Raw genomic sequence first — 144179 nt, 5'->3', positions numbered from 1 at the left:
GAGGAGCTGCGACAGTTAATGGAACTCAGGAAACAAGATGCAATCAACGAAATCAACGCAAAGTACGGGGACACTTTAGGACTATGCTCGAAATTAAAAACATCGCCCACACATGGTGAGTTTGGGAAAATGCTAGGTGTGCTTTCGGGCAGTTAAATATGGGATTGGAAAAGTTGTCTTCTGAGAGAGCATTCCTTCGTTGTGAAGGGGTGACATGTAGTTCGCTAATAGATATTAAAATGGCAATCAGACTCTATTAGTTATGCATCAGTTCAAATTCATTTTCACAAGAAAGAACATTTTGTGTGTGTAAATAGCAGACTATTTTCTGTACTGTAATTCATAATTTGATGTTGACATAGTGATAACACATTAAAAAATTAAAAATATTGAAGATTTCATGATTCATTTCCATTTCCCATAGCCGTGTTGGTAATTGATTTTATTGGGATTTGCAAGCCTGAAAACACTAATATCCAATTCTTGTTTGTAACTGCAAGGTGAATTTCAGTCAGAATATTTGGGGAAAAAGTTGCATTGGTTTTTTTAAAGGAAAAAATAAAAATTATCTTGTATACAACATATTGAATTGATTCAGCTATGGTAGACTCTAAATTTTAACAAGATAAATTTTGATTGTCATTTTTGTCTATAAAAGACAAAAAAGTAAATAATAAATAAACAATCAATAGACAAAGTAGTGTAAGTACAAATATTTATGCTTAAAACAATTCATAAAAAAATGGAGGGAATGTAATTCATCACAAGGGTGTGCCTAAACATCCCATTCTTTAAAAGGTGTTAAAAGGTTTTACAACTGCACCTTTAGGCTCTGGACTTTGCCTATATGTTCATTTTGAAACAAATAAATTTCATGGAATCATATTTTTAGGTATGCTTTAAAAAACAAATTTGAACCTTCTTTTTTACTTCCTGCAAAGGAGTCTCAGTGTAAAATAAAGTTACTATAAAATGCTTTGAGTAAGACAGGTGTGTCTCAGTTTCTGGTAAGATGTTTCATGTTCGATAATTATCGTACATGAGAGAAGGCGACTTGGGCATATTGACTAGGTTTTAATTATATCCCAGCTACTGTGGTGGGTAATGTTTGGGCTTTAGGGTCCCTGAGTTTCTTCGCCAATATTTGAACAACATGGTAGTGTTGACGCATGTCCATTCCGTTGATTGATACAAATTGTGTTAACTTTTTGCATGGGTTGGTTGTTGTGGAGAGGCTGATTGCGGATTGATCACTTCATGCTTGGATTCAATTAAATAGTGCTATACAATCGTTTATTTTCATCATGAACAAAGTCATTAATACTCCTACCCCCCCCCCACTCTCTCTCTCTCTCTCTTCAGAATGTTTGATTTAAACATTTTTATGTAATCTAAGTTTGTCAGTTGATTATTTCATTGATGAAATGATTAGTTGTGGATATTGATTTTGAAACTTACTGATTTACTTGAATTTTTGTGTGATGTGAAAGTATAATGTGCAATGCAGTAAAGGTTTGTAAAAGTCAATGTTTAGTTGGTGTATTTAAAGAGTTGATAATCAAATAATAAACTAATATAAATTTGTTTGCTAGAAATAAAAGCAATTCAGAATAAAGAAGGTTCTGTGATTCTTAAAAGATATGTACTTCCTAAATTTAGAAATCTGATGTTTACATAGGTAATTTTGATTTTGTGGTACTATTTCCAGTCACTAAGTTGGAATTTAATCATTTCACGGTTTTAAACAAAATTATTATGGTTTACATGGTAATTGCTGGCTTTTGCTGCACATGAAAACAAATCATGAATATGTCTCAGGAGTATGTTGACTAGAAGTAAGGTATAGCTTAATAAAACGAGCATTTCAAACCTATCGTTTTGAAATTGCTTTGCAGGGTATGTGATTTTTACAGTGGCTTTTCCATTTTCAATATTTCTGTATATGTAGAGAACGGAGGACTCCAAGGGTAGAGACTCTGAATTTGGTTCCTACTGAAAAAAAGTTTTGATTCCCATCTAAATAAACATGCTGTCTCATTTGGCTCAAACATTTAATTGGGGGGAAAAAATCTGTGTCCATTAGTAGTTTGCATAATACCCTACTCTTTTACTTGAATTTATTTCATCTTTCATCTTTAGAAGTATTCATATTTCGAGTAGGATCATGAGCCTTTATTTTTTGTAGAGGGGTATTAGCTATACAAAATGAATAGGAGTATGTGTCGTAATAGCTCCTACCGGATGGTATTGAATACATTTAGGAGTATTACATTATAGCACTATTCATTGATATTCATTAACATACCATTCATATCACTCACCACTTGAAATTCTCTTGTGTAGTGTTTCATGCCCATAGTTTATATTACAATTTTTTTCAGGATCATACATTTCATTTGAGTAGGCAAACATTTTTACGATTGGTATTGATATCATGTGTTTTTAAATTTGATGTGAGTTTCACTGAAACCTTATTGTTGCAACAAATCATCAAGTTTATGGTTGCCAATTTATCATCAGTATAGGGGCAGGGTACTGAATTAATTCAACTTGAATCAAGTATTCAGATTTGATTTGCTATGATTCTGACATCTCAAAAAATTATATTGCTTAGGAGAATGCATATATCTTGAGAATACGCCCCTTCATTCTACACGTATGCTATTAATCCTGGATTAAGGTGCTGATTTATGAAAAAGGTGTTAGGCAAGTCTTCTTGATATATGCACATCAAAGAAGATTACTTGGTTTAAATAGTTTTATGAATATTCATGACAGTATGTGGCTACTTTGTCAGAACATACATGTAGCACATTTTTTAATAAGGTTCGTTTATAAACAAAAGCTTACCATCTTGTCCCAGACTTTTCAATTCCAACATTTGGGTTTGGTAGCAATTTACTACTTTAATAAATGCTCTCTAGATGTTAATTCCTTTTAATTTTTTTTTATACCCCAGGTATCAACGGCCTTCAGTTTGATATCCAGAGGAGAACAGAATTGTATGGCAAGAATCAAATTCCCCCTAAACCCCCTAAAACATTCCTGCAGCTTATGTGGGAGGCTGTCCAAGATGCTACGCTAATCATGCTAATGATCGCTGCTGTCATCTCACTTGGACTCTCATTTTTACCAAAGTCTGAATGTAAGTAAATAAAATATTGATAATGATAATTTGTATCACTTTCCACATGGCTGGCTACCCATCCTTGTCTGACAAACCTCAGATTAGCACCCTAAATATTGTAATCTATATTATATAATTTGCAATCCTCAATGGTGTAACACCTAAATACCGTAGTGAGAACATGAAATTCTAATAATTCTGATACCTTAAATGGGATGAACTGGAAATTCTTTAATTTGATACCGTAGGTAGTATGAACCATCAAAATCTACAAGTTTTGTACCGTACCATGTCCACATTAATTAGAGATACACAACCCAATAGAGACTTGCAAAAACACTTGATAATTTGTAATAAATGTTTTTAATGAACAAACATTGAGTTGCACCCCAAATTGGCATAATCTGCTCAACCAAATTTGCAACCCTTAATGGTGTGATGAGTAGGAAAAGACTACCCTAAGTGGCGATTGCCTGCTAATGGTGCAAAACAATGCCTTATTCATGCCTGGATCCTGGAAATGGGGGCCCTTTTTTATGCTTTTTCTGGATGGGGGTGTGTAGCAATTTATGTGGAGAGTCACCCCTTCTGGGTTGAGCATTAGTTGGAGAGTAACAATGTTTTAATTGATGCCTTGCTAAAGGACACGAGTGCCACAGTGAGATTGTAACACAACACTTCGATTTGTATTATCACACAACATCCATATGACAACACATTATACAATGTATTTGGGAAAACATTTCTTTAAAATATATGATTGAATGAATTTTTGAATAAATTTGATAAGTATCGTGTAAATAGCAAGCTTGAATATTTTCTTTCAGTTACAATGAAAAATAATATGTAATTAATGAAATGATTGAATAGATTAGAAAATAATCAGTAAAGGATGAAAAGTATGCCTAGATTGAGTGATTGGTGTCATAAAAAGTACTTTGAAGATGATAACCCACACTTCATTTGTAAGTTGCTTGTATCACTTTATATGAAGAAAGATGGGTCTATGGAAATGTTCAGCTCACCCAAAGATTGATGAACTAGTTTATTGAGGTTCTGCCGAAAGGGATAGATAGGTTTCCTCAAATTTCTTGTCGTATTGATCACCAGATTGCAATCAATCTCAACCAGATCTCCTCTGGCCCAAGACGCATAGTCAGCATAGGTCATGCAAACGAAAGCATATGTACACCTGCCAATGAGTAAAAATACCTGATATTTTTTTAAGTGTGATCTACCTGGATATTTGATTTTTTTTTAGAGCAATGTACTAATGATATCATTGAAAGAAAACTTACCAATTCAGATTAGTATTTATTTCTATTCTTTAGACAGATGTGAAAAAGGTATTTTGAGGTCTGAACAAGTTTTATAATTTTCTGATTGATTGGGTGTGAATACACCTCAAGACTGCTGCGACTCCAGTCCCATGTACAGTTTTATGTGTAGGTCAGATGCAAGTCAGTGATAAGGTGATATCCCATAGGCTTGCTGGTATGCAGGGAGGGTGTTGGATGCTGGGAGATTTGTCAATCATGAGCAGCTTACACATGGTGGCATTTTGAAAGCAACACATGCTTATACTGTTTGCTTACCACTGAGAATAGAATTAATAGATAGAGCTGTACGTACATGTATATCCCACAGAGGATTATCAATTTTATTTGCAAATCTCTTTTTACTCCATTTTTATTAACATTTCAATTTCAATTGCACTAATAGCAGCGGAAATCCATTCATGCGTGCTTGTAATGAATTTTATCAAATGGATGTACCCAATAAATGACATGCAATGATAAATCCTAAGATAAAGGGTAAATTTTTTCTTTCTGCACATTTGTGATTTTGAAAATTTGGAAAGATGACAGTGTACCGTAATAATATGAATGGATGATTTGTTGTAAAGCGCACATCAGTGGTCATTTATTTAGCCTGACCATGTTGAATTGCCTTCACTGAAATAACTTGAAGTAACTAGTCAAAATACATGTAGTATGAATGTTGGGGATAACTGTAGTGTTGAACTTGATATTGAGTGAGCGAATTCTTATTGTCTTTTTCCTCTCTTATTTTGTGCTCTCTTGTGCTCTCGTTTTACAGCTGAAGGAGGAGAAGCAACAGCCAGCTGGATTGAAGGAGTAGCCATTTTGATTGCAGTACTGATTGTTGTCTTGGTAACAGCATTCAACGACTGGTCAAAGGAGCGCCAGTTCAGGGGCCTGCAGAACAAGCTGGAGTCAGAGCATACAATTGCTGTGATTCGAGCAGGCGATGTCGCACAAACAGTAGTCCAAGATATAGTAGTAGGGGATGTATGTCTAGTTAAATATGGTAAGACTTTCATTTTTTATGTGTGGAATATACACAGTACACGTCAATAAAAACTACGCTATTTTTTATAAATCTGTTATAATTACAATTCAGGTTCATTTTTTTATGTAGATAAAAAGCTTCAGAGTCTCACTTGTCAAACACATTAACAAAACAAATGTTAGTCATCCCTTGCAAACAATCACTTATTTTGGTAAGAGTGGGAAAACAACACAGTTAACAAACTCTTCAATTTGATGGGTTTTTTTTTTAAGTCTTAACCAAAACAGCATTATTTGCCCAATACATAAACAAAACAAACTAGAATTGTTTTGTATGTAGCCAATTATATCATGACTATTTGGCTCTATCAGCATTAAAACCTATGTATGTTTAGGATGTAGTTAAATATTTAAAAAAAAAGAATAATGTACTTAATTATATGTTTAGTATATAAATGTACTAGGTTAAAGTAAGACATGTTGGTTTAATAAGGGAGTGAGTAACCCCCCCCCCCCCAAAAAAAAAAAGTTTTTATTTCTAACTTGAAGTACAAGGGATTTTTCATTAACAATGGCATAATAATATGTCACTTTTTATTCATTTTGAATTACTATGACAGCTTGAAACCATAAAGTGTTGTCTTGGCTCTTTAAGATGATTTCTAGAATATATTAATCTCATGGCAAATAAATACAAATATAGATTTGACCCCTACAGAAATGTAAATATGAATGAGGAGTTAAATGATTATTCCATAATGATGGAAGATATTCAAGATAGTCAAATGCTTTCATATTACACCTGTCTTTATAAAAGAAAGCACACTTATTATAGGAGAAAAAAAAATAGGGGAGGTGTAGACATACTATAAGTATTAGTATTATTTTCATCCCAAAAGTGATGAATTAGACACATTTGACAGGTTGTTAGATCTATTTCAACCATTGATGCTCTATCGTGGATATCTAGTGTAGGCGTATTGATTTTTTTTCAATCCAACCAATATAATGAATAATGTTCAATGACATTTAAATGACATCCGTGTGGGATGAATCAATATGGCATTCACAAGAAGGATTTCCAGCAGAAAATAGCGTTACAGCAGCTGGATTAATTATTTCAACTTGGTGATTTTCAGTTTTGAAATTTACCATTCCTTATAATCACTACAGGCTCATCCATAGGCCTTAACAGAATATCCTCAGCTCGCAAATGAGATTTCTTTCATGCGCAAAATAGAACAGATTTGTTTATTTGTTTGTGCAACTTGAATCAAAATAATGTGATAACATTGATGGCTTTGAGTTTGTAGTGGGATTTGAATCCCATGAAGCACAATGAACTTCTATGCCTTTGATCAATGAATACCATTATCTAAGTGACATTCGCAGTTGTGGTTAAATTGATTTTAGAAAAATATATTTAATTGTGAATGAAAAGGATGATTTGATCGATGGGTACTTGTTTTAGTAACAATATTACTGTATAGTTAAATCACTATCATTTACATAGAGCTGCAGAATAGAAAAATGTTCCTTTTTTAAAAGGCTTATTTTTTAAATCACGAAAATTAGATTAAAAACGTATGCGTTTTCCAGTGTAGGGAAACATACTCTTGAAATTGAGATATATCCCATTGTCTGGCTTTCTGTTTTTCTAAGTATTATGTGCCATGCTTACGTCATCATCATTTTATCACATAACATAAATGTATGCATGTGTGAAGAAGAGGATGACAATTTGACCACTGCATCCAATTTAAAGCATGGTATATGGTCATGGGGGATGGATGATATTGTGATGGCATAATTTCATGGTCTATTGGTCTTTGTTTTCTCCTTGTTCTTCTTCTTACTCCCAGGTGACCTTTTACCTGCCGATGGGGTCATCATCCAGAGTAATGACCTCAAGTTGGATGAGAGTTCACTGACCGGTGAATCGGACTCTATCAAGAAGGGCGTCGAACGGGATCCTATGCTCCTCTCTGGTAAGATTGCTGTCTTTTAGATATTAATCTCTTGAGTGTGTGTGTATAAGTTTGTATGTTGGTGAATATTCATTTATTCATATTTAAAAAGAATGCTACACAAAATATTAATTATGTATTAATTACATGGGACAGTACAGAATGTAGTGGAAAGCCTTTCTCTTATGACCAAAACTGCTAATCAAAATACGCAATCATAATTATTCCCTGATACAGCAACTATATCATTTATGGTTTAATTGAGTCTGTCGTCCTATCTTTCAGTTCATACATGAATTGTACATATGAAATACTCGGCTGTGAATACATACATACCTGATGAAAAATATTGGTCAGTTTGTTTGTAGTGTTAGATATTCCTTGACTCTAATCAGTCTCTCTTCATTTTGCTTATGCAGTAATCTTTGATTTAATTTTACTTTAACTCTATAATCTTGCTTGTTTGTGATATAAATGTACCCGATCATAAACCTTATCAGACTTAGTCTGTCTGTCTATATCTCTCTCTTTCCCTTTCTCTTTCTCTGTCTATGTGTGTGTGTACGTTGGGTGACTTTCTATCTGTCTTTTTCTCTGTTTTTCATTCTCTGTCTTTCATTCACTCTAACCCTCTATCTGTCTTCCCTCTTTCATTTTCTCAACTTTCCTTATCTCTCTGTCTCTCTTAATCTACCTTTTTTCTCCTATTTGTTTTTCTCACACTCTCTCTATATACTTTCTTTCTCTTTCATTTTCTTCTGCCATATGTTGAGTGGCTACTTCAGTAGCGATATTGACAACGAGGCTTACTTCTCATTTTCCTTCTTTGTGTGCATGTGAAACTTAATACTCTGGGTATGTGAGGAGTGTCAGTTCTAAGTAGTTACGTGCCCTCGATAGTTCATTCCATTTGTTGTTGAACATGAATGTGTTTCACAGTCTCTTATTCATTATCTAATACCCCTTTCATATTGCGCCTTTCACCGGCGAACTTCACCGGCGAAGTTCGCCAGCGAAGGGGAAAGTGTCCAGTATGAAAGGTACACAGGAGAACTTCGCCGGTGAACTTCTCCACCTCTAGAGGTGGAGAACTTCGCCGGCGAAACTGTTTCACCGGTGAAGTTCGCCGGTGAAAAGGCCAGTATGAAAGCAAACCGGAGAACTTCTCTTTAATGACGTCAGAGGTCAATTTTTTTCTCTCCCAAAGTCCCCTGCACCGAGATTCCGCGCGCGGTAGTTGCAAGCTCAGCTGAATGCTATGGCCAAGTAGATACCCTCGAACATTTTTTTTTTTTTTTACTAACAATATTTATTAAAAAGCACTTTTTACATGTATTAAAATGCGTTATGATATAAAAACAAGGTGTTTGTTTTTATCGTAATACTTCCAAAATATGTTGTAATTAATTTTTTTGATACCTTTTTGTAATAGGTAAGAAGTAATGTTTACAATTTTCTTTCGTTTGTTCTGCAATCGCCCGTTGACTTTCGCCGGGGAAGAAATGTCAGTGCGAAAGGGTACATTTTTTTCTTCGCCGGGGAAGTGAGGAATGCGAGGCGGAGAAGTTCGCCGGTGAAAAATGAAGAGGGCACTATGAAAGGGGTATAACTAGAATCTGTTTGTTACGTAAACTTGCAGAGAGAGGAAATTGTCACAGAAAATGAGAGCATCTTTATACTGATTTTGATCTTTAATCTTGCTCCCTGATAACTTCAAATCTAGGAAAGATAAACAAGCATTCCTTATTCTTTCCAAAAGAAGTCTATCAAAATGGAATGTTTTTATCATTTAATTTATTTATTGATTACTTTGTAATGTTAGTGTGACTCGTTTCATATGTTGTTTTTCATGATGACACCTGTGTGCATGATTTTATCATAATTTGGAAGACTTATTTCTAAAACAATATTTTGGCTTAGTGATATATTTTTTTTAATTGTTCTGATTTAACATATTCAAAAGATTTTATTTTTAGGATTCTGTTAGTGGAGCAATCGCAATATACCAAAGCTGAAATTTGGGAGATATTGGATTTGCAAAATTAGCAAATACAAAACAACTACAAAAAACTTTCAACTTATACAGTATGATGTGTATTAGTCAGTATGAGAACTTGAACTCATGTATAAGATCTGTCATTGATGAGCAGTATTGTATCACATCCACCTCAATGGAGAACTTCCAAAGTATGTTCCAGCTCCAGATTGATGTCACGTGTAATGTATTCAACTGGAGGGTTAGAAAACGGGCGTGGTTCGAAGAAAGGAAGTAAAGAGAGAATCTTGAAATGAGTGAGTGGTAATTCAACATCTCTGCATCACCCCCTTCTTATGTGGGTTGCCCGCAGGACAGGGATTAGATTGCTTTTATGAATGTGGCTCATCCCATGGGTAGGCTAATGTTGCAGACATTTACGGTTAGGGAAATCAACAGACATTTATCAAAGGACTCTGATGAACGTAACTCTATGGCGAATGACTTACTTGTCAGTTTGGTGAATGGCAATGTATTCATGTATTCAGTTGATGTGAGTCATGTTGGAGAAGATTTTAAGAGATAACATTAATGGGGAAAACATTCTCATGGGACAGTATTTCCGCGATGACGACTTTGATGTCTTCTTAAATTTTTGAACACAGAAACCTCAGACTTTTTTTTAGAGATTTGGTAATGTAAAGTGATATGTAGATTAACATTCTTTGAACCAAATTGATTGTTTTGTACCTATGAAACCAGAGACCTATCCGTATAGCACAACTAATCCTGTATTCAGGCAAAAAAGTTCTTTAATCAATATACAACGTATGAAAATCATATAGGAAGTTATTGACATCCAGATGCTGGTATTTGTTGGTTTGTTATATATATATCGATGGACCCTAGTATTTGAATGCTTCTTTAAAGTTATCATGTGATGGGCTGTTTCGTCTGAATGGTCATATATTCACTTAACGTACATCCGTACGCCCTATGAATATGTGTTTAGTTGATGCATCTGAAAGTGAAGTTGGAAATTTTAAAATGATTAATCATTTTTAAATCTTTCGAGATAATCTTTCAATGATGATCATGTTCTTATAATACCTGTGGCACAATCATTTAAAAGCAGTCATTTTCAAATAACACCCTTTTCCATTTAAAGAGGGGGAAATGGAGGAAAAGGGAAAAAGATCAAAATCAGCTGTCTTGTATTAGACATTGATAACAATTTTGAGGGTGGTTTGTACTTGTGCAAAGCATAAATGAATATTGTATGAAAAATTAATGTAAAATGAAAATATTGACTCATGATATTAATAATTGAGCCCTGATTAAGATTTGATAGATTCAAGTCTACCCAATGAACTTACAGCAGGTGTAAATACACTTGCATTACAAATGGTGTAGAAATTCCAGTGGCATCATGGAAAGTTTTATTACAAAAATTATTGATGTGCCACCCCATTTAGATTAATCTGGGCTTTAGAAATTTGGCTGATAATCTAATGGGGATATGATTGGCTCCAGGGTGATGAGGGTTTGGGTGTGAAGCTCAGATTTCTTACCAGATTTCTTCCGGTGTGTGTATGGTTTGAGAGCTTGAGTTTGCAGCTAGCATCACCATGATTCATCAGACAGAGTGAGTCATCTTCAAACTTCATTCATGTTCCTTGTTGAGAGAGATTGTCGATCTCTTTGTGGTTAAATTGAATGATTGGTCTCCCCTTTGATTCAAACTATCAACCTTTCTTGCTCTTTCCAGGGTTAAAGGTACCTCTTGTCATATTCCTACACTGACATTTTGAAAGTTGATGGCAAGATCATTACTACAGTCAAATCAACATATTTCTTTACACTTGTTACTAGTTTCATTATGTAAAACATATGACTAGTTCCTCCCCATCGGGATCCAAGTATCAAAACAGACATTATATTAAACATTTTTAGTTCAAAATGCAATTTCCAGGAACAAATTAAATTTTCCATAGGAATGGCCATGAAGCTCTTGTGACCTACATTCATAGTTTAGTCCCATGAGATACTACCAGAGAATTTAATTCCTTTTTTATGTATCTTTTTATTCGTTTCCTGGTTTTCATTCTTGGTGTGAAAGAAGCGTCTTTGTTAGGCGGCATGTTTCCTTCCATTCAATCAGATGTGGAAATTCTAGAATGAAAAATTGTAATCAAAGGGTATTTCCCACTATACATGCATTGTATGCTTGTATGCATTCAGAATGCAGCCACCAACGTCATTGCCATGTAAATCCTACATGAGTAAAGTGCCAATGCAAAGGGAAGGAAAGAAGTCCTTGTGCTGCATTCTACGTGCTTTATTCCTCCATCTCATAGAATCATGCTTGGCTTCTTTCAAACTCAGCGCAGCAGGATAAACACAGTCAATTTCCTTGAGTAGCTATAGAATCTCTCCCCAGTAAAGGGATGTTTACAAAGCGATTGGCTATCGAATTTAAGTGTATTCATACAAAGCACATGTGTATAAAATGAATAATACTGCCTGAGATATTGTGAGAAATATCTTGAGCAGAGAGACGGTAGTAGTGAAAGTGTTCATGTAGTTTTTCATTCATATAGTATGTTTAAGGAACATTGCATTAAAAGGAGCTTACTTGAAACATGGGAATAGAAAGAATAAACTACTTTCAACCAATTTTCTTGAATGCATGAAATTATTTTACCCTTCATTGAATTTGGCTTAAATATCGTAGATCCTGCCTCGGCAATGGATTTTCATATTCTATAAAAATAAAGGAATCAAAAAGTTAGCATTTTACATTTCTACTATTTTGTTATTGTTTATTATTTATATTGTTATTCAATTCCTTTTACTTTTTTTTACCTTTTTATCCTTGTGCATGCAAACAATTCTTGTCTTAAATTCCAGAAAGATTATGTTGCCAAGTAATAAGTAAAAATATTAGATTTCAGCCCATTCTTGCCACCTCCATGGTATCACAGTGTCAACTACTTTTGATAACCGAAGTCAATGAGTTGTGCAAATATGCCCAAAATACTTTGGGTTGTTTAGTGTAGCCCTATCATGGAATTCACTGTGCATAGAGTTATACTACCTAGTACCCTCCCAAAATTGAAATGATGGAAGAGTATTAATTTTAAGAGAAAATTGTCTTATCACAGAAAAGTACAACCGTCATGTATATAATTCTTTAAGGAAGAGGAACCTATAGGATAGATATCAGAATATAGTTGCATGGTCTTGCTTTTGTATTGTTTAGCCTTGTATTGCAGCACGTACTAGGCATGCACACTATCTGTGTAAAGGTTGAAGTACTCTAAAAGAAGAGGATCCATATTGGAGTCACATTGATCTATAGGCATAGAATATTCTAGCAAAGAGACTGGTGATTTGTTGGCCTGAAGTTAATTTCTTAGCATCGTCTGTACTTGTCACAGATGCACATTTTAAGGTATTGGTTAGGATTAGGTATATTGTTTTGTTCCAGTTAAAATGTATCTGATGACATATCAAATGAAGTGGAGTTTTTATTATGCTTGAATTTTAGGATTGAAGGTAAAGCTGTAGAGTAATCGCTATTTTGCCAACATCACTTTCTTTGCAATCAGTGACATATAAACATATTGAAGCATTGAATTACATTTCTCATCCCATATTTAATCTGTTTGACCATGTCCTCATGATTGCATAAAGCATTCCAAATAGATATGAGAAAGTATATTTGGAATAATGATTGGTACGTTCTACATAAAATGAAACCTTTATAAGACCATCCAAGGGAAAAAAGTGGCCTTTATGAGCAGGTTGTCTTAAAGGAAGTGTTCCTATACAATTTATGTTACAATGGGAAACTGTATTTAAGGGGAAACCATACTTGGTCTTTATACTTGAACAGGTGGCCCTTCCATACATGTGATCCCTAAATCATAATTGATTCATTTGGAGGAGAATATATCATACTTTGTACTCTTTCCTGCGTATTGCTGCTACATTCAAATAGCTGCTCTTGTTGTTCATTATTTCTTTCTTCTCAACATCCTTGTTTCTTCATTTAAAAAAGGGGGGTTTTGAAAATTGCCTTTCCAAACAGGGTGTTTTCTAAATGGGTCTCACCTGTCACATTAAACTAGATGAGACCGAGTTATCTTGTTAGAGACTTGAGATGCTTTAGTAACTTAGATATTTGCTTAGGTGCTTACACCTAGACCATTCCCTTAGTATTCTTTGTGCATGTTTTTTTTTTTGTTTTTTTACAAGAAAGAACAATAAATACATGGACAAAAAAAAACACATGCTTTGGAATTTGTGCTAATCAGCACCAAGTGTTTCATTTACTTGGCTGTTTGAGTTAAATGTGAAATTCCATTGATGCTTTCTATTGTATTTTTACTATCCATTATCCTTGGAGCCTTAAACTCACAGCTTAATTTCAATTCATTGATTGAGAAATAAAACATAAACACCAGGGGACATGTTATAAAGATGATATATTTCGGTGTTTCCTAAACCGTAGCATATTTTCCTTCATAGCAGAAATGATGGATGATGTTTTTAAATTAAGTGCGCCAAACATATCTCAATACAGGGATTATCAGTGATAGTACATCTTAAAGATAATAAATCTATATCACCCAACTAATCTATGCTATATGCTTATCATCCATCTTAGTGGGGAACGTCGAGGTAACAATTTACATTCGATTCTAAACAATTATTATTACCTTGATGAAATAAGGAGGAATGCTGTATACACACAACCAAAGCTGCGTGTGTTTAGATAACCTTTCTGTTCGGACAGTGGAAAAAATTGGCGATTGGATTACGGAATGGGCCGGAGCTTTTCCCTTCTTATTCTCTCTTTTGAAATGCCTGTATGTACTGTCTGTCTGGATGGCTGCTCAGCTAACACGTGGTCCACCCACTCTCTGTTCGCAACGTCTGCTGCCCTCGGGGGGCTCGCATGTCATAGGGTGTTACTGACAGCTGTCCCCAGAGTGGTTATTAGGTCATTGTAATATGTATGAAGGGTCCTTCCTTTTATAAGTATGCTATAAACATAATTAGATATTTGAGAATATATAGAAGACAGTATATTTGCATATATTTTTCTTATGCAAGCAGTTGTACCCCAATCTAAGAGGAACCCAAATAAAACCTGGGCCCTTTAACACAAAGCTCCAATGAATGAATATTAGATTGATTTAGCAATGACATACACATAACCTTCAATACACTCAGTCATGAGGATCAGTTGTATGATCAATCATAAAGTTATGTGATACCTATCCTGATTTGCATGTATTATCACCCTCTTTTTTAAATTTCATACAGAATTCAGATTTAGAGAAGTTCTTAGCATTGATTTTTTTCTCTCCTTCCCCTAATGCTTAGTGGGAGAATAAACAATCAATGTTTACTCATATTTTCATCAAGATGTCACTGCTTTCGATCTATCTCCTATAGGTCTGACATTCATTCATCCATTGTAACACCCGTGTGCCCCCCCCCCCCCTTCCCCCTCAACCCACAAAAAGAAGTTATGAGTGATTTGGAAGAAAACCAAATTAATTCAATCACATGGCCTAGAATGTTATTACATTAAATGGTATCTCAAGTAGATGTGTAGTCATTTAAAATTCCGACCAATTCTTTTGAACATCCATTTATGTGTGTAAATGTAATATATTTCATCCACTCCGAATAACTCTATTCTAGTCCCAAACTACTCAAATCATGATGGATTCCTTATCCAGAATTCATCATTTTATAGTCTTAAAATATTTTCACACCAGAATGATAGAAATGTATAGATCTGCTTTTCTTGTACAACATTCTTATGACAATAAGTTAGGCTTCTGACATTTTATGATAGATCAAGGGGCAATTGTAATCATTGCGACAAACTGAACATGATGTTTTATATTGTCTTATCAAAAGGAGTAAATACAAAGACAAATACTCCAGGTGGGTGTTTGTAAGTTAAGAGTGATAATGAGAACGACTGGTTATCCTTTCTTGTGGTAAATGGTATATTCCTTGGCGATGGTTTAGCGCGTAAAAAAGGATCACCAGTCGTTTTTAAAGTTGATTTTAACTTACGAACAGCTTTTATGAAACGGCCCCGAGCATAGGCATTTCTGGACCCCATGAAAGGACAACCCCCACGTTGCCTACAGGAATTGAGTGATCTCTGTACAAAGTCGATGGGCATCAGACAATTTTGTATTAAATGGGTTGGCTTGGACGGGTTGGTAAATTCAAGTCAATATTTGGTCATATCTGCGCTACCCCATCCTCCGTTTTCAACTTATTCACTTTAAAAACTTCTAAAGGTGACAATAGGAAATGGAATACAGATGTGATGATCCACACCCTCTTTTTACCTGTTAACAGGTTGTCTTCTAACATATTTTTAGCATATTCCAAAAGGGAAGTCATAGAGATTTACTGTTCATTTTGTGAGTAATCAAATAACAAGCTAAAAGTCAATTAAAGGTGATGAAGTGGACTACTGATTTGATGAGGTAATACATGAGATAATCATGCGTAAAGGAGGCCGCATCTTTCAAGTCTAGGCAAGTGAAAAGGGAACTAATGAATACCCTCCTAAATCATGTCAGAGGTAAATAACAGAGGTCAAAGCTGATTGAATTTACTTGAGATGGGTTATGAAATTTCTGTTTATGCTTCCTGCGAAAGGAGAGTGATTGCTTTTCTGATATGACCTTAAAAAGCATGCTTAATTTGCAGTGGGAATCCCAGGACGGGTAATTTTCAACCACTCTTCCTGTGATTACTCCTGTAAACCCTTTCCTTTCCTCTTCGCTGATCATAATCCATTTACGGCCCAACATTTAGCACATTAAACATCACTCCCTCCCTGCCCTTTATCTTTACTCACTGCTTGCCTGTGTGCCCAGCCAAACTGGGCATGTCCGCCTGTACGTCTCTCACTGCCCTCCATTAATTGATCGTATAAATCTGGCATGGCGGTGTGAAGCCACTTCTGCATTTGATGGGTTAGTGTTCAAGTTAGCAGTCATGGTCCTTAAAAAAAGATACATGCTAATTGGACTCTACACCCCCCCCCCCCTTTCCCCTGCCAGACCTCAACCCCCTCACCGACCTCCTTTTATCCTTGTAGTTGAATACATCCTATTTCACATGTGCAAATTCTCAGCGTGAAAGGCAATTTCCTTGCACAAATAATGGATCTTTTGAGAAAAAAAAGATAGTGATGATGACAACAAGAATAATTTGAGAGAAAGGTAATGTACAAGGATGAGAGTTGTAATGGGTATGAACATTGCTCCAGTGGACTCCAGTGAAGAAGAATTAGTTGGCTACACTGGGGTGTGAAAAGTAATGAGTGTTCAATTTCCTAATGTGCTCTTGATATGAAATCACACATGCTCAATCTTCTCTTTCTTTGCTCCCTTTTCTAATCTGTAAAATATATTTCACTGTTCTATTCAATTATTTTCTTATGAAATAATAGTTTCATACCACAATGTTTTAGAGGATAATTAAAGATGAAGTTCATTCTGATGTCAAGTGGGTTTCAATCAATAAATCAGGAAAGTGAGAGAGAAGCACATATGAATGTTCCATTATTTAGCTCAAATGCAACTCTTAGATCATCTTTTTAAAATTGACAATTTCACCTCTTCCAACTTGACATTTGTACTGTTTTTATTTTCTCCAGTCATTTAGAACAGAGACATAAGCTCAAGAGTCTTGTTTATCAGTTTTTCTCATTTTTTTTCGATATGAATTCCAAACAATGTAATACATTTCTTGTAGGAGAAGTGAGTCAGGAATTAGTAGTTGTTCACAATTCATATCCATGAAATGTATACTTTCTTGCATCCCTGCTGCAAGACATTTACATGTCAGGTTTCCTGAAAACATTGAAGTAGTTTATTTCCCAAACACTTGCCACTGCTTGTAATGACATTTCACTCTGTAGACACCTTCCATATTGCGCCCTTTAGTCAAAGCGGCTCATCGTAGAAGATTAGAATTTCAAATTTGTCACTGATCCCCCTATTGTAGCTTTACCAATGAAGTTTAAGGATGTGTAGAAATGCTTGCTGAATATTTAAGTGCATCTTGTTTTTCATGCCTTCCAATGAGGCAATTGATGTAGCTTTATGAAATTGTGGGGCACATGATGGGAACTCTTCCCTTTCATTAGCATAATTTGATATTATATTTAGTATCACTCTCAATTATTTCTTGTTGATGTTAATCAAATATGTAAAGAGAAATATCTCTTGAAAAGAATGCTAATATATCAGTAGTATACTTTTAATCTTTATAGAATATCAAGGCAAAGAAATGTCATTAAAAAATTCAACCTATTCTGAATGTATTTTGAAGTCCCAACAAATTTCTTTGCATGATGTAGATCATTGCTTATATTTAGCTCAATGTATTTTTTTAACCACAGTGAAACGTGCTCACGTCATAACTTTGCATTCATTGATTCCAAGACTCCTTTGATTGATAAGATCAATATAGGCAGCACCTTAAGATTGGCAAGGGGAATTAATCCACTCCAATCCTAGATTTAGCAGTAAAGTTCATGCCATATGTATCTCTCAATCAAGGTTTAAGTGCAAAAGAAATTCAAAATACCAATATCTTTGTGCCCCAGACTAATCCTCCAGTCGCTTGTGAAAGGTCTTAAATCTCACTCCCGTTTTAGCTGATTTATGTTCATTCACCTTTTCTCGATTTGCACCAATTTGTCACAAACGGCTTTGTATATTGGACGTTTCCTTGGATGCGGTCTGAGCAGTTCACGGTATGAATTTAGGATATGTGGTGAGGTTGCGTCGGTGATTTGATTTATTTCTGAAGAACCCCCAAAATGTCAGACGGCTTGCTTCTTTCTTTGCTGTTTTTCGCGAGCCTGGTTGATGGTTATGAACATGGTTGTTTACGATCTCCTCTGATGTATAACCCTTGCTTTCCCCATCATTATCAAGGATTGGAATTGTCAGAAAAGCTCTTCCATTTCATGAGCTCCAAGACTATTGAGACACTGATCAAAATTGAACTCAAACAGATTAGATAGAGGAAGATCTTGGCATTTTTCTTGTTTGCCAATAGGGTTCTCACCTAGTAATGTTGAAGAAATGTCATAAATAAAGTGCTCAGTAATGATTTATTAAATCTTACTCTGGATATCCCTGGCATAATTCCTGGAAGGTTTCCTTTCTGTTAAGAGAGTGTTTCATGACACAATAATATATTGCAAGTTTGTTTGTCTGACGTTTATACACGTTGGAGCATGTTTGTATGCTAAAAGAGCCAAAACATTTGACATAAATAATATAGAAATAAACGTACATAGGAGTCAATATCATGTACAGTATGTCCCATGCACATTAAACTGCTTTGAAAATAATATTGCAAATAAACGTAATTCAAAGTATATCAATACACAGAGTAACTACTTTTTTTATGAGGGTGGGGACTGGATATACTAGATTCACCCCCCCCCCTTTGCTATGTGTTTTAGACCAACTGAATATATACATTGATGATCTAAATCTGTTGACTAATCAATGGTTTTATTTTGAGGGTGTATCAAGCCGATTTGAGATGCCACGTGTGAACAAGGCCCAAGAGTGTGGGAGCATATCACCATGCCATTGTGTATCTCAGACTAACTAGATTCATACAAAGATGATCTAGATCTCCTGCTATCAAGCAGATCTGTGCTCTTCTTGAGAGGCCAGGTGCGGCAGGTGTAGGTGTCTACTCCTCTCATCCCCTGTGAGTTCTACTCTAGACCTACCATCATTCATGCTCTCCTAAACCTTCAGTTTTCACACTCCCAAACCTATCAACACCAAGCTACCTGCAACCATTCATGCTTTTGCACCCTATCTCCCAAACCCATCAAAATATGGGTTATTCAAGGGAAGTTATGGTCTGTTTATGGATTAAGATAACATCAATCGTTGAGTGAAATCATATATTGGACACGCTCCTATTTCACCAATCACAATTTACATAATTCTTAAATGAGGTGTTATCTCTTTCACACGACCAAATATCCAAATCTGGGTCAATGCAGGTTTGTTAGTTGTTCAAGTTTGAGACAAATTTCTATTTATTTAGTTGATTCTAGATATCTTTAGCTTTTCTTTCTCATTTTCCTTTTCTCTCAACTAGTGTCACAAATTATATTGGGTTATTTGAGAAGGAGCAATTTTGAGATGATGTATCATGCATTAGCTCTTGATTTCATGTATTATGATATCTTTATTTGTTTATTGTCTGCTATCCCAGGGCAGTGCTTCAAGTATAGAATTATCAGAAAGAATATTACAGACTTATAGATGGTCTCGAAGACTAAATATGTAGTTGCTGGATTAGATTCAGTTTGCGCCGCTGGTTCAAACCAGGGAGGGGGGGGGGGCAGATTAATACCAAGGAGGGGTGTAAAATCTTTGTGAATTTGGGTCATTGTGTCTGGAATGACCCCCATACCATACTCTTGTCCTGTATGAGAAGTCTTTGTTAGATATGAAACCACTCTGTATGACAACATAAGTATCTGTCTTCTGACTTGGTAATTACTGGGGGGTTTTCCTGGAGCTGTAGTGGGGAATCCTAAATCATCTTAAATGTGTCCTGTATTAACAGGAGGCACAGTATTGCAAACCTGTTTCCTGATCAGTTAATTGCCTCCTTTGTGCAAAGATAGGAATCAGATGAGGTGAGAATGGTAACTTTGTGATTTCAGGGATACGGGACACAGGGAACTATGCTTGATGATATCACTTACATGGAGACTATCTTCAAAGGTTAAATGATTTTGAGCTATTCCCTTGATCCGATGAGGCCAGGTTGCTTCTTAGATGTGTGCTGTCCCTACAAATAGTGCATCCACACAAACATGCTCTGCTTGCAGTAGTCCCTGCTTCACACGTGTCTGCAAAATGCATTGCAACTAGATATGATAATGTATTTATAAGTGTGTGAGGCCACTTTGAAAATTTAACAGAAAGGTTTCTGAGGATAGTGGAGTTGTTGATGGAAACAGTGAGTGGGTAGAACAGGGTATCTATAATAAAGGGAAGCGAATTGTCGGAGGATAGAAAGGGATTGGGTGAGAATGTTTGAAAGCAGAAAGATATTTTCTGGAATGGCACGTTACTGTTTGCAATTATCCTGTAATTGCTTCCATGGTCAATGTGAACTTGGTGTGAAATAGGAGTAGGCCTATAGTAAATTTTGTTTGCCTTGGCTTACTGTATCCCACACAAGATCCTATGCGATTGTGGGATACCACTGTGCAGTTTGATGCTTCGTCTTGTTTGTTAGCTTTAAATACAATTTTTTTTCTTCAAATTTTGGTCGTCTTGGTTTACTATGATGACCTAAAGCAACCATAGATCCTTTACAAATTGTTAAATCCTGCTTTGCATTTTGAATATTATCATACCGAAAGTGATTGCTTTTCTTTTTTTCTTTGTATCAGAGAATACACTAACCACCGGCAAATCATCAGTGATTCTACGACCCAGCACAAACCTTGGCTGGTCTCCAAAACACAATTCCGAGATAATCGAGTTCAAAATTGATGATTTTCAGTTGCTAATTTTAAAATTTGAAAGAAACCACAAATATGATTTATAGCGATTTAAAGCATACATTCTCTCCTTTTATTATATGCAAAATTTTGTCCGCAATTTGTATTTATTCTTTAAATATTTAAATGAAGTTATACATTTCAGAAACTGTTTATTTCAAAGAAAAACACGGGGTTAAGACCACTTTGTAAAATCATGTGCATTGATTAATACTAACCTCTTAGCAGCATAAACAACATTTTGTGCAAGTTCGTTTCTAGGTCGGGTTATTGACCATTGGCCATTCTGGAGACTGCTTTAGTACAGAAAGAATGATTTATGCTGCTTTTTAAAATCAAAGGAGGGGTACGTGCCATTTTGTGAGAAATCTAATACCCCTTTCATAAACCCAATAAAACATATCCTCCAATTAGCCGCCTAAGAGTAATGCGGATAATTCAATAAAAATTGCGTTCACAAACTCCATAAATTATTTTTACGAGCGCCCGTCCTGAAAAAGGCGGATAATCGTCATGACAACTGGACACGCCCCCGATCCAATGCAGTTGTGTTGGAAAAGGGTGACCTTGTGACCGCACCATGGCAATTATCCGCATTATTTGGAAATACGTTCATAAACTAAAAATCTTGTCCCGATGCCGCTATTATGCGGATAATAGCAGCATCAGAATAATGCGGATAACTCTTGTCCTCCTCTGATTTTACGACCAAATTATGCTGCTATTAGCCGCATAATTGTGTTTTATTGGGTTTATGAAAGGGGTATAAATGTGCTCTTATTCTTCAAAAAATCTGAATTTTTATCTGAAATTTGTTAATTCAATAGAGTTAATGAGGGGCTTTCAGAATATGCAACAAACCCAATTTTGAAAATTTGACCAAAAATAAGGTTAGTGCCAATCACTGACAAAATATTTGATTGATAATGCCATTAACTTATGTGATCAAGAATCCGGTTCTAGTCTGAAAACAATTTATTTTGGTGCAACTTTGGTTCATCTGACCTTTATTGACCCATTGGTAGATACAAACTGCTTTATTGACTAAACATCGTGATCCATATTGACACTCATTCCATACAGCGTGTTAGCTTGTAGTACTATCCACGGCAATGGGAACATCCTTGACTCCCGAGTTGATGTAACCAGTGCCAATAAGACTGTTGTTTACATTAGTCCTGTTTGTTGAATCATGTTAGAGTTTAGTAGCCGAGGGAGGGATACATTAATCATGGCCCACAGCTCACACACATTGACACAGAATGTGCAATCAAAGATTTATCTTGTCAGAGGGCAAAGAAAGGAAAGTTCAGCTGGATAGAGGACTCCCCTTGAATGTTCCCCCATGGAGACAGCAACCATAACCTACCATGGTTTTCTGTGAGAAACAAGAACAGAAATGAATTATTCATGCAGGAAAGATATTGCTTAATTATGATGTAATTGAAAAGAGTAAGACATTCTTTTAGCTTTACAAAGCAGAATTATTCCTGATATTTGTTCAAAATGAGAGTGGCATTTATCTGGATCTAACAGAAAAGATGTTGTGTGACAATAAGGCACAACTGTAAATTTGTGCACAAAGAGTTCCAGTCAATCAAAGAAGTCAATTGTATGTCTTTATGTAACCTAATGAATATTCATTCAAGTTTTCAGATATCACAGCAATCATATGATGTATCATCTTGTACAATGGTAAGAAGTTAATAATTCATTTCAGTGTCAGAAAGGTTTTAACCATGCTGAAGGTAGTGCTATAAAGATATGGTAAAGCTTTAAGATGAAACTAGGTGGATCATAGGCTATTATACCAAACTGGCTTGGCATGTAGGGTATACTATAGGTCCACTACACATCCACCACCATTTTTTGCCAAAGTTTTAGTTCACCTTTCTAACAGCATGTAGTAAAGTAGGAAAGTGAACACAGAATCCGTATTCCGTAAGAAGAACGAGAATCAATCACACGAGTAAAGAGAGACCAAAAGATTATTTACAGAATTTATCGACAAATTTCTGTCTTTTCCGTAGGTTTTATTATGTCATACTATATTCAAAGTAAACACGTTGATAGCGTTTGGACTCCATTCCAACAACAGTATTCCCTCACCTTATGTAATCACCATCTGTACCTGTTATGCCCAGTTTGTGTAGAGGAACTATTTAACAGCAAATTGGTAAAGCAGATCTGCATGCATGGAGCCTTGTAGCTGGATGATATTTCTACCACATGATCAGGTCTTTCACCTAGATAGCAATCATCATCCTGTTATGATCATGTCCATGAAATATTGAGGCCCTCCATCCTATCCCACTGGGCATTCTCAAATCCAGGTTCTCTGCATTATGAATTTCATGAGGTTTCATCTATCAATTTGAGCGATGTTGTAAGCGAGTTATGCTTTCACGAGGAGTAAGCTGCATGAAATTATTTATAAATGAATTGATACAGTTTTGACATGTGTTCTAAGAATACTTTTTGTGTTGGTTTCAAATGGTGTTTAATGAAGTTGTTCATACATGTTTCAGTTATGAACTACTTAAGTATAACTTGTGACCTGTTCTTGTGCCAAATTATCTTTTTAAACTGTATCATAAGCAAACCCTTTCCCTTCATTCTTAATGCAGGATAAATGATGGTGAAAATACTTTATACTTTATACCTCTGAGGCCTCATTGTGTTGAGAGTCACATTGCATATGTGTTGATATGTATGTTTATTGCCATGAGTAGATTGTAAGCCAGGAGTACGTGCTGGCATATATACACAATTGATAATCTTTCTTTGGGGGGGGGGGGGGTTCATGCCATTGGACAGCGGACAAAATCTGTGAGAAAAAAAAATGGGAAAAGGGGTGATTTTCAAGGTTAGGAGTGGAACATGAATAGAGTGTCAAAAACAGTGTAAATGAGAAGAAAAAAAATAACCAATGCCTAAAGTGCGAATATACTATTGCAAATCTGGGACATCCTGACAAAAATTCCTCTTTAGAGTGCAAATCTGGGACTTCTCAGGGGCATTCTGTACAGAAACCATTTTAGAGTGTCCTCCCCATGACAGCAGCCTGCCTGGAATCCTCAGTTTGGGGTGATTTTTTTCAGGACGATTCTCGCAGATGCTGTCCACTCTTCAATGACAATGACCCCCCCCAAAAAAAAAAAAAAAAAAAAAAATCTTTCTATGTTCTTTGTGATAGGAGTTATAGAAGAGCAGTGCACAAACTTTCAGGTGTTGACTTGACATTCAAGAAATTTGGGAAATGTGAAAATGCATTTGTTAAATTGAATGATTTGCAAATGACAAATAAAAATACAACATTGATGGCAACAGCAGTTAACAGTTAAGCTGATTCAGAAGTTTCCTTCACTTCCAACCGTACACAGACTAAATTGCTCCTGATTAAAATAGAAGAAATCTTGAGAGAGCAAAATATTGAGATTTTATGTAATGATGATCCATATTGCAACAAATGCTTCTAATAATCATGGTGAAAAGAAATGACTGCTGAAATATCTCACAAGGTACTGGGCAAGTACTGGTTCTTGTATAATGTAGACTATGATGTCTGGGTCATTACTAGCAATCTATCACATGAGAGCTGGATCAGAGTAGCGAGACAGAAGAGATAATTTGCTTACCATATTGATCCATCTTATTCTCTCAGGGATCGGAATGGGTGTAAAGATATCTTCCCTTGTGTATCCTGATCCTATCTCATCCCACTATGAGGCGCTAGTATGGTGAATGAATTCAGCAGGTGTATCACCCACAGTGAAGGCAGTGCTTCCATGCTTACTGTATTCAGGGTTGACATAGACTTTTCCTATTGGTTGTTCCTGTAGTGTATCCAGGTCATAACTGGCCCACTGTGGTACAAGTGCTAGATCAGGGGAGCTTGACAGAAGAGATCATCTGCTTACCATCTTGTTCTCTCATGGATTGGTATGGATATAAAGAATTTTATCCCCATGATCCTATCTCATTTAAGGTTTAAGGTTATGGAATTTAGCAGGTGTGTTATCCACCATAAAAGTACTGCTCGGATGCTTAACTGTATTTGGGGGTTAATGCACACCATCCCTTATGTTGATTCTTGTAGTATTTATGGGTTATAACTGTCCAGATATTGTATGAGGGATGCACCAGAGAAGCTCAACAGGACATCTTGATAACCATATTAATCCAACTTATTCTCCTAGGGATCAGTGTAGGTGTAAAAATCTTTATCATGATTCCATTGTATGTTGAAGGGATTCTGCAGGTATTTTACCAGGAATAAAGGAGGTGCATTGCTTCCTTGAGGCTCTTTCAAATATGGCAAAACATAGTCAGCAACTAAGCTCATCAGGAATGTTCAGCAACATAGCTATGCAACATTTATTTGTTTTTAAATTCCATGGGATTAGAGGCATGAAAAAAAGGTTACAGCAGCAAAGGACATTTATTATGTTGGCAGGTGACCCCAAAATTTTGAAAGTTCTTCAAATCTTCAAAAAGTCAGCCTGAAATAAATCGTCCAGTGTTACATTGACAATTTTGTGACATTCATTTATAGGGACCACTGACATATTAACATTATTATGACATCCTTAGGAAATCATTACAATGTCAAGAGTTTGTCTTATATGTAATTTGAAGCATTAAAATGTTTTATTGTTCAATTTTTCTCACTGCTTCTGAACACTAAATATGTTAGTGAGCTTTGTTACACCTCATCTAAACGACTCTCAACTTGCTTTGATGCTTGCTGTGTTCAGCAGTTGACCTAGACCATTCCTTATTGATTTCAAATGCAACATGTAGGGGCCTGCTGATTGGCATTTAGGAAGATAGAATGCATTGTTGATTAATTGTAGGTTACACGCTTAGAAGGCAGGGCAAGGACTGTGCATTGAGTTCACACCTTACTATTTGAATTATAACACAATATGTTGCTTCATTCTTTTAAGTCACATATGTAATTTAAAGCTGAGTAGCCAATGTTTTCCATCACACAATTATGATTTCCAATGAAATTGCATCCTTTGTGAATTTTTGTTGATCTGTATACTCTGTGGTGCTGATGAGGGTTGCAAAGCAAGAAGACTGAATGTTTTAGCTACCAAAGGAAATTGCTTTTTTTTTTTTTTACTGATGCCCTTTAAGAGATGAGTCTTAACAACCCCTCCCCCCCCCCCCAAAAAAAGGGGAGCAATCCAGCTATAAACGTCTTTCTTGACAAGTATCTTGTTCAATCATCTTGTGAATAAGTTGTAAGTGTAATGACTGAAGCCTGTGATGAATCACATTGATTTATGTTGTACACCTCTGAAGAGCCCTCACTAAGTGCTGTGGACTGTCATCTCCTGTATGGTTTCAACCCCCTTCATGACACTTATCAGCTACCATATTGTGGTTGTATGTTAGAGGTCAAGTGATTTTGACACATTGGGGTCTAGGATAGCTTTCTCATGCTGTGGAAAGGATCTTGTGCTTCCCTGATGCAGTGCTTTGCTGCAATCGCCTGTTCGATCAACAGGGTAGTGTGATTGGATTGTTTCAGGTTCCACAAGTAGCAGAATATAAATGTAGAGGAAGGGGGAATTGAAATTTTTCTTTGATTAAGTTTCTTTTTATCCATCATTTATCATAGAAAATCACATGGGTAGGGGCCATTTTACAACATTCTTATCCCGATCACATTTAGTGCAATTTTTTTTCAAGTATTGCAAAAACTTAGTTTCATAATGGATTACATTGCAAACATGGCTGTTACTTGTTGAATGCAACAGCTATTGCCTGGTTAGTGGAATGTTTGAATGGATACACCTGATGACTTCTGATGAAAAACCACCCATAATTGAATAAGGCCTGATTTTATATGCTTATCATGTGGACCCCTCACCAGCTGATTTCAATGACTTTGACCAATTTTAAATGATTGTATTTACAGTATGGTAGATTAAAAACATCAATTTTTACCTGATTTTAGTTATTGTAACAACAAGTTAATTCCTCTACTGCACTTCCCTTGACCGCATTTTGTGTGGATGTCTACTCCTGAAATGATTTCTCAATAGACATTGAGGAAGCTGGTGTCCATGCTAATTCCCAACACCTCACACCAACTTCCCTCATTAGGCCTATTATTTGTTAAGCTGTTGATCAGTAGTCTTGAAGGCTGATGTGTTCCCCTCATTCCTGAGTAGTTTGTTAACCCATTGCATCTGGTTGCTAATGTTTGCAACATGAGCATTGTGAGTAAACCAGTTGCATGGTTTGGAGGGTAGGGACCCCTGTAATGGCATTCCAGTAGGTCACTTATCATTCTTAGCAAGATGGATTGTGACTCCTTGTGGCAAATGAGTGTCATTTGTAAAGGGGGCATTATAAGATGCTGATAGTCTGCATGGTTCCGGTATATCTATCTTTGTATCTACACAGAAAAATACATTTGTTGACCATATTCTGTAACAGGCATGTATGGAAAAGTAGTGCACTTTATGATGGTTCCTTTCAAATTTTGTGGTAAGACAGGTCCCTTCCTTGACAGCCTGGTATCAATACCTAATTTTGTTATCAAAATTAGATGTAGAATCTTTATAAACCTTGCTCTTCATATTGGTGTATGGTGCCTGGATGAAATGATTAGTGGAAAGGCATAAAGGGTAGTAGGTACAGGGGATAACTTGTATTCAGTTTAAATCATCACAAAATGCCTTTCCTTGGGGTTGAGGTATATAATGATGATGCCTGTATGAATATGTATTTGGGAGGATGATCTTGACAATAACGATAAGAATATTATGCTAGATAGACAAAGAATGGGTCTGCAATCCAATAAGGAAATAAATGTCATTTGAGGCAGATGAGAGTGGAGGAGGGGGCAGCAGTGGCAAGTTGAATGAATGAAAATGTGTGAGATATATTAGTGGTATGAAAAATGACATTGACCAGTGAAAATAATCAGTTGTGGGAGGGTAGTGGGGGTATGGTATATAATGGTGGATAACAAAATGTGTGAGATAAATTAGCAGTATAGAAAACGTCATTGACAAGCATAACATGAAATGTAGTAAGGGGGGTCTGGAACTGTGCTCATCCTCCTATAAAGTATGTGCTGTTAAATATTAAGGCCAAGTATGTTTGTCATGTGCATAGCTTACATGACAAATTGAGGTATTTCATTGTACACAACATGCTATAAGTGTAAAGGTCATCTGGTGTACTTAAACTTAGTAGTAACTTTGAATGTGATTATAACATGTATTCTCAACCTTTTAAAGTCGTGTGAATAATGAATTGTGCTTATGTCTGACAAATTTTGATAATCGCCGATTGCTGATAGGTACAAACATTTTCTTATTTTTGGTAGACAGAAAATCATTTCTAACAGTCACAGACCAAGTCGATGGGGGACAATATCTTACACACAAAAATGGATGGAAAGTTGTTACACAAGAAATTGGTTGAAAGTTTAAACCAGAAAAGGATGTAAAATATATAGTTTGTGTAGTAATACTTGTGATTATGTAGAAATTGGATGTATATGCAGGTTATTTCATTCTCTTGGTAATTATACGATTGGATCAATTCTAGAACCGATCAGTGAGCGTGATCAGTAAGCATACTAGTAAACGGGTCAAACTGCATGTTGTGTGTGATTATGCATGCTAGGTTTGAAGTGGATGGGAAGGATTGGGGAATACTTTAATACATGTGTGTGTGCGTCTGTACAGGCACCGAAGGCTAACGGTCTGTAATCCAACCGCCTTTATACAAATACTCATATACCCACAAAAGGTCACTGTGGAAAAAATAGTAACTTGAGGGTTTGGACAGAAGATGCAGTGAAGGGTAGATGATGGAGGTGAGAGAGAAGGGAGGAGATATGGTGGAGGGTAATGTAATAGATTAATATTGAGAGAGAGAGTGTGAGAGAGAGAGTGAGATTAGGGAGGAGAAAGAAGGATGAGGAGGAGGAAAATGAAGGAAGAGGAGAAAGAGAGATGGGAACATGTAAATTAGATACAGGGTGTGGCAAGGGATATATGCAAATGAACAGAGGATTGACTTTAATAAATTAATGTCAGATCTTGAAGGATAGTGTTTTTAAATCTACCATAGACAACATTCACCATCACTATGTTTCCATATTAGAGTAGGTTCAGATCTACTAAAGACAAATTTTCTATCGTGGTTGTGATGTCAACATTGCAATTTTTCTCCCAATATCTCAAGATAGTACAGTTAGTAAATTTCCAATTGATATTTACCCATATAAATGTGGCATTTATCAGCAATGATAAATTTTCAGGTAATTATGCCGCATTATGGTAGAGCACTGACAAACTTCTGATGAGGTTCAGTGTTAGGCACTACCAATACAACACATTGAACTGATATACCGCCTAAACAGTTCAATCATTTATTCATTGATCAACCGTTCTCAACTCTTAATCTATTCCTTACAGGCTTATGTGCTATTTGGTTATCTTAGATTTTATTCATTATCTCATAATTCAGCATCCTCGATACCAATTTTTACGATTTTACAGTAATGCCAACATAGGGTGCATTTTGATTATTTTGTACAATAATAACTAGGCCGCTAGTTCTACCCCTCTTTAGGTGCAGCTAAAAGTAAAGTGCCATTTACTGTGTTATCGAAATGGATCTGTTCATTAAAGCAAATCAACTATCTGAGTATATTTATCTTGGTGTATATTCTGCGATAAATGCCAGCTGTATCAAGTTTCTCCTTCCCAAGTGATGACATGCCAGTATGCATAGCTTGCTGCACCGAGTTTAAAGAGGCAGAAGCTATGTGGTGAAGTTGACCATTTAAAAAAAATTCCCCTTTTCATTGATGTATGTGTCATTGTGAAGAAATGCCTCCTGAAAAAAAAAAATTCTTATATGAATGAACCAAACAGCTTTACTTTGTGTGCACTATGTAGTCCCAGCTACTCATTTCTACGCCCAGTGTAGCTTATGTACTGTTGAAAACTTGGCCAAGCCCCTTCAATAAGATGATTTTTAGGTATTGATGTGTTTTCAAAATGATTTTTTTTTCTTGGGAGTGGGGGTTTAAATTGTTTCCTTGTTTCTTCCAGTTTTTTTTTCACAACCAGAACTCATCTTTAAATTTTTGGCAGATTTTCCAGTGTGGTGTGATGCATAGGGAATTACCACCATCTAAATCATTCTCTGATATTTATTTTCAGTTGCGGGAGTGTTTGGCAGGGGAAATGGATTGGTGTATCGCTGCATTCAGATAGCACTTCAGGATGGTTGATGATTTGAGATAATAAACCATTGGAAATGAATTCTGACTTATGAAGTTTATGACTGATAGGATGTGTGCCGAGTATTTATGAAGTGGTCAACAGCAAACATGAAGAACTATTTTAGTTTTTTTTTGTCTTTCTTATTTATAGAGAGGATCATATCATTGTATTTCATACATTTTTCAAAATCAGATTGAACCATTTTTTCACAATTAGATTGAACTATTAGTTTTGTTTTCACTAGTGTGTAATCTCAACACCATTTTTTTAAAAGAAATATGCTTAACGAGTGATATAACATGCTGTCTTGCTGCAGAATGGATATGAAATGGAAATCCCATCATAATACCAAAAAAATTCTGGTATAAACCTGGACAATTACCACTGTCTCCTTCTATCTCTATACCTTTCCACTTTCTTTAATACCAATCCCTAATAGATGTCTCCAGGTCAAGATCCATTCAGGTCTATGTCATATTCCAGCCATTAAAAAGAAATCACTTAATGGCACCGATATTGATGCCTATGATGACGAAGGTGCCGTGAATGCCTCGTTTTATTTCCAATTTGTGGTTGGATGATAATGGATAAAAAGCCCTGAACCTGGCTAATGTATTCGGTCATTTCTTGTTTCCATCCTCCTGTTGCTGTCTTGATAATAACAATCCATGATGAACAAATGCAAAGAAGACGCACAAGTATTATGGGATACCAATATTGTAATGAAGGTCGTCTCTTCAGTGGAGTAACCATAAGGCTTTTGGACTCCTTCAACCACCTCATTGGCCTTAAGATTCAACATTGATGTCAATATCTTTCAGTGTATTGTTAATTTAAGCAAAAACAAAATTCCCATTTCCTTCGTTTTGAAATCTCTCTTGCTCTTTATTGCTTAATAATTGTGCTCATCTCCTATGACTTTGTGATGTATCTGAAACCACAGATATCTAATGTGAGTGATGATCTATGGTTCTATTCCCAAGGTCCCATTCATATTGTCACTATTCTCCCTCTTCTCCTCATTTCCCTGTCTCTCTTTAACTGGCCATCATCCCATTCTCCCCATTCTCGTCCATCTCAAATCACCACCTCCTCCCAAGCCCTCATCATCGACCTCCTCCAATTTTCTCCTTGTCAGACTTTGCATGGGTTCCTGACAAAGATTAAGAGTGTTGTATGAACCAGATGTCAGTCACACTTCCCAATCTACCTCTGTTGGATTTGTTTCCTCTCCAAACAAAGTCATGCCATCATGTTTGTCACACAACTTCTCTTTTCCCTGCCCACTGTGTTTACACTCCTAATTTTGAACGTTCTTTAAAGGGAAAGGTAATTTAATTTGAATTTATTTTAGGAGCAAGTAGAAAAATGGCCTGTAAGAGCCAGCTCATGAAAATAGGCCCTCGGTATGAAATTATGAATATTTCTAGAATGGCTGTGGTAAATGACCATCTAAATTATGGATTTAGATTTAAATCTTGGAAATATCCATCAATTGCAAGAGAATAAATTTCACATCTTTAAGATTACGATTGAACTAAGCTTAGATTGAACTCTTAATCCAGACTTTGACTGGTCACCAATAATTTTCTATTTTATTTGCCTGGTAATTTAAAATAAATATGATCTTAAATTCTTTTTTTCTTTTTTGCACTGCTCTCTGTACTCCTTTAATTCTTCCTAATTTTATTTCACTTGAATAGGACCTATATAATAAGCACTTCATTTATTTTTTTTCCATCCCAACTTTGTTGAAAGCGTCATTTATGCTTGTTAATGTAATGTGTGTGTTTCACGTCATTTGGAAGGGAAGAAAAACACATTGATCATATTTTGAGATGGAATTGGAAATGATTTAATTTTGTCAAATTTCACTCGCATTTCTTCTCATTGAAAATGTTTGGCAAAAAGGACATTGCACTTTACATAAACGAGGGAAGACAATTACCATACAATGTAGGGCTATTTTTATGTTGATAGTTTTGCTTCAAGACCTCTGCAATGGCTTTTTTTATAGGTATTACGGAAATAGGTTAAGGTATATTGAGTAATTCAAATTTTCAAGGCATTTAACAAAGAACCTCTCATTTTTATTTCAGGGAAAATATATGTATGATGCATTACTGCTTTTGGGAACATTTTAATGGCCAGGAAGTTCATTCTTACATAAAAAATCACACACTGTACTCTACTCACATTTCATGTACCGGTATATTTTAGTCAATTAGAATTCTGTTTAAATTCTTTAAATGAAGAGTGAAATGATTATGATGATTTCTATAGAAAGGGAAAGGTTGGGCAAGCATAGGTCAGACATTAATACAGCCCTACTGCACTGAGTTAAAAAATACACTGAGATTCATTGCATCTGATTGGCTTAGAGTAATCTTGTGTGTTAAAATCACTAACAAGACACTTTTTGTGAAACATTTTCCAGTTCTTTACCAAGAAGAATATCTGTTATCCCCAGCGGTATGTTGTTTCACTGTACATGAGCTATCCATGGTTTGCACTCACAACAGATAGTGCTTCAAATGCACCCACTTTGCCGAGAGGTGCGTTCACACGTACACAATCATGAAAATTCCTGTGTTTGACGAGCACTTCTTTCAGGCTCAAAATTCTTGATGTATAATTCGTGTATCACACTTACCCGAACCAGATAAAATTCTTATAGTTATGAGCCAGGAACATGACTAACGCACCCATTCTAAGGATTCCTAGAATTTTTTTAGAAAGTTCTTTGAATTTACTTTCACACTGCAAAAATCCCTGTGACCTGTGAAATCCATGCAAAAGTTATCATAATTCAAATATTACAAATTTAGTACTTTCGTCATGGATATAACAAGCTTCTTTGTTTTCACACAAGTTTTACCAAATGTGTGGTATTCTGTTAAGGGGGCGGGTGTGAAAGTACCTTAGATGGATCATCATTTAGAGACCATTGCAATGTTTTGACAATGGGACGACTAATCTGCTTTGTTGTTCTACCTTTTAGGATTCATCCTTCATCAGTGAGATAAATGGAGTGGGATAACTGTCCTTTCCTTATCTTTTAACAGTGAAGTGGCTATTCCAGCCAGTCATATTACATTCATTATTCTCTCTTTTTCTTGATGCTCACCAGAATTTAAACTTTTATTATTTAATTCTTTTTGTCCTTATGATTGTTTTTTTTTGTTCACACAAAAATGAAACAGAATTACAATGAGAGTGCTTTTAGTTTCATGATGTTGTTCCTAATTTTAGATCATGTGCAGGAACTGAAATATTACGAACAAGAACTGATTGTATAGGTGCACCAAGTGAATTAAATAAAAGGAAATATGATAAAAGTACAGAGACATGAAATGAAATCCTCACACCAAAGAGACATTACATGTAGATTGTGGCATTATATCAATCGCCGTTTCAGTAGTTTTTATTGGGAGATGTCAAGTCTCATCTTTTCTTGCTCTGAAATGGTGATGAGAATTGTAATATGCACATAAATAAAATGGATTACCATGTTCAGTGAAATTTTAAACTTGTTTGATATAACAAATTTGTCGTGTCTTTTCTTTTGATGTCGAGATCAATAAAGTGTTATGAGTAGAAATTATTTTGAGACAAAATTTATTTAAATGTCTTGGTTTGAATTTGAAATTATATTGTTTTCTTTAAGTATTTTGTTGGTTTTATTGTCAATGAATTTGGTAGATTCACGATACGTTGCACCATCTATCGGTTGAGCCAGACAGGCTGAAATTCACAATGCCTCATGGGGGAAAAGGTGGACATCAAAATTAATCTCTTTGGCGAGTACTGCATGCATGCGATTATTCTGCGCTGACTGGCGTGCTGTTCTACTGGCTTGCATATGCTGTCGACCAAGGTCCAGGAGGTGGGTAGAAATTAGCCGCATATTGCAAAATTTAGACCGTTTTTGGTGAATTCCTCCTTATGGTTTTCATTTGTAAAGCATCAGAATGCTATTTGCACGTTTCCGTTACTAGCTCTGTGCGCTGCCTGTGCCTGCGATGTTGACCCCTAAGTCAGAAATTGGCCTGTCCACTGCAACCGATAGTTGGCACATGGTATTGTGAATCAACCAAATTTAATTGAAATTGAATTGAAATTGAAAATGAATATAGACATGGTGATGGCATTATAACAGCAGGAGAACAAAACTTATCAATTTACTTTTTACAGGGGGGGCAGTGTGATTAAGAATTTATATTTAGGATGTGTGAGTGGTTCAAGTTATACTTATATTCAAAATATCACCTTTTAGTATACCCTCCTTAAATAGGTCATAATGGTTAGGAGGGATAAAACTGAAAATATGAATGAGAGATTTCCTCAATACCAATCAAACATGTTCAGAGTAGGAAATCCTTGAATAATTCATGCCAACACGATATTCATAGAAAGAAAATATCACTTCTTTAAATGCCGCTTTCCAGGAACGAGTTTCATCTGCATTTCCCAAACTGATACACCGGCACGCCTTGAGCATAGAACTTGAGTAAGATGCACACACATTGAAATAGAGAAAAAGCTGCTCTGAATGTATTTACAAACACTCAACAGCATGAGCTTCTCATGTTGACTCATGTAACTGGATTTCTCTTTGAAGTATTTTCGTTCAGAGTCACAACCTGCTCCAATCAAGCTATTCAGTCATAACCACAGGGTGGTCAATGTTTTTAAACTGAGAAGCATTTGCTTCTTTGCTGTCTTCTCTATTATTATATGTGATTTATCAGGGAAGGATTGAAAGAAACTAGAAGTCAGTTTCTTTGATTTATCCAGATTTTTTTAAAATCAAATTGGAGAACCATAGGCAAGTGTTAAATAACTCTCTTCTCTACTGACTATTTATTGCAAATTCTACAAGACCTAGTATAAAAAGAAATGTCTGACAGTTGCATATAAACTAGACTTTTGTCAAGGGGAGGGGGTAAAGTGGTGAGTGCTGAATGCATTTCAGTTAATCCATGGTACCTTTATGAACTTGTTTAGCCTAGTGTGTATGGCTGCATTAGTAAGATCAAATTCAGACATGTTCTTCAAGTGTCTAGGCAGTGACACTGCTGATCCCTGTATCCTGACATCTTCAATTGTCATAATGCAATGAAACTGTGTCGTGCCTCCTCGGCAGAACAAATGCATGCAAGCAACCTCATGGCCTGGAATTTGCCTAAGAAAAAATAAAGAGAGAGATAGAGAGTCGGAAGAGGGGAATGGGAAAGGTGAGAGCCTCGGCTAAAAGAAAAATTAAGCCCTTTCTAAAGGGTAGAGGTAGTGTTTGTAATACTTTTTAGCAATACCCTCCTTTGCAGCCTGGCCTCATGCATGGCTTTATTTTGAACAAGAGCAGAGGAAAAGAAAGAGGAGATTAAAAGCAAGCAGCGGCAATTTGAAGAGCTCTTGATATTAGGATCGGCACCTTTATATCAGTGGGAGATGTAAACAGATTAACTTCTCTCAAATGGCTGAACTTGTTGATGACCTTGTAAATTGAAATCATTCTTTTATTAGACCTCCCTCCTAGCTATCATGTTTGGGTTTTAGCCAGACAAGGAATTCTGCACTTCCATCCCACCTACAAGTTTAGATCAAGGATCTTCTCTTATTGCTGTTCTACTAGCTCAAGGGATGTTTTTTATTTCGAGTCTTTAATGATCGATCGAGACAGCAATGCTTTAAGTTCATTTTCCCTTAATAGTTTGTGTTGCCTCTTTGTGCTTTACTTCTCACTTTCAGCTTGTCTTTCTCGCACTTTTACTTCAGAAACTTAGTCGATCTAAAGTAGATATTAAAAGAGTTGGCGTAACAAAGACATATGCCTTTAAAAGCACTGAATCAATTACCCCCCCCCCCCCCCCCCGGTCTTTATTCTTTATGAGGAAAAAAATTGTAAAGTACCTAAAATATTTATCTGCATGTTGCTTTCTCCCTATTGAAATTTTCAGCAATTCAACAGTTGGTTTACTTCCATCTTGACTAAGCCGTTAAAATATACTCTGTTTATATCAGCATTATTCAACAAATGTGTGAACAGAAGAACCCTCACAAACCTAATCAACTTACCTACTTATCACGCTCTTCGCTGACCTACCAAGCCACTCATAAATCTGCATTTCCTTGGAGCTGCAGAGCATCCACATATCCCTGTCGTCGGCCGAGCCCCAATTTGCTGCTCACCATCGTTGGGCCCCTCCGCATATATCTTGTATCTGTTATCTCAGGTAGCAGCATTCTCTGGGTCATTTTCAGGACAACTTGCTCGAGGGAGGTCTTGGGGTGGTTGCATCCAACCTGCTTGGCTTGCTGCTGATCAAGGTCTGCAAGCATGCACAGAATTATGCATCACCTGATTTATCAAGCCAATTCTATGTATTGACAGGAAATTTTCCTCTTAAACGAATCCTGTTGCATTGTAACTAGGCATACAGACAATGTCAGTCCACCAGAAAGGAGTTACATTCTCCATTTCCTTGAAATGTGAAGTAAAATTTTCTTCTATACATTCTTCATATCTAATTCAATATGATTACAATGAAGATTAATCCAGTGACATTAATGTTAGATGAAGTGATGTAGGAGAAATACAAGGTGCAGGAAATATCTTCATAAATTAGAATACACTTTATAAGACACCATGACTTCTTGGATGGCTTCTTTGATCTTCGAACTATTCTAAAAGCTAAACCAAGTCACATGAAAGGAAAGGATGAACACTTCTTTGTTTGGCTCATTGCAAATATATTTCTTTCATTAAGGCTGAAATAGGTCACTTACAATCAAATTGATGCTTCAAAGCACCTGCTGTTTTGAACAGTCATCTTGTGTTTTTTTATTTATCTGTATATTTCTTTTGATTCTCTTCTATTCCACTGGCCCAATTATTCATCGTGTTGAATATGATCACAGTAATTCTTTTGTCACCAGAATCTATATATTTGTCTTTAATACTAATTTTCTCTCTATACCAGCATCTTTAAGATCATTGTCCCATTTAGTACTGATAATATATATCGTAAATCCATTAATATTCTGCCTTTGACTAATGGAAACCTTATATCATCTGTCCATGAGATGGAAGAATTGCAACATACTGCACTCATTTTAAATGTAGTTTGCTGGTCTAGAAAAGGTGGGGTAGCTGCCATGTATCCATTTCACATCAAATCTTAAAACAGTATAAAAGATGCAATACTAGATACATTCCATGCTTGCTATTTGCCTAATCTACTTTCATTATTACCCCTGTGCATCCTGTAATACAGTCTTGATTAGATCTTCATTTATTGGGTTACTTCATGCCCTGAAATTGTAACTGTTAGCAGGAATTCTGTCTCTGGTGAACTTGCAGCAGATCGGAATATGATGCTAGGGCCTTCCCAATCCCTTTTGGGGGCAGGGGAGACTTAATGAGCTCCATGAAACATTCAATTTTGATGATAATTTATTTTATATTTTTCAATATACAACAATTATTGAACATCCCATATAATTGTTCATTTATTTGGATAAATGATGATTATGATATTTTTGTGCTGATCTACCAAAGCACTTATTTGGCACAACTTGTGTGAGGGAGTTTCGCCTTTTCAATGAGCCCGAAATTGGATTACATTCAGAGAGAAAAAATTTTCAATATGAAAAATAAGGAGATAAATGCACTAAGATCAATCAGTATCCTTCTTTGATAACCTCCATATATTTTTTATATGTTAGGAAAGGTATATTTCCATTTAAATCATTTGCATGCAGGCCCTGGGTTTTTTTTTTAAAAAACAAGTTCACACCTAGTTACAAATAATGCATATAGCATTTCCATTTATTTGAAAGCAGGATAAAAGAGTATTGTAAATTAAATGCCTTGCTCACAGGCATAGCTGCCGCGGCCGGGGATTGAACCCCAGACTTTTTCATGTATAGCCAGGCGCCTTAGACCACTCCGCCACGGCACCTTAATAAGCCCTTGGGTTTTGGTATGTAGATAAGGTATTGTGCTTTATTGGCCTTGCAAAACCTTACTGCACAAAGTGTAGTAAATTCAGAAACTGAAATGCCCTGCTCAAAGCGCAGTCTGTTTATTGATTAGTTACCTGCTTGTTGTACATGCTACATTAAACACATGTACCTTTGACCATCTATCTGGGGGGGAAGAAAGAGGGAAGATACAAAAACCTCTTAAGGTTAGTTGTTAACATTTTGTAGAACACAAATTTCTCATTTGATTCATAAAAATGGAAACATGATTATGAATCACTGATTTAAGCACCAGCCCAAAAGTACCATTTTGTAAATTCTATGGGAAGTATTTTTTAAATAGTATGAGTATATTTATTTAGATATGAGAAACTGAAACCAATATTTGAAGAAAAAAAAAAGGATCAATGTAGTTTATTGGTCATTTCTTGCACAGTTTCAAATTTCTGGTTAAATTTTTAAAAATCTATCAAAAATTCAAATTGGTGTAAAAATACCATTTTAGGTTAATTATGTCATATTGCAATATCCATAAGAAGTATTCTTAAAGTGGAAATCCGAAGGAACCTGAGTTCGGAAATTTTATCTAATATGAGTGAATCCTATTTCCCTGTAGCGTCCATTTTGAAATTTCCGCCTATTGAGGGTATCATACCATTTAAAAAAAAAACATATCTATGTAACATTATATTGATATATTTATTTTTTGGGGGGAGGGTTGGTTTTCAAAGTTTTTCGATAGAACCATATGAATATCTTAATTTGACTTCAAGATTTTTGTTTAAGATTTTATGCTCAAAATATGTCCTTTTATCATTAAGGGGAACAGATTATTTTGTAAAAATATAGCCTAAAAGTCCACATTGCAGCAAAAGGTAGCTGTACTTTAGAAATTTGGATAATAATGATAATTTCACCAAAAAATAAGCTGAGAATATTTGACCCAAACATTTATGCTGAAAACATCTTATTTTTGTTCAGTTCTTTTATGTTAGGAAAATGGTAAAATTATTATAAATCAGTGTTCTGAAAATTTTCTTAATGCCATCAGCATCTTATTTTTGTAAAGACTGCCCCTTTCTTATCATAATACCACTTATCTCATTAATGCATAATATGTTCCTACCTTTTAGCGCACTTAGGTACATTGCAAATACGTTGTCTGGTCCAAATCTTAAAAGACGATGTGCTGTCCCAGTCCACCAACTTTCGTAAATAACCTCTAATTTGTCCATTTTGATTTGAATTGAAGTTTCAAAGGAATTGGTGCATTGTAGAAAGCAGCTGTGAAGTGGATGCTAAAATGCCCAGTTATATTTTAGATAAGAATATTTTCAGAATAGCCTACTGCTCCTTACCATTTTGGTGATTCCAAAATCTGATTTTAAAGCATATATTATTTCTTAAATACATCGTAATAATCAACATTTCACAATCACTTTCATACAGAATCTTCCATATATCCATCTCTTGATCTGAACTGATCTCTATTGTAAATCCTTGAAATATTAATCTGCCCTTGTCACAATACAGGAACTCATGTCTTGGAAGGTAGTGGGAAGATGGTCGTCACGGCTGTAGGTCTCAACTCACAGACTGGACAGATCTTCTCCCTCTTGCTTGATGTCAAAGGTCAACGAGGCCAGAAACTGGAGATGGAGGAAGCAGCCATTGGCAATAATGACAGTAAGTTGAATTTTTATTTTTGGCAATATATTTATTTATTTATTTTTTTTTTTCATTTTTATTTGATATATATATCAAAAAATTGAAATATGAGGAAATGCGGAATTAAAACATGATTTGATAAATATATCCTATTCATGTTTATCTTAAACTTTTTGAAGCAGCACTCACTTTTGAAGAGGAATCTCATATTTGATGTTTACAGCTAAAAGAAAAATCAGGATTGAAATGTTAACAAATGAAATAGAGCCATTTCAAACTTATTGCAGACATGTCATGTTTTCACTTACTGTACATGGTGAAAATATTCTGATGGTTTTATTTTTCCCTTGTCCTTCTTCACTTAAATTTGTATTTCTGAAGGAACAAAACCAGAATGCAAAAATTACAGTTTGTATGACTCCTGAGAATGCTGAAAAAATAAAAAAGTATGAAAATATCTGTGCACCAAGTGTTTTTAAAACCGTTCTCAGTTTTTATTGCCAAAGCCTTTTTGACTTATTTCTCATTTCTTGACAGACAAGAGAAAAGTGATATACATAGGTATGATTATCTCTTATTGTGGCTGATCCTCAACTAACATGGTTCGAGAAAAGTTTAATACTGAATGTTTAGACTGTTTTGTGAGGAGCAAACCTAACCGTGGCACCATTTATTAGGACTACAGTGTAATCCAGTGACTTTATATCAAGCTGCCATGCTTACATTGTGTGCTTGGCAACCTGTTTCTGTTATACAGTACATTTTATAAGTTTTCTAGGCACAACAGACTGTAATTATTATGATACTAAAATCTTTCTTTTATTTCAGATTTACAATGCACAATGACTATGGTCTTTTTGTTTTTCACTTATTAAAAGTGCATGTTTTATGTCTAATGCAGAATAACATTTACATTTTCTGTCTTCAAGATATGAGTATCGACTTGAATTGACATAAGTTTTTCTTCAGGTTATCTTTTTAATAAACCTGTCTTGTGTACCATTTGTTTTTTTTTTTATCAAAGTAGCATGATACAAAAGGTGCTTTCATAGTTTCAAACCAGCTAAGTCATAAAAATTTCTCTGAGAAAATTTTCAGGCCTCGAAATACGCGATAATCATTTTCTGCGTTTATACCCACCCGAAACAGACCCTTTTGGTATGTAGAGTTCTTAAAGTCTTGAGCATGCCTTGTGTGGTCTGAGTGGCAGACGACGGCATGATTCAAATTCACTAGCTCACACCATGAAAATACATGTGACCGTTGAAACATCCCTGCAAAAGTTCTTGTTATTTGAAATTCTACCTTTTATTAAGCAGTTATTGTTTTTCAGGAATATTCTGAGTAATTGCTTTAACACTGCCAAAAATACCTGATATTTTCTGATCGGGGTAGATTCATTTCCCAGTCAGATAATACCTGGTATTCTTGGGTTTTTTATTCAGTCTGAAAGCACCTCATGAATCTTATTTGATGCTCATTATCTAGTGAAGAGAGGAAATTAAGATTAAATACTTTTTTTTGATATGGTAATGTGAAGAAAAATAGCCGTACATCCTGTATTTACTGAATTGCCCTTCCTACATATAGAGTAAGTTTGTCAGAAATCTCATCAAATTTTGATCAAGAACAATATCATTTTCAATAGTAGAAGAAGAAGAAGATGGCTGTGTCATTTCAACATTGCAATGTTGTAAATGCCACATGTCTGCAGACTTTTTCATTTATTGTAATCCTTCACTTTTTCACACCAATATGATATTGGAGTGTTCGATATAAAATGAGACCTATATATTCAACAATTTTGTCTGCTTTTGCAATGAAAATATACATGACCCCAAAGATAAAAAGATAAAGCCTTAAATATGTTGCATGATGTAAATGATTAGATCTGATTTAAATAATCTGCATTCACAGTCAAAGCCTCTTGTAGATAAAGGATCTATACTTTAAATAAGTAACTAATGAATTTATAGAAGATTGCATGAAGCAATTCAAATTTTGTACTATTAAAACATGGTATTTTTTTTTCTTTTGTTGGCTATAATTACTAACATGTTAAGAATATTTTGGAACACTGTTTGTCTGATTAAGTGGAATAATGGCAGGTATTAATTTGATTTCAATATGAATAAAGCAACCTTCAACATGCCCTGCTTGGGCGTTCGTTGCCTGGACAATGTGGCATGTAACTGTAATCCAAGATTCATGGGGAAAAGATTAATCAAAGTTAGAGGTTAAAGCCCAGCCTGGTTACCTCTTTCAAAGAGTTCTTTTAAATGTAGGAAAGACCGACAATTGCTTGACATTGGTATCTTTTTTTTTACACAAAACCAAGAATCATAGAAAATATCATAAAATTTACAAGCTTTTTATTTCTGTTTGAGCGGTTTAGATTTTCCCTGTACAAAAACACCTGAGGGAATGCAACAACGCTGACTGCACTTTCAATACGTACAATCAGCAAAATGTCCTCTTCTCTTTCTCGTGGAAAGTCATTGCATTTCCTGATACTTGATTAGTAATGAATAAATAATTGACAAATGACATATGATATCATTGTAAAGCTTACTTCCCTTTCATCTGATACTATCTACATAATTCTCCATTCAGACATGGTTGAGTAAAAGACGATTTGAAGAAAGGATACCATAAAGTCATTTGGTAGATGGTATCTCTAGTTTTAAGAAACAGTTCCATAATTTGCTCTTCAATGTATACCTCAATCAAACAAAATAAACAAGGATTATAAGTTCTGTTTCTATAGAATTATGCTCGCATTTTCATAATATCATTAAAGAGATGCACTTTCACTAATTGCCTCCGGTAGCAATGGTATGGTCAACAAAAGACTTTATTAATGGGTGACTGTAAAAAAATATGGAATTTTAGTTTAAGTCCCAAGACTATCTTCAAACAAAAATATGCTAAATTATTTTGCCCCAAACTGTTTTGTAAAAAAGTTATTGTATTTTGAAAGGGGGTGGTGTTTTGTCTTATGTAAGTTTCCATAATATTGGCTTAATTCAAAATTATCTTTATTTTTAACTTTTAACCTATTGCCTTCTTCCAGATTAGGTATCATACTCCCCCTATTTGTTGATATGGCACACTAATAATTAGGGTTATTTACAGGTCACATATTACTCTCAACAACCCTGCTCTGTTTTCAACTTGGCACGTTCTAGGAAATCTGATATGCAAAATTTACTACGATCTACTCTAAATCCCCCTCCTGGCTACATTCACATTGAGGTTGCATGCATGACGTCTGAATGTGAGGTGTAGATTTATGACAGGGTGGGTGTGATTTACTATTAGATTAACAAGTTTGGAGTTTTGGTCACTTTGATCTGTGTTCTGTCTATTTATCCGTTGGATCGGGGTTTATTTATGATTTCTTTTGATCGTTTGTGGAAACTCATTAACGGTGTAAAATGTATTCCGTACATTGCACTTGTAGTGTTGAGATCGAAGAGGATATTCCTTACAAGCGAGGTAAGAGTAGCCATTGGATGGTTTGCTTTATGAGAACTTTATGGGCTTAGAATAGTTCTGAAGAGGATATGTAAATCAATTTGTTGTGAATGTTATTGTAACAGATTGTCACAAAAGTTTGCTTTAAAAATGAGGAAAGCAACGAAAATCAAAAGAAGTTTTATAGTAGTATTGTTCATTGGGCATTTGTTACTTTTTGTGTATGATATTTCTTGGTTACAGTTATGCTTATAAAATGCATTAAGTAACTTTCTTTAGGATTAGATCAATCAATGCAATAGCTGCATAAACATTGATTGCCTGGTTATTCAGATGTTTATGGACTAATATTATTTACAGCTACATGTTTCTTACGGGAAGAATTTCTTGAAGAAAAAAAATTGCAATGTGTTTTTTTCTCTAAAAAAGGAAAAGAAGTATATTTTTATATTGTCAGTCAGAATAATTCAGTAAAGTGAATGATTAGACATACACTTAATGATTTTGTATCTCCATAATTTCCTTTAATAACTCAATTTAAAGAATAATGAAATATAGATAAAAAGCCGTTTCCAGTGGCATCATAACGTTCTGTGCAGACAAATTGAGGAGGGGTGAACTATTTAAAACAATTGCTTAACCCTCAACTCTATATTTGAGTGAACCAGTCTGGCGCCAGTGGAAGTTGATCTTTTATCTAAAATATACTTGTTGTTGATTATAATTAAAAAAAAGAGAAAAATCTCAATATTTGCTTACATCCTTACTTCAGTGAAAATCAACTTCTATTGAGAAAACCAAAAAAAAAAAAAAGAATTCAGAGAATTTTCTTTGTTCCTCACTAATGTGGTCTATTAAAACATTCAATATAGTAATTGTTATTACGGTACATGTAAAATGGATTTTCAGTGTAGAGGAAAATGAGAGTGAAATAACTTGGTATTAACAACTCCCCTTTGAAGTTCAGTGAACAGTTGTATTTATTTATTTGAAAAGTCCACATTGAGATTACGCATAGCCTATATACATCCCTTTAAATACTTACCTTTTTGTTTTGCTTTCATACAAAATCCTATACAGGGATATCAATTTGGATTCATGCCAGACGTGTAGGATGTATATCATCTGAATCATATCATGTTATTTGCTTTGTTTTTGTAATTTACTTAATATAGTTTGAGTAATGGGTGTTATATTTAGATTTTTTTATTCATGTAAACATAACTTCACCTGGATGTAATGTACCTAGGCATTAAGGTAATTTGATATTGATCTATTTCTGGTTTTGATATGATACATGCTGATATGATAATGCAGTATATATTCAGTGGTGATTTGGTGAGTGTGTATCTCCGCTTGTATCATGAGGAATTTAGATGTTACATTTTCTGATATATTTCTAGATACTTTGGGGAATGTCAGCTCTGAATTCCATTGCCAGGTGCAAAAAAAATGTGTAGGAAGTTACTGGAAATAAGAATAGATGAAGAGAAAGTAAAAAGAAAAATGAGGAAATTGCTTAAGCAAGTAAGCATTATTTAGCTGGATAGAGGAAAAATTGATGGAAAAAAAAAAAAGAAATATAAAGTATGATAATGTTTATTGATTTTACGGTCCAAATGGAAGTAAACATAGGTTTCTTGAATCTCCAATAGTTAAATTGAATATGTTGTAACCAAATGTATGTCCGATACAAACACCTTAATCTCGAGAAGAGGGAGTGTCAGTTATGTATTGCACCTAGGTAGATTAATTACTGAGCGTGAAATAAAAAAATATATTTGTGTTAAGGTTTTAAAGAGGTAACGCCCCTTTAGATTGAAGGATTAAGTTTGAAAATGAAAGATGATACGGAAGCCCTGCTATCACGAATCATTTTATCGGACAAAGTAAGAATGTGAGAGATTAGTTGGAATCCTGATATGCTCCTGCCTGTACACAGGGTGTTGACAAACATACATGTAGCAATGCAGTACAGAGGAGATATCATGATCCACTTCAAATCAATAAGATTCATATTTCAACTCTTCTTTTATTTCTTTTTTTGTTGTTTTTCTTATTACTTTTTTCTTTCCTGTTTAGCGTAAAGTCCATTGCCAAGGAGTAATTAACTTTATTTATGGTGCCAATTTATAGTATTTTATTTTCATTGACAAGTATGTCATACATATCCCATGTTTTAACCTTATAAAGATATTCTTTCGACTTCGAGTAAGTTATATGCAAAATTATAAACTTTGTAATGCAGGGAAATATGACTTTCATATTCTTATTAATCAGATAATCCAGCTTTATATTGAACTTCTTATTAAGTAAAGTACAGAATTAGAAGGGTATTGTAGACACGTGAAAAAAAAAATGAAATCAAAGATGACTGTGAAATATATTATGATCATTATGCATATGGACTTCTATTATTTTTTCTTAAAAAGCACAATCTCTGTGATGGAGTGGCAGACAATTCATTTCCTCACCAATAAGAGAAACCTCTCAATTCATTAACCAGACTAGCAACTTGAAAATAACATTTCCGTAAAAAAATACAACTTTTTTAGGTTTGGTATATCTATAGCCATTCTGTTGTATCTTTCTGCTTTCACGACACTGAACTTGTGACAATGGCTGACTTGCTAGGGACTTGGAATAGACGGGAAGCCCTCAGTCCCAAAAAAGAATATCTCTGAACTTGCCATGCCTCAATAACATGTCCTTATTTTGTGCCATTCACAGGAATGTTCAGACAATTTTGAAGTGAGTGACAAAACCTTGTTCCTGTTGATGATGGAAAAGTGCACAATCTTTTGCCTTACCTTGTAATTTGCATTTACACACCACGAACTTGGAGAAATTTATATTTCTTTTATCTTTTTTTCAGGTAGTAATTTTTTTTTTTTTTTTTTTGGGGGGGTACATTTCGAATATTATTAATTTGTGAACACACCTTTTGAAGGAAACTTGAACAAGGAGGATAATCCTTGCTGATTGATTGAATAGTGTTGCTTCCTTGACAGTCAATAGTTACAATCCCCATACTTTGTAGAGAAGGCTTAGTTACTTCAAGTTTGCACAAGAAAAGTTGTTTGAATTTTGAATTCTTAAAGCTTTTCTGAATAGAGCGGAGTAGTGACAATGATTTGATTTAAGAAGGGATTGTACATTTTTCAGTTTACTTTTTTATTATAATATTATATTAACATACGTTGATGCATATGAATCGTGTATCCACCTTTGTTAACTGAGCTGAGCTGATCTAGGTCAGTAATCCTTTTACAAAAAGGACAGTTAAGTTTTCAAGTTGAGTTATACCTTGAATTCTTCATTATTTTAATACTTTGTTTTTTCCTCTTTTTTTTTCATTCCCTTTCTCCGTACATCCCCATTTCCACTCATGTCTCTCTTTCTTTCTTTCTCACACCCTCCTCTCTGTTGCCCTCCCTACATCTTCCCAATACTCTGTCTCCCATGCTACAGCTAATAATGTGCCAGTTGATGGTAAGGCTGCTGATGGCAACCTTGATACAGAAGTTCCAGACACCACACCAGGGGAGGCCCCTCACGCTGGCAAGAAAAAGATGGTCATTCCAGAGAGGGATGAGGGCATGTCAGAGGGGAAATCAGTGCTGCAGGGCAAGCTCACCAAATTGGCCATCCAAATTGGATATGCAGGTAACTGTACCTTGAAATTGAATTTCCCTTTTACATCTGCCCTGCGCTAATTGTCTAACATCAAGTTCAGTTTGAAATATGAGAGTGAGAGAGAATTCTTGACAGTGATATTCTACAACTAATTCATGACCATGTTTGAATGAAACATTTTTATGTAAAGTTGTCCCCAACTACAGAAAGTTCATTCTATGAGATGTTTAAATGACTTAAATTTTAAAATTTCCAATCTTGCTCAACAGGTTGTACTGTTGCTGTAGTGACCACATTGGTCTTAATTATCAGATTTTGCATCGTGGAATATGGTATTCACAAGCAAAGCTGGGACAACAGTCACCTACAGGAGTTTGTAGATTTCTTCATCATTGGTGTGACTGTGTTAGTGGTAGCTGTTCCTGAGGGTCTCCCCTTGGCTGTCACAATTTCATTGGCATATTCTGTCAAGGTATGTACATATCAATACTATTTTTTTAACTTCTTACTCATGCTCCTCTGCTCTAGGCTTATACCCCTTTCATAAACCTATCCTCCAATTAGCCGCCTAATAGTAATGCGGATAATTCAATAAAAATTGCGTTCACAAACTCCGAAAATTATCCGCATTATTTTTACGAGCGCCCGTCCTGAAAAAGGCGGATAATCGTCATGACAACTGGACACGCCCCCTCCGATGCGGTTGTGTTGGAAAAGGGTGACCTTGTGACCGCACCATGGCAATTATCCGCATTATTTGGAAATACGTTCATAAACTCAAAATCTTGTCCCGATGCTGCTATTATGCGGATAATTGCAGCATCAAAATAATGCGGATAACTCTGGTCCTCCTCCGATTTTACAACCAAATTATGCTGCTATTAGCCGCATAATTGGGTTTATGAAAGGGGTATTAGTCATCTTTTTGATAAATTTCTTTCAATAAATTCATCTTCTTGTCCATATCTTTCTGTATTTCCTCCAAATTTTCTTACTTTTCTTATTTCTCCTGTGCCTGCGTCTCCTTCCCTTTCCAGATCTTCTTTCTTTCCCCACTTCATTGTAGTTATCTTATTTTTCATCATCTTCTTTGTCATTTTCATTTTTTTCATTATGTTCTCATGTTATTTGTCTTCATTCTTTTCTTGTCCTCTGTTGTCTTTGTCCTGAAAGCTCACATATATCTTTGTCTACCTCTTACCATTTATATATCTTTTTTCCCTGTAAAAAATACTTCAGCAAACATGCAATCTTTTTCATTTTCTCCAACATGATCCACTTACTCTCCCCATTTACAGAAAATGTTGCACGATAACAATTTGGTTAGGCATCTGGATGCCTGTGAGACAATGGGTAACGCCACAGCCATCTGCTCCGATAAGACTGGTACTCTGACCACCAACAGAATGACCGTTGTTAAGAGCTACATCGGACAGAAGATGTACATAGAGACACCAGGTAACAGTGACATTGACAGTGAGGCCAGACATCTCCTGGTGGAAGGAATCTCAGTCAACAGCAGCTACTCGTCTAGGATTCTAGTAAGTAAAACCTTGGCATAAACCTAAAAAAAGGAAAGGCTGAAGATTTCATAAAGAAGCCAAAGCTACAGAATTCATTAAATAAACATAACCTGATAAAAAAAAAAGCTGTGGAAAGTTTCTTGTCAGTTATTTGAATGACACAACTTATGTCGCTTGGTCGTATAACCTCACTAATTAATGGATCGGACCATTAAATCTCTTGATTGCTTGAAGGAATTTGTATTTCATGGTTATTGATATCAAAGTTTCAGTAAATAGTACCGTGATACACTCCACTGCTTTGTTGGAATGATGACACGTCCTAAGGTTGATCACCTCCAGTGCTGACACTTCCGCTGTGTTGGCTTCATCAGGAAAACACAAGGTGCTCCAACCTGCCAAGGTCTCACTTCCACCTGATCAGATCAAACCAATCTGTATCAGTCCTTCGAGTTTATAATTTTGTGGAGCTCAATAAATCACTCTCCTTATTCAGAATCGCTCTCCTTGAGGAGCTCAAATCAATTCAATACAATATATGTATGATAAATTGTATATTTTTCTTAACATCGTATATGCAATAGCTGTGTAGCTATTAATTAATCTGTGGTGAAACTAGGCCTGGGTCAATACATTTACAAAATATCGCGCTCCTGCTTACTGTACAAAAAAATTGCTAAAATTTCACATTTTACATCTTTAAATCCATGAAATGGCCATCTATTTTCCATAATTCCTTGAAATTATTTTGATTTAGTTGAAAACTATCAGAAAAATTAAGAATATTCACCTCTTTCCCGTTTCTGATTTGAATTTACACTTGGTAAATATTGTAGTCCCACATGTAGACTTCCATGGTGTTGCCATGAAAATCTACATATGGGACTACAATATTTACCGAGTTTAAAACCAAATCAGAGTCGGGAAAGAGGTGAATATTCTTCATTTTTTCGCGATTTTTTGTTCTCCTAATTTTTTTTTAGGAGCGTGGTAGGAGCGCCGGCGCAATCGCGCTCCTCAAAAATGAAGGTCTGCTGTATCACTGAGATTTAAATATAGCAACCTGGGCCCCGTAACAAAAATCTTAAGTGTTTGATCATGGGGCTGAGTTCTAAGATTGATAGCATTGACTATTATGCATGATCGATTTTAATAATCAGCATCAAGATCAATCGCGAATGTGTGTTTGAACCCATCTCATTTCACAATGGCTCCCAGGTTCTACATGTATCCAGGTTGTTACCAGGTATACTAGAAGCTTCCAAATAAGCAAGTTTAGTGACTGGCGCTTGCCTCAGTCAATCTATTGCAGCATAATTGTAAACATGGTTGACTGCAATGCCCATCAAATCAAATAAAGAGAGTGAGAGAGTGCTCTTTTGATGTCAGTTGTCTTAGGACCCTTAGGGTAAAATGTCCATCTGACCACTATGTCTCTTAATAGGGTGCAACAAAAGTTTAACAGGTATTGACAGCTGTGATTGACTTTGCCCTTTTCTTCAACATGACGATACTTCAGTAAGCCCATTTCAGACTGTGTTAGATGTATTCTTAGAAAGGAATATGCCTTTATCAATAAGTGAGGAGTGGAAAATTATAGAGATGCCGATGCCCTCATATTCATAACTTGTCCAGAAAGCAGATGAGAGTGAGGGTGGGGCATGCCTGAGTCTTCTTCCTTTTCTTAATAACCCCTCTAGAGAGCTGTAAAATGGCCTGTTGAGAATCGTTGAGATTGGAGTACATGTGGTGCTACATGTCAGCTTCTGTTTCATTTTATCACTTCTCCATGCTCAAATGGCTGGACATGTCCAAAATAACCTAGTGTTCATTGGGATGTGAAATGTCTTGTGACAGTTCACTGAATCATTTGCATCCTTGTAGCCTCCCACTGTGGATAAGAAGAAGCAGCAATCCTTTCAAAGCACTACTCTCTTGTTGATGGTCCGTTGAAGATCCTGCTTATAAGAATATCAAATGGGTGCTTTCAAGTTTAGTGTTTACCGCTGGTGTTGGTGTTTAGCTAACTTGTGCACCAGCTTCAACACCACCTTATATGAAGCTGGTTCTGGGACTGATGTTGATTGGTCAATTCAAGTACAATATTTACGGCCGGTGTTGGTTTTTAGGCCAAATGTACATCAGCCACAGTACCGTATTGAACTGAGGCTGGTGTAAAGACGTCCTTATTTGGTAAATTCAAGTTTGAAAAGCTGGTATTGGTGACCGAACTTGGAATGAGGATTGGTATCTTAGAAACTCATGTTCAGTGTTAGTAGCTGGTTAAGGTAGACTGATTCATATATGATGGGGGGATCTAAAGCTACGCACTTTTTTTCCAAACGATAAAAAATATGCCAATTTTAATACTTGAACAAATTATCTTTCACTAATTAGTAATAAATGTTCTAAATATGCAGCCACAGCTTCACACACAGAGCTAGAGTGCGCATTTATTTTGCCATTGGAATTGCATGCGTGATAAGTTGTGCATAGCTTTAGGACCTGCATAGCTTTAGGATCCCCTACCATACTCTAAACACCAGTAGCAACATAGAACTTGATGTGGCCCAATATATAATCTGCAAACACTTTTCTACAAGGTTTTTGTTTTCTCATTATTCCATCATTCTCTCCAGAAAACCCAGTAATTTTTGTCTCTTTGAATTGATACCTGTTAACCTTAAATGATACCTTATAGCAATTTTTGAATAATGTTTTAACTTAAAATGAAATAAAAAATGGTAGAAACAATGATTTAAATTATGAATTATGTAAGTGAATGAGCAGATTACTGATTACCATAGTCTGTATGTCTCAGAGGGTAACATCTATTGCAATGAGTAGACAATGTTCATATTGGTGCAATAAACTGTGCAATCTAATGGGTAGTAAAGAAACATACCGCTCTAGGCATGTTTTCCATGTTTTTATCCGCATGAGTCACTCCCTTAGACATGTAGTTTTGAAAATCAGACCCAATTTCAAATTACCCCCTTTGCTAGGTTTATTTTTCTACCTCTATCAATACCAGGGCCCTTTAACTCAAAGCTTAGCAAATGATCAAAAAGTTTTTTTTTTAAATGATTGGTTTCATGTATTGATCAGTGCAATCAAAATTGTAAAAATCAACTGTATGATTAATCACAAACCTCTAATGGGGCCCAGAATATCAACTGAATTATGCCCACAGTATGTATGGCACTTTTTTTTCTGATAATTGTATCATTTTTAAACAGTACGCATATATAGCAAACATTCGTGAAGACTATTCTAAGCTAGCCTATATAAAGCAAATATGAAAAGTCAGATTCTTTCCTCAAGAGGTCTGGGACCTCTTGATGAAAGAATCTGACTTTTCATATTTCTAATGTTTATGATAATTTAACTACTTTTGACTAAGATTAATCCCTATTCTTTTTCTCATTAGAAAGATTAGGAGGTCTGCCAAACTGCTTTCAATGTCAGTTTGGGAGACTACATGCACATGTGGTCCAGACATTCATGCATGCATGTTAACATAGCATGTATCCCAACATGCACATGTCTCCCTATCCTTAAAGCATGTCCATATACCTTCACATACTGGTGTGAAGAAAATAATGACAAGATGAAGCCCTAAGGCATTGTTTTCTCATTTAGACTATCGATCCATAACTAGCCAATCCCAAGTCCTACATTTATTTGATAAGGATTATTTTGAGTGAATGAAGAAGTTTAATGAAAAAATGAGGGAGGAGAGAAGAGTTGGAAAGGGAAAATAAAATACTCCCGAGGGAGGTATGTTCTAGAATCGCTGCCAACCAATGAATGTGCACATTTTACAAGCATGACTGGTATAGAAGCAAAATATAATGTGCCACTTTAAAGGTGTATGTGATGGTTTTAAGGGTCCTGTGGGGTGTTTCTTAAAGCTGTTCGTAAGTTAAGAGCGACTGGTGATCTTTTCTTGCGTGCTAATGCTAAGCCATCGCTAATGAACATTTTGGTGTATACCATTTACCACAAGAAAGGATCACCAGTCTTTCTTAAAGTCGCTCTTAACTTACAAACAGCTATATGAAATGGCCCCTACTTGTTGGATTCTTTTCTACTCATACATGATCTTCATGTACAGCGTTCAAATGAATATGTGACCATCCAGCTCAAATCCTACAAGAAGACACCCTTGTAGATTATGTATTTCTTATGCAAGAAATAGTTTTGTGTTGTTTTGGGGTTTTTTGGTTACTCAAGCATGAAATGAAATCAATCTCAGCAGTTCCCATCAACACTGGCTTTAAAGAATTTCTTGATAATAGCAATTTTTTTTGTTTTTGTTTTATTTTAGCTGGGTGGTCATGTATACATGGATAACAGAACATAACAGGGTTGGGTAGGCATTATTGGCCGGAATGTTAGCATTACTTGTGAGGGGTACTTCCTTGCTGCAGTCGAAATCATATTCATTACATGGTAATATCTTTTCCGTTGTTCATGATATTCTACTCATACCTATTCTCTGTTGTTCACATGCAGCCTGCAGAACATCAGGGTGAAATGCCTCGTCAAGTTGGCAATAAGACAGAGTGCGCCCTCTTGGGTTTCGTCCTAGATCTTCATGAAGAGTACCAGCTTTCGAGGGATAGATGGCCAGTAGAGAAGTATGCCTGTGTATACACCTTCAACTCAGCCAGGAAGTCCATGAGTACAGCCGTCCCTCTTGCAGAAGGTGGCTTCAGGCTATACTCCAAGGGCGCTTCAGAGATCATGCTGTCAAAGTAAGTAGCACTGAAGCCACTTATTAGACAAAATTCCTTCTTTTTCAAAATATTTTTGTCCATGGAAAAACACCCTATTTTGTGCTTTCAAACTAAGTCCTTGTTAAGTAAGGATACCATTTTCAAGGCAAAAGTAGGAATTCCTACAATATCCAAATTTCTTTAGCTATAAAGAACTTCTGTTATATTTATTTTTGCAATATGGCTCATTCTTGATGATTTTCCTAATTTTTTATTAATTCCAAGTGGCATCTCTAGATCAGAAGACATAGTTGTTGTAAGGACTTTTAAAAAGACGACAGACTGAAATCTTGGGAGGGGTGGAACGGTAGATGGGGTTATGTTTTCATCCATCTTCAAAGGTAGTGACAATGTATATTGTATATAGAATCTGGTATCGTGTTTTCAAAAGTGATGAGTAGAATGGTGCAAAATTATTTCTTGTTACTAGGTGTGAATACATTCTTGATGAGTCTGGTCAGGCACAACCATTTCCTGCCAGTGATAAGGAGAAAGTTGTGAAGGAGGTGATTGAGAAGTGGGCTATGGAAGGTCTAAGGACTCTCTGTTTAGCCTACAGGGATATCACCAGGGACAAACCTACACCCCAGTGGGAGATGGAGAGTACCGTAGTCAAGGAACTCACCTGTATTGCTCTGGTTGGCATCGAGGATCCAGTCAGAAATGAGGTATGGCTCAAAGTTTCATGATACATGGATCATTCTATATATATTTATAAGTATTACAATTTGATATCTCAACCATGATTTTGGCTTGAAGATTCGCACACTTTCACTGTTTATATGATTTTTTTAATGGGAAATTAGCATGGATGGACAGGCTGCGTACTGTATCTGTGCCCGGGGGTCAGCAATGCTTTGGAACATTCAAACGCAAACTAGTTTGTTAAAATCTGTTACACACTTGTTTGTAATTTGATTTTCTATTCGGGTTGGGTAGTCACTGGCTACTGACGGCGTATGCAGTATGCAGCTGGTGTTTTTTATGATGTCATGAAATACCGTGGAGCTTGTGTAGAGTTGTATGGCTGTGGGTCAAAACATGATTTTTATGAATTGTAATTTTTTTTCAACATTTTCTTTTAGACCCACAGATCGCTTCTGTTACAATTCTACCATGTTCTGTGTCTCATATGATTACCAAACTCTAAAGGTTCATTCATCTTTGGTCTTAAAAATCTTAAATCTACTCTAAATTTATGTCAATTTTTTAAATCCCAATCCTATGTTTTCATCCATTGTTACAGAAGATGGTACATTGAAGATGAATCTGTAGGATGATTACGAGGATATCAGTTTTCATTTCATATTCATAGTTTGATAATCAAGATTGATGTATCATCCTAAAAAATGAGATATTGGCCTGGTGATTAGAAAGTCCCAATATCTGTTATCAATCCAGTTTCAGTGTCAAGATAGCTAGTTTGAATGGTCTATAGACTCAATGCCATTATCACTTTGGAGGAAAAAATCTCAGATATAGAAGATGAGTAATAATCCTATCTGTAGTTGATATCAAATCAATATTTACTGTTAGCGTTTGGTAACACGTATGTTTTTTTGTTGAATTTCATAGGTTCCACCAGCCATTGCAGACTGCCAGAGTGCAGGAATCACAGTCCGTATGGTGACTGGTGATAATGTGAATACAGCACGCTCCATTGCCGTCAAGTGTGGCATCCTGAAGCCAGGAGATGATTTCCTGGTACTTGAAGGAAGGGAGTTCAACAAGAGAATCACAGAAAATGGAGTCGTAAGTAGCCTCTTGCAGTTCAAATATTCTTGATGGGACCATGCTTGTATGATGTCTAGTGTAAAAAAAAATATCTGTAAGGTGCTTAGAGACGTTCCGATGTATAAAGCGCTATATAAAGGTGGAGTATAATTATCTTGCTTATATATGCATTTAAAGACCAAATTTATACCTATTGCCCTGTTTAAGCCACTATATAACATTACATGGTGTTATATGACTATATGTTTTTTATCATTGAAATAAAATTGGTTATCATCTCACTTTGCTGCAATTTCACCTGGCAATGTTGTAATTATGTTCTTCAGATCAAGCAGCATCTGTTAGATAAGATCTGGCCCAAACTGAGGGTGTTGGCCCGCTCCTCACCTACAGACAAGCACACCTTGGTCAAAGGCATCATTGACAGTAAGCTAACGGCTAACAGGGAGGTAGTAGCGGTCACAGGGGATGGAACCAACGATGCACCAGCTCTCAAGAAAGCAGATGTAGGATTTGCCATGGTAAGAAATTATCTTTATGACCTCTGACATTCAGCTAGTTTGTGGTAGCAAACAAAAGACATTGATACTTCTGAAGTGATAGGAATTAACAAACTCTTTGACTCTCAGCAAGTGATAATCACATTTTCCTTTATTTTGTGTAACTTTCATTTCTCCTACTCATCGTTAATCAAAAAGTAGTTTAGATGTACGACGCAACTTCTGTAATGCACCAGTTTATTGATTATGAAGCATATTCTCCTCGGTATACATGCATCATGTTGAAAAGGGGGTTTGGACTTTCAAACGATGCAATCTATCAATCACACATGAAATTATCCAACTTCTTGATTTGTGACATTAAATTTTTCAGGCATGGCATCAAGATATTTGAGAGGAAACTGGCCCAAAATCATTGAGAGAAATCTACATCACTAAGAATATAATTTTCTTTTAATGTGTTACTAATTTTTGTAAAGGGAATAGAGTGTCTGAAATATATCATCCTATTCCTCTGTTTTATCAGGGTTTGGCTGGTACCGATGTAGCCAAGGAAGCATCTGATATCATCTTAACAGATGACAACTTCACCAGCATTGTCAAGGCTGTTATGTGGGGGCGTAATGTCTACGACTCCATTGCCAAATTCCTCCAATTTCAACTTACTGTCAATTTAGTTGCTGTTACAGTAGCGTTCGTTGGAGCATGCACAATCAATGTAAGTAGTGCTTGGGTTTTTTTAATGATTTTCTGTGAAGTGGAGCTAATTTGTATAAAGAAATACAGTCATAAGAAGTTCAATGTGTGTAGCTACAGTTTAATTTCCTCCACCAGTGGCGGACCGTGACCCGGAGGAGACAAAGCATTGGGGGGGCACAGCATTGTTCACAAACAATACAGTGCCCCTCCAATGCTTTGTCTCCTCCGGGTCACGGTCCGCTACTGTCCTCCACAATTCAATTTCGAGGCCATCACAGGACTGTTATAGTAGATTATGAATGCATGGCCAATTCTGTTTCATTCATGTTTCAGGGGAAGGGGTTTTACGAAGAAAAACTCCTTTTCTCTAATCAGTTAAGCATTTAAGCACATACATTATCAACATACCCAGAAGTTTAACATTCTAATGTTTTAATATTTTATTTTACATGTATAAAAACAAGTACAATTTCAAATCACAGTGACATCATAGCAATCGTACCCTTTGAAGAAAATTTGCGCTTTGACCTTAAAGGCTTGCAATTATTTTCTAATGGAGTTTTGGATTTTTTAAATCATCCTAAACTTTAAATGGTATGTAACTTGATTGTTTATAGTTCTTTTTACTTTTGAAAAATACAAGAAATATCTTTTGTTCCTCAATCAGTTCACAGAACAGTTGAAGGTGTGGCCTATAGATTACCATGTATTTCTGTTGAATGTCCCCTCCCTATCTCTCCTATTCCCATACAGGATAGTCCTCTGCGTGCTATTCAAATGTTGTGGGTTAATCTCATCATGGATTCATTCGCCTCATTGGCTCTGGCCACAGAGATGCCCACTAACAGCTTACTCAAGCGCAGGCCCTATGGTCGTACCAAGCCCCTTATATCTAGAATTATGATGAGGAATATTATAGGTCATGCTGCCTTCCAGATTGTTATAATATTTACTATTCTATATGCAGGTGAGTTGAGATGCCTATTTTCATTCATGGGGGGGGGGGGGTTCAGAGAGGGAGAAACAAAAGGTGTATTTTAACTCTTACAGTGCTGATGTCAGGAGTGTTTGACAAAGAGAATATGCATTTTCAATTGTTCATTAATTTATCAATGATGATGTGACAGTATATTAATGTTCAGAAGATATACATCATTTTATCCTAGGACTGTTGCAAGAAAAGTACAGATTTTTCTCTTCCTTTAAACATTAAAAACTAGCAAGATAAATGAAAACATAGGCATGGATTAAAAAAGGTGGGGTTTTTTTATCATTGGTTGAACCCGTGGTTTATGCAGATTTCCTGCATAAATTACGCTTATTTACTACGTATATAAAAAAATGTCCAATGCTGATGCGCGCTTTTGTCATAGTGCGCCAAATTGACGCCTGTTGCCATGGTTAAGTACGCTATTTTATTCATGAGTCCACTGTTTGAAGAGTGGACTCACTAATTCCAATCAGTGGACTCATGAATAAAATATCATACTTAACCATGGCAACAGGTGTCAATTTGGCACACTGTGACAAAAGAGCGCATCAGCATTATAATTTTTTAAATACGCGGTAAATAAGCGTAATTTATACAGGAAATCTGCATAAACCATGGGTTCAACCGATGGTTTTAAAAACCACCTTTGTGAATTCGGGCTATAGAGTTCAAAGGTGAAGGTCTGTTTATTATATGATAATTACATGTGTAATGTCTGTTATTTGTGCCCTTTTCTGCTATGATAATGATAAAAGCTTGAACATGATGAATATATTCATTCATGTCATAGAGACATTTTTTTTTCTTGGGGATGGTCATTTATGAAATTTGCAAGCCTGTGCTTGCTATATAGAAAGAAAGCATAATATGTTTTTTTTTTTGTTACTGAACACAGGCCTATTAATTGAAGAATTGAAAAAAAAATTATTAAGTGTTTTGAATACTACTTGCTCAGATGTGCTTATTCATTTTAGCAAATTTCAGTGTATTTCAGCATTATTTGTTTTTGTTTTTGTTTTTCAATATTTTAAAGATCTGCCTAGTTGAACGAGGTTTATGACAAAATATACAATTGTAATCTGATAAGGATTCACCTTGACCTTCTCTTGAAAGTATTTTTCACCAGGATTACTTCCATTCTTTGATATTCCTGTCCAGGTCCACAGATATTTGATATAGATGATGGTTCACAAGAGGGTCCTTCTGGAGCACCCACACATCATTTTACCATTATCTTCAACACCTTTGTACTAATGCAAATTTTCAATGAAATCAACTCGCGCAAAGTTCACGGCGAGCGTAACGTCTTCAATAATATCCACACCAATCCCATATTCCTCATAGTTATCATTGGCACCTTAATCACTCAAGTAAGTAATAGTTTGACCTCACATGAACTGAGCATGTGTTTGGGTACTGTCCAAGTCTAGGTTTATATACTGATTGCAAATAGGGTGGGTAATTACCAAGTAACGCTCTAAGCCCTTGAGTATAGTTTTAATTACTGACCAAGTATGGGTTTAAGTATGGATTTATTATAGGTCTGAGTACTTACATTCAGTCAAGCAAAGGTATGGGTTTTTTTTTCTGAAATATAGTATTTTCTGATTGAATTACCACACAGGGCTAGTCTCATACATGTAGGTTGGTTCTCAAATGTATGTTGAAGAGTTACCAAGCTTGTGATCCATTTCAAAGAAATTCTTAACACTGGGTTTAGAGCAGATTCAACAATCTCTGTTACTAACTGATTATTTTTCGGATATCCTGATGTAATATTGAAATAGTTTAGATTGCTTTCAAATGCAACCTTATTGTCTTTTGACTGTAAGTGAAAACAATTCTGGTATTTCCCCCCTCCAGGTAATATTAATACAGTTTGGTAGCATAGTGTTCAGCTCAACGGGCTTGTCCCTAGATGAGTGGATGTGGTGTTTCTTCTTGGGTATCTCCTCATTGATCTGGCAGCAGATCATTGCCTACATCCCCACCAAGCAGCTACCCCGTATCTGTGCGGTGGGTCGCAGCAGTGAGCCGGAGACGCTGCCCACCATCACGCCGGTGGACGAAGACCATCCGGACAGGGTGGATCATAAACGAGCACAGATCCTGTGGATGCGGGGGCTGACAAGACTTCAGCAACAGGTAACTAGGCAATGGCAACAGTCTCATAGACACATCTGGCCTCTGCAATATTTTGTTCTCTATGGTAGTGCCAGATTGTAGGACTATAATACAGGTTAAAATAGAGTCCGGATAATGAGGCAAAGGCATCTTCAGACACAATTTGCTTAGCCATCTCTGTGTCCTGGTGATGCCAATTTTAGGGAAGTTGAGGTGGATTCTGTTGTAGGGAGGAGACAATGAGGCAAATGCATCATCAGACTCGAATACACAATGAGCTTCTGCCATTGGAATGTTGCAGGGAAGATGAATGAGGTTGTGTGATAGGGTTGGGGTTACAAGGAAATGGCTTAAGCAAAGTCAAAGAAACAACTGGCTCTTGCCAGTGAGAACATTACTAGGAGCATGGATGGGGGCAAGAAGCTTGATTGACATAAACATCCATTGCAAGGACAATGTACAGGATGTCCTGGTAGTGCCAGAAGAAGAGGTCCTGTAGATTAGATAAGCACCTTTTTTTTTCATAAGCAGATTTAAATTAGATCTTTACCACAAGGTAAACTAATCAAATTTGATCAATTGAAATTGAACTTAGGAATAAGGTCTGATGACAGAACATTTGGGGTGGAGAGTCGAGCACTTTACACATGCTTAAGCTAAAGCCGAATGCATACCTCGGGTATTGATCATATCACATAATTTTACCAAATTAATTAGAATATCAGTGGGAAAGCCTTCTATGAATTCATGTCAGCAGTGATTTCAATATATTGTCTTCCAGCATTACATTTATTTATAGATACTGAGCAAGTGGTTACAATAACCTGGAGCCTGTAAGATACAGCTCAGTGATTGATCTTAGGGCTGATATATGCGATTGATTGCATTGGTTATTGTGTATGATCAATAATTCAAAATCAACCCTGCAATCAATTGCTAAGCTGTTTGTTACTTGGCCCAGGTTTAACTTTCCTTCACAGTTCATTGAAATAAAGGCCATTTATTTGGCTGACTTTTCAAGCAACTCACGTTCGATAGCTCTGAGAGCTGAAACTTGGTTAAGCTATCATCATTAAGAGGTTACCGTTTGGATTACGGTGTTAACTGACTATTTGTGAACAATATGCTGGAAATTTATATGAATGTTTCATAAAGTAATAGACAGAAAAGCATATTTCATACCATTAAGATTTGAAACTCATTCACTTTTAGATATTTGCCATCATCCCTTTCATTGATCAACCATTTTGCTCATGTATGTTTCCATTTCATTATATCGTTCTCACCCCATTCGCACTCTTATTATATTTTTTCAACAGGCTTTGCATATGAATTTCTTTAACTTTACAAGAAAAATCCACAAGTACAGTAAAAAAAATACCTGAAAAATACACCTTTTTGGTATTGCTCCAACACATGTCTTAAAAGGTCAAATTTTTCAAATTTACAAATTTATATTACATTTGAATATCATGTTGAATTGAGTTATTATAATCTAATGATTTGAAATTGAGGGGAATGCTTTGATTAGTAAGCAAGCAAGCTCTAATAGTGACTAACATTTTGAATTGAAAATAATATAATTAACGTAGTAGCTTACCTTGCCTAAATGCTGAACTTCTCTAACATGAATGCGAGGTCGTTTTTATTTGTAATTTTGAATATATTTAATTCATGACAAATTATTCCTATCTATTCATTTTTCCTTTTTCACCCTTGCTTTACTGCTTCATTCTAACCCTTTTAATTTGCACACATCTCATTCTGGAATGCATCAAAATTGTCTTCCAAAATTTGGCTTTGCTCAAAAAAGGGATGATTCTCAAAATAAAACTACACAACTTAATTTACTGAAAATCAAAGTTATTCCAGCCTATTAGCATGACATTTGTCAATTAGCTCTTTTCCATTATGAATATGAGATAGATAATTGAATACATGAAATTCTTAAGCAGAACAAGCCAATAATGATTTTTTTCTGTACAGGTTGTCACTTAAATTGTCTCACTGATTTGATTTTTTTTTTCAAATTCACCTTTTTATTTTTGACATGATTCCTCTCTTTCATTTTCCATTTTCATCTCCTCTTCACTCTGTATCATTCCTTTGTCTGTCCTTCTGATTATTTCAATTGCTCTAAATTGTTTTTATATTTGTATTCCCTCCAACCCTTGCCATGAGTATGATCAGCCCCGCCCCTTCCTGCAGTCTTGCAGCATGAACTGTTCAACCCCCCGTGCCTTGTGTCATGTCTCAAATGCTTCATTGCAGCCATGTCTTCTTGTTAAACCTGTTTTTTTTTTTTTGTTCACTTTCTTCAACCTGCAACAATTTTAAGTTTGGTTGCTGGTTATGTACCTTTCTTGCCTCGAGTTCTTCCGTTGTCCTATCCGTGGTCTTTAGAGAAATGCTGAATGGAATGATTTTCCCTAAAATGAGCGACCAAAATAAGTTCGGTCCTACAGAGAACTCCCCCTAATCCCGAATCCTAGTTTAAACTGTGCTTCAAATTCTCTTTGAGTTGCAGATCGTGCTGCATTTTCATTCCCAAGAACCTGTTATGTATACATATAATTTGCAGTTCATTTTCCCCCATTATGAGTTTATTTCCTTTATGATATTAGAAAAAGGAATAGGATTAAGGGCATATTTAATAACTCAAATTATTTGAAATGGTTACTGAAGGTTATTAGTGTATCTTATACCTAGAACAGTATTTTTATGATGTTTATACATTAATTATTTATTAGAGTAATCTAGGCATCTATTGTATATTTGTGCCTAGATGCTAATTATTTCATTTTGATGAAAGATATTGCAGATATATATTTCTTAACCTCACTTTTGTTTTTATTTCATGATATGAATACATATGTGTATGAGGTTTATTGTTTTTACAAGTCTATAAGTGTATAGATGCTGGGATAATTTTTAAATCTTTTTATTGGTGTCGTGCTTGTACTTTTGATCAGTTCAATTTTAAATTATTTGAACTGGTTATTTTTATCACAATTTATCAACTTGATTTAACAAAAAGTTTGCTTTTATTGTTCACAAGCTTAAGCAGTATCACTATCACAATTGATGTTTTGCTCATAAGATATTATCTATGTATTTATGTATATATGATGATTTGAAACAAGACATTTTATCACTTAGGTTTAAAAATATCTGTTCACTCTTTTTAATGAAATGTGAGAAGCAGTTTTATTTTATTCATCTGAGCAAGAAAACCAAATAACATTACCATTTTAAGCAATTCCTTTTGATCTTCAAGATCTATTTTCATATATCAACATGCTTGTTACACTGCTGTAACAACATCAAGAAGTAATCAAGTATGATGTCATTATCACCCCCATATTGTCTTCATTCTCACTTCACTCTTTTAGTTTCCTTTTTTTCCACATTTTAGAATGGTACCATCTTTTCTTCCCTTATTTCCTTCCTTTTACTCACTCTTACTTCTTATAAGCCATTCTTGTAAATCTTTTTTTTTTTACTTTTCTCTTTTTCTTCGTGCTTTTTATCCCATTTTTTTTTCAATCAATATCCACGTCTCACACGCTGCCCTCCCGGTCCCACTCTTTAACATCGGCCAGAGTCGTGCTGTGAGTAGTCTCATCACCAGTCTCTTCTACCAATTTGAATTGTGCCTCTCTTGTTGTGACCTATAGTCTTGTGATGAGGGCAAGGGATCGGTTCATGCAGCCTTGCCTGTTTTTTTTTCTTGCCTGCCGTACCCCTTTCACCCTTCACCCATAAACAATATCTTCCTCCAAGTATTTTCAAGTGGCATTGAATGATATCAATATTTCAATCCGTGGTCTTGAATATATACCACACCTTTTACCTCTGACATGACAGTTCTCTTCATTAATATTCAAAAAAAGTTCTCCATTCTTTTAGTTTATTTATTTTGATCAAGTCATATTATGACATTCATTTCATCATGCTTATGATTCATTTTGATACCAAGGTGCTTTATTACCCTTTCCATATGAAATCATAAGGCTAAATCCATCTATTCAGCATGTAGATAATGTTCATATATGTTCTTATGTATATTGTGGAAGTTCAGTTGCTTTTATACCTCACTCTTTAAAGAGAGCTCAACATTTCCGTTTAAAGATGTCATGTTGTACTGAAACCATCCATTGTTATAAGTTTTCATATGACCTTTTGTAATGCACAGTCATGAAAACACTTGTAAGGACAGGCGTTCCGTGTGATCTACGTTTTTGCACAGTAGTTGTCCAGTCCTACACCCTTCCCTCTATCCCATGTATATTCTTGCTTGCAAATAAAGTGTGCTTTTGCTCTCACGTATGAGAATCGTTTAGTGTATCACCTTGACAACGGGATGAGGAGGAGAGTAGAAAGAGCACGTCCATGAAGCAATGAATTCATCGAGAATGATTCCTGTCAACTTGCAGTTTACACATTGCCTGAAAATCATCTACTATTTTTTAATAGGGGCTTGGTTTTCATCATAGATGATCTTGTGTGCAGAGTATAATCATGCTTATTTCATTCTATCTTGATATCTTTACTGTAGAAGCCACTTTAAGCAAATAGATTCTTAGAGGGGAATCCAACCTTGTTAATGAAATGACCTGTGAGAAAGCAAGAAAACAAATAACAAAAAGGGAATGGTGAAAGATTGGCAGAAATCTGACAAGGAAATGGAAATTTTATAGCTGTAGCAAAAGTAGCCTATATAAATCCAAAATTTGCAATTGAGGAAGTAGACTCTGACAAGTAACAGGGAATACTTCCCTGTTTGCCCTGTTATTTGTCATTCCGGGCAATAACCAAACAAAACATAAATAGCATATTATCTATATAAAAAAGAATATAATTTTGAGCAACGTCAAATTTTAGAGGTGAAATATTAGTCCTATTGTATATTAAAGCAAATGGATGAGTTATCCCTATCCTACTCTCCCAATGTTATTACCTACATGTATATGGCTTACTTGAAATCACTGTGGGTTTCGTGATTCCAACTTGTTACAACTTTATGAAATTAATAACATTCCTAGTTTTTGTCTGATTTTGTTCAAACTTTCACCTATCTGCTCCTCTTGGTTTTTTTTTTTAAGTATTTGGGTTAATGTTGCTTTTTACATTCAGGGACATTGTTGGTTTAGCCTAAAGATAAAATTAATGCCTTCTTAAAAACTATTTCATTAACAGAACTCGGCATGGCAATAGGCAGTTTTAGGCATGGGGAGCGTTTCATGAAGGACTCATTGGATGTTTAATCTCCTGTTTTATCGGACAGTTACCATAGTAACAATGCCTCTGTGACACCGAATTTGTAATTGTTGTGTTCTCCTCTTATCTCAAATCATGCTTGCATTATTGCTTTAGATTTTGAAAAGATAATTTACTATTTCAGATAACATAGCCCTAGTTTCAAGTATATCGGAGAGAACAGAGCATAACCTTGGTTTTACAATCCTTATGCACTTCTAAGGTGCTCTGCAACACGTGGTGACATAATAATGAACCACTATGTACAGCTCAGTGGCAATTCATAGTAGATTAGAGATGACAATAATTTGGTCATCAACCAGGAATGTGGTTAGGCAAATGGCAGCTGATGTTTTAGCATAACAACACTTTGCCAAATAAATGTGTCACAGAAGTCATGGTGCAAATCTGGATTACTTCATTGTGAGATACTTGTGTATTCATTGGAGGTAATGAACCCCAAAATTAAATAATTATATGTTAATTTGGAAATGGTGTACCTCTCTGGGTTTTTATTACACGGTCCTGTTGTAAAATAAATCCTTTAAAAAATCACTAAAATAAAATTGAAAGTTGCCAATGGCCTAATTTATAAAACTGTTTGTTAGGTTATGACTGGAACATTCTCTTGGGTGGTAAATCAGATTCTCAATAGCTCTAGCTGAAATATGATCTTTGTAATTTTTTTTTTTTTTTAAATTTGGTAAAACTAAAAATATGTTTTCAAATTTGAAATCAATGTTAAAGGAACTCATTATTATATCATGAAAGACTTGTTTTGTCTGAAATGCCATCTAAAATGTGATATATTTGGAAAAAGTTTACGATTAAAATTCCCTTTGTATTTACCCAAGAGTTGGGCCCTGGTAGTTTGCTTCCTTTCTTCTTTTTTTTTTCTCTTTGGTATAAATCACTTAAAGAGCATGAAATAAGAAAATAAAAAATGAAGGATATTATTTTCATATATTTCTTTCTGATATAAAATTTTTAAATGTTAAATTACTGAAATTCTGAAAAAATTATGATATGTAAACTATAAGGCACTAAATCTAATCAACAGTTAAATTCGATGTTCAAAAGTTTTTTCTAACAAAATAATAGACTTCTGTTAGATTATATAATTATATAGTCCATCGTAGGATTTGCATTATTGGACTGGAAGCAAAACTGTCGGCAGTCTTTAATTTAATGCCTGCCTGCAATATTTTGTGCAATTATTTCAGTGTTAGGGTTATGTTTTTTTTAGAGAATATCAAAATTTGTAAGATCATAATCAAACCTTTTCTCGGTCAAAGTTACACTTTGCGTAAATAGATAGGTATTGTTTGGTATTATATTTATTCTTGATTAAATAAAATACAAATATTTACAAATATGTATCCTGTTAAGCTTATATTGTTTGTAGTATAATTTGTAGTTTTTTTTTTAGAGAATATTAAAATTTGTGAGATCATAATCAAACCTTTTCTCGGTCATAGTTACACTTTGCGTAAATAGATAGGTATTGTTTGGTATTATATTTATTCTTGATTAAATCAAATACAAATATTTACAAATATGTATCCTGTTAAGCTTATATTGTTTGTAGTATAATTGAAATATAAGTTATTTAAAAACCTTTGTGATTATGCCTTCAGTAATTTCTTCAATTTTTTCCATTTGTCTTACTGTCAATTTTCTTTAATCTAATATTCTGATATATTTCAATTACCATATCTTGCTTTTATTTCATTTTATTTAGAATAGATCTGTTCTAAAGTAGTTTAAATATTATTGTGTTTTATCTTATTTTATTTCATTCTCGATTCTTTTGTACAAATAAAGACTTATAAATCATATTTCTCTATCCATGTTGAAGTAGAAACAGTTCATATAGATATATATTCTATTTATTCTTAAAGCTTATGGGTATTTTTTCCTCTATGTTATTGTAACAATATTTATATGAAAAAATTCTTTGAACCCTTTTCCTAGTTTTCCTAGTTTCATTTAAATATTGTACTGTACTTTTTCTTGATGTTCTCTCCTTATGAATTATCAAATTATATGAATAAATTCATCATAGTGTGGTATTATATCATGTTAGAGCTAGAAATCAGATATTTTCTCGTTTATATGATTTCAGATATATCTAGTTGATAATGAGTCAATAGGCCTTCTCATCATTATATGATCCATTTTTTTTTAAGCGATGAAAATCTATTCAACACCAAGTATTCAAAAAATGTGACTGATGTCTCTGACTGAAGCGTTTACAAAATAATCGTCAGAACCACAAGAAAGTTTAAAAATAAGGTTCTATAATGGGTCATAGAATTTATAACTTCTTTTAGATGAGGGATAATCCAATTCCCTTCCTACAATTCCTTCACGTATGCCTCCTGTGATTCTTTGTACAAATTCAAAGAATTATTATTTTTCCTGTTCTCCTTTGAGTTCTTAAGTATTGCATGGGATTTGAGTGTGATATAGTTATATGTATTATATCTATTCCTTTGCCTGGAGTGATCCTATTGCATCCGTGTGGTCCCATTGTATATTCAAATTTGATTTGATTTTCAGCTCCTGTTGTTGCCTGGATTTGATGATGGTGTGTTTCTGTAATTTTTTCCTTTCTGCAATTGCTTCAGTGTATCTTCATGCGTAGTGATATGATGATTTTTTACTTGAAGAAATGACTTGTGCAGCAAGTTGTTAACAGTCATTTTTCCAAGAGTAGTTCTTAGGCAAACAATTGGTAAATCTGTAACAGAAGTTTGTAAACTATTGCAGTTTATGAAAGCCAAATACAGGCTTTAAAAAAGAAATTAATTGGTTCAGCTTACAGTTTTATGAAGCAAATTAAGAAATTTCCCTTCTTGATCATGATCATGATGTAGTAATAGCAACGACAATAAACCTGTCAATGTGACCTTGCTGCAGTCAGCTAAAAAAAAAAAACCCTGTAGATGAATAGACCTAGACCCAACCCGCCTTTACTAATGCGAGCTTGAAGCTTAAGCAGTATGAAAGATGATGTGCTTGGATTGTGCATTGGTGTGACCCTCTCTCCCTCTGGTATTGTTCTCCCCCATCAGATCCGTGTTGTGCACGCTTTCCAGTCAGGTCTCCAGCACCGTATCGAGCGCAAGAGCCTGAGTAACTCGGTCCACGAGTTCATGGCCCCTGAGAACAGCTATGACATTGAGACGACGAAGCAGAATGAAGACGCCGCCCCCATGGTGTCCTTCAGCACGGGTACTGGAACGAGCTATGAGACCCAGTTATAAGGTAGGTCCAGTTGCGATAGCCCCGCCCTACTCACGCACAGACCGATTCGGAGTACAGGTGGCTCTCGCAAACGCAGTCGTATGCATGACAACTCCCCCCTCGTTCTGGTTTGTGAGTGTGGCCTCCTGCCTGTTGTGTAAATATATATTTTATATATTATGTACATTTAGATTCACAGTCTGTGTAGTATGGCTGTTTATCCTGTGCAAGCAAGAAACTAGATCATATTTTATGTTCTTGATGGCATCATGAAAGACAAAGTATATATTTGTTCATCACCCAGTAAGCACACATACTTGGCTGAGAAGCACTTATTGTAGTGCGTTGACCCATTTAGTTTGTGCGTGTGTAACATTATAGAAGAGATGCTCCTAGACTCACTCCCTCTCCTCCAAATCATGGGAAAGAACAAACAAAGCGGGTTAGGCCGAAGAGAACTGATCGGAAACCATGTCAGATATTGGTTTGAAATACACTGGACTAGATAGGTGGACTGATGACTTGCTCCTCGATAAAGTAGCAAAGAACCTCACAAAGAAAGCTCTTGCTACAATCAGTGTTCCTGTCTTACAATGAGTTGCAATAAATCCACTCAATCTCAGCTATGGCTAGCCTTGTTTAGTAGGCATATGCTCTCCTTCTAAACAGAAGAGAGTGCATGGTACAATGATGCCAAGATACCACTCTGTCTCTGACTTTCAATTGTTGAGTTTGATGGAATCATTGCAGCTCTTTGTACAACGGGGCCCTGATGCCCATTGACAAATAATAAATCAAGCCATAATGCATTTCTCGTCAAGTAAGGGCAATTTTTTGTAAAGAAACGATGGCTTCATTTTGGGGGCAAAACATGAATATTTCTATTTTGTTTCGCAACTTGTTGAGGAACAGGTCATGATCTCTTTGCAATGATCATCATCTGATTGATTTCCCCTATGCATCTTCCTCCTCCACAGGGAGCTAGCCGTGCTGTCAAGGTGGAATTACACAGGATGAGCAGCTTGTGAAAATGAGACACAGCATCGGAAGTGTGATGCAAACCTGCACAAGGTTGAGCGTCATCTAGTGCAGTCGCACTAGCAAGGGACAATAATGCAAAGGTTTAGTGGACCACGGAGATTTAGTACAATAAGTCAGGATGGCAAAGGTAGACAACTCATGACATCTTGCTGATGACTTGTCCAGTGTGCCGTTGGTGGTGGTGGTGGTGGTGGAGATACACTGTTTCCTGTAAAATTATATATCCAACATTCAGTGTGCACTATGGTAGCAGGTTTTCTAGTATCTTTTCCTCTGTTCATCAACTTTGCTTTGATGACTTGATAGCGAGTGTTTGTGAACCAGAGATTAGAGTAGGGCAGTACACTATTGGATGAATGGGTGACTTCAAGTTCAGTGTTGACCTTTTGGTGTTGGTGTTTGGCCAATCTTTGTATCAGCACAACACTAAACTTTGAATGAAGCTAGTCTTGGGTCACATCTCACTAGGTAAGGTGTTGAGCTATAAATAACGTGACATGGATCATATTGTAAACTTACATTAAGTGTTGGAGCTAGGGAAGGCTGGTTGATAATGCATTCAACATGAGCACTGAACTTGAAATCACCCGGTGTCTAGGAGTGGGCATGGTCAATGATGGAGGTATATGACGCAACCCTAGTTGCCGTGTATGTTCATGTCAGTACATAAACATTTTGATATAAAAGTGGAAGCATCTATCAGGTCAATAGTGTAAATGTGTTAGTTTATAATAAACATGACTATATATACTTGAATCTTATATAAAAACAGTAGCATATGAGTCACTCAGTAAGAAGTGAGTTTGATGTTATTCTTACTATTTATAACCTGATTCAAAAGAAAACGAACTCCAAGGGGTGTGTGTAAGAATTACTTGAACAGTCTCTTTTCATTCTGGATATTGCCATGGTGTGTATCTGTGTATATAGTGTGTACATATATACTGCCTCCTTAGCAAGAATTAACAAAAGAATAAAAAAAATATCACAAGTGTGAAAGCTCTAGATGTCGTGCAGTAGCATCAACGTGCATTAAAGTAGAGTCTTGTATTTGTCATGTACTTGGTGTATTACAAAACATTGAAGGAACACAGTTGAAACATGAATCTAATATGTTGTCTTTCATGATAATCTTTTTAAGTAATAGTTCTTATGTGTGATCATTCCCTATTTAGACATTTTTTCTTTGATTATCAGTTTCATTTTTTTTCTTGTAGTGTTGTTGAGAAAATTAGAGACTTCAGTCTTGGATGAGAGCCAAGTATACATAGAATCAAATAGCATGTATGAAAGACTTAGTGTAAGATTGTTTTCTATACTGTCTTATGTCATTGGTTATTTGAAGAAAAGACAGTATTTGTTGCTTCTTCTTTTATTTCATGCTTATTTCCATATGACAGTGAATGGATGACCTTTGATACTTGGTAGATTTGTATATACATGAAAGAACAATGAAGATTCTGTTGAATGCAATGTAAATTCAATGTTTTTATACTCGTTCTGATTTTTACCAAGCACTCCTTCACTACATACGCAGGAGTACGCGTAAGCTCACCTTTTTGCATAAAAGCACAAGCTTGTAGATAGCCAATCTTTTGAAATTAAGAAAAAATGTTACCTCTGATATGAAAATAAGATGTGAATAACTCAATACCTCTGTCCAGATAGTGGTATGTTCCATGGCAGATGTTGACTCACATGTGTTAATATTTCTATTACGTTGTATATGGGGCAAGTAACCCTGCCTGCAAGACACATGCGGAAGTCGGTATTAAACACTCCCTCTTATTGGTGTTGTGTACATCAAAGCTCCAATTTACCCTGATATGGCCCTGTGTTACGAGTCCTGATGCCAGCCTGTGAGACTGTTTGTGACATCTTAAGAGGGTATTGGAGTATTCGTGTTCTCCATGTCTTTGCACTCAGAGTGTTAAACACAAGAACAATTAATGTGGAATTAAAGTTCAACTCAATTTTGTGGTATTTGCCCTTCTTCATATCCATGGAACCAAAACACAACCAGCAAATATGTCTTGAGGAATTTTTTTTCTCATTTCTAATTGGATTGAAAAATATTCACTTGGGTCCTTTCCTTCTTTTATTGACTCCTTTGCTATCTGTACAAATATGCACCCCTTAAAATTATGTATACAAAATTGTTTGAAATATACATTCATTAAAAATAATGACATGTGTGAGATTTGAAGCTGACATGTGTTTGTTGACTGACAGTAATAATATATGATTTATACTTAAATTGTTCTATACTCTTGATAATAATGTTACAAAGAAATGTGTAAATATATTTATATGTATTCCAAGAATTTTTGTGTATGTAAATGAAGCTGGGAAACCAAGAGATGGCATATACAGTTGGGATTGATGCATCATAAAGTTTCAGCTAAATAAGGAGATCATAAACTTTACACTATAAATCATGGCTACTTTTTTTAAATATGTTCCTGCAATGAAGCGAGAACATCTATGAGATATCTACAAAATATGAAATTTCGTTCTCAGAAGTAAAAAAAAAAAACATGTTTTTTTTTTCATCAGAATTGATCGATTGTGAATAATATCCTGATTGATTTTTGTCTCACCTGCATAGCAGAGTGAGACTATAGGCGCCGCTTTTCCGACGGCGGCGGCGGCGGCGGCGGCGACGGCGACGGCGGCGGCGACGGCGGCGGCGGCGTCAACACCAAATCTTAACCTGAGGTTAAGTTTTTGAAATGACAGCATAACTTAGAAAGTATATGGACCTAGTTCATGAAACTTGGCCATAAGGTTAATCAAGTATTACTGAACATCCTGCCTGAGTTTCATGTCACATGACCAAGGTCAAAGGTCATTTAGGGTCAATGAACTTAGACCATGTTGGGGGAATCAACATCAAAATCTTAACCTAAGGTTAAGTTTTTGAAATGTCATCATAACTTAGAAAATATATGGACCTAGTTCATGAAACTTATACATAAGGTTAATCAAGTATCACTGAACATCCTGCATGAGTTTCACGTCACATGACCAAGGTCAAAGGTCATTTAGGGTCAATGAACTTTGGCCAAATTGGGGGTATCTGTTGAATTACCATCATAACTTTGAAAGTTTATGGATCTGATTCATGAAACTTGGACATAATAGTAATCAAGTATTACTGAACATCCTGTGCAAGTTTCAGGTCACATGATCAAGGTCAAAGGTCATTTAGGGTCAATGAACTTTGGCCAAATTGGGGTATTTGTTGAATTACAGCCATAAATTTGAAAGTGTGTTGGTCTAGTTCATAAAACTTAGACATAATAGTAATCAAGTATCACTGAACATCCTGTGCGAGTTTCAGGTCACATGATCAAGGTCAAAGGTCATGTAAGGTCAAAGAACTTTGGCCACGTTGGGGGTATTTGTTGAATTGCCATCATATCTCTATAAGTGTATTGGTCTAGTTCATAAAACGTGGAAATAAGAGTAACCAAGTATCACTGAACATCTTGTGCGAGTTATAGTAGTTTTCAAAATCAGCACTGCTGCTATATTGAATCGCGTGATGCAGGTGAGACGGCCAGAGGCATTCCACTTGTTTTACTTATTGCTGGCATATATGAGCCATTTTTTTTCTTAATATTTTTATTCTTCAAAATTGTATAAATTGTTTGACCAGGAAATGAGGGGTGCCACTTGGAGAAGTGATCTGTATCTGCATTGGTGAATATCATAATTCAATTTAATTTCATACACTCATTTGGAAATAATACAATCTCATGTTGGTCTGTTTTGAATAATGATTTTGCTTGATAAATGTGGCTTGAATAGTACTGTTGAGATACACAAGTTTAATGTCATACCATAAGTTTTGAGTGTGTGATATTATAATATGTGGAAGAAGAAATAGAGACATTTTTAAAGCATAAGCTGTGTGTTCATTTCATTTCTTACTAGGAGAAGAACAGCACATGGTAGTTAATTTATTTACTGAGCTTATGAATGTGTATTATTTCTGATTATTATAGTGTATAAACAGTTTTAGGAAAGGTATGCACATTTTCCATTATGTTTTGAATCAAAGCTAAAGGACTGTCCTTCTCTTTCATTTAGACATCTCTTTCTAATATTAATTCTCATCTAAATTCAGTATTGGTATTCATAAAGATATATACAATACCCCCACCCTTATATATACACACACACAATTATTTTGTTATATGAAATAGGAACCATTGTGCAGACATGCTCCTTTTTTAAATTTATGTTTGCCTTTTTTTAAATAATATTAACCCAAAGGTATTTGCAATTCCATATTTATGAGATATGCAGCTATAACACCAATATGGGATCAGAATGGGGTAGAAACTTCCACTCCAATGACTCTTACCAGTAATGGAAATGAATAATCAGTCCTGTAATATCTTAATGTTACTATACACAGAAATGAGGAAAATTTTATGAAAGAGCCGCCTCATCTTTCTAGTTTTACTCTGCTGATCTATATTCCATTACAATTTTTCTCTCTTATTTCTTGCTCACATCCCATTTCTTTGTCTCAATGTTCCTAAAGTGAGATTTGAAAAGATGCAAACCATTTATTCTTTCATTACGATGATCATTGAAAGGAGCTGCAGATAACCTCTTCAGCTTTGGTTGATTTCTCAAAACCTTGTCTTTATTTTCTCGCTTATTTTTCATTTGTTCTCATCGTTAGAGATGGCTTGTATTCTGTGCATGATCTCACCGAAGTGCTGACCATTTTATATATATATATTTAAGGAAAAAAAGAAAGAGATGAGAGTTATGTTTTGTAATGCTTTTATTGATTATTTTTTTCTGACGTGGTTAAATTCAGTGATTCAATTTATTGTCAATAAATCTAAAACTACTTAAGTTGCAAATTTGATTTTGCATAAATTTGCGCAATCATTTACTTTTGTTGTCATGTGTAGATTGTTCATGGATTTGTTGATTTTACCTTTCTTTGAAAGGTAATTTTTGAGGACAGAGAAAACATGCCATGACAACCAAACTTTGTGAGTATCTCAGAATGATGTATTTTGCTGCTGTATTGGTTCTTGTGTGTATTTTTGTTTTGGAATGTTTGTACGTGGTAGGCAAATTCTATCAGACATGTCAGACTTTTTATGTACATGTATTCTGTATTGTATCCCGAAGGTAAGGGAATGAATTGGGTATATTGGGAAACAGCATAAATTATCAATTGATAATATTGTACCATAAGCTAGGTATATTATTGAAAAGATGCATACTTCCAGTTAAGGTTGAAAATTGGTGGTATTTAATTCTTGATATATGTGTGTTACGTTGTGGCAAATGTTCATTTCAAGTGGCGAAAGGTTTTTTTTGGTTCGTTCACTGGTAATGTACATAACTCTCAACAATAATGGCACCCTTACAGTTGAATATCAATTTATGCAAATACGTAGGGGTCTACTTGGATACTAATATGTAAGTGGATATTTTATTTTCTTTTATCAGGTAGCTAAGTGTTTGAGGATATTGAATATTTTATCTATTAAATATCGAGAATTTCTCAAGATATCAGGTTAGCACTCTTTTGTTTATATATATTTGAATTTTCTTGGATATAAAAAAGTAATCAATATTCCTGTGATCATATATTGAGTCAAGTTATGCACTGTAAATACCGCAAGAGGGTGTTCATTTAGAATCTCTTTGGCAATGCAAAAATTTTAAGATAGATAAAATTTAAATGTTAACATATTTCCCTTTTTTAATTGTTATTACTGTTAACTAGTTACAATAATGTATACAGGCCATGATCATTTAAGGCGATTGGTCCTGTTAGCATGTCTTGGTCGTAATTGCACCTGACAAAGACAGTGAAGCCAAGATCTGAATGACTCTCGGCAGTAGAGAATTTTATCTTATTATAGGGTGCAATTTTATCTATTCATGTATAAGATCACTGATGTGTTGCATTCCTATGCATTTTCAAGTAAGTAAGTAGAATATTAGGAAAATATAAACATTTATAATCACATTAACCAGTTTGATGAGCATAGTGATATGTGGAATTATCATTCAGTGTATGATGCTTTTCTTTTCTTTTTTTCCAAGAAAGGTGTATGTATTTGAATTATATATGTATCTCTCTTCTTTGAATTTGAATGAACATATTTGTGTTGATGCTACTGGCAAAAAATCGTTTTGAAAACGTACTAAATACTCTTTGTGAGAGAACAAAGAGTGGACATGGACGTGCTGCTGTCATGTCGGTTGTAGCAGTCTAGAAAACTGCTTTTATTATGTTTGTTGGTTTTTTTTACTACTCAAAAATATGATGGGTTTCTATATATATGATAGTGTCGGTGTGTAGTGTTGGAAAATAGGACCTGTTTCTTTTCTTCTTTATTACTCGATGGGAACGTGAGCCGAAGTTTTGAAAAAGAAAATTGTGACTAATGACATGAATCCATTTCAACACTATGGAATGTTAAGATGATAATTAGTATCTATTGGAAGTTGCCCCAGTTTTTGTAGCTCCTTGCAGTGATGTACAGTTAATGACTGGAATAAACAATAAACGGTTCATTCAAAACTCACACCTTTTCTCTGAGTTCTTATTATGTTGTTTGATTTTTCTTGTTGAAACCTGGGGAGCGTTTCATCAACATTTTCTTCCGACAAGTTGTCAGATCTGACAACTTTCCTCGACTCTGATTGACTTAGAAGCACTGTCGGATAAAAAAAAGGACCTTGTTGGATAAAATGTCTGACGAGTCCTTTCATGAAACGCTCTCCTGAAGGGCATTCATTTTTTATGAAAATCTGAGTCTGGAAATCAGGTCACGATCTGTCTATAGTACACATTTCAACTTCAATTTTGATAGCAACCATGTGAAAATGTACTTCCTGAAGATCCCTGTGGGGGTTTCATAAAGTTATTTGTAAGCTACGAGCAACTTTAAGAACTGTTGATCCTTGCTTGTGGTAAATGATACACACCAAATTTTCATTGTTGTTGACTAAGCACATAAGAAAGGATCACCACTTGTTTGTAAAATCGCTCATAATTTACAGACTGTTTTGTTAAACACCTACCTAGATAGCAATTGTAATTAAATTGAATGAGGGTTTTTTTCTGTAAAGTAACATTGATGAATATATTTTCCTTTGGATCAAAGGCCTTCGTGTGAACCTCTTATAATGCTCTGCAGCCTAATGGTAACAAACTGTCATACTACAAAATATACTTGTGTAAGAATAACAATCTAAGGGCAGTTTACCCCGACATCAAGTTAATTCAAACAAATGAAGAAAAAAAGATGAACATATTAACAATTGAAAAGAAGAAAGAAAAAGGAAGGAAAAAAAGACTTGACTTCCCATTTAAAGAAATGGTCTAGGCTGAAAATATTTTTATGAGAGTAAAATTAAAAGAGCAAGTTAATTCAAACAAATGAATAAAAAACAGATGAACATATTAATAATTGAAAGAAAGAGAAAGGAAGAAAGAGGGAGAGGGGGAGGGAGGGAGAGAGAGAGGGGGAAGGAAGGAAAGAAGGAAGGCAGAAAGGAAGGATGGAAGGGAGGGAGAGAGAAAGGAAGGAAGACTTGACTTCCCATTTAAAGAAATGGTCTAGGCTGAAAATATTTATATGACAGTAAAATTTACAGAGCAAGATAATTCAAACAAATGAAGAAAAAAAAAGATGAACATATTAATAATTGAAAGAAAGAAAGAGAAAGGAAGAAAGAACGAGAGGGAGGGAGGGGAAGAGAGAGGAAGGAAGGAAGGCAGAAAAAAAGAAAGGAAGGATGGAAGGGAGGGGGAAAGAAAGGAAGAAAGAAAAAAAAGGAAGGAAAGAAAGAAAGACTTGACTTCCCATTTAAAGAAATGGTCTAGGCTGAAAATATTTATATGAGAGTAAAATTTACAGAGAAAGGTAATTCAAACAAATGAAGGAAAAAAGGATGAACATATTAATAATTGAAAGAAAGAGAGAGAAAAGAAGGAAGGAAGAAGAAAGAAAGAATAAGGAAGGAAGGAAAGAAAGAAAGAAAAGGGAATGAAAGAAAGACTTGACTTCCCATTTAAAGAAATGGTCTAGGCTGAAAATATTTATATGAGAGTAAAATTTACAGAGCAAGGTAATTCAAATAAATGAAAAAAAAAGATGAACATATTAATAATTGAAAGGAAGGATGGAAGGGAGGGGGAAAGACAGAAAGAAAGGAAGGAAAGACTTGACTTCTCATTTAAAGAAATGGTCTATGCTGAAAATATTTATATGAGAGTAAAATTTACAAAGCAAGGTAATTCAAACAAATGAAAAAAAAAGATGAACATATTAATAATTGAAAGAAAGAAAGAAAGAAAGGAAGGAAGAAAGAAAGAAAAAAAAAGGAAGGAAAGAAAGACTTGACTTCCCATTTAAAGAAATGGTCTCGGCTGAAAATATTTATATGAGAGTAAAATTTACAATTCAAGGTAATTCAAACAAATGAAGAAAAAAAAGACGAACATATTAATAATTGAAAGAAAGAAAGAAAAAGAGAGAGAGAAAGGAAGGAAGGAAGGAAGAAAGAAAGAAAGAAAGGAAGGAAGAAAGAAAGAAAAAAAAAGGAAGGAAAGAAAGACTTGACTTCCCATTTAAAGAAATGGTCTCGGCTGAAAATATTTATATGAGAGTAAAATTTACAATTCAAGGTAATTCAAACAAATGAAGAAAAAAAAGATGAACATATTAATAATTGAAAGAAAGAAAGAAAGAAAAAGAAAGAAAGGAAGGAAGGAAGGAAGGAAGGAAAGAAAGACTTGACTTCCCATTTAAAGAAATGGTCTAGGCTGAAAATATTTATATGAGAGTAAAATTTACAGAGCAAGGTAATTCAAACAAATGAAGAAAAAAAAGATGAACATATTAATAATTGAAAGAAAGAAAGGAAGGATGGAAGGGAGGGGGAAAGAAAGAAAGGAAGGAAGGAAAGACTTGACTTCCCATTTAAAGAAATGGTCTAGGCTGAAAATATTTACATCAGAGTAAAATTTACAGAGCAAGGTAATTCAAACAAATGAAAAAAAAAGATGAACATATTAATAATTGAAAGAAAGAAAGAAAGGAAGGAAGAAAGAAAGAAGAAAGAAAGAAAAAAAAAAGAAGGAAAGAAAGACTTGACTTCCCATTTAAAGAAATTGTCTCGGCTGAAAATATTTATATGAGAGTAAAATTTACAATTCAAGGTAATTCAAACAAATGAAGAAAAAAAAAGATGACCATATTAATAATTAAAAGAAAGAAAGAAAGAAAGAGAGAGAGAGAGAAAGGAAGGAAGAAAGAAAGGAATGAAGAAAGAAAGAAAGAATAAGGAAGGAAGGAAGGAAGGAAAGAAAGAAAGAAAGAAAAAGGAAGGAAAGAAAGACTTGACTTCCCATTAGTAAAGAAATGGTCTAGGCTGAAAATATTTATATGAGAGTAAAATTTACAGAGCAAAATGCTGAAAATTTTATCAAAATCGGATACTCAGTGGCGGTTCCAGGGGGGGGGGTAACCCCTAATATTTGAGCGGCGCCGAAGACGCCGCTCAAAAAAAAAAGTAAAAGAAAGAAAAGGCGCCGCTTGAAAAAAAAATAAATAAAGGAAAGAAAAGGCGCCGCTTAAAAAAATTATACACTGATATAATATAAGCAACAGTAAAGGAAAGACTATCCCCCAGCATAGTACAATCATATCATCTTCCTTATCTTTTCTTTTAACTACCCTTTTTCGAACAACTTCGCCGGTTGAAAATAATCAGCAGTGCGCTGCATGCCTGCATATAACTGGCGCCAATCAAGAATAATCAGCGCCACCTAAATCTAAATCGGCGCCGGACAAGAATAATCAGCGCCATTTGGTTAAATCGGCGCCAGTCAAGAAAAATCGGCACTGCCAGAGTCTTAATCGGCGCCAAGATAATCAGCGCCACCTAAATCGGCATCGGACAAGAATAATCGGCGCCATCTGGTTATAAATCGGCGCCGGTAAAGAAATATCGGCGCTGCCTGAGTTCTTAACCGGCGCCGATCAAGGATAATCAGCGCCACCTATATCTAAATCGGGGCTGGTCAAGAATAATCAGCGCCATCTGGTTGTAAATCGGCGCTGCCTGAGTCTTAACCGGCGCCGATCAAGAATAATCAGCGCCACCTAAATCTAAATCGGCGCCGGACAAGAATAATCAGCGCCATTTGGTTATAAATCGGCGCCAGTCAAGAAAAATCGGCACTGCCAGAGTCTTAACCGGCGCCAAGATAATCAGCGCCACCTAAATCGGCACCGGACAAGAATAATCGGCGCCATCTGGTTATAAATCGGCGCCGGTAAAGAAATATCGGCGCTGCCTGAGTTCTTAACCGGCGCCGATCAAGGATAATCAGCGCCACCTATATCTAAATCGGGGCTGGTCAAGAATAATCAGCGCCATCTGGTTGTAAATCGGCGCTGCCTGAGTCTTAACCGGCGCCGATCAAGAATAATCAGCTCCACCTAAATCTAAATCGGCGCCGGACAAGAATAATAAGCACCACCTGGTTAAAAATCGGCGCCGGTAGAATAATGAAGAAGGGCCTATTGCCAACCAAATCTAGATCGGCGCCGGTCAAGAATGATCAGCGGCACCTGGTTATACATTTTATTGTTGAATGGTCATAACGAATAACAAAGCTTATCGCATGCCCTTACAAAGTGGACTGGGGCGGGGCAGTTGCCCACAGATCTCATGAAATCTTTAATTTGTTATTTAAAAAATCCCAGAATCATACAAAAGTGTAGAGCAAATCCTTTAATTTTGATCTTATTTTCGAATGCTTTAATAAAAAAAGGTCAGTCACTTTTTTTCTTTACACATTCCACATTGTGCCACCTCTATAAAGCCTTTAGTGTAAGACAGCTACTATCATGACTATTGTGTTTTATGAAGATGATTCGATATTTTCAGTCCAAAACTTTGCTAAAACCCGTTGCTAATACCGGGAGTGCATAATTACGCAAACAGATGTATATTCGTTAGACCTTAAACCACTAAATATCATTTTCAATGTATAAATACAGTTTGTCAATACCTTTGTTTTAACGTTTAAATGTTTACGCCACAAAATTTGATTTATTTTCATCTTCCATTAAGTTAAATATTATTCATCTGATCACTCAGGAAGAAGTTAAACAAATATAACGATACCTGTAAAACTGGAGAACTATTTCCAAAGCTCTGTCTTGAAGGATCTCTTTCTGAATTCAGGTCATAAGCATTATATCCAGTTTCATCAAAGTAATTAGATAAAAATTACTCATCATTACAAATTGCATTATATTTAGTGAAAAGCATCACAATATAAATACCAAATCTGTATATAGGCCTATACATCATGTACATGAAAATTGAATGATAATATATAAACCTGGGTTGGTGATGTATTCCAAATGATTCATGATGTAGTATCATTGTATATACAGAGGCGTCGATCCTGGGGGGGGGGGGCGATCGCCCCACCAATGAAAATATTGCGGGGGGGCAAACATATCGTTTTGCCCCCCCCCCCCCAATGATTCCGCATGTGCAAAAATAAAATAAGATGGTAATGTTACACAGAAATCAGCAAGCGAGATTGAGCTACACAACTCGTTCTTTATTTAAAATCATGCTCAAATTGTCCGCTTTTCAGATTGGAATATAAAAATGTTCAGCTCGCGCTTTGCGCTCGCATCATTTCTGTAGCAAAACCCCATACTTTTCATGATTAAATAGGTGAATAGAATGTCCCGTTTTCAGTTCTAAACCTCAAAAGAACTCCCGCTTCGATTTGCAATAATCTTTTGTTGGATATAATCCTGTTCTTTATTAAAAACTTCCATTAAACTGTCATTTTTTTCAGATCGAAATATCAAAATTTTAAGCTCGCGCTTCGCGCTCGCATCTATTGTTTTTTTAGATACCCATCTTAATCATTACCAAAAATGCTTAGAATATCAAGCTTTCTGGTCAGAATATAAAGAAATTTCAGCTCGCCCTCGGCACTCGCATTATCTGGGTAGTGAGATATGTATCCTCCTCATGAGCTACTATACAATCAGTCCTTAACAGGCACCTTTTTCCTGTTTTCAGGTCAGTATACTAAAAAATTTCAGCTCGCGCTCGCATTAATTTGTTGGTGAGATAATATGTGTCTCTATCTCATGAGTCATATAAATAAATAAATATATATATGCATATGTGTGTGTGCGTGTTTGTGTGTGAGTTTGTTTTGTGTGATCGAGCGCCTTTGGAAAGTTGATTCATGATTTTGCCCCCCCCCCCCAATCTGAAAAAAGGATCGACGCCCCTGTGTATTTATATATAGTAAAAAAAAAATTGTATCTCAATTAATATACAAAAGTATTGGCCTCATCGCAATAAAAGGGTTAGTACACGAGATTTTGAAATCGCACATAACATGCATAATCTGTGTTGCTTTTTGCTTGTTTCTTTCTTTAATAAGTTTTTCAATCTCTCTCTATATATGTTTATAGAAAGATTATATGTTTGAATTGATGTATATTTTCTGTTATAATGAGATATGTTTAAGTGGACTTCAGGGAATGGTTGTACGCAGCAAGGGGGAGGGGGGGGGGGCAAATTCCCGATCAGCTGTTGTGAAAACACATTTTTTCCCCCTTAACATTTCATGAAAACTATGAAAAATGTGCAAATGTGAGATGTGCACCAAATACTTTTATTACATTTGTAAAAAAAAAATAATCGCCCCATTGAGCAGCTCGGTCCGTTTACTCTATCGTTATTTTTTTTATTTTAAATAAGTTCGAGTCTTGCCCCCCCCCCCCCCCTGGAAATATTATCTGCGTGTGGTCATGCAAAATGGCATGACTGGAAATCCTACATCTTGAAAAGAGCATTTGACAGGGTCAGACTTTACCCCTTTTTCAACATTTTCTTTTATGGCGCCGGTGAAGTGCAAAAATATGTGCGCCGCTCGGCAGTGCGCCCCCCCCCCTTTCGCCAAAAGCTGGATCCGCCTATGATACTAGTAACAAATAACGAAGTAATTGAATTATAAAGTTAATAAATATTTTGTGAAAACATTTATATGCACATCGTCATGAATATTCATACATGTGTAAAGGATGTGTATTCATTATGATGGAATAACTTGCGGCAATAAATAGCTCATGCTCTTAATCAGTGTCAATCCAATTGTTTCATTTCTTGGTAGAACATTTTTTAATAAACCCAATTTCATATAATAAAATACAAAAGAACAAGTGGGGATATGACATCATCAGCCCACCTAATGAATATTTATGAGACGTGCCTAGAACTGTTTCACTGGAATAATGCAAATCTTTAAAATTTGATAACTTCGTTATTTGTCATCCAATTTTGATCAAATTTTCAGCATTTTGCTTTGTGAATTTTACTATATTTATTGAGATATAAATATATCCAGCCTGGACCATCTCTTTAATAATTATATTACATACAAGATAGAAATCTAAAAAAAATCCTGAAGGGTTAGAGTGCCAAATTAATAGGGGTTGAATAACATGTAGCGATAAAAATGCTCCCTTCTCTCAGTATTAAAAAAATAATATCTCATTGAAATTAAACGTGGAATAATTTCCCCCTCAATAGCTCTGAATTGCATTTGTGATTGAGTGATAAAAAGGAAAAAATAAAACCCAGATAGGTTTGAATTTGTTGTGGTCCTGACCTAACTCTTGAAATCATTGCAACAGATTTTTTTAGATGAATACTTTGTAGCTAAACATGGATTTGTTCTAATGTATTTGCCCCATACTTAGCTCCTCACCTGTTCCCTGTTGCATAAAGGTTACTATTATGGCAACTTTTGCATTCAATGGTAACTTCCATCATTCCATGGAATCCTTGATTCTGATTTGCTGTTGAGCATCGTTGCCATGGTAGTTACAATTGGATGGCAAAGTTTTCATGATACTAACTTTTATGCAATGGGGCCCTGATGGTATATCAACAACTTTAGATGAGCCAATTTTATTTAAAAGAAATATGACCTGGGGTGTTTCACAATGACTTAGAATCACACTTAAAATGCCTAGTTGCGTGTGTTAGAAAAGGCATGACCGCATTGGTTAGATCATGCCAAGAGGACACGCCCTATACTGTCTATATTAATCAATAAGATTTGATTTTGATTTATTCTATTTAAACACGGTAAAAAGCCCTCGATCAGCCAATGGCTGGTTTTCAGAGAGGCCGTGCAATACACAAACAATATAAGAAAAACAAATCAATAAAAATAAGTAAAACTAAAACCTATATACAAAACCAAAGAGGGAGGATGAAAGAAAACAGAAAAACAAAATCAAAACAGAAAAAACAAGAACACAATTGTAAAAAAAAAGGATTATCAAGATTTCAGGACTTTTTCAATTTCAGATTCAAATAAATTTAGATTTGGTAAAGTGCGAATACGTTCTGTCAAGTATGGCAAGATATAGGCTGCTATTTCGTGCAAAGTCTGTTTTGGGTGTTTTAAGGTTTATTATATTGTTTGAGTTACGGAGTGTGAGGGTAGAATGTTGCTTAAGACTAATCCTATTACATATAAAATGCGGTAAAGCTTATTGAGTAACATAAATATTAATACAAGTGCTTGTTTTTTCCATCTAAGGACGATTGGTTCAGCATTCAATTTGGTGTATAATGCTGATGTGCTAAACAAGGAATCAACTTTTAGCACAATTCGAAGGGCCCTATTCTGCATCACAATATAAGACGATTGATTTTGGTTTTCCCTGCATTTCTCCAAATATTATGAACAATCATCAAAGTGGGGTAGAATAAGACATTTGTACAATGACATAGCAGTATCTTGAGATATATATGGTCTCACGCGTTTTAAACAGTATAGACTTGAAGTAATTTTGCATTTCATTTTATCAATTTGGTCATTCCACGTTATATAATATTCATTTAGTACCACACCGAGATATTTACATTTGTGCATATTACGTTTTATAGGAAAGTTGATTTAACTTGATCTGAAGATTGCGCTTTGCATATCATAATAATATGTGTCGGTATATAACTGCGACTATAAGTCATACGTATATACACCTTTGTGAAACACCCCAGGTGCTCTTAGATGGTGCAGTTGGCTGTTAAACCATCCAGGTCCAAAGTGGTTATAATATGAATACTGCTATGGTATGTCAGGCAAGCGCATAGAGACAACTGTAACCCAATTAGCCACACCTCAAAGTATTGAAAGGATCGAGGACAGCCCCCCCCCCCCCTGCTACCGGCAAGATGTCTTCTAAAAATAAGATGTGGTTTGGGTCAAGTGCACTGTCTTACCAAGAGACTCGTGCTCTAGCTAACTTTCCTGGGAGAGAGGACTTCTCAGGAACGTTCTTGTGGGAATCTTACATTTGGAACTGTCTGCTTTGGAAAGGAATTCACAACTTGCCATTGAATATATACTGCAAAGGTTTTGTAACACAGCAAACTCTTGTGGATTGAGAGAGGCGCGTTAGGTATCTAAGTAGTGAAAGCAGTGACCCAGGCAATGGAAAAAGATTATCTTATACCGAGGTTTTTTACCTGACTGCTAAATAAGCACGAATGCCTGTGAACAAGCAACCAGGGGACCAACGGCTTAAGGTCCTCTCCGAGGGACCTGGTAATGAGGATAAATGCCTTACCAAAGGGCACTAGCGCACCACTTGGGAATCGAACCCGGGTCACCGGAATCCGAAACCCCCGCTACACTCAGTTTGGTGATGCAACAACTCCTGTCCACCTCCCCCCCCCCCCCCATCCCTACGCCTTGAAGATACTCTACTAGATAGCGTATCAATTAAAAAAAAAACACTTTGAAAAAGTCCTGCCAATTCTAAAATTTACAAAAATAATGGGAGTAACTTTTTGACATATATTCTTGAGCTAGACCTATTCTGTCAGATTCCAGTATGATGATTGCCCAAATATATATTTTTTATACTTGAAATGAAATATCGTATAATTCAAACAATGAGTGAGCGAGCCGCATCATCGTCTGTCTATATAGGTCACTGAAATGTGATCAATATAAGCGAAACTATAAAATATTATATCTTTCTTATTTTACATCCGATTTTGATGAAATTTTCAGTGTGCTGCTATAGATTTTTCTCTATTTGGCTTCAAATAAAAATTTTCTGGGGTGGACTTGACTTTTAATAAAACAAATCCGTACTTGTTCATTCATGACGTCAAGTTAATGAAGGGGGAAATGAATTTCTGTATTTCTTTTATTTTTTAGGCCTGTCAGGAATTTATGTATGTTTGGCCCCTCTCGATGATGTTTCTTTTACCCCCTTTTACCACAACCGCAGGCGGACGCGGCGCCTCCGCATTTGCTTCGGACTGATAGCATTTGTCTATTAAAAGACCATGACATCAGCATTAACCTCCCCTTCAAATTAAATTCCTTTGAGCGTTTACTCATCAACGCTCAGGGGAAAGGATAGTCATATCATGTAAGTACATGTTTAACAATTGATAGCTTATTGGCCTTTATAGTTATCTCTTTTTTAATGTTCCTAGAGTATTCAAACATTTGCTTGGTCCCTATATTGATTCCGAAAAAAGATTATATCTTCGAGGCCGAATGATAATCCAGTGATGAGTTGGACCCAAGACTATAGCTGTAGATCATATCATGGGGTTCAACCATAATACTGAAAAAACAACAACAACATAGTCGGCGCTGATGAAATTCCCATATCTTATATTCTAAACCGGGACTATAAATGATACTAAATATAGGCCTCATTTATAGGCAGGCCTACTATCATTAATTCAATCGTTCCAGTGATCCCATTCTTCATCTTTTAACGTAGTACATGACATAATTATCTGTATACGAGATACGCGTAGGCCTCTACGCAAAAATATGTGTCTTCCGTATATCACTGGCAATATATTTGGGGTCTATCTCACTCCATATACTACCAAACCAAATAGATATACTGTCTTGTACACGTCGTTTAGCCTCGCTACCGAACGTTGGTCGGTCAAATTGAGAAGAAAACTCTCAGAAATGCAATTTTACCAATTGTTCTTGTCTACATACTTATCAACTTTTTAAATCAAGAGATAATTTGATTGTAATTCGAGCAAGTCCTAGACTGCATTTGGGTTGCTTTGGTAAGTATACTACATGTATGATAATTTTGTACAATACTAAAAATGTTGCAAGCCACATTTCCCTGCAGCTGGTCACGTGAGCTTGCGCCGGGTTATAATTATAACCGGTGAACAATGCACTATCCGAGAAATTGTCGCTGAGGTTGAGAGGTATGACTTTGTCTCTTTCGTTATGATTTTCGAGTAGAATATGCAATATTGGTCAGAACATTCTACAGAAAGTACTATATAGACATCATAGAATGCACATTAGCAATAACACATTATTTTTACCACTGAATCTAGCGTTATTTCTTATATGAATTACCATAACCACGTGTGATATCGCGACAAGCCGACATTCACCGACTAACGTTAGACTTCGTTCATTGCTTGATTTCGTGTACGGTGTAGAAATACTTGCTATGTCACTCAGCTCATAATGATAGTGTGTCATGCATACAGTGTGTGTATGTGTGTGAATGAAGCAGAGCTGTGTGTTGCGTGATCCGTGGATATCGATGAAAAAGTGAATTTAGTCCAACTCCGAGTCCGACCTATTCCTAACTTAAGCTATCACAGATGGTCTGAGTTTAAGACATTCTCGTATCTGTCAACATGTTAAATTGGCGAGATCAATAACAATTTCTACAAACACTCAAAAAAAAATTTGAAATGAAAATGGTACGTACAAGGGAAAAAATATTACTTTAGTTTAACTTTAAGTTAGTCTTTATTACCACTTTATTACCTTTATTACCGGATCTACTGGAAAAATGCAATTACTTTATGCTCTCTAAAATTATTACATTGATTGAAAACTATCAATAACATTGTGTAGTTTGAGGTCCATAATATATGATAATCCATTTTACAAAGACGATCTTGTCACTCGTACATAAGAAAAAAAGGTTGCTTTCTTGAAAATATCGAGTTTCGCAGGATCTGACTTCCGGGTTTTATTTTCTCTTATCATTGCTATAACAATAACATCAATTTTCTGTCTTTCCGAGCATGATTTCGAGTGCGAAAAGGTCTTTTGATGCTGAAAATATGAAACGGGTGAGCAAAATTGTATGTGTTTTTAAATTGATTTTTCGTTTGCATAATTTATGAATATTATCAATTTTTGTTCGGCCTTTATTTATCTTTTATTTCTCAGGCGACGTTTTCTTAAAGCCGACATGAATAAAGGAAGGTTTTTTTCTTTGGGCGATGGTAATTTTCTTCAAAAGTGTGTCACATATCGTTCTGAAAGTTTAAACGCAAGGCGATGTCAGACCAATGAGTCATAATTTTTCTTGAATTTGAGTGAGAATGAACTGGCATAAATAATGACCCTTTTGAAAATTTTGTTTGATATGAATAACGATACGTACCTCTAATGAATAACAAAAGTCGCATTCAACTTGTGGGTGAAATGAATGGCCCGAATTGGTCGAATGGATCAAGCTCTGTGTGTCTCTAGTGCAGTGGTCATCGGTAGAACATGTATAAGAGCTGGGGAATCTGCACGTGGCGTATGTGCCTGGTGTGCAATTACAATTCATGTGCAATCATCGTGTGAAGCCTAAGGAGACAAAGGGGGTTCGTAAGCCCCCTCTTCAAATATTTTTTTATACAGCAAATGGGTTACATCAGGGACGGAAGGGGTATTTCTCTTTCCAAATATAGTATCTTGACACCAGAAGGTGTATCCAGGATTTTACAAAGGGGGGGGGGGCACATTTTCCAGAGGAAAAATTTGACAAGCAAAAAAAATAAAGTCTTCACTTTCGAAGGGGGGGCACACTTCACACTTGTGTTTTTTCGGCATTTTTATATTACAAATTTTATTTGTGCCTCTCAAGGGGGGGGGGGGGGGGGCACGGCTGACTGTGCCCCCTGGATCTGCCATTGCTTGACACCAGAGGTTAGTTACAAGTTATAACCCCTCCCCTTTTAAATGTTTCATTTTAATGCTTGCAAGTAAAATATTTTCATGCCCCACTTAAAACTTTGGGAAGCCTGCAGCATGCCTCCTGTACATGACCAGTGGAGGATCCAAGGGGGGGGGCACATCCACCCACCCCTTGAGAGCCATTATCAAAATTTAAATGTAAAATGCTGCTTTTACATGTGTGCCCCCCTTTGAAAGTCACAGCATAATATTTTTAATAGGAATATTTTCAATATTTTTTGCTTTTCAAATTTTACCTGGACGAAATTATATGCATTTTTAGGTAAAAAAATTTTATTTTTGCTTGTCAAATTTTTCATCCAAAAAGGAAAATGTGCCCTCCCCTTGCACCTTGCACTTGCACATTCAGCCACTCTCGTGATCACATGACACACGCACACACAGCATATACACATATCATTCAGCATTGCTGGAGTCATAGAGGTACATGTATGGTGCAACTTGCAAATTAGTGTTGGGAGTAGTGAGAGCCAAAAACATTATCTCATGAATAAATTAGCATAAATATGCTCACCCCCCATTTCTCCTCCAAAGATCATGATATGGCAACAAAAATTTACAAGATGGTAGAAAAATGACATTAACTACTTGATTGTAGAGGTCAGGCCTGAGATTCTCCCGATATTTTTTCACCAACATAGGTGGTCTCTGAGATCGATGTAAATCTGGTATGAAATGAAGGGGGGTTAGGGTGTCTATTTTCAATGCCTTATTCGCAAAAATTGCTAGAAAATGAAGGGCACATTGCGCCCAAATTCACACAAAGTTATAAGTTCTGGCAACTTGCTGTCGTTACTTTTTATGAAAATTGCAGTCATGCATTCGAAAACTTGATTCTTCGACGGCTATTTGAAGTTTGATGTTGTTTGAAGTTTATCGCACACGGTCGGTATTGATCATGGGCGCTGCCATTTTGTATTACCGTACCCACCAGACCGTCGTGCGTTACAGTGGGGGAAACAGCGTGTACTCGGTGCGCGCGCGATGGCTGCATTCAATTCATGCAGGCGCTAGGATAACCCAGGGAACTTCGGCCCTTGAAACGGGCGGGAGCTCCCTGGGTTATCGCGCTAGGCGTGATTACGGTGATTTGTCAATACGGGAGTTCTTTCGTGCGAGCGAAAAAACTAGAAAAGTTTGTGAAAAATTATGGCTTTTCAACGGAAATTTCTTGATTGAGGTGAAGAGGCGAGGGTGAAAGGGATCGACACTTCAGTTCGTGAGAAATGGACTTGGAAGTGGGTTGAAAAATCAGTGGATGGAAGGGTGGCAAGTGAGTGCATACCGAAAATTGAGGAACCCGGTAAAGCTTACTGTATGTGGTGTAATAAGGAAGTCAAGTACGCGAATGGGGGCTGGAGCATGATCAAGCAGCTAGCACATGTATGATGCTCACAAGTTTGACTATAGAATTATTTAATGTACGTATTGTGCATTTGATTCAGAAATATTGAACACAAAATCTCATAAACCTCTAACATGTATAATTGAGAGGTATTGTTGCATGCACTACCAATGAAAGTATACTTCCTGGTGAATTTAAGCACTTTGTGCCTCAGAAACACAATTCTTTCCCTTTTATACAGCAAATCCCAGGTACTTCATGGTGTTGAGGAGATGCCTTCTAGATCTTCTGATAACCCCCAAATCCATGACCTTTTGGGGGCTTCGCCCCCTCGACCCCCTCCGGGGCGTTGCCCCTGGACCCTCAGCCATTAGGTGAGAGACTCTGGTCACTTCGCTCCCTACGTTCACAAAAACAGATATTTTTTAAAAGGGCCACTCTCAGGCCTGGTAGAGGTAAACTTCACTCAATATATATATTTACATGTATATACTTCATTTTATAAGAACTAATTATGCTAATTTATTCATAAAATCGTATATTTTGTTGTAATTCACTAATTAAAGCTTGTAGAGTGCTAATTTTTGCTGTACATATTCTTCATGGCATTTCTAACAATTAAAAAAACCCAGCAACTGGTACCAATGACGTTTTCTTACATATTTTTTGCTTTAGAAAATTAAATCACATATTTCAGCAATTTGTGGGCTGACATGTGCTAATAAAGTTAGGTAATTTCAAAACTGCATACCCGAGCTCAAAAGTTTCACAAGACTTGAGGGAAAATATTTGTGGAATGACGCTGCGCAATTTTCAAAGTAACATATTCACCGAAAATTGTTTTCAGGCATCACATTATGCGGCAGAATGGAATGTAGAAATTCAATCTTTTATTACCCAGAACTAACAGTTGGTTGAATTTTCTTTCTTTTTTTGTTGCGTTGATATTGCATAAACCTTTTATTTGATTTATCATTTGCCAATATTTATTTTTATCTTAATTTTGGGGTAATATAGCTACTAATTTTGCCATAGACCTAATTTAGACTTAGATTAAATGTAAGGCTTAAGTAAGATGATTAATTCTGATGTTCATGGATGTTAGGCCTCATTGACATTGTACACTGCAGCTACATCATCGTTACATGATGTCGGCCTAACGTGTTTCAGTAGCCTGACTTTTTTCATGCAAATTTTCGTATTTCCAAGTGATATGATAATTAACGTTGCTTTTGCCTTTTGCCTTAAGTATGGTGAGTGAATTAAAAAACAGCCATTTTTATACCAGCTTTTTGTATGTGGTTAGTGTGGATTTGTAAAACGGCTGTTTTTTACTCGCCGGAGCATCTGGACATCTTGGGGGAAATTTGACTGACTCATTTTGTTCATTACCTTGTTCAAATTCATATGTGCTGTCTTCAGTGAACAGTTTTAACAAATATTTGTTAGTCACTTGCATTTATTGATTTCTGAGAAACACCCCCTTACCCCCCCCCCTCCAAAAAAAATAGAACAATGTTTTACAATTCTGAAAGAGAATAAAGAAACAAATAAAGGATATTGAAAACAGGTGAATAAGAAATAAATCAATAGGTATAAAAATCAAATATTGATTGTGAGAAAGAAACATTAATATTGCTTAAAAGTTTATCAATGTAACACTAGAGGAAAAGTTTTGGGAAAGTTATCAAAAGTCAGAACCATATTGCTTATTTTACATGTAATTGGAATATGGCCCAGGTGTTAAATTTCCAAACTTTTAGGGTAAGCTCACTGTAGTACATACAAATGTACATGTCTGTAAAGAGGGGGAAAAGGGTATAATTTCAGAACCATGTTTTACACATATCTCATTTAAAGCAGATTGTTGTCCTGATCAATACAAGTTTTAAAGAAAATATGATGAATATGGGTCGGTGCGAACCAATTTTATTTGGGAGGCCGGGTCAGGCCGGGAGGGGGCATGGCCATCACGTAATTGAAATGGGAAAATGTAAAATTTTCTTACTTGCAGACCGATTAAGCTGATTATGATGTCCATATGTTTACCAGCCAGATAAATCCCTTGTTCGTTGTAAAAATGGAACAAAATATAAAAAATATTGGTGAAGGTTTGAGGAAAATCCATTGAAAATTAAAAAGTTATTAGAATTTCAAGTTTTGGATATATGTGACGTCATAAACGAGCAGCTTCCCCATATGTTATGTATATGAATTTCATCTTTTAATGGTTCATGAATTGATGACTTATTTTTGTTTTCTCGTCATGATCAGGTGTGAAATGATTTGTCTATTTATATGAAAAAAAGTACAGTAAAAACCATTTTCAATTTTCTGAGAAAATGGCATTTCATTGATGGTTCCTTTCATGCACATAATTGTCAGTATGCAATTGAGGGAACCACCTTAATTGTATCCCCTGAACAGAGTTCGGAGGGATACTATGGATTTAGCCTCGTCGCGCCGCCGCCGCAGAGACTACGTGTGAGCGCTCTATCAGCTGTATTTCTTCGTCGATCATCTTCAAATTTGGCATGAAGGTCCATTATGGTATAGCAAAGCGGCCTATTGATTTTGGTGGGGGCGGAGACATCGTTGCCATGGTAGCAAGAGTTTTTGTGGAAATAGCAGAGATGTCCTTGTGAGTGCTCTACCAGCTGCATTTCTTCTCCGATCATCTTTGAATGTGGCATGAAGGTCCATTATGGTATAGCAAAGCGGCCTATTGATTTTGGTTGGGGCGGAGACATCGTTGCCATGGTAGCAAGAGTTTTTGTGGAAATAGCAGAGATGTCCTTGTGAGCACCCTACCAGCTGCATTACTTCTCCGATCATCTTCTAATGTGGCATGAAGGTCCATTATGGTAACGCAAAGCCGCCTATCGATTTTGGTGTGGGCGGAGACATCGTTGCCATGGTAACAAGAGTTTTTAAGGAAATAGCAGAGAAGTGTGAGAGCTCTACCAGCTGCATTTCTTCTCCGATCATCTTTGAATGTGGCATGAAGGTCTATTATGGTAAAGCAAAGCCGCCTATTGATTTTGGTGTGGGGGGATACATCGTTGCCATGGTAACAAGAGTTTCTGTGGAAATAGCAGAGATGTCCTTGTGAGCGCCCTACCAGCTGCATTACTTCTCCGATCATCTTCTAATGTGGCATGAATGTCCATTATTGTAACACAAAGCCGCCTATTGATTTTGGTGTGGGCGGAGACATCGTTGCCATGGAAACAAGAGTTTTTAAGGAAATAGAAGAGATGTCCTTATGAGCTCTCTACCAGCTGCATTTCTTCTCCGATCATCTTCAAATGTGGCATGAAGGCCCATTAAGCAAAGCCGCCTATTGATTTTGGTGTGGGTGGAGACATCGTTGCCATGGTAAGAAGTTTTTGTGGAAATAGCAGAGATTTCCTTGTGAGTGCTCTACTGGCTGCATTTCTTCTCCAATTATCTTCAAATTTGTCATGAAGGTTCATTGTGGTAAAGCAAAGCCGCCTAATGATTTTGGAGTGGGTGGAGACATGGTTGCCACGGTAACCATATTTTTGTTGAAAATTTGGTAAAACCTGTAACTTCTGTTTTTTTCCAGTTTGTCATAACAGTTGGCACACAGAAGCAATATTAGAAGGTAAAGCGAAGATGGCTATCATTTTTGGTGGGGGGGGGGGGGGTTTATGGTTAGGTGTACAAAATATCTCCAGATCACTCTATAATTGTATTCCCCAGCAGGTGCTACTGGACAATACTTTAGGTTCTAGGTTCAGCAGAGTCACGCTGCTACGTCATATTATTGTCATCAAATTTGGTACCCACATGCAAAATGTGGGCAGGGTCATTGTCGCCATGATAATTGTATTTATTTGTCAAATTTCTGTGTGAGCTCTATTGCAATGACGGATGATGCGGTGGGTTTGGGTGATACATGTGCTCGGCCGCGCGACCCGCCGAGCATCTCTAGTTTTGTTTTGTACTTTATTGATTTTTTTTACTCATTGTGTGATAAAGTTTGATTCCATTTTGAAATTTTCATTGTTGCAACCTTTTGTGATTCATAACGATGCTTAAAATGTCAAATCTTTAGAAATTGAATTATTCCAAGTAATGATGAGTTAGTGACATCAACTGTCTCATTTGTAATGACTAAACATCATATATACATTTTTGTGGAAAATAAGTGAAACCTGAAAATGCTATTAAAAATTTGAATTTTCTCCGCAAAATAGCATGAAACAAATTGATTCCTCCTTGGAACATTTGAAATTCCCATTATGCCTGATAAGGTAAGCGATGGTTTGAGACTTTGGCCCGTATTCTGAAGTCAGGTTTAACTTGAACTTAGGTTTAAAGTTGTGGTTTTAAGTATGGACAGCCAATTGTTACATAAATCACTAACGGTAGAGATATAATATTTCAGCTCATTTGGCTCTCAAATCATTCATAATTGTGTAGGAAGTATAAATAAATTATTGTCTTCACCATCGATGAATCAGGAAAGAGCACAGTAAACATAAGAAACATACAACTTAATAAAATTTTGACACTTTTGGTTTCCCATAATTTTAGCACAGAGTAAGACCATGGTCTAAGTTAAACCTGACTTCAGAATACGGGCCTTTGAGTGTAGAATGTAAAATGTTCATGTACATTTATGTACAACATCTCACCCCACAAACACAATTTAACATTTTGATTTGACAAAAATACTACACAACGATATCATAAAAGAAAAACAGTTGAAATCGAGTCCTCAAAACCTCTGATAAAAACAAGTTTGTCTAATATGCAGGTTCGTAATATTTAAAGGCCCTTGTTAATGCTTTTTTTTTGTTTTTCTTGAAGAACAAGGTAATATGGCATAAAATTTAGTTCATTCATTCCTTTTCCTATTTGTCCAAATTTAGGAGTGAGACTTATATTCTTGTATTCTCAATCTTCCTAAGCTCGTCATTTATAGACTCTTATAACCTGTATGTGTATTATATTTGCTACTAAAATTGAAAATCAAGATTAGGTTCTGAAAAAGTAAAATAAAATTGGCGAGTTTTTTCTTTTTCCCTTGGTCGAAGAAAACAAAATTTCACTTGCCTAATATGGCAAGTAAAAAATTTGGTTTTTTTGTAGAGGCCTGATAATATTCATAATATCCCCCCAAAAAAATTGAGTGGATGACCTCACCCATTCCCTCATTTGCATGCTGACCGGTATGTGCATACATAACATGTATGATTGTTTTCTGACGTGCAAAATTTTTCAATGCCATAACTTTATTATTCTCCATCAAACTACATTACATTCTACATTACAACACCAAACAACACTTTCAGGGAGAAAATCCATTTAGTTTCATATTTCTAGTTTGCTTTGACTGTTTGAATATTGAAAATCACTCTTCCCTGTTTGACAAATATTGACAAAGTTGGAGAGAAAAAAATCTAGAAAAATTTATTGCTTATTCTCATATGTATGATTTTTTGCAATCAACAAAATAAATCATATAACACTTTGTTCAACTACTTGTCATATTGTGCTCATTCAGTGTATGTGCAAGGTTTAAAAAACTAAAAGTTAATCATATTATATTGGATGGCTCAGAAAGGAATACCAGAAATATTCAAAGAGTTTGGACCAATATTTCATGAATCGCAGATAAGTGGAATATTGGCCCTAATGAGTTATAATTTCTGTTATTCCATGAAATAAAGCCATCCAATATAATATCACCTATCCCCCCCCAAAAAAAAAAGAGGGAGAAATTTGATTTTATGATTGAACAAGTCATATTTCATCACTTACATGTACCACATACGGTATCATCACTTCATAAGATTTTATATGCTCTAGTATTGAACGGGCGATTGATGCAGACCAAAGTACGGGAACTTAATGCATCGCAAAAACACTCTATTTAGATGATAATGGGATTTAATTTTATATAATAATGATGATAATGATAATAATGATAGTAAAAATGATGATGATGATGCTGATGATTACATTTATAAGGCTGTTACTACGGGCGTTTGTAATATCTTGTTCATACATGTACATGTACTTCCTCATACACTTTACATGTTATTTGCGTTCTTCTCTTGTGTGACCCCTCTTTAATTACTACAGATAATGGAATAAAACTTTAAAAGATGTGGGGGGTTAAGTCCAGTGCAGTATCTGCTATGCTCAAAGTCTTGAATTCAAGACCTAACCCTGTTCAGATGATACATTTCATTATGCCGCTCCTCCACCAAGCCCTGAATAACAGGAAGCATTATTATGAGACCTTAATCAAAGTGATGATAGAGATGGGGTAGGGAGAAAGCTCAGTTCTAGACATAAAAAACACAAAGAAAAACCACAATTTGATCATTGTTAGAGAAGATTGATTTATGAATGAGTTGATTTCATGTTGTGAGGTTTCATGGGATTTTGTCATTTCCGTTCTGTATGTATGTAGATGTCTGCGAGTAGCTCTGACGCCCAGACATCACCAGCTGCAAAAAAGCGGAGGCTCGAACCAGAGTCCAACAACACCAGCCAGAACTCGGTCAATTCTAACAATGTGAGTACACTCTTACAAATTTACTCATTTTGCATGTTGTATGCCAATGCCATGTACATGTTTGGGAGCTGGGTTGAACAAAATTGAAGTTGATGGACAGGCTGGCTGTTTGTCTCACCTGAACAAAGTTCAGCAGAGACCTAGTGACTTTTCCTGTTCTAGTGTGTTGGTCTGTTTTTTAGTCTGTTACAAAGTTTTTGTTCAACTTGCACTCATTTCTTTATTTCTTCATCAATTATGTTCATACAAGTGCTTGGTAAAAAAGATCCTTTCGGTAACACCACATGTGTGTTGTTGTTTATGAGGTCAAAGGCCATCTAGGGGTCAAACAGTCAAATTATATGAGGTCATGTCCATCCTTTTTGGAAGTTTTTGTTCAACTTGCTCTAATTTCCTCATTTCGATCACACTAGGTTCAAATGATCCTTGGGTAATACCACGTGTGTTGTTGAGGATGATTGGGTCAAAGGTCATCAATGGGTCAGAAGATCAAGTTTTTTTTTTCAACTTGCTCTCATTTCTGCATCAATTGTGATCACACTTCATACAAATGATCCTTGGGTAATACCACATGTGTGCTTGTCAGGACTAGGTCAAAGGTCATCTAGGGGTCAGATCATATTGCATATTTTATGATAGCGAATTGAAGGGAGACCCATTCGCGAACCACCTTGTTCAATTTAAGTGAATTATCACTTTCTGATGCAGCATATATGTACATGTAGCTCTACCTAAAATGTTGTTTGCAAACCAAGCATTTATGCTAGTGCTAATTGCAATGGTTATAACGTGAGCATAAAGTGCTAGGGATCTTGTTCATGTTGTTAGTCTGTAATCATATCATGATACTTAAGTGAACTTTTGTGATGGCCAAGGCATCAGCAAGGTAAGTTTGATGAAATTTGAAAAAGTGGATATTATGTTTCCATCCCATAAAAGTTGGGACAGGAGAGTTGGCAATAATTATAATTGACTGTTTTAGCAAGAATTTCAGGATTTAATATGGTCAAATTTTCATTACAAAATTTGATATGCACCTGTTTTGTCTTGCAACAAATTTTCTCATCATGATCCTTGTTCCTGAAATGAACTGTATATGTATCATTGAGCTGTCTATAACCATAGTCCAGTCTGAAAAAAGCCTGTTGATTGCCCACTAATGCTTAAGGGATCATTGCACTTTGTGAGCAGCTGATACAAAAAAAAAATCCTCAAACTAAGATGAAACGTGTGTATGAGTGCTTGTATTTGTTCTTAAAAAACACTTAACACACCACAATATACATGTAGGATGAAAAAATATAATTTAGACACAAGCAGCAATATATTAGCTTGATTTTGATGTGTCTCTGAGACACATTAACTTATGCCCAGTTTTCTCAAATTAAGAAAGTCAGTTGGCTGTGTTGACTGCCTTTTGTTGTGTGCAACTCTTCTGCACACACTATTATTAGCTACACTCTACATTCAGGGTACATTGTGCGCACTGTATGTGGGTCATTCTGGGTTCATCCAGAGTTTGTGTTTTAGTACAGATTCATCATTCTCTCTATACATGTAGTCATTGAAACTAGCCCCTCATTTTCAAACTTTGGTTTACATCTTCAAAGTTTTAAAATAGTTCCTGTAGATAAGATACCTTGAAACTTTTTCATTTATTCGCCTTTGGCTTTGCTACGCTTCAGTATACATAAACTAACAACTTGTCGTTGAATACATGTAGTTGTGATTTACTGCACAAGCAGAATCTCTATAGAATTCTTTAGTTTTTGTGAATTGTGCAATAAATTGGCAACAAATTAATCTTAAAAGTTTGTGTTTATTTTTAGTCTTGTATATGCTCTTCATTGCTTCCTTCTGTGAGATTGGGGAAGAGATTTTGCATAATTCTGACATTAAAATAAGAGTTTTTGTAGTTAAAGGATATAAGATGGAAAGTCAATTAACCAAATTTCATGTACTTTATTTGTAAGTACTAAAAGATAAATAACATACTAATGATACTTAATGTAGTAATCCCTTGTGCAGCTCGTACAGAAGCTATACTGGGATAAAATACAGGACACATGCTCAGATTTTCATCTTACATGTATTTTATTTCTTTTTTTTAATGATTTTTTTTTTATGATGGGTCTATCAGGGAGTTTCTGACGGCCGTAATTTTTATTCCCGATCATGGATAGGCAAACATTACTACATCCATGTATTGCAATTTGTGCACTTAAAAATATGTGGTAATTTGCGAAGTATCTTTTGTTGTGATCATTATATTTTCAGAGTGAGATGGCAAAGAACGGAAGTCAGGATGAGATCGATGAAGGGTTGTATTCTAGGCAGCTGTAAGTACACTCTTCGTTAGAATACAAGGTTGATAAAAATGATTATGATGGTGTCAATGATTGGGGATGATGACGATGGTGATTGTAGTTGATGTACTGGGCAAAAATAAAAACCCCAAACAATGTGAAAAGATCATGATACATTTAAGCATATTTGTTGTGGCAGATATTGCATCTGGTCAAGCTACCTAACAAGTAACTATGATCTTTATGCAGACTGCCCCATATCTTTCCAGATGCATATCAATCCAAAAAAGTATTGAAAGAGTATGAAATCCACTCTATAGCCAGTGCATAATGAAATTCACATGACATACATCTACAAAAGTGATAATTATTGCTATTTTAATTCATAAAAGCTTTTTGTTCATAGCTATGTTGTATCCCCCCTATAACTAACACCATAATCAAAGTATACAAATTTCCATATTTTTCATTATAATAAGTTACTTTTAAGGCAGTATATGATGTTGTAACTGTAGCCAAGTTTCAGTATAAATATTGTAGATCATTTTAACTAGATTTTTAGAGTTTTGAACCTTATGAAAAAAGACATAAGAAAACATGTTTTAAGTAACCTGTTGTATTGCCTAGACTACTTACATTTACTCAAGTTTTACTTTAATTATTAAACAGTCTTGTAAAAATTAAGTTCCAAATTAAATTTGATGGCATGTCCTATTCTTTGCAGTGAGGAAACCACTATCTAATAATTTCCCTTACACCTTTGTATAAAAAGTTTGTAACATCTCTATTCTCTTCATATGTTATTCAGATATGTTCTGGGACATGAAGCCATGAAGCGTATGGCTTTGTCCAATATCCTCATCTCTGGTATGAAGGGACTTGGAGTAGAGATTGCTAAGAATGTCGTCTTAGGTGGTGTCAAATCTGTCGTCATCCATGATGAAGAGGATGTTACCATTCAAGATTTAGCCTCCCAGGTCAGAAATATTTTCTTTTTATTTTATATAAATATATGTGCCATTAGTAATGATACCATTTTACCAATTGATAGTTTGGTGGCAATAACCCCTAGAATGTAGGGATGTCCTATGTTTAGAATAGCCCCTGAGCTAGTATTGTGAAGAAGTTGTACATCTAGCTAAAAAATAACAGGGTATGCATGTTCCTCACTCTGATCCACTAGTGAATCCATGTGGACAATATTAAAACAAAACATTGAAATTTAAAAATTATACCAATCTTCATGAAACTGACCCTGATATCAATGAATTTCTACTGATATATGAGAGGAAGATCCTAGAAGTAAAACCACTCTGAATAGCTTAATCTGATTAACTTGTCCCAAATCACAGTTCTTCTTACGGGAGGCAGATATTGGAAAGAACAGAGCGGAGGTAACTGAACCAAGGCTGGCTGAACTCAATAGCTATGTACCTGTCTCATCAAGCAAATCTCCACTCAATGAACAATTTATCAGCAAATTCCAGGTGAGAAACTACTCATGTCATAGACGAAAGAGCCAATAAGAAATATGGATTAGGGTATCAAATTGGCTCATATCCACTTGGTCTACACTCAGTAGGTCTACATTATACAAATAATGAATGTTTATGAGTGCAATGGACAGAATACTTCATGAGGTGAAAGATGAAGATCATTATTTCATCTTTCACCGAATGAACTATTCTGTCCATTGCACGAATGAAAAAACATTATTTGGTTTATATGACACCTAAAAATATAATTTTTTTTTTTTTCATATGAAATTTATGAATTTCGATGCAAAACACGCTCATGCAGTGCGAGTTCGGTCTGTTGATTGTTACGTCATTACAACATGCGCAATGCTGGTGCCTGCAGCTGCATGCAGTCTCGGTGCGCGAGTGCAATGGACAAAATCGTATGGATCCAAAATTGCACGGTTGATGACTTCATTGCAAAACGGGCTGAATGAACGATATCAAACAACCAATCAAATCAAAAGGATCTATCTAGGTGTCATATAAAGTCTAATATGACATGAACTATAAAACCAATTCAGTCTTCTATCCGTTTTGTCTAATGCACTACACTTGGTCCAATGCCTTCTTGTCTACTATAATCTAATGCCCTGTGTGTCTAATATCCACTTTGTCTATTTATTATTTCTTGAATTTGCTAAATGATCATTAACAGTTCATCTAACCACATATACTAAGTGGCTTTAGACCTAGTGGATGTTAGACCAATCAGAAATTAGACAAAGTGGGTGCAGACCAATTGGTCGTTTACCATCAAGCTCACCTTGAAAGCTTCTAATAAACATTTATTCTATTTATTTATTGGTATATATGCACATAAAAATTGACCAGTAGCACATGCTGAAAGGGTAAATTTACAAAAATTCATGAAGTACAATATAACAAAGCAAATTAACAAACGTAATTACAGTATTTTATATAAAAACTTAGATCCAATTAAAACCAATTAAATACTGCTTTAAGAAATGATCCTCTATGTTCTCTTGATCCTTCAGGTTGTAGTATTGACTACTAGTAGCTTGGAAGCTCAGCTAAGGATAGGTGACTTCTGCCACTCCAACGGCATCCATCTAATCATTGGAGACACCAGGGGTCTATTTGGTCAGGTCTTTTGTGACTTTGGTGATAACTTCACAGTGTATGACAACAATGGAGAGGAACCCCTCTCTGTCATGGTGTCTGCTGTATCCAAGGTATGTCCAAAGTTCTAGATTTCAAGGTACATCTATTCAAATTAAAAGTGATAAGGAAGGATGCTCTGTTAAAGTATGAGCTATATGACTAGTCGTTATGCCACAAAAACAGATAATAAAGAGTAAGGATGAACCCCTGTAGGATCCATGATGATTTTCCCCCTCATAAAATGTAGTGTTAAGAGTACTATAAAGTCACTTTGTGAATCGCTGTATTCACTTGATAATAACATATCTAAAGCTTCATATTTCTATAATCATGTTCATCAAGATCCAACTGAACCTGATCATAAGCCATAAAAAATTACAAATGAAAAATTACAAATGATATATAAAAGCTTCTTACCTAAGTTCTTACAGTACTTTTGGGCAGCATTTAATAGGCAATTGAGGTATTGGGTTGAAAAATAAGGCAACAAGACAGAATATTCTGACAAAGGCTGGGTCAAGCTGAACTGTCCATCGATGCTCGACTATTTTTGTCGGTCAACGTAGCAATTTCCTGCCTTCCAGTGGACTGATGATGTACAGAAATAAAAAAAAAGAATTGCAGTCATAAATTTGTGACAATTTAATGAAGTATTTTATATGCTGAAAATATTCTGTGAATCTGTTTTTACTGCAGGATGACCAGAGCATAAAACTGCAAGTTATTGTATTCTATGTATAGTATGAGCAAACTATTACTTGTATAGTTGCTTACACATTGTTTTTTTTCCCCCATAGGATGAACAAGGTGTAGTTACATGTCTCGATGAAAGTCGTCATGGTTTTGAGAGTGGAGATCATGTTTCATTCTCGGAAGTTCAGGTATATCCTAGCAATTTCTAGTTTAAGCCATTTTACAACATGAAACTATATTGTTGACATCTGTTACGAACTCCATAAGAAGTATAATTTTGTATGCAATCATTTTAAGCATAAATCCTTATTGAATATCAACTTCTATGGTACAAGCTTGCAATATTTTGTATAATTGTTATTCCCACCATTGCATTTGAAAGGCAATCCCAAAAATGAAGAAAAATGTGTAAATTAAAAAAAAAAAACGATGATCAATTGAATATTCTTGTCATCAGATGAATCAACACTTGAAACCATTTTGTATCTCTTCACTGAAAATAAGGCTCCCAGTGGAATCTCTTGTTGTATTTTAGGTGTTTCCCATTCCAATTTCCAATGTTTACCAATTCCTTTGTGTAACAAATTTTCTTTTGATGACCTGTGTAGGGTATGACTGAGCTGAATGGTTGCCAGCCAAGGGAGATCAAGGTGCTAGGACCATACACCTTTGGTATTGGAGATACTAGTAACCTATCGGACTATGTCAGAGGAGGTATTGTTGCTCAAGTCAAGATGCCACAGAATGTTGCATTTGTAAGTCAGTTACTACCTCTACAAGACTTTTTGAGCTGATCAATGTTTGATTACATTGACTCAGTTTAGAGAGTCTGTATCAAGCAGTAAATTATGTCTGTGTTATCCATCACTTTTTAGCTGGAAGGAAAATTTCAGCATGCTCAAACAATGCAGATGACACACACAATTAGTGTACTTATGCAGGGACAGTGGCGTATATAGGAGGGCATGTGCCCTTTGTCCTAGATACGCCACTTTGCAGCTAGGCAATTGGAGTCTAATGAACATCATCTTTCATTTTGGAATGAGAAAACAGGAGACATCACTTGGCTCTTTGTCAAGACTTTTCTCAGGTGGTCTTGTGGTTAATCATGATAAAATGAGCTTGCCTTTCAGAGATATTTACTTGATGTATTGCCCTCATTAGATCCACATCACAAAGAAATCTTACATTAAAAAATGGATAGAAATTATCATCTTTTCATCTTCTGACTAAAGAAATTATGATAATACCCTCTCTCCCTGCCTTTTTTTATATGAAAATTATCTGCACTTTTCCTAAAGCTTTGCATTTTGTTTAGTAATACAAAGCCAAAGTAAGGTGCAAGATAAATGGTGTTCCTCGCATGCAAGCTGCTTCACTTTATGGGTAGCTTGCCGTACAGGAGTCATACATGTACAGGTTGCTCTTAAAGAATTGGTCTGGATTAAGTTTGTTCAGTGGTGTGAAAGTTCATCTTCTGTTCTTCAGAATTTGTACACGTTTAGCTTTAACCCTTATAGATGTGTGTCTGTCTTTATTGCTCTATTGCTTAGTAATATGAATTGATAACTGTGCCTCATTTGCCACTAAAGCTGTGTCAGGAGTGTCTAAATCTGACAGTCAAGTGCACCATACTGGATGTACCTGAAAAGTCTTTAAAAATTGTGTAGTTTTTTTCTGAGCTGTTGTTTAAGCAATTATTTAACAAAGCTACGGATTCCAAGTTCAATGGAAAAAATCGTAATCTATGAAGCCATATACTTACAACCAATTCCGCTTTTCTGTGTTGCCCTTTTTATAAACCCATTATTGTGATATATTAGTACATGGTGTAAAGAAAATGCAATATTAATGCTAATTTAGGTATTATTGGGGGATGACACTAAATTTATGATAACAACCTTTGCATATGAAATTAATTTTACTATTTATCGACACTTAATTTATGATAACAACCTTAGCATATGCAATTAATTTTACTATTCGACACTAAATTTATGATAACAACCTTTGCATATGAAATTAATTTTACTATTCATCGACACTAAATTTATGATAACAACCTTAGCATATGCAATTAATTTTACTATTTATCGACACTAAATTTATGATAACCTTTGCATATGAAATTAATTTTACTATTCATCGACACTAAATTTATGATAACAACCTTAGCATATGCAATTAATTTTACTATTCATCGACACTAAATTTATGATAACAACCTTAGCATATGCAATTAATTTTACTATTCATCGACACTAAATTTATGATAACAACCTTTGCATATGCAATTAATTGTACTATTTATCTCCACCTTTCTTATTTTTGTAGAAATCATTACGAGAATCGTTGGCAGAACCTGAAATGATCATGACTGATTTTGCTAAATTTGATCGACCTGGTCAGCTTCACATTGGCTTTCAGGCTCTTCATTCATTCAAGTCACAGTATGGTACACTGCCAAGACCAAGGAATGATGTGAGTATGCACAATCTACTTTATATACACAACAAAAAGAGTAAGTCCCCCTATATCAAAATGCTGTAGCTTTTGAACGGAATAATTTGTAGATACAATAATTCGTAGGTGGGTGTCTTCACTCATAAAGCAGCTCGTGAGAAAAATGAGATTTATCAGTTGAGTCATGCATGAGTAATCAAAGATTGAATTAAAAATGACAATTTTTGAAAGTCAAGTGTCATTTTTCGGATTGTGTAAATACAAAGTTTTGAACATCTATTGCCAACTCATTCATCGCATGGTCTACCTTCATTTAGTCTAATGCCATTTCGTCCATCAACATTTCTTCTAACAACCATTTGGTCTAATAATCACTTTGTCTTATCACCCGTTTGTCTATGACCATGTTGTCTAATAACCAGTTGGTCTGATACTCATTTTCTTTTCATTCATTTTGCCCAATTAACACTTGTCCAATTAGACCAATAGGTTTATGGACTAAATAGCTATTGGACCAACTGGTTATTAGATGAAATGGTGAGTGGACGAAAAGGCAATTAGACCATGTGGATAGTGGACGAACTGATATTAGACCAAATGATAGTAGACGAGTTGGTAATTAGACAAATTGGAATTACAACACTTGGAAATACACAGAATCAACACTGACTAATGATGTATAGGCCAGTTTTTAATGAAACTATTACAGTATATTACAATTATATGCATGCACTGTTCTTAAACTTTTGCAAATGCTGGTATTTGATGTCCTTGTTCAGCTGTTGAGAGTGTAGCAAGCAAGAAAGAATATTTATTTTTATTTTGTTTTATGTGTGATCGACAATTTCTTATTTCTTTTCCCAGGATGATGCAGCCAAATTGATTGCCATTGCAAAGGAGATCAATTCCCAGGCACCCGATGCATCTAAGCAGGAGTCTATGGATGATAAGCTTATCACCCAGCTAGCATACAATGCTACCGGTGATATCTGTCCTATGCAGGCTGTCATTGGTGGAGTCGCTGCTCAAGAAGTCATGAAGGTAACGGCTTTGACACCCTGTCTTAGAAAGATTGTGTGCCCTCCTGTGTGATATGTTCATATCATATAACATCTTGGGGATAAGACCTTGGGTCTGACACTTTAGTGGAATCTTTTTTTTTTTGGGGGGGGGGAGGTGTTTAAGAGCTATATAAATAATCTTTCAAGTGATTTCCTGTCTAATTCAAACACTCTCCATATGAAAAAAGAAGTCAATACACATTGTCAAAGGGAAGACGATCCCATTAATGCAGTATCTGCAATATCATGATGGTGTATTCTCAAAGCCAATGAAAGGAATATTTCAAATTGAGGTACCATCAGTGTGCATCTTTTTTTAAAAGGTTATTAAGTAATTTTTGTCTCGCCCATCAGAGGTGAAGGCGAGACTTAGGGATCCAAATGTCGTCCGTCCGTCACAATCCTTATGACACATAACTCCACAACCGTAAGTCGCTTTTCAACCAAACTTGGATGGTAGATGGGCTTGGGGGAGCTGCATGCTATGCTGCAGTCGGAGGTCACATGGTAAGGTCAAAGGTCATTTTCAGGTCAACGTTAAAGTTTACATGCAAGACTCTTATGACACATAACTCCACAACCGTAAGTCACTTTTCAACCAAACTTGGATGGTAGATGGACTGGGGGACCTGCATGTTATGCTGCAGTCGGAGGTCACATGGTAAGGTCAAAGGTCATTTTCAGGTCAACGTTAAAGTTTACATACAAGACTCTCTTATGACACCTAACTCCGCAACCGTAAGTCATTTTTCAACCAAACTTGGATGGTAGATGTACTTAAGCGACCTGCATGTTATGCTGCAGATGTAGGTCACATGGTTAGGTCAAAAGTCATTTTCAGGTCAACATTAAAGTTTACGTGCAAGGCTCTTATGACAAGATGATACATTCACTCTTTGACAGGAAGTTTCTTTTTAATAAGTATTACATGATAACTCAGACTACTTGAAACTAAATAGACAACCAAGGGTTAATCATTTCTGTATTAGTTTCTTTTATTTGATTTCTCACTTTGTGAATGAATTTATGATTGGTTTTATGTTTTGTTGTTTCCTAGGCTAGCAGTGGTAAATTCAACCCCATAAAGCAATGGCTCTACTTTGATTCACTAGAGTGTCTCCCAGAAGAAGAGAGTGCGATGCCATCAGAAGATAACTGTCAATCGGTGAGTTGATCCATTCAAGACCACATTTATAGTCTTGCCCCAATATCATCTGATGCAGATCTCTAAAGAGCATAAAAATTACATCAGGAAGAAGAGTAACAAAAAAATTCCACGTTCCTGTCTCAATTTCATTGCATCTTGCTGTCAATGCTAGATTGATGTTAACAAAAGGGTGTTAAGATAGATGTATAGACTGCCAGGAATATAATCTTATATATTCAATTTATCTTCAAGTGAATACTACCATTTATTGCTTTCTAGCATCTTTGGTTCTGTGCAACTTTTGCTAATCATGTTTATCTATATAAAATTTTCAGGGCCTTTTGTCATACTGATGCATGAAGGAATAAGAATAGGAAGCCGAGATTATTAAAGTGTTCATAGTGATTCTGAGTCCATACAAGGCCTGACCAAATACTAAAAAAAAATGTAAATCACACTATAATATTAACACATTTCTTATTGTTTTTATTCATAGACAAATTGCAGGTATGACTCCCAAATTGCTGTACTAGGAGCAGATTTCCAAAGGAGGATAACAGCTCAAAAATATTTCATGGTAAGTGGTAAAAGCAGTCAATAAAAGATCACCATATTCCTCTCCTTCTGGCTTATGACTTGTGCTACTTTTGAGATAATGTTGAAACAATATGACTATATTTGGCTTCAAGCTGTCAATTTGATTACATGTAGATGTCATACCTCTGATTCATCATTACCATCACAAACAGCCAAAGAGTCAATTAATAGGTTTTAGGGGCGTATTTATCTGAATTCTTTGCCTGTGCTTGATTATTGTCAATGTCATAATAGCTGATCAAGCATGTATATTGTAGCTGTCACACAAGCAAATCTAGGTCCAGACCAAATGAAAAAAATTTAGTTCACACTTCTGTTGAATAGCTAGATAAACTGTTTGTAATCAAAGAAACAAGTAGACAAAGTGAACATTAGACCAACTGGGCTTTACACTTTGTGAGGATTAGACCAAGTGGGTATTAGACAGATTGTACTTTAGACCTAATGGCAATTGGAACAAATTGATAGTAGACCAAATGGGTTTAACCCAAGTGGTATTAATCTATCTAAGAAGTAGACCAACTTGTAGACCAAGTGAAAATAAACTATTTTTGCTTTGTGTGTCAGGTTGGAGCCGGAGCCATTGGATGTGAACTGCTGAAGAACTTTGCCTTGATGGGATTAGGAAGCTCACCAGAAGGCAAGGTTTATATCACAGATATGGATATCATAGAGAAGTCCAACCTCAATAGACAGTTCCTATTCAGAGCACATGATGTACAGGTAAAAAAAAAAAATTATTCATGCTACACGAAACATATCACGTGGTATAGTGACATATAATTGTGTGATTAGTTAGACTTTCAAGCTTGTTGGAATCTACCCAAAATTTACTCCTTAGGATTTGAGACATCCAAATATTTATTTCATGATTTTTGTCTCGCCTGCATAGCAGAGCGAGACTATAGGCGCCGCTTTTCCGGCGGCGGCGGCGTCAACATCAAATCTTAACCTAAGGTTAAGTTTTTGAAATGACATCACAACTTAGAAAGTATATGGACCTAGTTCATGAAACTTGGACATAAGGTTAATCAAGTATTACTGAACATCCTGCCTGAGTTTCAGGTCACATGACCAAGGTCAAAGGTCATTTAGGGTCAATGAACTTAGACCATGTTGGGAAAATTATTTTCAAAATCTTAACCGAAGGTTAAGTTTTTGAAATGACATCATAACTTAGAAAGTATATGGACCTAGTTCATGAAACTTGGGCATAAGGTTAATCAAGTATTAGTGAACATCCTGCTCGAGTTTCAGGTCACGTGACCAAGGTCAAAGGTCATTTAGGGTCAATGAACTTTGGTCAAGTTGGGGGTATTTGTTGAATTACTATCGTAACTTTGAAAATTTATTAATTTAGTTCATGAAACTTGGACATTAGGTTAATCAAGTACCACTGAATATCCTGTGCGAGTTTCAGGTCACATGACCATGGTCAATGGTCATTTAAGGTCAATGAACTTTGGCCGTGTTGGGGGTATTTGTTGAATTACCATCCTAACTGTGAAAGTTTATGGATCTAGTTCATAAAACTTGGACATAAGAGTAATCAAGTATCACTGAACATCCTGTACGAGTTTCAGGTCACATGAACATGGTCAAAGGTCATTAAAGGTCAATGAACTTTGGCCGTGTTGGGGGTATTTGTTGAATTACCATCCTAACTGTGAAAGTTTATGGATCTAGTTCATAAAACTTGGGATATAAGAGTAATCAAGCATCACTGAACATCCCCTGTGAGTTTCAGGTCACAAAACCAAGTCAAAGGTCAGTTAAGGTCAATAAACTTAGGCCATGTTGGGGTAATTGTTGAAGTGCCATCATAACTTTGAAAGTTTATGGATAGAGTGAATGAAATGTGGACATGGGTGTAGTTGACAGTCTTAAATCTCTGTTCAAATGTCATTTATGGTCAATGAACGTGGTATTATGTCATTATATGAATGATGTTTTTGTGAATTATTATTTTATAGTAGTTTTCAAAGTTAGCACTGCTGCTATATTAAATTGCGTAATGCAGGCGAGACTGCCAGAGGCGTTCCACTTGTTTTATACTTCACTATTTTTGTGAGGTAATTATTTCCAAGTGATGTGAGTAATACTGTAGAATGGAATGTTTTGTCTAAATAGGAAGAAACTGCATTTAATTTTAAAACAAAGCAAACACTATTTCAAATTTCAGAAACCCAAGTCAGATACTGCAGCCAAAGCAGCCAAAGAAATGAACCCTGATCTCAACATTGTACCACATCTGAACCGAGTTGGACCAGAGACAGAGAACATCTACGATGATGACTTCTTTGAGTCATTGGATGGAGTGGCTAATGCTCTGGATAATGTAGATGCACGTAAGTTGTTAATGATCTTCTCTTTATTTTGTGTTACCTGCCAATGGCTGCGTGGTATTTTACAATTCCTCGAAGATGCTTGGTATAGCACTTTTAGAAAATATGGTGTTTGTTAAGGTCAGGGATGTAGTTGAAGCCTGCCTCTGGGCCATGTTTTCCCTGCCTTGACCTCGGGCCATGTACTGTGTACAAAGGCTATGGAAATGGGTTTTCTTCAGTGGCCTTGTGACCTAGAAGTATTGGCCTCAACTAAATTTCCAGTTAAAGTGATGCATGAATGTAGAGGTAATTAAAAAAGTTATAAGTGTTATTCTGGCATGCATAGCATATGAAAGACATTGCCAACACTTTTCTGATAGCATTGGTGATATCAGCGTCAACATAAAAATCTTATCCTAAGGTTAGGTTTTGGTCTCGCCTGCATAGCAGAGCGAGACTATATGCGCCGCTTTTCTGACGGCGGCGTCGGTGGCAGCGATGGCGACGGCGTCATCGACATCAAATCTTAACCGAAGTTTCTGAAATGACATAGAAAATATATGGACCTAGTTCATGAAACTTGGACATAAGGGTAATCAAGTATTACTGAACATCATGCCCTGGTTTCAGGTCACATGAACAAGGTCAAAGGTCATTTAGGGTCAATGAACTTAGACCATGTTGAGGGGAATCAATATCGAAATCTTAATCTAAGGTTAAGTTTTTGAAATGTCATAACTTAAAAAGTATATGGACCTAGTAATGAAGAGTTTCAGGTCACAGGACCAAGGTCAAAGGTAATTTAGCGTCAATGAACTTTGGGCATGTTGGTGGTATTTGTTGAATTTCCAGCATAACTTTTATTGTTTATGGAGCTAGTTCATAAGGACATAAAGAGTAATTGAGTATCACTGAACATCCTGTGCGAGTTTCAGGTCACATGACCAAGGTCAAAGGTCATTTCAGGTCAATTCACATCACTTTTTCTCAACCCTCAGTATGTTACCTACTCATACGTATCTCTCTTGAACTTGTTTTATTCATTCTCAGGTATGTACATGGACAGACGATGTGTCTACTATCGCAAGTCTCTTTTGGAGTCTGGTACCCTCGGTACCAAAGGAAACGTCCAGGTGGTCATACCGAACCTTACAGAATCCTACAGTTCTTCACAGGACCCACCTGAGAAGTCCATCCCAATCTGTACTTTGAAGAACTTTCCCAATGCCATTGAGCACACTATCCAGTGGGGTAGGGATATGTTTGAAGGACTCTTTAGAAACCCTGCTGAGAATGCTGCTCAGTATGGAAAGTGAGTGCTTCTCCAACTCCAGCTTGGATCTTTTTTTTCATGAAGTTATTAAGTGCCTTATAGGATAATCTGTCTGCATTTTGACATACTACTCAACATTACTTTGTGATATCATATTGTTTGTGTCGCTTATTATTTTTTTGGCACTATTCTTTTTTGTGTTTTTAATTGTATGATAATGTAGTAATCAAGGGAGTCGGCTTTGACAGGTCAAAGGCCTTTCCGATTTTCTACATCCGCTATATTTTCTTTTAATTTCTTTTACATTTCTATTTTTTATTGCTTATACTGTGATTTAAATTCTTTTACTTTTGTTGTATCATATTATCCTTGTACATATGTTTGTATATTTTTAAAGGATGTCAAATAAATGAATTGAATTAACCCTGATAGTACATGGGGGGGGGGGGCTTATGCCACTTGACGTTTTTCATGATATTTCTGTGACGTGAGGTTTGTACTGCAGAGTATCAGGATTATTTTCTTTCATTTTTTATACGAAATTAGCAGTTGCAAAATTATGCAATTGCATATCACACCGAAATCAAAACAAGGTTTCATATATGCCTACTAATTCAGTGCAATTCTGTTACTAGTCAATCATTATTTTTGCTTTAATAATCAAAATTAATAAAGGACAAGTCTACCCCAACAAAAAATTGATTTGATTAAAAAGAGAAAAATCCAACAAGCATAACACTGAAAATTTCATCAAAATCGGATGTAAAATAAGAAAGTTATGACATTTTAGTTTTGCTTAATTTCACAAAATAGTTATTTGCACATCCTGGTGGGTATGCTAATGAAGAGACTGATGATGTCATCCACTCACTATTTTTGTATTTTATTATATGAAATAGGGAATATTCTATATTTTTCCTCATTGTCAAGTGAAACAACGATTAATTCCTCCCTCAACATGTGGGATGAGCATTGTTTAATACTATATGATTCAGTCTAGTTGGGCCTTATTTTCAAATCTATAAAAAATGAAATATTGTATAATTCAAACAAAAAACAAAAGAAATAGTGAGTGAGGGACATCATCAACTTTCTCATTTGAGTTGTGCATATCACTGTTTTGTGAAAAATAAGCAAAATTTTTAAGTGTCATAACTTTCTTATTTTACATCCAATTTTGATGAAATTTTCAGCATTTTGCTAGTTTGATTTTTCTCTATTTATTCAACTCAACATTTTTCTGGAGTGGACTTGACCTTTAAGTTAATGATTAGAAAAGTTTTGCTGACATTTTACAATTGCAAACAACATTAAAACTAATTAATTATGTAAAAAAAATACTATTTTTGTTAATGTGTGTTTGATTAGAATCCCACAAAGGGCTGGCTTTATAGATTAACAGCCAAATTCTAATTTAATTAAATTCATATAAAATAAATACGTTATTTTAGTGAAATTTAGCTATGCAACTTACATCATTCTCTATCATCATGGAAATTTTCATCGCTATTGTACCATTGAAGTATGTAATGCAACTGAGTCTGTCAGAGGCATTCCACTTGTTTGAAGGAACACCTGATTCAATGCTGCATAGAAGTTTTGTAAATGTGACGGTCTTGTATTGTAATAAGTTTTTTTCCTTTTTTTTAAACAGTGATCCCAAGTTTATGGAAAGGACACTTAAAATGGCTGGATGTCAACCAGTAAGTATAAATACTTGTTTCTAGTTTTGTGGGAGTAATTTATAGTCTAATTTGTTTACATTTTTGTTTTGCCTGCATGGCATAGTGAGACTTGAAGGTCTCAAAGGTATGCATGACATGCATTGTCAAGCAAAGTGGTCATTGTCCAACCTAGCAACAGTCATGAATCGTGCATTCTTCAGCATGCATTCATTCATTTAGTGTCCCATCATTGTAAATTCCTGAAGGTGATGATTGATGAACATATTATTTTTTGCTTTGCCTTTAGTAGACAAACCCCTATGAATAGAATGAAATTCAAAGAACCAGATGGTAGCTCTCTTACATTTTTTGTCATTATGGACATTTGAATACCTTTTGTGAACTGGTAATTACAATTCTTGAGGAGAGATGTATATAATGAATTCCTAATTTATATTCATAAATGCATGATAAAAGACTCACCTCCTCTTTGCCTATTGGATGATAGCACTAAAGTCTCTTTTCATAATCATGTTTATGCATAAGATTTGGCAAGTTAGACCTTTACGTGTTGGTTTCTTCACTAACCGTCATAAGGTTTGCTTATTATTTACTGGGTATATAAGAAAGGCCTTGCTTGCTCATTGGCTGGAGGCAGTGAGCAAGCAAGGCCAGTGTACAGTGACACATATAACAGAACATGTGACTAGTCATGTGATGATGTCATTACATCAACATAACAACAATAAACATGCACAAGACTTTGCAACATACCATAACCCCTGCTAACCTTTATGCTGTATGCTGGCCTTGTTTATTATCTATTTATGTCAGCATTTTTTCAGCTGGCATGAATAGGTGATATGCTAGTGGGCTGCATTTTCAACTCTAAATCAATTTATGCTAATTAGATCTGAATCAATGATCCAGTTGTCCAATGTACAATACATTCATAGGTATGATATATAAAAAAAAAAATTGCCTTTTTGTATTCTAGCTTCATTTTCAAATAATTTGTGAGTGAATAAAGAATAGGTAGTCAACAAAACTTTGATATTATCAAATTATTTTTTTGGTCAAAATCAGCATTACTGCTATATTGATGCAGGCAAGACTGGTTCAAGCTAACATTTTCCAAAAATGTATACGTATAATAAATGTTTTTAAAATTTATTTCATGAATTGTTTTTCATTTTCAATCTTAAAAAGACTGGGCTATTTTGACGCTTAAAGGACAAGTCCACCCCAACAAAAAGTTGATTTGAATAAAAAGAAAAATCCAACAAGCACAACACTGAAAATGTTATCAAAATCGGATGTAAAATAAGAAAGTTATGACATTTTAAAGTTTCGCTTAATTTCACAAAACAGTTATATGCACATCCTGGCTGGTATGCAAATGAGGAGACTATGACGTCATCCACTCACTATTTCTTTTGTATTTTATTATATGAAATATTTCAATTTTCTCCTCCTTGTCAAGTGATACAACGATTAATTCCTCCCTGAACATGTGGAATTAGCATTGTTTAATACTATATGGTTCAATCAAGTTGGTCATTATTGTCAAATCTATAAAAAATGAATTATTGTATAATTGAAACAATAAAAAACAAAAGAAATAGTGAGTGATGGACATCATCGATTGAGTCACCTAGTTGTGCATATCACTTTTTTGTGAAAAATAAGCGAAACTTTAAAGTGTCATAACTTTCTTATTTTACATCCGATTTTGATGAAATTTTCAGTATTCTGCTAGTTTGATTTTTCTCAATTTTATTCAAGTCAGCATTTTCCTGGGTTGGACTTGACCTTTGATTAGGATTAAAGCTCCTGAATTTTATTTACTATATATTTGATAAAAGAAGTACCAGCTCTATCTTAAGTGAGTTATGATTAACAAGCATTTCTCAGTAACATTGTATATTGTATTATTGAAATTCATGTAATTCTGATTTTAATGTTTTTTTTTCTTCATGTAGATGGAAATTTTAGAACTGTTAAAGCGAGCCCTGATAGATGATAGACCTAAGAGCCTAGATGATTGTATATCATGGTCCAGGCATCATTTTGAGAGTCAGTACGTCAACCAGATAAAACAGCTTCTCTTTAACTTCCCTGCTGATCAGGTGAGTAGTAACACCCTATCCAGTTTTGTAAGTTGTGGGGGCTTTACTGCATTTTAGGGGATGGATTGACCTCAGCCATGTTCCATTTTCCATGATCTTCTTTCTTCCCCAGGTGCCACATTCTTGGATCCTAATACAACACATTGTTTCATTTTGTTCAATTGATATCTATTTCCTCACAAAAACTAGTATCATTAAACCACATTGTTCAAATCCTTTTCTATTAAAATGTTACTAAAACCCTGTGTTAGTCAAAGTTCGTTATCCTTTATTTTATTTCTGCTAAATTGAATGATTGCCTTTGTTGTTTCAGACAACCAGTTCAGGAGCACCATTTTGGTCAGGCCCTAAGAGGTGTCCACATCCACTCAAGTTCAATGCTGATGATGTAAGCTTTTTATCATTTATGTTTTTATGTACATATATATTTCTATTTGTTATGGTATATAATTCATTGTCCCAAGCCCTGGTTTTATAAGCATTACAATTGATCTGACTATGGAAAGTCACTAATGATAAATCATTAAGTTCTCAAATGCTCGTTTGCTTTGTGTACAAAGTGAATCACTTTGATTGGTCAAAACAATGATGCAGGCTTATATTTGTATTTAGAGAAGAACTGTAAAGAGCATGTGTTCTTGATGGCTATGTTGCTGGCTCTCCAAAGTTGAGACTGATTGGTTCAGTAACAACTATAGAAATAGTCCCTCATTCAATTCAACTTAGTCCTGTATTTTGGGTAGCCTGTAACGAGTAATTTATATTTCTTGAAGAGAAATGTCTCTCCGTGGTTGAAAAAGCCTTGTTGGGTCAACTTTGATCTTTTTCTGAAGTTTTAAAACCATCATAAGATGAACTTCATATCTCATTGTGAAGTTGATTTGTGTATAGAAATGTTTGAAAGTGATTGGGGTGAGGGAACTTGATAATGAACTGGTATATACTATCAGCTTTAGAAACACAGAAGTGAAAAGAGAAATTTGATTCTGCTCAAGGGCGAGATGCATTTTGCACTGCATGCAAATATACAGCCAGAACATTTCAGCTGGATGTGTAAATCATTTGGGGAGGGTATACCACAAATGTGAGGACAATTAAATATAAATCCTTAGCGGGAAACTCCCCCCCCCCCCATATATATATTCATCATTATTAACTTTAAAAATTTTAAGAGTGCAAATGTAATTGTACTTCACTCCCCCCCCCCTCACAATATGTTCCTTTACCCTTGCTAAATAGTTTGTAATGAGTATTAACTTTATATATATAATTTGTAACAGGCAACACATCTTAGCTATATAGTATCTACCAGTAACTTACTAGCAGATGTCTATGGCCTCCAAGGTAGCCGGGATGAAAGTTTCTTCAGAAAAGTTTTGGAATCAATAGATGTACCAGTGTTCACTCCTAAAGCAGGTAAGATTGTCTTCATTTTCTTTTTTTTTTTTGGCTACTTCTCATGGTTGAGAATACACTGGAAATAGGACCCTTTGCAAATTATGACATCTATTTGGACATTTGGATGGTGGATTGCCCCCTTGCCTCCTTTAATTGTTTGAATGACATAGTTTGTTAAACATATTAGGTATAACATTGGTATTACATCTTCCTCTTCTATATTCTTTCATCTTATTTCTATTTCTGTGGCTTTACTCAGCCAAGTGTATATTCAGAGTACATGGTGTGTGCAGATCATTGGTTTTACACAGCCCCATGTTATGCATAGGCCTTTGATTTTATGCAGCCCCTTATATATTTTTATGGTATTTGCAGGTTATTGATACACACTGCCCCCTGTATATTCTTTCATATCATTTGTAGGTGTGAAAATTGCAGTGACGGACGCAGAAGCCCAAGCAGCAGCCGAAATCCATGCTGATGATGCCCGTCTCAAAGAGATCATAGAAAGTTTGCCAACCCCTGAGCAGCTCAAGCAGATCTGCATTAAACCACTTGACTTTGAAAAGGTTAGCACAACTGAAATTTCATTCATATATGCCATCTTGAATATATCCCTATAATGTGCTTTTGTGAAAACAATACCATTGATTAGGAAGAGAAGTAGGATTTTTAAACTTAAACTTAGAAACTTGTAAGGATGATTATTTTTTGTATTTTTTCTTAACCCTAACTAGGCCGGGCTTTTTTGGCTGTTCTGTGGACGGGGGGGGGGGGTTGATTCAACCCCCCCCCCCCCTGAGATCTCGGCCGCCGATCGCGCGAGTGCCGCAAAAATTTGCACGCTGGTAGTGCGCGATGTAATCTACAAGGCTGTATGGTAAAATTTTCCAAAATAATGAGATTTTATTTTATATGAATTAATTATGCTAATTTATGCATTTAATCATACTTTTTGCTCTTATTCACTAAATAAAGCTCCTAGAATGCTAATTTTTGGTAAAAATATTCTTTGTAGCATTCTTAACAATGGCAATTGAAAAAAACTTCGGTTTGGAAATCAATTTCTTATGTATTTTATTGTTTTATGAATTTCTTATGTATTTCTTTGTTTTTTAACCTTTTGTTTTTCTTTGTTTTTTTCACCAGATTTATTGCACAACCTTTTTGAAGCATAATTATGCTAAAATCAATTGCTTTCAGCTGTTTAAAGTAAAAATAATCATATCTTTATGAATAAGATGAGAAAACTCAATTAGCATTCACTTGGTACACAAAATCACGTTTTGGAACAATTTTTGGTCTGACATGCACTTACAAAATGCTGCGTAATTTTGGAACAGCATACTCGGGCGTCGTAAATTTGGTCTCAAAAGATGCGCGAGACTTAAAAGTATAAACTCTGCGAGTGGCGCGGTCAAAAAATTTCGCGCAGCGGAATGATCGCAGAAAATGTTGAGGGGGGGGGTTGATTCACCCCCCCCCCGGCCATTTTAGGGTTAAAAATAGGATAAAAAGAAATAAGGAATAAACATTGATTTCATTTCATTATGATGCAATTAAAAAATATATGGCTATCCAGTAAACAATCATAAACAAAAATCATTTAACTTTACCTTTCATGTCATCAAGGTTTGTTTATATATATATTTTTTTTGTTACAGGATGATGACACTAACTTCCATATGGACTTCATTGTAGCAGCATCAAATCTGAGAGCTGAGAATTATGGCATTACACCTGCTGATAAATATAAGGTGAAGCATACAAGCGTATTCTTATAGAGATCACATACATCATTTCAATTGATGTCTGTATTTTATTTTTAGCATGTACATTCCATGTGTAGATTTTATAGCCTTTTTTCATTCACAAAGGGCACCACAGTACTATTTCCTGAATGGCAATATTTAGTCATAGATATCTTGAAAATGATAAAATCATTCATTTCAAGTAATATCCCTCGTTCATCTCCCAATATGAATAAATCTACATGCAGTATATCAATGATTCCTACAAGCTTCCACAAAGTTAAAAACGTGTTTTAAGTGAGGACCTGAGTTAAAGGAAGGCATTATTGTCAACCAAAAACTAAAAAAAATACATGTTCTCCAATATTACAGGATGCAAAAGATTATTATCTCTAATTTTTGTCCCATTTGTACAACTATAATTCCTGAGGCACCTTTGACCTTTATGACTACATTGTTCAAGTAATGTAGCCATGGTTGAAAGACGTGCAAGATTAAATCTTGGGGACTTTGCTGAGACTGCATCTCTCTCTGTAGCTTTCTCTTCATACACCTCAGGACATTCACATGAGATTGCTATAAAGACCAATAAACACTTTATTTTATTAGATACTGAATTTGCCATTACATAGCAATCACTTATCTAGATTTTTAATTAACTTTGTACAGAAGATGTGTAAGGCTCAAAGAATATTAGGAGCTTTCTAATTTTGCCCAGCTTAGAAATGGAATCATTTAATTTGTGCAGTGTATGATTACATTAATTGTTCAATTCTGTAATCAGTTGAGTACCCTTTTGTTAATAATGGCAGTCTATCTGGGGAAACGGTCTGACCTCTCTTATCACTTGTGCGTTTACTTTGTAGAAAGTATGTGATGCTGCTTCTTATGTTAGGGACTTTTTTTTCCTCATAGCACTTTGAAAGCATGTTTAGCATTAATGAAATAGATATTTTCTTGATGTTACATTGTTTTTGTTTGTTTTATGCAAACTCTTGTTTTTGTACATTGGCAGACCAAGAAGATAGCTGGTAAGATCATTCCTGCCATCGCCACTACCACCTCAGTGGTTGCTGGGCTTGTGTGCCTAGAGCTCATCAAGCTCATCAATGGCAACAAGAAGATGGATAATTACAAGAATGGATTCATCAACCTGGCTTTACCATTCTTTGGATTCTCAGAGCCAATAGCACCTACCAAGATGAAGGTGAGGATGGGGGATACTTCAATCAAGGGCTTTCACACAGAATGTTAATAGAATTGAAGGAAAAAAATGTGATAGCATGTGTGTAACAGTTTTGTTCATCACCCAGAGTTGACATGAGTTTTAAAGGGAAAGTTTGTTGTAGAAACAGCAGAAAAAATATTGCCAAATGTTTGAGAAAAATCCATAGAAGAATAAAAAACTGATAAGATTTTATTTGCTTTGTCATGTCATTTGTGAGCAGCTTTCTTACATATTGTATGGCAAAAAATCAATGAAATGTAATTTTCTTCTAAAATTGAAATGGGTTTTACTTTACCTTCTGTATAACAATAGACAAATCATTCCACACCTGTTCCCAAAAAGTAAACAAAAAATTAGTCCTTACGAACCATTAAAAAAGGAAATTTATTCATATCGTATTACTTAAAAAATGAGACAGCTGCTCGTTTATGACATCACAAATACAAAACTTCAAATTCTAATAACTTAAATCTGTATTTTCCTCAAACCTTCACAATTATTTATTACTTTCGCTGCTATTTTTACAATAAACTTTTCTTCCGGGTGAACTTCCCCTTTAAGACCGATAGATGTTATGTATTGCTTTGTATATTTCAATGGCTTAGTATGGTCAAGTTATCTCATTATGCCTGGCTTGATAAGTCCCAAAACAGGCCAAGGAATATATATATATATGATAGGAAAGCATAATAATTCTCGCTACCCCGAATAGGAACAAAAATCTCATAATGCGCGAGACGAGATAATTTTCACTCCGTCGGGTCGTCATCACCACTTCCGGTTTAGAGTCATGCTCGCGCGAGGTTCGCGATACTGAGTTTTCCACCACGCTGAAATCGATGCCAATCAGCGTAATATGTACAGAGTATAATACTTTTTATTACATTTGGTCAGTTTTGATTCCATTTGAATTATAAATAAAAATAAAAAATATATTTCACGTGAGAATAATTTCTATTCATGTTTTTATTTGGTTATAAAAAAATCAAACAAATAATGAATATCTTAAAATTTTGCATTTAGCGACCGGCCTGACATCACGATCGTATTCAACTAGACACTAAATATATTCAGCATTCATTTCTTTCAATTTTTCGTCGACCACAAAATGGATAAAAATCAGTTTCGGAACTTAAAAAAAATCTTAACTGACAGATGAATACCGTGCAATGGAAAGCGTCAGGCAGAATTAGTGACTTTAGCAGAAAAGGCTGTAAAACTGTTAGTGAAAGAGAGGGTTGTGATCACGAACTTTCCGAGCGAAAGCTACGTTGTGTTGTTGTGCATGACGGCACTGTTGATCTAAATGGCAAAACAGTGCGTTGGACTTCCGAACAGGAAGTTGTAATACCGAAAAAGCTATCCCATAATGCAATGCACGTTACAGGGATTTTCCCGGATCTCGGCGAAATCGCTATTTGGGGTAGCGAGAATTGGCTTTATTACAGTATTCTTCAGTGCTTTGCATGAAGTCTAGTGTTCAATTCACCCTCTATAGAAATGTACACAACTATTTTGCAAAATGTTTACACTACATTCTCCACACCTGTCTCAACTTCTATGCAAAATTTTACATTGATGAGATCGTTCATACATATAGCTGAGATCTGAAGGAGGGGGGGGGGGGGGCTTTGTTAAAAAAAAAAGTTGAAATAGGGTTATTTTGTATACATCACCAATATTGTAGTCACAAAGAGGTTTGTTTGAATGTACCTCAAAATATCAATCGGAAGTCTGTGCTCTTGTTATTTTTTTCTTATCTTCAATTTTTTTTTGTCTTTTTCGTTGCTGTCCAGTATTATGACACTGAATTCTCACTGTGGGATCGCTTCGATGTGAACGTGACAAACAAAGAGATGACCCTGAAGGAGTTCCTAGATTACTTTCAGAATGATCTTAAGCTAGAAATCACCATGTTATCACAAGGAGTATGCATGCTTTACTCTTGCTTCATGAATAAAGCTAAAATCAATGAAAGATTGCCCTGTCGGTGAGTAAATTTTCGGGGGGGGGGGGGGGGGGCATTTTATGAAAGATGCCAGCACTGGCAAAACTGATAGCGCTGTTAAGTTTTGTTGATTATTTGGTTTTTTGTCTCGCCTGCGTAGCGGAGCGAGACATAGGTATCCCTATTTCCGGTGTCGTCGTCAACAATTGTGTTGTACACCCAATAACTTTCTATAGCTTCGAGGTGGGATCACCAAATTCATACCAGAGGTCCATCTCCTGAAGGCACAGGTCAAGTTCAAATATGAGTCAAATTGGAATAAGGTCAAAGGTCAATGAACTTTCCATGACTGGCACTGTGCTGTGTTGTACACATAATAACTTTGTACACCCAATAACTTTCTATAGCTTCGAGGTGGGATCACCAAATTCATAACAGAGGTCCATCTCCTGAAGGCACAGGTCAAGTTCGAATATGAGTCAAATTGGAATAAGGTCAAAGGTCAATGAACTTTCCATGACTGGCACTGTGCTGTGTTGTACACATAATAACTTTGTACACCCAATAACTTTCTATAGCTTCGAGGTGGGATCACCAAATTCATAACAGAGGTCCATCTCCTGAAGGCACAGGTCAAGTTTGAATATGAGTCGAATTTGAATAAGGTCAAAGGTCAATGAACTTTCCATGACTGGCACTGTGCTGTGTTGTACACACAATAACTTTCTATAGCTTCGAGGTGAGATTGCCGAATTCATAACAGAGGTCCATCTCTTGAAGGTGCAGGCCAAGTTCAAATGTGAGCCGAATTTGAATAAGGTCAAAGGTCAATGAACTTTTCATGACTGGCACTGTGCTGTGCTGTACACACAATAACTTTCTATATCTTCGAGTTAGGATTGCCAAATTCATACAAGAGGTCCATCTTTAGAAGGTGCAGGTCAAGTTCAAATGTGAGTTGAATTTGATTAAGGTCAAAGGTCAATGACCTTTCCATGACTGGCACTGTGCTTTGTTGTACACATAATAACTTTTCATATCTTCGAGGTAGGATTGCCAAATTCAAACAAGAGGTCCATCTCTTGAAGGTGCAGGTCAAGTTCGAATGTGAGTTGAATTTGATTAAGGTCAAAGGTCAATGAACTTTCCATGACTGGCACTGCTGTGTTGTACACACAATAACTTTCTATAGCTTCGAGGTGGGATCGCCAAACTCGTAACAGAGGTCCATCTAAGTTATATAGCATACATGTAGTTTTGACATGCAGTCTCTTCATGACTGCAATATGCAGGTGAGACAACGCTTGGCGTTTGCCTTGTCTTGACTTTGAAGAACTGTCCACGAAAAAAAAAAAATTATTTACAAAAAACTTGAACATGCATAACATGAAATCGTTGGTGAAATTCATTGTCACACAATCCCATTTGCTCTGCAAACGAACTTACGTTAGTAAATGATTGATCCAGCCTTTTGACCTTACATGACTGCTCCTACCTTTACTTCAGCTGAATGATATAAGTATAGACAGAATATATCATGAGCATTTCTAAGTAATAGTATTTATGGTATTAATGTGGGTTTCAAGAAAAAGGGAAATAATGAATTCTATGAAGGACACTTGTTTAATGATTGGAAATACTCTTTGAAATAATATTTGATTATGTCTGCTTTGATCCATGTGTAGAATGTCCGAGGTGGTGACCAAGGTTTCCAAGAAGAAGATCCCCAAACATGTGAAGAGTTTGGTCTTTGAGCTATGCTGCAATGACAGAGAGGGTGAAGATGTAGATGTGCCATATGTTAGATATACCTTCCGCTGAATGCACATCATTGTCAATACCAAGCTCTCTTCTATGTCTACTCCATGTATGAAATCATTTACATTTAAATGTTTATTCCTTGTCTATGATTAACAACTGAGGAATGTTAAAATATTACAATTAATTATAACTCTTTGTACATGAATGATAAACTCACTATTATCTTGAATTGATATGATTGATTGTATTTAAAAGGGACCCAGGGCTTAATACCTAACCATGAATCAGTGAAAAAAAAAAACAATCTGGTGTCCAAGATATTGCAAAAGAATACACAAATGGGTACCTCCATCAGTTTATTACGACTACTTGTGTCAATAGAATGGGGCATTCAATAAATAAAGAGGTTGATATGAAATCCTTAACTAATGGAGGTTATTCCATGGGGTGGGCCAACTTCACAAAAGGTTTGTATGAGTTCCTTGTCCAAGTGTTAGTTTCTAGGGGCAAGGCCATGAATATCAATAATTTAAAACTTAAATGAAAAAAAAATCTATACTGTAGGATGCTATGTGATTATAAAGACCAGATTTGATAGTAACAGGATGTTTTTATTTGCTAATTGCAAAAAAGGCTGTACTGTGAAGCAGAACAAATGATTAGAGATGGTTTTAATTAAAATTTGACATGTTCAAATACTATGCACTCATATTGCTAGAAAAAAATCAATCAATTTTATTACAGGAGCATTATATTACAAACATGTAACTGTCTTATTTATAAATATTTAGATTAAAAGATTACCCCTTTTTGTGTGCATCTTAAAGTATGTTACTGTGTGAAGAAATGAATGATTTTGTTTCAGGAATAGACATTGAAGACCTGTTTTGAAATGAGTCACTGTGTAGATAAATAACATGCGAAACATAAATACATGTAGTAAACTGTATATTTAGAAATTGCCCAACTTTTTCTTTTCTTTTTCTCAGATAATGGTTTTGTTCTCAATGAACCATTCTCAATGTTAAGTATAATCTACTCGCTCATGTGGAGTTGAAGTTAGATTTTTTTTTTTGTATTATGTTAAATTGTCTGATGATGAAGTGTATCAGTCAGGTAGCATACACAATTATAATTATACAGTCATTAAAGGTATTAACTGTTTGTAATGACTACAATTCCTTAAAGTATGTAGCTCTGACCCCCCCCCCCTGCAATACATATTGAACCTAATTTTGTTGTTGTCTTGGCAGAGACCTTGTAATAACTCTTCCTGTTAGTCTGTAATATTTGTTACATTTGAAAAAGGTTTTTGTTACTTGGTCTCACACTCTTGGTACAAATGATCCTTGGGTAATACCACATGTGTGTTGATGGTGGGGCCAAAAGTTTATATTTCATGTTTTATTGATTGCGAAATCAAGCGAGACTCATGATTCAAGCACCACATTGTCTAGTCCATATCAAAAAGTTCAACCCTATCTAGGCCCCGGGGGAGTGGAGACCCCCCCCCCCCAGTCAACGATTCGCGCAATATTTTCGCTGTGCAGAAAAAATGTTACCGTGCAACTAGCGGACTTTTTACTTTCAAGTCTTGCGCACCTTTTGATTCAAGATTTGCAATGCCTGGGTATGCAGTTCCGAAATTACTTAACATTTTGTAAGTGCATGTCAGACTGAAAACTGCTCAAAATAGTAATTTTGTGCGTTTTCAACCAGTTTAACTGTTATAAATGGATTTATTTTATGCCGTTTATGATCTGAAGAGTCCCCAGCAAAGTTTGTCAAAAAAAAACAATAAGAAATTTATCTAATATCACAATTTTTTCTACACCAAAAATTAGCACATCTGGAGCTTTATTTATAATTTTGTATACTAATTACAAGCAATTTGCATGAAATAAATTGCTGAACAATTTTGTAGATTATGGCCCAGACAAACTGCGTGCCAAATTTTGGTGCGGTCGACGGCCGAGATCTCAAGGGGGGTGTGAGCCCCCTCCCTCGGCAACATGATCTGCCAAAATACCCCGGCCTAAATATGGTTTAACGTTCTCAAACATTCTCAAGTAGTTAATATAATGGAGAAAAAATACAGAAAGGGTCCATATGCAAATATGTGTGCATACCAAACTGCCGCTTCTGTAGATAGTGCCACATGTTGAAAGAAAATGTGTCCTATAGAAGTTTAAATATTATTGTTAATTCGATTGATGAAATCAGTCCTATGTCATGAAATTAAATGCCTGACATAGTACATTGTTTATCTGTCTGTACCCTTTAAATGTTTTTGAAAGAGCTATATGAAAGCTGTCCTGATGTAATCAGATAAGTGAAAATAAAATTGTGTTGAATGTCACAAGTTATTTATTGGTTAGACATATATCTAGGAAATCAATATGAGAACCTTCCGTCATGAATATATGTGTTCAGCTGAGTTCATAGACACAATGTAAAAGCAGTATTGTTATAATAGAGCTCAATAATAATATCCTATTAAAACAATAGAGAGGCATATAAGTAAAATCTTGAAAAAATTGGAGGTAATTTTAGCTAGTATCAGTGGAATTATCAATTATGATGTTTACTAAGATACTAAATAACTCGCCCAACACCAAAAGCATGAAAAAAAAGCGTAAATTTGTGCCTTAATTATTTTGGTTTTCTTGTTTTGTTATGTAATTACTTCTGCACCCAAAGACACAACCGTGTACAACAACCTTCCAGCATATTGGCTGCGTACCATTGCCTCCTCAATATTGTATATTTTGTGCTAGATATAACTTTTTTTTTGTCTTTGTCTTGACTGTATTGTGAAAATGAATAAAAGCCTCTGTGGAATGCACATTTTGTTGAGTGATTAGTTTCATATATTGTCCACTACTGAGCCTCGTCTATTTTTTAATGAAACAAATGGATAATGCTAACAAATACTTTAAACTTTGGAGTATACAGTCTATATAATCAGTAATTATATAATGGACATCTTTGATGGATAAGTGTTTAGTGAAATAGGGGTTATTTTGTCCAATTTCTATATTTAAATGGCAGATACTGGGTGATGATATGTCTCGAACCTTCAAAAAGGAGTTGAAATAATTCCAGCATGATTTTCTCGTATGCACATATTGGCAATATTCATTCTACATATCTGGTGACCTTTTTTTTAATCGATAATTATTAACTATTACTTTGGATATTCTTACCTTGAAAGATTTTTTGTCAGTTTTGAACTATAGCTTCAATAAATCTTGAGCTTCATTTTTTAACATGTCCAATTTATATGACATTTTTGGCAAGATTTTTTTTTTCTGCAGCATTAAGGTTGAGATGATATTCATAGTTCCATACTAACTTGGACCACCCCACTTTTTTGTGTGATTAAATTTCCTTTATTTTGACTTGCTCTTGGGCAATGCCCTCTTGCAAGAAAAGATCACCATAGTTTGCTTCATTTCAATTATTCAGCTATCATCACTTGAATCCCTGCACAAAAATGACCTTCAGAACATAAACAGATCTAAATAGGAAATGGGTCATGGCTACTGTAGTCCCACATCTTAATTGTTGTTCCTTGATTTTAGGAGAGCGAAAAACACAGACCAGGGCCCCGTCTTACAAAGAGTTTTGATTGATCCAATCAATCGTAACTATGGAAATCCAGCAGTGTCATAATTTTTTCTACAGGAAATTTGCAAAATGTCCTTTGTAAACAAAGGAGAATGCACCAAATTGTCAAGAAATCAATGGATTCATGGATATACATTCATATCTAGAAAATCTTTTGAACAAACATGCATTTTATAGGTTGACTTTGCTGGCTTACCATAGTTGCGATTGATCCGATCAATCGCAACTCTTTGTAAGACGGGCCCCATCTTACAAAGAGTTGCGATTGATCCAATCAATCGTAATTCTATGGAAATCCATCAGTACAGGAAATTTGCAAAATGTCCTTTGTAAACAAAGGAGAACACAACAAATTGTCAAGAAATCAATGAATTCATGGATATACATTCTTATCTAGAAAATATTTTGAACAAACATACATTCATCTATATGTTGACTTTGCTAGCTTTCCATAGTATCGATCGGATCAATCGCGACTCTTTGTAAGACGGGCCCCAGGCCTTCCCACTGCATAAAACGTGATGGAAACATTGATTTTGATTGGTGTTTGAGCCCTGTTTTCTGATGGTAGTTAAATCTTAGTAGTAAGTTTTTGTGCGATAAAACCCTGATGCCTCTACCTTATTCTTAGTTCCCTGGTGCGTACGTATATTACACAGAATTACTTTTCATTAGGAGGTTGAGTCTTCAGCATGTTATCAGCTTTGGCTCTTTCTTGACGAACTTTCTCCTGCATGAGCTCTATCTCCGCCTCTTGCTTCCTTCTCGTCAGCTCCATCTGCTGCTTTGCTGCCTGTAACTCCACTTCAAGTAGCTCTCGCCGACACCTGGCAGCTCCTGCATCCTCTTTCGCTTTCTCCACTTCATAAAAGAGCAGATCCACCTGTGCTTTTCTCTCTTCATCAGCAAAATCATAGCCAGTTCCTTCCTTGTTTTCATGTTCTTTCAGGTGTTTGCTCTCTTCAAAGGTGCCACGAGGATCTTCGGTTTGGTCAAGGTGGACATCAATATCCTGATCCTTTGGATCCGTTTCCACAGGAATGAAACTGTCATCCTGCTCCATGATATCATCCTCTATATAATGTGGTTCTATCTGCAACATTCCATCTTCATTTTTGTCGTGTGAAGTAGATATTGATTCGGCAAGAACAACCTCACCAGTGTTTGTTTTTTCAGACCGATTTCCATCCACAGATTCTCTTTTATTTCTACTCGCCTGCAAGATGCCATCATCATTACCTTCAGGGACTATTTCAGTTTGTGTTCCCATGACTATGGAGATCTTTCTTGGCTTCTTAATTGAAGAATCAGTACTGCTCTTTGACCCTTTGCCATTTTCCTGCTGAATATGCTTATGAGCCCCTCTTGGTGCTCCTTTCCCTCTCAATTCATCTCTTTCAGATCTGGTTTGTGTGCCTATTGAAGAAGTCTGTTCAAGATCTTCATCTGTAAGAGAGTAAATCAATAACATTAGCTTACAAAAAACGTAGTTTTCTAAAAAATGCTGATACTATAAAGGTAATTTCAGTCTAATTATATGTTCATCAGACAGAGAGAAAGACTACTTTGAAGTACAAACGGGAGTGATGCAAGGGGATACTCTGACACTGATTCTCTCATTTATTCTCATAGGCAAAGGCCTACTCCATGCAGGAGAGACCGATGCAAAAATATTGGTCTACTTCTGAATGTAGTGAAGACAAGGGTAATCTTGTGTAAATACAGACCATCCAAGCATCTGCACAAAAAACAGGACAGAGCTTAAGGTTAAGACTATTAATATTTTGGTTCCTAGATAGCTTCTACAGAACAGGAAGTAATACTAATTATAGAGCTGTGGCATGGACATACATAAACATGTTTGACGATCTACCCTGAAAGATAGCAGATTTTTATATAGCAAAGGTTGAATCTGTTCTACTTTGTGGCATAGAGGCTTGGACCCTATAAGTGCAACATGAAAAAGCATTGGATGGTATTATGTTAACAGTGAGTTGCTTGGGATGTTTTGCGGAAGGACCACACAAAGCTTTATGACACTCAAACTATTAATAAAGATCAACGTGTAAACCATATTCCTGTAACAAAATTTGGGTCCTATTTAAAAAGAAAAAAAAACCTTAGGAAGTCCCCCAATGCATAATCCTGAAATAGAAGATTAATATTTCTTGAATGACTATTTTTCAATTGCATTTATTATTGCAACTCATCCTGCAATGGACCCCCTTACAAACACTCTTACTTGGTAGCATTTTGTTAAATATAAATGAGGCACAACACACATACCTTCCGTTTTGATAATGATTTGAATTTCTTCCACATCCTTGTCATTTGTTTCTTCCCTTCCTTTGTGTCTTGCATTGCTAATAGTTGTGACGTTTGATATGATGGGTCCTCCTGTATCAAGAACAGACTCAAGGTCAGCCATACTATCAATGGATCTCACTTGACTAACAGTCTGGTAAGTAATAGACGATTCATCAGCTGTTGATTCCGGAGCAGACCCATGATTGTCCTCTGAATGCAGAGGTTGCAATGACACATCTAAACTGGTAGCTTCGGCAGAAGTGCTGTAATGGGCTTGAGTGTCATCAGGCCTCACTTCAACTGCCTTTCCCAAGAACTCTCCAACAGTGATGGTATTTGACATCAATCGTTGTGGCATAGGAGGTGAGAACTGCTCCATTTGTGACAAAATGGTGCGTGGCTGCCCTGCTACCGGCCGTGATCTGTTTGAACTCTGTGCAAAGCTCTGCGATACTGTTATCATCTGAGGTTGTCCCTGAATGTTACTACTACGCTGATCTGCTGATCTTAAATCTTGTATGAGGTATCCCTGATTTGTTCTCAGTTCGGATAATCCCTGGACTCCCCTAGATTGTGGGTCATCTACTGATCTATGTATTCGTACAGGCTGCGGCTGTCGTTGGCTGTTTCTTTTGTTCTGTAGTACAAACTGCCGCAGATCAGAGTCACCTTGGTAGTTGGAAAACTCCTGTGCTGGCTTTGTAACATGATACCCCCTCCGTTGTGCGTTATGTGGATTGTATCCTCCTTCCTGCTGTGTACGCTGCTTTACAGCCTTTTTGACCTTCAGTTGAGCTACAAAAAACAGTCAACACAGTAGAATCAAGCAATATAATAAATGTAGTTCTTTAAATATTGAAGAGAATGGTTTAAAATTCATTCCAAGTTTACAATAACTCCTTCCGTCAGCATACCCACCCCCATCCCCCCCCCAAAAAAAAATCACTGACTACAAACTCATAATTCAATCAAGATGCAAATGTATTGTAAATATTTGAGCAGTTTCTTATTATTTTTCTGAAGAAGTATAGGCCACTGGATTGACCAATTCTGAGATCATTCAAATGCAACAAGAAAATAGACTGACATTGCTCTATATAATGAGGTATGGGCACGTGCAAAGGAGAGATGACGAGTCTGTTTTAAGAAGGGTGTATGGCATTGATAAGGGTGGCTTGAGTAGAAGGGTATGATTAGAGAAGATAAAAGATGATATATGAAACTGGCAAAGTATGGGGATAGGGATGAAGAAGCCATGACCACTCTCAATTTAGTATTAAATAATACCTGATTAATAAATATTTTTATAAATTTTTATGACTACTAAAATCAAAACAAGTGGCATACATACTGGAATTGCTTGTCCTGCCATGGTTGGATTTTCGACTGGTAAAAGATCGAGCGTTGAGGAGAGTTGGGGTGCTAGTGTTTCTGAGCCTGACTGGCACATTTTGTCTTGACTTAAAGCCCCGAGAGGGCGGCCTTGAAGAAGAGCATTCTAGTCCAAGTTGCCGTCTCTGTGCCACTGAAAATTGTGAACGTGCCTTCATATTCATCCAACACTTGCGGAGTTGAGAGGCGTCCCTGGCAATGGGGAATATAAAGAGGTTTTTTCAATAATGAGGGGAAAAAGAAAGCCTGGAAAGAAAGGCAAAACAATGCTTCTTTTAATAATTCAAATTCTCAAAAGAAATATTAATATCCATACCAGATCTTTCACACAAAGCTCATTTTTTTATGTAATACTGGTGGGTGTTTCATAAAGCTGTTCGTAAGTTAAGAGCGACTGGTGATCCTTTCTTATGGTAAATGGTACATTAAATTGGCGATGGTTTAGCGCGTAAGAAAAGTTCACCAGTCGTTCTTAAAGTCATTCTTAACTTACGAACAGCTTTATGAAACGGCCCCCTGGTAACTTTGCCAGTGTCATATCCATTGGGATCATAGAAATATTTTTGCCTATAAAAGGTATATCAAAAGTTTTTTTTTGCATATTCTTCTAAATAACCTTTATGGAACTATAGGTGGCTATATTGTTAGGTATCAACAATGATATAATTTTTGACTAACCTTTTACAGAACCCTGGTTGACTGTTATACTTTTCAGTTATCAAATGCCATGCTTCTGAGGGAGTCAGGTTTGATGGCCGCCACTTCATACCAGCGTCCTTTGAAACTCTACGATCCAAGACACACTTGTACTCTGAGATGAGGGACACCAGGGCATTCCGCTCTTCCTGACGGAAATTAGTCCTTTTAAGAATGTTGGATCTGAAAGTAGACAAAAGCTTATATGATTTAGTAAACCAATTAAATAGGGATTCATACAAGTTCTTTTTACAACTGGATCATGTGAAGATAAACACATTTCAGGTTATGACTGTGGTACGTATGCAATCCAGTAGTTATTAACATGATAACAGGGCTCAAAAGACAGTCTTGGTAAGGGATTTCATTGAATTACCTCTGGATGGCAAAGTAGTCATAATAGTAATGTCTTACCAAAAGGTAGTGGTAAATATTTGGGAGCAAAGGGGTAGCATACATGCCTAGGTGAGCGCCACCTTTAAAAAAGGGGGAGGGTAGTTCGGGGAGGGGGGGGGGGAGAAAAAGACTTGAAAGTGGAATTTGATGAACAACTGAAGCGATTAAAATTTATGGAGTTTTCTTTCCTGGGTATTAAACATAGTAACAAAACATTCATTTAAACTTAGATTATACATAAACTTAGTTTATTATCTAAAGAATGTTTCCTTACTACACTAACGCTAATTGAAATATAGGAACTATATCATTTGCTGCTATGTCAGGATAGCCTATATGGTAAGCTTTCAGGTTGTCCAGAACTCGTGTTGAAAGTATGTGCATGATTTTTTTTTAAATGTTATTAATATCTTCTTGTCCCGGTTGAATGTAAAGGGTTGCAGATATAAGATGAGATTACCTATTTTTGGTGGCATCGAGATCAACCAGTTGATATGAAGACCCACTGCCTTGATGATTTATCTCAGAAGATGATGACTGGAGTATTTCTGACTCTTGCAGAGGATCAATGAGGACTTGCTGTGTCATGTTGATTATATCCTGGTTCAAAGATCTTCAAATCATCCACCAAGTTACTCCAACTTATCACCTGGAATAGAGCGGGGGAAAAATCAAAATATAAATTAATTACTATAGTTTGGAATAGATCATTTTTATTGTTTTTAATATGAATGAATTTATAATTAGTCACCCCATACCTATTAAGCTACTATACAATGAAGATTACCCTAATTAACAACAAAGAATACTGAAGAAGAAGCTCCTTCAAAATGTAAACATATACAGGAAAAACACGCTAACAAACACATGAAGGCTCCTTTCTTCTTGTTATTCAATGTCTGTTACCCTTTTCGTTGTCATGCTTGAAAAAGAGTGGAGAAATAAATCTGAAACGTATATAACCTCTCATCAAAGGACAAAACGTAATTTAGAAAAATGCTGGGGATGTTTGAAATTAATTTTAGTTTACTTTGATTTGTTTCATTTTATATCCTAGAGGTCAGATCCAGCTGTCACAAACAACATGAAGTCTTGTTTGTCGAGGGTTAGCCAAAATGTCAAAAGAAATTGCAATCATTTTGATTTAATTGATAAAAATGCAAAATATATGAAAAGTGCACACCATTGTTAGTGCTCACTCAAGTGTTATATCCGGGCATAGATCGTACTGGCATCTGATGCATGTATATAGGAGAGAGTTGAGAGACCGCCCAAGATATATAAGAAAAATTTTCCCCATAATGCAAACTTTAAAAATGCCAGGACCTTTTCAAAGTGTAAACTGTTATTTAAAGTATAGTGTAATTGGTATAGCCAATCATAGGTGGATCCAGCCCCCCCCTTTTTTTTTGGCGGCGCAAAAAAAAAGGGAAAGGAGAGGAGAAAAAAGAAGAAACAAAAAGAGGAAACGACTGAAAAAAGGTGAGGGGAAGACTTGGAATATTAGAAGAAAAAAATCTTTCATGTCACTATAAAAGATCTTCGCCCTCGCTTTTGGGAAAAATGAAATTTTAGCCATAATATGTATTGGAGTACATGGAAGAGTAGTCCTTGCCTTACATCACTATGACATCCCATATGCGGCCAATTTGAAGTCTCCATGGGTATAGTGATTACCAATATTTATAACTTTTAAAAATTTATAACTTTCTTGTTGTTTGTCCAATATTGTTCAAACTTTCACCTATCAACTTGTCTGATTTTTCTTTTTCTAATAAAAACAAGTTTTTATTTGGGTTGGATTCCCCTTTAAAGAGGTACTCCGGGCCCGGACTCCGGGCTGAAAATATTCATTAAGAAATAGGGTAAAATTCACAGAGCAAAATGCAGAACATTTCATGAAAATCTGAAAACAAATGGTGAAATTATTGAATTTTATAAGTTTAGCAATATATTGTGAAAACATATGCATGACCTCATGAATATTAGGTGGGCTGATGATGTCACATCCCCACAATCCTTTTTATGTTATTACATGAAACCACAATTATTTCATGTTTCATACATGTATGAATATGTCCCCCTTATAATGAATATGTTGCAGCAATGAATATTTAATGCACTTAATCAGTTGGCAATTCTATTCTTTTAGTTCTTGGAGGAAAACTTGAATAAACCTAATTTCATACATTAAAATACAAAAGAACAAGTGGGGATATGGCATCATCAATGTGCTCATTGAATATTAATGAAGGCATGCCTAGAACTGTTCCACCGGAATGATACAAATCTTTAAAAATACCATAATTTTGTTATTCCTTGTCCGATTTTGATCAAGTTTTTCTATATCTGTTCAAATCATATTATTTTCAGCCAGGAGTACCCCTTTAAAATATCCGGCTTTGACAAATTGATTTCAAAAGAGCTCTGAAAAGTGTCTCCTTTTATGATTTAATGAATATCATTTTTTAAGCTCGCGCTTCGCTTTATTGAAAATTTATTTAAAAAATTCTGCTCGCGCTTTGCGCTCACAGTATTCATTAAGGAAAAATACCCATTCTTTTCATGATTACAAACTATGAATAGAGTGTCCCATTTTTTACTCCTAAATCTCAATTTTTTTTCTATCGGACTTCGATCGTACTCTCATATCATGCCCATCTTGTTCATGATTAAAAAAAGTGCTTAGAATGTCCAATTTTTATGTCGGAATATAAAAAAAAATCAGTTTGCGCTTCGCGCTCACATTATTTGATTGTAGAAATATGTATCGTTTTCCTTGGTAGCTGCATCAACACGTCCCATTTCGATCAGGCCAGTATATCACAAATTTCAGCTAGCGCGAATCAGTTAGTTACAACTTACATCTTGTTCACGATCACAGATATTGCTCAGAAAGCTCAATTTTCAGGACAAAATACATGTGATTTCCAAAAATTTTAGCTTGCGCTTCGCGCTCGCATGATTATACAAAATTATCTTCTTTATAAGAATAAAGATAAGAATTAACTGTTAAGACTACTCCTTCAAAGAAACCAACAAAAATCAGCTTTTAGATGCCGACCGGGGAAATGTGTAGGGAAATATCCCCCCCCCCCCCTAATAGCGAAAGCTGGATCCGCCCCTGAAGACAATGACATGAGACATGCAATGAAATTTCGTCATCATAACTGAATCAAGAGTCTTATGTAATCAATCATAAAAGTATACATTGCAAAACAAGGGGAATAATTATATCTCTTTAAGAGCCATTGGCAGCTATAGTTGCCCATAGCCCTCTAGTGCCACTGGCAGCTATAGTTGCCCAAGTAACTTTTTTTTGTTTAACCAATTTTACAGCCAGAAAATCAACACCATGTTCTGTGTTTTTTATGTTGTTACATTGGCAAGGAATTCACAATTGATTTTGTTTTATAGAAAATAGTGGTTTACATAGACATTTTTTGAGTAAAATGGCATTTTTGCATCATTATTTTGAAGAGTTGATTTCGGATATTGCCGCGATCTGAATCAATATTTCTCATATAGACACGTGTGATATAAAGGTTGTGTGTAGCAATACACGTACTTCTATGGGCAGGGCAAAGGCGAGAGTGCGAAGGCATTCAGCTCAGAATTGACCAATGACAGAGTGGTACGATGTCTCTCACCCAACGCTACTCACCCATTCGCTATTGTTTTATGAATATTCATGAGCTATCGATCGGTTTTTTGCATGCCGGTATGGTAGTATTCTTGTGTCAAGGCTTTTTTCTGCCTGCAAATGTGCACGGTTTGGGGGAGATTTTTTGGGGGGAGGGGGGGGGGGTGGGGGGGAAGGTCTTATACTTTGTTTTTTTAGCATTCTCACAAAATTGTTCTCGTTATAAATATATGAGTAAAGAAGGCTGTCATTTCCAACTCTCATCGCACTGCAATCATCACACTCATTATTTATTTATTAATTTATTATTGTTATTATTATTATCATTATTAGTATTACTATTATCGTAATCATTATTATCATTATTGTTATTATTATTATCATTATTCTTCTCCTTCACCTTCTTTTTATTAATGTTATTGCCATCAGAATCATCATCATTATGATTATTATTCAAAAATAATTGTAATCATATCAATTGCATTCCTTCTGCAGCCAAACTCTCTCTTCATAAACTTAAGATCAGGTAAATAACGGTTCAATTTCGTTTGTGTTTTTATAGCCCAAACCATTAAAAAGAAGAATGATTGACATTGTTATGCTTATCAATATCATATTCAAACTTCTCACAAAAATATAAATCGTTCAATATTCTCCTCGAATAAAATAGGAAGAAGCAAAACAAATAAATGTGATAATTAAAACGGCCGATAATACCGCTTTATTCGTCTCAAGATTGATCTTTTTTCAAGGTGGATGTTTTTCCTTTGCTAAATCAAACCATTGGTCAGAGAAAAAGTAAACGGTGTATATGCAGTAATATCAGATGTTTTGAGGAAAATAAAGAAAGGGATACATTAACAAAACCGATCAGACCGACCTGTTAGTTGCTGCATCATTGACGTCACTATCAAGGGGATTTTAAAACGACTTTAGAGAGTAGAAATGAAAATGATAACGATGATAACGGGTTGAATATTACATTTCTTTATACCACGCATATTATTGTACACTATGTTATCTGAACAAATTATTTCTTTTACCACGGATAGTGCTACGAGCTGGGGAGGCCCTGGGCGGATGCAGGATTTTTCTGTAGGGGGGCAAATTGTTTTCTCTTTACCTGGGTCACCCATAAGAAATCAATACCGGAACCTTTGAAAGTATTCAAAAGTCAAATCAAAAGACGCGCGAAAGCCCCGATTTCTATGAACATCCTGTGCTAAATTACTCTCCTAGATAATAGGTCAGGAGGGAGCGCGGATTAGAGATTCCTCATGAAAGAGAGTCTGGGCATCTATTGTTTATGACTTGGTGGCATGAACAAAAGAATGTAGTCACTTAGAATGTTAACAGGTGGCTACTTTGGTCAGACCAGTAATACAGAACAAATAGGCCTATTTTCTTTTTGAAAATTTGTATTGATTGTTTGTTTGTAACTGATTTGCATTCCCTCTTCTTTGATTCACGACAAATAAACTTTTTTTTTCTTACTTCTGTGCACTTTGGCAAGAACGCCCATATTATTTTGTGGGATTTTATACCCCAAACTTGTAAGTATTGAATCTGTCCGACCCCTCTTTATCTATATCTCAATATATCATCTTTAGTTCTTTTATATTTTGTCTCCTTCTGACTGGCAATAACTTTGTTTGTTACACTACGAATAAAAAAAAATACAGTCTTATTTTGAAGACTACACGAATGAAAGGGTACGGTTGGCCGCACTTTGAAGATACATGGCTCTAATGTATTATTGTGTGTGTTTGCTTGGGGATCGCAGCTGTGCTGTGATTGGTCACTTGATCGGCGACAATGCCCTTTTTTGGAACAGGTCGCTTTCTCGTACTTCAGAGGAAATAACTTGAATAGCAAAATAGTATTTCATTCAAAAGAGCATTATTTTTCGTTATTTCTGTTTGTTCAATTTCATCAATAGATACGTCATTTGAAAGGGTAAACATTGAACTTTCATTTTATCTTCTTAATTTCTTGGTATCTCTACAATTCCTCAGGTTATTTACTCTTTGAAATGTTCATGAAATCATAATTTTCTAGGTTTTACTTATTGAAAAAAAAATGATGTAAAATATTACATCTTTTCTCCATTTTTCCAAACGCGAATATGAAAGATGATAACACGACCATAAAGCCCATGAACCATGCATCATTTCATGTGTAGAAGGTTTTATTATACAACGTACGGGTAAAGAATTATGACCGTTTTAAAATCAGTCGCTGCTCACATTTCGGTCAATTTAGGATTCCCTCGAATATCCCTGGCAGTAGAGGGGTATTGGGCCTGGCAGAGTAAGAGATATTGTAATTTTATGAACAAAAATTTAGTCAAATTAAGTAAAAACGAGTTCAAAAACATTCATTTGAAAATAGTGACATGACTGAATCTAATCCATAATATAACGTTTACTTTTATCATCATCAATCAGTATTATCCCGCTAAATTATATCTCTACATTTATGCTAGATTTGAAAAATGCTTCAATGTGTGCAGGTTTAAATTGATTGCAGTTTGCATTGCAAAAAATGTATCTGGTTATGAATAATTTGACGTGGTAGATTAATCCGATCAGTTTCATGATTGTAGTATTCTCAAATGAATGTTTTTGAACGCGTTTACTCAAATCTTATGATAGTTTTTGTTTGAAATGCCAAACGGAGCATAGGCTACACAAGTTCTCATTTCACTTCCACTGAAAACATCCTCTGGGTTTAAGCCTACTTTTGTAAATTACGAAAGTAAAATATTCTGGGTGTATCCATAATTATCATATCAACTTGTGATTTTGAAATCGTTAAATAAATTATTCATTGTTCCATTTTCTAAGCAATGTTCTTTACACACCATGCATATTTTGACTTCTATTTAGTCTAGGTCTAGTGTACTTCACAATTCGTCAAAATGATTTCAGTTTTGTAAGATGTTGTAACTATAAGGGCAATTCTGCCGAAAGTTATGACTTCAGAGCACCTATTAGCACCAACATCATGAAAATATAGACATAATTTGAAACAATTTTATATAGACTTTTCAAAACTGTCCCGTTTTTTTATACGCACTGTATAAGGACAATTCTGCCGAAAGTTTCAATATAAAGACAAGAGATTGAAGCATGAATCTTTTTCTGAAACGGGCGGGATTAGAAAGTTCCAGCTTCCGCCAATAAAAAGGAAGGATCGAGGGCTACTTTCATCCACATTTTCCCCGATTGGCCGTACTAATCAAAGGCTATAAAGTTGTAAGGATACATCTTGAATTTATTCTTACAAATAGGATAAGTTATCTCAAGAACGTAAATAAACAAAGAGATAAATACCCCCAAATAATGCAAGAAATGAGCTCATTTTTTAAATTATGTATTCAGACCATAAAGGTGAAAATTATAAAAAAAATTATTGTATAATCACGATCAAGATTCGTATCCAACTGTTTAGGACCGTTTCAAGTGACTCATGCGGAGGATATACATGTACCAATGATATATTGCAAGCTCGATTTTTTTTAAAAAACTGATCTGACTTTTGATAAAGAATAAAGTGTACGAACGCGAAGCGCGAGCTTAGATTTTCTTTTAGATTGAGACCTTCTTGTAATCATGAAAAGGATCGGTTTCTTCCTACATAAATGTTGCGATCACAAAGCACGAGCTATTTTTTGTGATATTCCAATCTGAAGCACGTTTTGAAATAATGAACAAGCTGTGTATCTAAATAAACAATTAATACGAGCGCAATTAAGCGATAGCTAAAATTTCCATTATACTGACTCAGAAGGGAGCACTATAAGCACTTTTTGACATTGAGGAAAACTGTAATAAACACAATTTATAAACAGATTTTAACAGAAAACACCGTTTGTTGTAATTCATGAAAAGAATGTGTATCACACTAATCTTCCTATCAATAATGTGAGTAGCTCGAGCTGATTTTATAATATATTCAGCACTTTTTGTAGGCATGAATGCGTATCTCTAAAACAAAATGATGAAAACTCGAATGGCGAGCAATATTTGTTGACTTAAAATGGGATTATTAAAGTTCCATGTGATCGTCTTGAGCAGATTATCTCACTCAACGGGCAATGCGAGCGCGCGAGCGACTTTCTCTTGTTACTTTTTTCTCCTCTCCTTCCCGTTTTTCTTTGTTTTCTTCCATACGCAGCGCTAACCTCGCAGCGGATGGGGGCCAGGCATAGGCGGATCCAGGGGGCCCGCCCCCCCCCCTAATGGCGGAGCAAAAAAAAAAGGGAAAATGAAAGAAAAAAGGAGGGAAAAGAGAGGAGAAAAAAAGAAGAGGAGGAAGACGAGTGAATAAAATAAGATGAGGGGAAGACTTGGAAAATCAAAATTATCTTTCATGTCAATATATAAAAGTTTTGCTTGCGCTTCGCGCTCGCATTGCCTGTTAGGTGATTTTAATATCTTGTTCATTATGGAGTTTCAATATTAAGTTTGGAAGTCGATATACAAAACATATTTCACCTCGGAAATTGAACTTTCATTATTTTGTGTGATTTATAAATTGATTTTTAAAAAGTGCTCGGTAGAAATGTCAGTTTTGTGGTCTGAATATTAACATTTTCTGCTCACGCTTAATTTTGATTTATCAGGTACCTATTATTTTTGTGTATTCCATAAAGTTTTCAAAATATCCCTTTCAGGTCTGATTGTCAAAACGTATCAGCTAGCGCTGCACGCTCGCATTTTGATCGGCGAATTATGTATGTCTCAATATTGATTACACAACAAACTACTTAAAATCCCCTTTTCATGACAGTTTATCTAAAAAATTTGGCTCGCAATTTGCGCTTACTTTAATGGTTAAAATATATTAACTGATGCATCCTATTTATAATTCCTTACAAAAGTGCTTGAGATGTCCAGTTTTCAGGCCATAATATCATCAAATTTCGCGCCCTCATTAGGCATTAATGAATAAGATATCAATTTAATAATTAAATTGCCCGTCTTGTTTCATCTCGCGCTCAGCAAGATGAATAGGAAGACAGTCATCATTTTCATATGCATGTCCTAAGGATGTCCCGGTCCTATGTTAAAACTCAAAGTAATAATAATGAAAAATATCAGCTCTTTATTAAGTGCGATCCATATCTACCTCATAATTTTCCTACAAAGTGCTTGAAATATAAAGCTGAAATTGACTCTTTTTCAGATCGGAATATAAAATAGTTAAAGCTTGCGCTTCGCGCTCGCTTTGATTTTCATGATAAAAGATGTATTCAGAATGCCTAGATTCTAGGTCTAAATATGAATCACACGAGCGCATGTTTATTAAGATGCTCAACTTCTCTATTTAAATCATTATCCAGTTTCAGATCACAATATCAAAAATTTCTGCTCGCGCTTTGTGCTCGCATTATTAATGTAGGAAGATCCCCTATTACTCATCCTTTAATGATTTACAGAACATGAATAGAGTGTCCCGTTTTTAGGTCTAAATCTCGAATTTTTTTTTCCGCTCGCACTTTGCATCAATTGTTTAGTTATATACCTATCCTGTTCATGATTACAAAAATTGATTTACATTTTACATTCTTTATGTAGAAATGTCAAAAATTTTCAGTTCGCGCTTCGCGCTCGCATTATTTGATTGTTGAAATATGTAACGTCTGCATGGCTAAGTGCAAGCAGTCCTTAACAGGTACCTTTTCGATCAATTCAAAACGTATATAAAAAATTTCTGCTCGCGGTCTGCGCTCGCATTATTAATGTAAGGAGGATCCCCACTTACTCATCCTTTTCATGATTTACAAGAGTGTCTCTTTCAGTAGGTCTAAATCTCGAAATTTTCCGCTCGAGCCCTCGCGCTCGCATCATTATTGTTTAGTTATATACCTATTCTGTTTAAGTTACAAAAAGTGTTTAGAATTTCCATTCCTGAGGTAAAAATGTCAAAAAAAATTCAGCTCGCGCTTCGCGCTCGCATTATATGATTTTTTAAATATGTAACGTCTTCATGGCTAACTGCAAGCAGTCTTTAACAAGTACCTTTTCCATCAGTTCATTTCTGCTCGCGCTTTACATTCGTAGTAATTATTCATTTACATGCACATCTTTTTCAGGATAACAAACGTTGCCCAGAATGTTCAAAAGTTTAGGACCAAATACATAAGATTTCCAAAAGAATTTAGCTCGCGCTTCGCGCTCGCATTATATAAATAAGGATTATGAGATTATATATTTATTCATAAGAATAAACCTAAGAAGTGACTATTAGGACTATACCCCTTCAAAGAAACCAAAAATCATCTTCGAGCGACCGATCGGGGGAAATATGGCTGGGAAAAAATCCGCCCCCCCCCCTATTGGCGAAGGCTGGATCCGCCCCTGGGGTCCAGGGGTGAATGAACCCCAGAAGCTCCAGGAATGTGGGACTTTCAGAGGCCATTTTGTACAAATATATTTATATCAAATTCAAATCACCACCCTGAATTTGTTAAGTTAATCTCGAATATCTTTTGTTAAACAAAAGACGGTGCAAGTATTTTTTCTGGGACGAGGGGTTTGAGAACGAAAATGAGGAAATAAGATAAGAGCGAGCGACGAAAGTGAGCTTGATAAGTTTCGCATTTTCATATTGCAAATTTCTGTCAATATTTTCTTTTTGTTTTCACAGTCATATTCCGTATAATGTATTATCAAGGGTAATAAATGAAATCCCGACTCTCAGGCGAGAGATCTTGAAGCTTATTAGTTGCGTATATACTTATGCATGAAAATGTCGTTAGTTTCAATATATATGCATGTATGTACATGTATATTTGTCCCGAGTATATGGATATCGTTGAATATTCCTCGTGATATGACGTTAAGTGTACTACATGTATATACACCAACATCCGACGCTGTGATGTATCAATTTTCCTTTATAGCCAAAGCTGCTATTTTTCGGTATTTCTAATATAGTTATGTATTCGTCATATTTTTGGTCTTCTTTCGTTTTCCCTTTTTTCCTGTCTTTCTCTTTATTATTTTCTTTCTTTTATCGGAGGGGGAGGGGGAAACTACCCCCACCTGAAGTTTAGGGGGACGCCTTGCCCCCCCCCCCACTTCCACCGTCTATATGTCTAGCTAAAACCAAATACTGAAACTCGGATTTCGAGCAAGTGATCCTCCTGAGGCACTGGCGGTGGGAGCATAGAAATTTAGAGGGGACAGAAAAAAATATTTTCACCTACATTTTGCCGGTCGGCTGCTAGTTTTTTTCTTTCTTTCTTACAAACAAGATTAGACATCCAATAAGGCAGGCGCGTATCCACGATTTTGTATCCCCAGGGGCCCGGCCTGATTTAGCGCCCCAGTGTACTTTTCGAAAAAGTGCTTAGAATGTCCAAATTTTAGGTCAGAATATCAAAATTTTCAGCTCGGGCTCCGCGCTCGTATCAATAAATTGTTTGGATAGATACCCACCATATTCATGGTTTAAGAAAGGGCGGCCCCCATGAACATGAATCATTAACAGGATGGGTATCTAAATAAACACTTTATGCGAGCGCGAGCTGAAAATTTTTGATATTCCGACACAAAACTAGACATTCTAAGCCCTTTCTTAAACCATGAACAGGGTGGGTATCTATCCAAACAATTGATACGAGCGCGAAGCGCGAGCTGAAATTTTTTTATATTCTGACCTAAAATTTTGACATTCTAAGCATTTTTAGTAATCATCAACAAGATGGGTATCTAACTAAACATTTTAAGCGAGCGCGAAGCGCGAGCTGATAATTTTTAATATTCCGACCCAAAACTTGAGATTCTAACACTTGTTATAACGATGAACAGGATAGTCATCTCACTAAACATTTTTTATGCAAGCACGAAGCGTGAGCTGAAATTGTTGATAGTCTGACCGAAAACTTGGGATTCTAAGCACTTTTTGTGACGATGAACAGGATGGTCATCTAACTAAAAAAATGATGCTAGTGCGAGGAGCGAGATGAAAATAAGTTATGTACTGACCTGAAAGGGAACACTTAAATTAATGTTTGCTGTAATTCATGAAGAGAATACGTTTCTCACTAAATTTGACTGTCAATCAATGCGAGCGATAAGAGCTAGCTGATTTTTTTTCACATTCATATCTATTTCTTTCAATATTTTTGTGTTTCCATTCTTTCCAATACTACTGTTATATTTCTTATTATGAAGGGTAATCAACAAATTCCCGAAATAAACATATAACACATATTCCAAGCCGTTATTCCTTGCTTGAATTGATGGTAAATAAAAGATTTTTGACCGACTGCATATTCCAACAGGTTATTTATAAAGAAAATATGCATTGGCAATTACTTTTCGCTTCCCCTTGTCTGGTATAGCAATACATAGGGGAAGGCGGGGTAAGTTGTGACACTTTTTGCATTTTGCATGTTAGAATTGATATGACTACTAATATTGTACAAATAAGTACCTTGCCTTTTAATTTGATTCTTGGGAAATATTTTTCATCTATATAGCCTGGCCTATATATAACTTTCTACCCCCCCCCCCACTGAAAGTCACTGTGACCTTTGAAAAAAACGATGTCAAATGACTCTACTTGCCCCATCTGTGGGGTAAGCTGTGCCAAATGTACAAAATGGGAAGAACCCGCATGTCAATTTTTTAATTAAAGTCTTTTCACTTGCTAATTCTCTATAAATACTAACATTTTCTAAAAGTAAAAGAACTGTCATGTGCATTTGCTCCTTTCTGCCTGCATATCAATGGCTTTTTAAGGTTTTTTTTTATTATCATTATTATACATTACCATAGGAAATTACCATGGCTCAACTTGCCCCATGTTGGCGGGCTCAAATTACCCCAGTCCGAACTTAATGCAATATTTTCACATCCACACATTTCTTATGCATCCATCATGTAAAAGACTATGACAAGAATAAGAATCCATACCTGGAATAACAATAGTGTTCTCATTTCTTTATATTTAAAGACGTGTATGGGTAAAAAGCAAATTCACACCCTTTTTTGGCTGAAATTTGTATTTTCCCTATAAAAAAGTACTTTTTGTTTCAAAGTTGACAAAAATGTGGTGGGATAAAGGGTTATGTAATGGGATATCAAAACTTGACACCACCACAATGTCTGACTCATGCATTATTGGCCTGGGGGTGGTGGCTCAACTTGCTCCTGTGCTCAACTTACCCCGCCTTCCCCTACACATTATTGAATTTTGTATTGCAATATTTCCTGAAACCTGAATCATACTCAAATGGACATGTGTATTATGCACTAATTCTAAGAACGGCCTTCTCATTTTTTTTTTGGGGGGGGGGGGGGGAGGCCACGAGCGATCTGCAGACGGAGGTAGCAAAAAAAATCTGGATTTATATAATTTGGTCAAATTATATACTTATTTCACCACTTAAAGGTGATATAATACCCCGGTATAATACATTAATTCTAGTCAAATCTTGTTTGGCAAAATTGGTAAAGCTGTGGTAATGGTGTTAAATCTTTTGCTAAAATTCAATTTTTCTTCCTAAATTAAACGATGAACAATCATGATAATCATTTTGTGTCGGTTTTCTCCACGAAACCGTCGCATTCAAAAGTGGACATCAAAGACAATTAACAGTGAAGCTGTAGTTTTTTTGTGCTTCTTCTTGAAGGTATGTAGGATTCTAAGCCACCGGCAGGTTAACGGAATTCTTTAAATGTTAAAATCATTGTTAAAATGTGTTATGGTGCGCATGCACCCGTTGGCCTCACTGATAATGTCTTCTTTCTTCTTTTC

The 144179-nt window shown here is 35.6% G+C and overlaps 4 protein-coding genes across 7 annotated transcripts in view; 3 read left to right on the top strand and 1 right to left on the bottom strand.

Moving 5' to 3' along the window:
- The window catches only part of LOC129256346 (plasma membrane calcium-transporting ATPase 1-like), a 25076-nt gene extending 87 nt beyond the window's left edge, over positions 1-24989 (top strand). Inside the window, exons 1-5 of the mRNA XM_054894580.2 lie at positions 1-115; positions 2960-3145; positions 5228-5458; positions 7302-7427; positions 24838-24989. The exon at positions 1-115 is cut by the window's left edge and continues 87 nt beyond it. Coding sequence (XP_054750555.2) covers positions 1-115; positions 2960-3145; positions 5228-5458; positions 7302-7427; positions 24838-24989 — 810 coding nt within the window. The remainder of the gene's footprint in view (positions 116-2959; positions 3146-5227; positions 5459-7301; positions 7428-24837) is intronic.
- Positions 24990-39782: 14793 nt separating this feature from the next.
- LOC129255654 (plasma membrane calcium-transporting ATPase 4-like) lies at positions 39783-73038 on the top strand. 2 transcript variants are annotated; one of them, XM_064096947.1, is made up of 15 exons: positions 39786-39936; positions 40456-40479; positions 46867-47061; positions 47301-47503; positions 48330-48572; positions 53073-53314; positions 53766-54003; positions 54911-55087; positions 55396-55590; positions 56096-56287; positions 57022-57235; positions 58418-58629; positions 59123-59404; positions 67720-67912; positions 68869-71456. In XM_064096947.1, the coding sequence occupies exons 1-14, from the start codon at positions 39813-39815 to the stop codon at positions 67909-67911; spliced, it is 2733 nt and encodes a 910-aa protein (XP_063953017.1). In that variant the 5' UTR covers positions 39786-39812; the 3' UTR covers position 67912; positions 68869-71456. The 2 variants fall into 2 exon arrangements, with proteins under 2 accessions (XP_054749970.2, XP_063953017.1); XM_054893995.2 differs by lacking the exon at positions 40456-40479 and having other exon boundaries at positions 39783-39936; positions 68869-73038.
- A 12622-nt stretch (positions 73039-85660) lies between these two features.
- On the top strand, positions 85661-125186 carry LOC129257340 (ubiquitin-like modifier-activating enzyme 1). Of its 3 annotated transcripts, none has more exons than XM_064096946.1 (24): positions 85661-86113; positions 95849-95953; positions 98231-98292; positions 99068-99236; positions 99612-99746; positions 100775-100972; positions 101699-101782; positions 102203-102349; positions 103929-104075; positions 104922-105098; positions 106176-106283; positions 106762-106842; positions 107430-107585; positions 109045-109210; positions 110240-110501; positions 112117-112165; positions 114109-114255; positions 114569-114643; positions 115536-115671; positions 116077-116222; positions 117318-117410; positions 118420-118611; positions 120429-120622; positions 122266-125186. In XM_064096946.1, the coding sequence occupies exons 2-24, from the start codon at positions 95849-95851 to the stop codon at positions 122399-122401; spliced, it is 3165 nt and encodes a 1054-aa protein (XP_063953016.1). In that variant the 5' UTR covers positions 85661-86113; the 3' UTR covers positions 122402-125186. The 3 variants fall into 3 exon arrangements, with proteins under 3 accessions (XP_063953016.1, XP_063953015.1, XP_063953014.1); XM_064096945.1 differs by lacking the exon at positions 85661-86113 and adding an exon at positions 86190-86263; XM_064096944.1 differs by lacking the exon at positions 85661-86113 and adding an exon at positions 86283-86776.
- On the bottom strand, positions 123055-131413 carry LOC129257341 (uncharacterized). Its single transcript, XM_054895640.2, has 5 exons — positions 131223-131413; positions 130349-130549; positions 129630-129862; positions 128258-129073; positions 123055-127417 (listed from the first exon to the last, which is right to left on the bottom strand). The coding sequence occupies exons 1-5, from the start codon at positions 131348-131350 to the stop codon at positions 126633-126635; spliced, it is 2163 nt and encodes a 720-aa protein (XP_054751615.2). The 5' UTR covers positions 131351-131413; the 3' UTR covers positions 123055-126632.
- Between the last annotated feature and the right edge of the window lie 12766 nt (positions 131414-144179).

Source organism: Lytechinus pictus, chromosome 3 (assembly GCF_037042905.1).
Source record: "Lytechinus pictus isolate F3 Inbred chromosome 3, Lp3.0, whole genome shotgun sequence".
Taxonomy (NCBI): Eukaryota; Metazoa; Echinodermata; class Echinoidea; order Temnopleuroida; family Toxopneustidae; genus Lytechinus; species Lytechinus pictus.
Note: the sequence above shows the minus strand (reverse complement) of the source record. Positions and strands in the feature narration are given on the sequence as shown.

Coding starts and splice junctions, on each gene's coding strand:
- LOC129255654 (XM_064096947.1), top strand. CDS start 39,813: ATGGTCGTCACGGCTGTAGGTCTCAACTCACAGACTGGACAGATCTTC. Junction 40,480..46,866: donor GAGAAAAGTGATATACATAG/GTATGATTATCT, acceptor CCCATGCTACAG/CTAATAATGTGCCAGTTGAT. Junction 57,236..58,417: donor ATTTACTATTCTATATGCAG/GTGAGTTGAGAT, acceptor ATTCCTGTCCAG/GTCCACAGATATTTGATATA.
- LOC129257340 (XM_064096944.1), top strand. Junction 112,166..114,108: donor AAATGGCTGGATGTCAACCA/GTAAGTATAAAT, acceptor TTCTTCATGTAG/ATGGAAATTTTAGAACTGTT. Junction 116,223..117,317: donor AACCACTTGACTTTGAAAAG/GTTAGCACAACT, acceptor TTTTTGTTACAG/GATGATGACACTAACTTCCA.
- LOC129257341 (XM_054895640.2), bottom strand. CDS start 131,350: ATGACACAGCAAGTCCTCATTGATCCTCTGCAAGAGTCAGAAATACTC. Junction 130,550..131,222: donor CTCGATGCCACCAAAAATAG/GTAATCTCATCT, acceptor GTCTACTTTCAG/ATCCAACATTCTTAAAAGGA. Junction 129,074..129,629: donor TGGCAGGACAAGCAATTCCA/GTATGTATGCCA, acceptor TGTTTTTTGTAG/CTCAACTGAAGGTCAAAAAG.